At 46.6% G+C, this 135,000-nt stretch overlaps 3 protein-coding genes across 3 annotated transcripts; 2 read left to right on the forward strand and 1 right to left on the reverse strand.

Annotated features, from left to right (window-relative positions):
• Positions 1–37,822: 37,822 nt before the first annotated feature.
• LOC138364918 (uncharacterized) lies at positions 37,823–62,861 on the reverse strand. The gene is made up of 4 exons (XM_069325002.1): positions 62,800–62,861; positions 59,470–59,651; positions 51,639–51,872; positions 37,823–38,811 (listed from the first exon to the last, which is right to left on the reverse strand). Exons 1-4 carry the CDS (start codon positions 62,859–62,861, stop codon positions 37,823–37,825), a joined length of 1,467 nt encoding a protein of 488 aa, XP_069181103.1.
• A 396-nt stretch (positions 62,862–63,257) lies between these two features.
• LOC138364919 (autotransporter adhesin BpaC-like) lies at positions 63,258–104,781 on the forward strand. Its single transcript, XM_069325003.1, has 6 exons — positions 63,258–63,302; positions 80,110–81,051; positions 81,084–81,608; positions 81,732–81,919; positions 81,960–82,214; positions 104,670–104,781. The coding sequence occupies exons 1-6, from the start codon at positions 63,258–63,260 to the stop codon at positions 104,779–104,781; spliced, it is 2,067 nt and encodes a 688-aa protein (XP_069181104.1).
• Positions 104,782–117,097: 12,316 nt separating this feature from the next.
• Positions 117,098–118,615, forward strand: LOC138364920 (uncharacterized). The gene has a single exon (XM_069325004.1). It carries the CDS (start codon positions 117,098–117,100, stop codon positions 118,613–118,615), a length of 1,518 nt encoding a protein of 505 aa, XP_069181105.1.
• Positions 118,616–135,000: the final 16,385 nt, after the last annotated feature.

Consider the following 135,000-nt stretch of genomic DNA (forward strand, 5'->3'; position numbering starts at 1 on the left):
AGAAACCTAAATAAGAAGGCATTTAGATCGCTGTAAACCGCCTACTTAAGACCCATCTTAGAGCATGCGACTCATCTTAACGAAAACATAGAAGGAAACTCTGAAAGCTTCACATGTTTGCAACGTCGCTCGTCCCAGCACGTGAAGTTTTTTTGCTGATTTTTTTTTTTTTTTTGCACAATTTTTGGAGAATTGCGACAGACGGAATATAGAGAGGGACTGAAGGCACTAATCCTGACGACGCTAGAAAAGAGGAGGGTTACTTGAATTACACAGGCTACTTGAATTCTTGTCGCTGGTTCATCTTAAGGGAGGGGGTCATGGAGGGTGAGGGAGGGTCAAGAAGGTTAAGGGAGGGTGAGGGAAGGCAAGGGAGGGTAAAGGGAAACCAGACACATTTGGCACTCATTCCCTGAAGTGGTTCCAGTGATGAGTGCCACCGTGGTCCTGTCTCTGGCCAGGTCTCCTGATGAATGCCACTGCAAGCACCCTGGCGTTATGCATCACAGCCCGGTTGATCACGTACCTGTACACCTGTTTGTTAACTTCCTCACACATAATGAGTCGAACCTGGCCTCAGGCCGGGCTCGGGTTGTAGAAGAACTCACGAAACCCCGTCCAGGTATGCTCCAGGTATATTGACCAGACCACACACTAGAAGGTGAAGGAACGACGACGTTTCGGTCCGTCCTGGACCATTCTCAAGTCGATTGTGGGCACAATCGACTTGATAATGGGTCCAGGACGGACTGAACCGTCGTCGTCCCTTCACCTTCTAGTGTGTGGTCTGGTCAACATACATACTTTAGGCACGTTATTGTGACTCCTCGCCTGCACATGCTCCAGGTATAGTCTGTAAATCCCTTGTATTGAAAGGCGGGGTGTTGAAAACGTTCGCTCCCTTAGGCCTAATGTATATTGAATTATTTCTTATAGAATCTAGTGCGGGCCTAATTTTCCAAGGTGGTATTTTACACCCTGCTACGCCTCCCAGCCTCGTGAGGCAGTATTCAGTGTGCAGGTTTGGAACTAGTCTCTAGTAATATTTTCCAGATGTAAATTATGATTATCTCTCCCCTGCGTTGCGTCGAATACAATTTGTGGAATTGTATCAGCACTTCCACTATGTCATTTGTGGTGTTTAGCTGCTCAGTGCAGATGAGTGTGTCCTTAATGTACAGGCTGACCTCCCCCTCTTGCCTGGGAATTGTGCCACATCTGAACAAAAGGATGTAATCTGGTATCCATATTTCTCGCTGGTTCTTTGTGGGAGATTCAGGCTAGGCGTCAAGCACCGAGTACCCTGGAAACACAAACCGAAACTGTCTCTATTTTCCGCTTGTTACAACTTGTAATAAAGTTGTTACATCTTGGCTTAACGTGTTTATGACGTATTAGAACGTTGTTACAACTTGCTATATTGGTTGTTATAACTGGTTAGGTGGTGTTAAAACTTGTTCGAACGTTGTACCAACGTCGTAGTTTCGGTGTGTGTTTGGCGGGTTTCAGCTCCTTGTCGGGAGTTATGTGGTGGACTCGGTGCTTCGCGTTTGTCGTCTCGTGTGGTGGCAGTCACGAGAGTTATTGTATTTTATCTTATTTTATTTTAGTTTTCTTGGTGTTGGTATATGTTTTTCTGGTGTGGGGGGGGGTTCTGGTCGGTGAATCGACTTGAGAATGGTCCAGGACGGACCGAAACGTCGTCGTCCCTTCACCTAGTGTGTCGTCTGGTCAATTCTGGTGTGGGGGGGGGGGGGTCTCGATGGGTTTGTGCCCTGTCTAGAAGTTTTCTGAGGGGTTCTCTAAGGGGTTTTCTAAGTTCTAAGCATCATAAGATTGTCACTTGCTAAGCTGAATGAACTATGGTGGTTCAATTCCTACCTTTCTAAGGTGGGTTCAGGAGCTTAATTTACATTTCTCGCGGCCGTCTAAACAAAACAAAAACTTTGGTGTGTATGGTTGTGGGCGTTTCTATAATGGTTTTGGTGTGATTCACGTGGTCTTATTCACCCGGTGGTTTTATTCACCCGGTGGTTTCGACACCCCAGGAGACACTCACTCCAGTGTTTCGACACCCCAGGAGACACTCACTCCAGTGTTTCGAGACAGGACTCACGCACGGCCAGAGGTGTAGGACAAGGGACACAGACAGTTTTGTCGGGTTAGGCAGGTCCAGGTGTGTAGGGCCAGATTCACGAAGCAGTTACGCAAGCATTTACGAACCTGTACATAGTTTCTCAATCTTTGGCGGCTTTGTTTACAATTATTAAACGGTTAATGAGCCCCGAAGCACCGAGGAGACTGTTTATAACAATAACAACAGTTGATTCGCAAGTTTTCATGCTGGTAAACTGTTTAATAAATGTAACCAAAGTCATCAAAGATTGAGGAAAGATGCACACGTTCGTAAATACTTGCGTAACTGCTTCGTGAATCAGGCCCCGGGTGTGTAGGGCCAGAGCAGGAACAGGGCCACGCGTAGTAAGACTAGGCCACAGCTGGTGAGGGAATGTTAGGGCCAGCGAACACAGGGCTAGAAGCTTAGGGATCTGAGGAGACATTAGAATAGAGCACAAGGGAACCGGTGGCCGAGCGGACAGCACGCTGGTCACATGATCCTGGGATCGATGCCGGGCACCGGCGAGAAATGATGGGCAGAGTTTCTTTCACCCTATGCCCCTGTTACCTAGCAGTAAAATAGGTACCTGGGTGTTAGTCAGCTGTCACGGGCTGCTTCCTGGTGTGTGTGTGTGTGTGGTGTGAAAAAAGTAGTAGTAGAAACAGTTGATTGACAGTTGAGAGGCGGGCCGAAAGAGCAGAGCTCAACCCCCGTAAGCACAACTAGGTAAATACAACTAGGTGAATACAAGGACAAACTCACATGCCAGCAGCAGACCTGTTCATTACAGGTGATGCCGAGCACTGAGGCCGAGCACTGAGGCCGAGCGGGCTCTTACACTGTCTCCCTCACACAGGTGGACGTAAAATGATTGGTCAACACAAAATACAGCCCCCTCCCCACCCACCCCACCCCCCGTCTCGGTGTTGTGATTGGTCAAGATGTAACCGAGTCTCGCCTCTCGTGTTGTGATTGGCCAGGAGACCACAGACAGGTGTTGCATCTCACCTCTGTGGTCAGATGTGGTGTGTTGTCCATCAGGAGATCAGCTGGGGGTGTGTGGCGGCAGTAGGTGTGTGTGGGGGACAACACACACACACCGGAAAGGGAAATTAGTACTTTGTTTTTTTTCTGAATCAAACAAATCTGTATCGACCACACATGCTATGGTGTCGTGTCCTTATTCGAGGTGAAGTGTGTAGGGTAATTGTGTTCACGTGGATAAAATATTTGTAATACGTATGAAGGAACACCTTGTGGTTATCAGTAAGGGAGGTAAAGAAGCATATTTTTTATTGTTGATGATAGTGGTGTTTATTTAGACGGTGAGGTACTGTGAGGCAGCTGGGAGGTACTGTGAGGCAGCAGGGTGGTACTGTGAGGCAGCAGGGTGGTACTGTGAGGCAGCAGGGTGGTACTGTGAGGCAGCTGGGTGGTACTGTGGGGCAGCTGGGTGGTACTGTGAGGCAGCTGGGTGGTACTGTGAGGCAGCAGGGTGGTACTGTGGGGCACCAGGGAGGTACTGTGAGGCACCAGGGAGGTACTATGAGGCACCAGGGAGGTACTGTGAGGCACCAGGGTGGTACTGTGAGGCACCAGGGAGGTACTGTGAGGCACCAGGGAGGTACTGTGAGGCACCAGGGAGGTACTGTGAGGCACCAGGGTGGTACTGTGAGGCAGCAGGGAGGTACTGTGAGGCACCAGGGAGGTACTGTGAGGCACCAGGGAGGTACTGTGAGGCAGCAGGGTGGTACTGTGGGGCAGCTGGGTGGTACTGTGGGGCAGCTGGGTGGTACTGTGAGGCAGCAGGGTGGTACTGTGAGGCAGCAGGGTGGTACTGTGGGGCAGCTGGGTGGTACTGTGAGGCAGCAGGGTGGTACTGTGAGGCAGCAGGGTGGTACTGTGAGGCAGCTGGGTGGTACTGTGAGGCAGCTGTGTGGTACTGTGAGGCAGCAGGGTGGTACTGTGGGGCAGCAGGGAGGTACTGTGAGGCAGCACGGTGGTACTGTGAGGCAGCAGGGTGGTACTGTGAGGCAGCAGGGTGGTACTGTGAGGCAGCAGGGTGGTACTGTGGGGCAGCTGGGTGGTACTGTGAGGCAGCAGGGTGGTACTGTGGGGCACCAGGGAGGTACTGTGGGGCAGCAGGGAGGTACTGTGGGGCAGCTGGGAGGTACTGTGGGGCAGCAGGGTGGTACTGTGAGGCACCAGGGAGGTACTGTGAGGCAGCAGGGTGGTACTGTGAGGCAGCAGGGTGGTACTGTGGGGCACCAGGGAGGTACTGTGGGGCAGCAGGGAGGTACAGTGAGGCAGCAGGGAGGTACATGTGAGGCAGCAGGGAGGTACTGTGAGGCAGCAGGGAGGTACTGTGAGACAGCAGGGAGGTACTGTGAGGCAGCAGGGAGGTACTGTGAGGCACCAGGGTGGTACTGTGGGGCACCAGGGAGGTACTGTGAGGCAGCAGGGAGGTACTGTGAGGCAGCAGGGAGGTACTGTGAGGCACCAGGGAGGTACTGTGAGGCACCAGGGTGGTACTGTGGGGCACCGGGGTGGTACTGTGAGGCAGCAGGGTGGTACTGTGGGGCACCAGGGAGGTACTGTGGGGCACCAGGGAGGTACTGTGAGGCACCAGGGAGGTACTGTGGGGCACCAGGGTGGTACTGTGGGGCACCAGGGTGGTACTGTGGGGCACCAGGGTGGTACTGTGGGGCACCAGGGTGGTACTGTGGGGCACCAGGGTGGTACTGTGGGGCACCAGGGTGGTACTGTGGGGCACCAGGGTGGTACTGTGGGAGATACCAGCAGCACTTAAATCTGCAGATATAGCTCCGTTGCACAAGGGGGGGAGTAAAGCCTTGGCAAAAAATTATAGGCCAGTTGCACTAACATCACACATAATAAAAGTGTTTGAAAGAGTGATTAGGAATCAAATTTCTAGTTTTATGGAAAACAATGAATTGCACAATCCAGGACAACATGGATTTAGAGCGGGAAGATCCTGTCTGTCACAGTTACTCAACCACTATGACAAAATCACAGAAGCCCTAGAAGAAAAGCAAAATGCAGATGTTGTATACACAGACTTTGCAAAGGCGTTCGACAAATGTGACCATGGGGTGATAGCTCTCAAAATGAGGTCAATGGGAATAACTGGAAAAGTAGGACGCTGGATACTCAATTTCCTGTCGAACAGAACACAAAGAGTAACAGTCAATCAGATAAAATCGAGTCCAAGCGATGTTAAAAGCTCTGTACCTCAAGGTACAGTCCTTGCACCGCTACTGTTCCTTATTCTCATATCTGATATAGACAAAAATACACGCCACAGCTTCGTGTCGTCCTTTGCAGATGACACAAAAATCAGCATGAAAATTACCTCTGCTGAAGACATTGAAAAACTACAAGCAGATGTCAACAAAGTTTTTGATTGGGCAGCAGAAAATAACATGATGTTTAACAGTGATAAATTTCAGGTACTCAGGTACGGCAAAAATGAGGATCTGAAACATAATACAGGGTACAAAACACAATCGAATCTTCCCATAGTAGGAAAACAGCATGTCAAGGATTTGGGAATAATGATGTCCGACGATCTAACGTTTAGGGAGCATAACCAAGCAAATATCGCGTCAGCCAGAAAAATGATCGGATGGATTACGAGAACTTTCAAATCCAGGGATCCCATCACAATGGTTGTACTCTTCAAGTCACTTGTGCTGTCCCGTCTCGAGTACTGCTCAGTACTCACTTCCCCCTTCAGAGCAGGAGCGATTGCTGAAATAGAGGGAATACTGAGAACATATACGGCACGCATAGACGAGATAAAACACCTAAATTATTGGGATCGTCTCAAAGCTCTCCAAATGTACTCTCTAGAAAGGAGACGAGAGAGATACCAAATAATATACACCTGGAAAATACTGGAGGGTCAGGTCCCAAATCTACACAGTAAAATAACAACGTACTGGAGTGAACGATATGGAAGAAAATGCAAGATTGAACCTGTGAAGAGCAGAGGTGTCATAGGCACAATCAGAGAGCACTGTATAAACATCAGGGGTCCGCGGTTGTTCAACGTCCTCCCAGCGAGCATAAGAAATATTGCCGGAACAACCGTGGACATCTTCAAGAAAAAACTGGACGGTTTTCTAAGAGAAGTTCCGGATCAGCCGGGCTGTGGTGGGTACGTGGCCCTGCGGGCCGCTCCAAGCAACAGCCTGGTGGACCAAACTCTCACAAGTCGAGCCTGGCCTCGGGCCGGGCTTGGGGAGTAGAAGAACTCCCAGAACCCCATCAACCAGGTATCAACCAGGTACTGTGGGGCACCAGGGTGGTACTGTGGGGCACCAGGGTGGTACTGTGAGGCAGCAGGGAGGTACTGTGAGGCACCAGGGTGGTACTGTGAGGCACCAGGGAGGTACTGTGAGGCACCAGGGTGGTACTGTGAGGCAGCAGGGAGGTACTGTGAGGCACCAGGGTGGTACTGTGAGGCAGCAGGGAGGTAATATGAAGGCACCAGGGAGGTACTGTGAGGCACCAGGGAGGTACTGTGAGGCACCAGGGAGGTACTGTGAGGCACCAGGGTGGTACTGTGAGGCACCAGGGAGGTACTATGAGGCACCAGGGAGGTACTGTGAGGCACCAGGGTGGTACTGTGAGGCAGCAGGGAGGTACTGTGAGGCAGCAGGGAGGTACTGTGAGGCACCAGGGAGGTACTGTGAGGCAGCAGGGTGGTACTGTGGGGCAGCAGGGAGGTACTGTGAGGCACCAGGGAGGTACTGTGAGGCACCAGGGAGGTATTGTGAGGCAGCAGGGTGGTACTGTGGGGCAGCAGGGAGGTACTGTGAGGCACCAGGGAGGTAGGTGGTCACGTGGCTGTGTATGGTGAGGGTGATAGTGATGTGGTGGTGGTTACCTTACCATGATTTCGGGGCTCAACGTCCCCGCGACCCAGTTTCTGATCAGGCCTCCCGGTTGGTCGTCTGGTCAACCAGGCTGTTGGACGCGGCTGCTCGCAGCCTGACGTATGAGTCACAGCCTGGTTGATCAGGTATCCTTTGGAGGTGTTTATCCAGTTCTCTCTTGAACACTGTGAGGGGTCGGCCAGTTATGCCCCTTATGTGTAGTGGAAGCGTGTTGAACAGTCTCGGGCCTCTGATGTTGATAGTTCTCTCTTGAACACTGTGAGGGGTCGGCCAGTTATGTCCCTTATGTGTAGTGGAAGCGTGTTGAACAGTCTCGGGCCTCTGATGTTGATAGTTCTCTCTTGAACACTGTGAGGGGTCGGCCAGTTATGCCCCTTATGTGTAGTGGAAGCGTGTTGAACAGTCTCGGGCCTCTGATGTTGATAGTTCTCTCTTGAACACTGTGAGGGGTCGGCCAGTTATGTCCCTTATGTGTAGTGGAAGCGTGTTGAACAGTCTCGGGCCTCTGATGTTGATAGTTCTCTCTTGAACACTGTGAGGGGTCGGCCAGTTATGTCCCTTATGTGTAGTGGAAGCGTGTTGAACAGTCTCGGGCCTCTGATGTTGATAGTTCTCTCTTGAACACTGTGAGGGGTCGGCCAGTTATGTCCCTTATGTGTAGTGGAAGCGTGTTGAACAGTCTCGGGCCTCTGATGTTGATAGAGTTCTCTCTCAGAGTACCTGTTGCATCTCTGCTCTTCAACGGGGGGAATAAACACTTTGATAAACACCTCCAAAGGATACCTGATCAACCAGGCTGTGACTTATACGTCAGGCTGCGAGCAGCCGCGTCCAACAGCCTGGTTGATCAGTCCAGCAACCAGGTTGATCAGTCCTGGTCGACGACCGGGCCGCGGGGACGTTGAGCCCCGAAATCATGGTAAGGTAACCGCAAGGTATATTGGGTTGTGAGGCTGGTGGTGGTGGGAGTGGTGGAGTTACGGGTAGGGTGGGGGAGGGTAATAGTGATACATCAGCTTTAATACAACATCAGTGTGTGTGTGTGTGTGTGTGTGTGTACTCATTTGTACTCACCTATTTGTGTCTGCAGGATCGAGCAATGACTCTTGGATCCCGCCTTTCGAGCCATCGGTTGTGTACAGCAATGACTCCGGCCCCGGTTCTCTATCATATCTAGTTTTAAAATTATGAATAGAGTTTGCTTCCACAACCTGCTCCTTCAGTGCATTCCATTTTCCCACTACTCTCACGCTAAAAGAAAACTTCGTAACATTTGGAACATCACTAACACTTCCTAACATTCCTAACATTTAACAAAACGTGTGTGTGTGTGGGTCAGATAGATGTGCTTGCGGGGACTGAGCGTCAGCAGTGTTAAACCTTCAACAGCTGACACGATTGAACTCAAGCTACAAGAATCATACAAAACCCAGGAGAGACAGAGCAAAAGGCCATCAGTGAAATCCGAAATATTTTTTCTCCTATGCAAAATCAAGATAAAAAACTACAACTAGTATCGGGCCCCTGCGAAATGGAGATGGAACTTTCACTGATGACAACAAAGAAATGAGCGAGTTACTGAGGAAGCAGTACGACTCTGTTTTCAGCGAGCCACTAGACAATTTAAAGATTCATAACCCACATTAAGTTTTCATGGATGTGATGCCAACATCAAATCATATATCAGACGTCACCCTATCCCCATTTGATTTTGAAGAAGCCATAGACAGTAGGCCTATGCACTCTGCACCAGGCCCTGATTCTTGGAACTCTATATTCATCAAGAACTGTAAAAAATCACTGTTGTAGGCCCATCACGTTCTGTGGAGACAAAGCCTAGATACTGGCGTTATCACTGACATACTAAAAACAGCAGAGAAAGCACCACTCCACAGAGCAGGAAATAAGGCAGAGGCAAAAATTTACAGACCGATAGCACTAACATCACACATCATAAAAATCTTTGAGAGAGTGCTAAGAAGTAAGATCACAAAACACATGGAATCACATTATTATTATTAACATCTTTATTGACAAAATTAATTACAATTTTGCCTAATCTGAGGATTTTGATTAAAGTGTCTTTGAGTCTTATTAAAGTGAGGATACACAGCATCTCCATAACCCCGGACAACATGGTTTCCGGACGGGGCGCTCTTGCCTGTCGCAGTTGCTGGACCACTATGATATGGCATTAGATGCTTATGGAAGACAAACAAAACGCTGATGTAATTTACACAGATTTCGCAAAAGCCTTTGACAAATGTGACCATGGTGTTATTGCACACAAAATGCGTTAAAAAGGAATTACCGGAAAAATAGGCAGATGGATCTTCAATTTCCTGACTAACAGAACCCAGTGTGTAATAGTCAATAAAATAAAATCCAGCCCATGCAACCGTGAAGAGCTCAGTCCCCCAGGGATACTGTGCTTGCTCCAGTACTTTTTCTCATCCTCATATCGGACATAGACAAGAACACAACCTATAGCACTGTATCATCCTTTGCAGATGACACTAGGATTTTCATGAGAGTAGGCAACATAGAGGACACGGCAAACCTCAATCAGATGTAGATCAGGTCTTTCTATGGGCTACAGAAAATAATTATGGTGTTTAACGAAGATAAGTTCCAGCTCATGTGCTACGGAAAAAAATAAAATATAAAAGCAGAAACTACGTACAAAACTCAGTCAAATCATAACATAGAACGAAAAGACAATGTAAAGGATCTGGGTGTAATCATGTCGGAAGACCTTACCTTCAAAGAACACAATAAAGTAGCCGTCACAACTGCAAGAAAAATGATAAGTTGGATAACAAGAACCTTTCACACTAGAGATGCTATACCGATGATGATACTCTTCAAGACACTAGTGCTCTCTAGAGTAGAGTACTGCTGCACAATGACAGCACCTTTCAAAGCTGGAGAAATTGCTGACCTGAGAGCGTGCAGAGATCTTTTACTGCTAAAATCCACTCAGTAAAACATCTAAACTATTGGGACCGACTAAAGAGCCTAAATCTGTACTCCCTTGAGCGTAGGCGGGAGAGATACATAATAATTTACACGTGGAAAATAGTAGAGGGGCTGGTCCCAAACCTGCACACAGAAATAACATCATGAGACCAGAAGGCATGGCAGGATGTGCAGAATACCACCGTTGAAGAGCAGAGGTGCAACAGGTACTCTGAGAGAGAACTATCAACATCAGAGGCCCGAGACTGTTCAACACGCTTCCACTGCACATAAGGGGCATAACTGGCCGACCCCCTCACAGTGTTCAAGAGAGAACTATCAACATCAGAGGCCCGAGACTGTTCAACACGCTTCCACTGCACATAAGGGGCATAACTGGCCGACCCCTCACAGTGTTCAAGAGAGAACTATCAACATCAGAGGCCCGAGACTGTTCAACACGCTTCCACTACACATAAGGGGCATAACTGGCCGACTCTTCAGTGTTCAAGAGAGAACTATCAACATCAGAGGCCCGAGACTGTTCAACACGCTTCCACTACACATAAGGGACATAACTGGCCGACCCCTCACAGTGTTCAAGAGAGAACTGGATAAACACCTCCAAAGGATACCCGATCAACCAGGCTGTGACTCATACGTCAAGCTGCGAGCAGCCGCGTCCAACAGCCTGGTTGACCAGTCCAGCAACCAGGAGGCCTGGTCGAGGACCGGGCCGCAGGGCCGCAAAGCCCCGAAAACACCTCACGGTAACCTCAAGGTAACATCCCCAATCGTTTCTACCCTCCTTCCCCCTCGTTCCTAGTTCTTTTCCCCATGCTTTCCCGGTCCGCTCCTTTGCTTCCCTGCAAAGGAGCGAACCGGGAAATTGTCTACTGAACCCGGGGTCTACTATTCGTGTGTAGGTTAAGTAGGGGTTTTTGGGATGTGGGGGTATGGTGATAGGGGGCGATAAATGTATGGGGAAGTGTTGGTTAGGGGAGAGTAGTGTAGTGGTGGCTGGGGTAGAGTAGTGTAGTGGTGGCTGGGGTAGAGTAGTGCAGTGGTGGCTGGGGTAGAGTAGTGCAGTGGTGGCTGGGGTAGAGTAGTGTAGTGGTGGCTGGGGTAGAGTAGTGTAGTGGTGGCTGGGGTAGAGTAGTGTAGTGGTGGCTGGGGTAGAGTAGTGTAGTGGTGGCTGGGGTAGAGTAGTGTAGTGGTGGCTGGGGTAGAGTAGTGCAGTGGTGGCTGGGGTAGAGTAGTGCAGTGGTGGCTGGGGTAGAGTAGTGCAGTGGTGGCTGGGGTAGAGTAGTGCAGTGGTGGCTGGGGTAGAGTAGTGCAGTGGTGGCTGGGGTAGAGTAGTGCAGTGGTGGCTGGGGTAGAGTAGTGCAGTGGTGGCTGGGGTAGAGTAGTGCAGTGGTGGCTGGGGTAGAGTAGTGCAGTGGTGGCTGGGGTAGAGTAGTGCAGTGGTGGCTGGGGTAGAGTAGTGCAGTGGTGGCTGGGGTAGAGTAGTGCAGTGGTGGCTGGGGTAGAGTAGTGCAGTGGTGGCTGCGGGGAGAGAGAAGTATAGTAGTGACGGCTGGGGGGGAGAGAAGTATAGTGGTGGCTGGGGGAGAGAGAAGTATAGTGGTGGCTGGGGTAGAGAGAAGTATAGTGGTGGCTGGGGGAGAGAGAAGTATAGTGGTGGCTGGGGGAGAGAGAAGTATAGTGGTGGCTGGGGGAGAGAGAAGTATAGTGGTGGCTGGGGGAGAGAGAAGTATAGTGGTGGCTGGGGGAGAGAGAAGTATAGTGGTGGCTGGGGGAGAGAGAAGTATAGTGGTGGCTGGGGGAGAGAGAAGTATAGTGGTGGCTGGGGGAGAGAGAAGTATAGTGGTGGCGGGGGGAGAGAGAAGTATAGTGGTGGCTGGGGGAGAGAGAAGTATAGTGGTGGCTGGGGGAGAGAGAAGTATAGTGGTGGCTGGGGGAGAGAGAAGTATAGTGGTGGCTGGGGGAGAGAGAAGTATAGTGGTGGCTGGGGGAGAGAGAAGTATAGTGGTGGCTGGGGGAGAGAGAAGTATAGTGGTGGCGGGGGGGGAGAGAAGTATAGTGGTGGCTGGGGGAGAGAGAAGTATAGTGGTGGCTGGGGGAGAGAGAAGTATAGTGGTGGCTGGGGGGGAGAGAAGTATAGTGGTGGCTGGGGGAGAGAGAAGTATAGTGGTGGCTGGGGGAGAGAGAAGTATAGTGGTGGCTGGGGGAGAGAGAAGTATAGTGGTGGCTGGGGTAGAGTAGTGTAGTGGTGGCAGAGGAAGAGTAGTGCAGTGGTGACTGGGGGAGAGAAGGGTAGTGGTGGATGGGGGGAGAGAAGGGTAGTGGTGGATGGGGGGAGAGATGTGAGGGGAGAGAACCTCCCCGGCCTAAGCCAGGGACGTCAATGTCTCACAGGTAAGTTAGGGCGCCATGTCCCATTTATCATACTCTCCATAACCATCTTGTGAGTGGCAGTTAAAGAGGTTACATACCCACACGAGCACCGTTCAGCTCAGCATCTTGAGCCCTTAAGGTAAACAGTTTACCGCATTCGAGAGCTGGCTACGTAATTAGCACATGCATTAAACAGCCTATTACATATTTTAAATGAACAAATCCACAAGGGCCGTGACGAGGATTCGAACATTCGAGGATTACATATTTTGTTTTTCGTTTATTTAACTTGAAAGTTTCGGTCATGGGTTCAGGGACCGAACATCAGTATTCCAGCCTTCTAAAATGATGGTACTTAGAGCAACTATGTGATCGAACGTACAAAAAATGGACTGTTGTAACCTGTAATGTTTAATGCTGTTTATTTTGTAGAGAGCATAATAAAATGCCAAAAACTGTACCTAAATATATCTAGGCCTTGTATGGCACATTAATGGACATTATTAGGCCTAATATAAAGGCCTTATGTGGCACATTAATGGACATTATTAGGCCTAATATAATATATATTATGTCTAATATTGCTTGCACGCGATAAGTTAGGTTTTCTACTTTACATTATTTTGTTGTTCCATTTAGGCAAAATCAGTGATAGAAACCGTGAACTTTTTCGGGTCCAAACAGTCCACTTTTATACGTTATACCAAATTTTGGTTGAAGAACTGTCATTACTGGAGGACGGACTGGGCTGTCGTATTTGCTAAGTAATTTACAGCTGTGGTTTGCTATCTTCAGGATTTGTTGCCTCAAATTTGAGATAGCGTTACAAGAGTGTAACTTGCAGTGATGTAATTACTGTACTGTAGCCTAGCATTGCGGTACACGGTGATGAGATAAGTAAACGAGAAACTTGCAGGCAGTGTAAACTTTGTGTGTGTATTCACCTAGTTGTATTCACCTAGTTGTGCTTGCGGGGATTGAGCTCTGCTCTTTCGGCCCGCCTCTCAACTGTCAATCAATCAACTGTTACTAACTACTAACTTATTTTTCCTACTCTCTCTCTCTCACAACACACACACACACACACACACACACACACACACACACACACACACACACACACACACACACACACACACACACACACACATGAGCCACAGAGACGTTAGAAGGAACTTTTTCAGTGTCAGAGTAGTTAACGGATGGAATGCACTAGGAAGTGATGTGGTGGAGGCTGACGCCATACACAGTTTCAAAAGTAGATATGATAGAGCCCAGTAGGCTCAGGAATCTGTACACCAGTTGATTGACAGTTGAGAGGCGGGACCAAAGAGCCAAAGCTCAACCCCCGCAAGCACAATTAGGTGAGTACACACAATCCCCAGCATGCAGCCCGTAACAGCTGTCTAATTCCCAGGTACCTATTTACTGCTAGCTGAACAGGCCATCAGGGCAAAAGAAACTGCCCATTTGTTTCCGCCTCCGCCGGGAATCGAACCCGGAGCCATTAGGACTACGATCCCCAGGTGCTTACATCTCAGCCGCGAGGCACCCTCAAAATCATCTGTGTTCTCACCTAGTGGAAAGTATCTTGAGTGTGTATATGTGAATGCTACACAATATACATCTATAGACATCCATATATGCTGAAATAGTACCGTGAACAACCCCTCACACACTCACAGCTCCCTGACAAGAAGAGAGAGAGAGAGAGAGAGAGAGAGAGAGAGAGAGAGAGAGAGAGAGAGAGAGAGAGAGAGAGAGAGAGGGGGGGGTTATTGTCTTGGTAGCACAGTCGGCTTCGTTCTCGACGCACAATCGAGAATTCCGGGATCGAATCCGGGGCGGGACAGAAATGGTTGGGCGCGTTTCCTATCACCTCATGCCTCTGTCCACCTAGCAGTAAGTAGGTACCTTGGAGTTGTCAGCTTGGATTGGGGTTCCATCCTGGGGAGGGTCAGTAATTTGAACCTTTAGTGGGGGGTGGGGGACACCTAGATATAAGCCTAACGTATACTGTATGTATAAACTGCCTGCCTGTCCCCCATATTATATATATATATATATATATATATATATAATGTCGTACCTAGTAGCCAGAACGCACTTCTCAGCCTACTATGCAAGGCCCGATTTGCCTAATAAGCCAAGTTTTCATGAATTAATATATTTTCTCTAATTTTTTTCTTATGAAATGATAAAGCTACCCATTTCATTATGTATGAGGTCAATTTTTTTTTATTGGAGTTAAAATTAACGTAGATATATGACCGAACCTAACCAACCCTACCTAACCTAACCTATCTTTATAGGTTAGGTTAGGTTAGGTAGCCGAAAAAGTTAGGTTAGGTTAGGTTAGGTAGGTTAGGTAGTCGAAAACACATTAATTTATGAAAACTTGGCTTATTAGGCAAATCAGGCCTTGCATAGTAGGCTGAGAAGTGCGTTCTGGCTACTAGGTACGACATATATATATATATATATATATATATATATATATATATATATATATATATATATATATATATATATATATATATATAATAATGTGTGTGAGGGTTGGAACGCCGAAGCCTATTACGGGTAAATCAGGCCGACAAATTGTAGCTCTCGGTGTAGCCAACTCTTGTTGTACATAATTATTTTGACATTACAACCCATATGTTTACCGGTCTTCCCATTGTTGGTTCGAGTCCCCATCATGGTTCCCGGAACGCCAGGCTTACTATGGGATCAGCGCTTGTAATTATATTTTGTGTGGGGTTTGGGTACAAAACATTACAGAATTCAGTATCTATGAGAGAGTATTTTCCGAGAGTTACAGCTCCACCTGAGCCTCGTTGAATATTTTTGTATATTTACTAATTTTTCGTTGTCCTTATTCAAGACAGATTCCTTATTCTGTTATTATAGACAGATTCCTTCCTGTCCTTATTCAAGACAGTTGTCCTTATTCAAGACTCTCGCCTTTGCTGTGTTTTCGGCACTGGAAGCCTCTTTGTCCAAAGTTTCTGGCGGTTACACGGATATTGGCCAATAGGCTATATGCTGCTCTACAGCATATAGCCTATTGTATATTATTATACAGTATTGTATAATATTGTATATTATTTAATAAAGAAAGAAGAGTATGCCTTATCTAGCTGTTGAGCTTTTGGAATCAAATTTGCGGCTCATACCTGGAGCATACCTAGAGAGGGTTTCTGGAGTTCTTCAGCCTGGTTGGTCAGGCACTTCTTGCAAGAACCTGTTCATGTGCCTCCTGAATACATCCATCTTTGTTCCTAGCAATATTTGTAATACTTGCTGGGAGAGGTGTTGAACAGCTGTGGACCTCTGATGTTCAGACAGTGCTCTGTGATTGTGTCTATGGCACCTCTACTACTCACTGGTTCTATTCTGCATTTTCTTGCGTCTCATTCGTTCCAGTATGTTGTTATTCTGTCCAAATTTAGGACCTGGCCTTCAAGTATCTTCCATGTATATATTAGTTGATACCTTTCTCGTCTCCTTTCCAGAGAGTACATTTTAAAAGCTTTGAGACGGTCCCAGTAATTTAGATGCTTTATCGCGTCTATGCGTGCCGTATATGTTCTCTGTATTTCCTCTAATTCACAGTTCTCTCCTGCTCTGAAAGGCTGAAGTGAGTACCGGGCAATACTCAAGACGGGACAGCACCAGTCATTTAAATACTATAGTATTAGCAAAGCTGTAGGGTCCGTGGATTTGAACGTTCTTATAATCCATACTATCATTTTCCTGGCTGCCACTATGTTTGCTCGGTTATGTTCACTAAATGTCAGGTCGTCAGATATCATAATTACAAATTCTTTTACGTGTTGCTTTCCATCTATGAGTTGGTCTGATTTGTCCTCTACCTTGTAGTTAGTTTAATTTCCTCCTTTCCACCATACCTAAGTACCTGGAACTTATCACCGTTAAACATCATGTTATTTTCAGTTGCCCAGATTTGGGCAATTGAAATTGGGCTCCTTTTACTGATTAAAGAATCTGTCTTTTCCTCATCCTGTACTGCTGTACTGATCTTTGCACTCCTGTTCCAAGTCTAATAACCTTCCATTTGGCTGATTTAAATTTTAGCAGATATTTTCCGACCATCTCCTGGAGCTTGTTTAAGTCCGTTTGCAATGCATCACAATCTAACCTCGTCCTGACTTCTTCGAATCATTAGTTTTTCACCGTCTGTAATTATTGATATAAAGGTGCTAATTTCCTCTGGCACATGTTTGATATGTACTAGAAACATAATGAAACAGACCTGTATGGTACTCTGCTTGTAACCTCTCTCCACTCTGTTGACTGTGCTTTCACTGCTTCCTTGCTGAGAGGTACTCTCTGGCCCACCTTACGACTCTACAAGATATATCATCTTTTTTCTCACCCCGCATATAAAATAGTTAACAAAATAATACCCCGGACCCATTCACCGGATCTCTCACCGTGAAAAGCTCAGCTCCCTAAGTCACATGCTTGACTCCGGTAGGTGTTCGTATCCTCATTATCAGACTGAGACAAGGATACAGATTTATCATTCTTTGCAGATGACACCAGGATTTTCATGAGTAAACAATATGACCATGAAGTCCAAGATGACTATGACTTCAATATCAGGTCAAAAAGTGGATGATAAGACCACTCTGGGTTGGGAAGTCTTGCCCCCACACAAACACACACACAGGACACATGTGGACACAGGACATGTGGGTGGGTGCTGCTGTTACAGGCGGAGGCTGCTCTAACTTACGCACGATGCGTTTCCTCTGGGGCTCTGCAGTCCGTCTGCTCTCTGCGGCACGGACTCTGATGACTTCGCTTTGCCAAGTTGGACGGTCCTAAGCAAGCGACTCCCAAGTATTGGGGTTGATGGCCAGGTCTTTATGGGTCACCTTGAGGCAGTCTTTGAATCATCTATAGATAAAAAGTAGACAATACAGACACAGCAATTGACCAATCTGATATAAATCAGATCTTTCATTAGGCTGCAGAAAATACCATGATGTTTAGTGAGGATAATTTCTAGCCCCTGCACTATGGGAAGTTAAAAAATAATAAGGGAAACCACATATAAAACACAACAACCAAACCAAACTATTGCAAGAAAAGGCAATATACCCCACAGTGATTCCGAAGTTCAAAGTCCCTGTGGCCCGGTCTCTGACCAGGCCTCCTGGTTGCTGGACTGGTCAACCAGGCTGTTGGACGCGGCTGCTCGCAGCCTGTCGCATGAATCACAGCCTGGTTGATCAGGTATTCTTTGGAGGTGTTTATCAAGTTCTCTTTTGAACACTATGAGAGGCCAACCAGTTATTAAGTGTAGCGGGAGCTTGTTGAACAGTCTCTGGCCTCTGATATTGAGAGTTCTCTATTGCAGTTCTCTAAAGTTAGAAGAGATTCAGAGGTATGCCACCAGACTAGTCCCAGAACTGAGAGGTATGAGCTACGAAAGGCTAAGGCAGTTAAATTTCACGTCCCTGGAAGACAGAAGAGTAAAGGGAGACTTGATAACCACCTACAAAATTCTCAGGGAATTGACATTGTGGACAAAGACAAACTACTTAGCACGGGTGGAACACGAACAAGGGGACACAGGTGGAAACTTTGAACCCAGATGAGCCACATAGACATTAGAAATAATATTTTCAGTGTCAGTAGTTAACAAATGGAATGCATTAAGTAGTGATGTGGTGGAGGCTGACTCCATGCAGCAGTTTCAAATGTTGATATAAGAGCCCAACAGGCTCAGGAATCTGTACATCAGTTGATTGACAGTTAAGAGGCGGGACCAAAGAGTATGAGCTCAGTCTCCGCAAGCACAACTTGGTGAGTACACATACATAAAGGTATACACACATACATAGAGACATACACACATACTAAGAGGTGTGAAGAGGAGGAGACACACACATACATAAGCATTAACAGAATAAAACGGACAAACTACCAACAACCTATTTACTGTTCGGTGAAAGAAGCTGCTGATTTGTTTTTGCTTCGGCCGGAAATCGAACCCAGGCCTCTTGGACATCGACTCCCGAGCACTGACCGCTAGTGTGCGCGTATGGGGGAGGGAGGGGGGGTAAGGGGGGTGCGTGTACGTGAGTGCCTGGATGTACGTGTGTGTGCGTGTGCGTGTGCGTGTGCGTGTGCGTGTGTGTGTGTGTGTGTGTGTGTGTGTGTGTGTGTGTGTGTGTGTGTGCGTGCGTGCGTGCGTGCGTGCGTGCGCGTACCTCACCTATTTGTGCTTGCGGGGGTTGAGCTTTGTCTCTTTGATCCCGCCTCTCAACTATCAATCAACTGGTGTACAGATTCCTGAGCCTACTGGGCTCTATCATACCTACATGTGTGCGTGCGTGCGTGCATGTGTGTGCGTGTGCGTAGACCCTCACTTCCCCCAACTAAAGATTCTGGCGAGGTGCTCCCCCACGGTCAAGGGCGGCCCCCCCCCCCACCCACCAATCCCACCACGGCACGGACTCCCACCTATAAACCATTATTTCTTTTCCTGTCCATCAACCTCTTGATGTTTGCTTTTTGGAGGAAGAGGAGGAGCAGCAGCAGCGTGGTGTGAGGGAGGCCGGCCGCGGTAGGAGACAGGTGGTCGGTGAGGGTGCGGGGGAATATCGTATTGACGAAAATGAAGCTGAAATGGCTGTGTGTATTCAGGGTCACCACGGCAGCAGCCGCTGCTGCTGGAGATGCCAAATTCTCCCGGCAGAGTCGTCGTCGTTCTCGGAGGCAGGCAAGCAGGTGGTGGACCTCCTCCACTACCCTCCTTGCCGGATCTTCGTCACCGTGTTATTGATCATGACATCTTGTCTTATCAGAAGGCTGTGATCGTGTAAATTGAGGCGTTCTGTGGGAGGTAATAAAAGGGATTTATTTTTTTGGGAGGTGGAAGCGACGCGCTCGGAGCTGGTGGGCGGGGTGGGAGGAGAGCTGGTGCCAACTTTCTTAGATATATGTACATTTCTCTCTCTCTCCTTCTCTCTCTCCCTCTCTCTCTCCCTCTCTCTCTCTCTCTCAGAAGTAGGTCAACGGTCTGAATCCCTGGAAAGCCAAGTTTATAAATTTACCCTTGAGACATGACAGAAGGAGTGTGGTGTTGCAGGTGGTGGTGGTGGGGGAGGGAAATTGGGTGTTTGGGTAAGGGGAGGTGGCGAGGGTGTAGGGAAGGGGGGGGGATGTGGTGGTGGTCGATGATAGGCCTATGGTAGTGTGTGTGTGGTTGGGACGACTCTCTCTCTCTCTCTCTCTCTCTCTCTCTCTCTCTCTCTCTCTCTCTCTCTCTCTCTCTCTCTCTCTCTCTCTCTCTCTGTCTCTCTCTGTCTCTCTGTCTCTCTCTCTCTCTCTCTCTCTCTCTCTCTCTCTCTCTCTCTCTCTCTCTCTCTCTCTCTCTCTCTCTGTCTCTCTCTGTCTCTCTGTCTCTCTCTCTCTCTCTCTCTCTCTCTCTCTCTCTCTCTCTCTCTCTCTCTGTCTCTCTGTCTCTCTGTCGCTCTGTCTCTCTGTCTCTCTCTCTCTCTCTCTGTCTCTCTGTCTCTCTCTCTCTCTCTCTCTCTCTCTCTCTCTCTCTGTCTCTCTGTCTCTCTGTCTCTCTCTCTCTCTCTCTCTCTCTGTCTCTCTCTCTCTCTCTCTGTCTCTCTCTCTCTCTCTCTCTCTCTCTCTCTCTCTCTCTCTCTCTGTCTCTCTCTCTGTCTCTCTCTGTCTCTCTGTCTCTCTCTCTGTCTCTCTGTCTCTCTCTGTCTTTCTCTCTCTGTCTCCCTCTCTCCCTCTGTCTCTCTCTCTCTCTGTCTCTCTGTCTCTCTCTCTCTCTGTCTCTCTCTCTCTCTGTCTCTCTCTCTCTCTCTCTGTCTCTCTCTCTCTCTCTCTCTCTCTCTCTCTCTCTCTCTCTCTCTCTCTCTCTCTCTCTCTCTCTCTCTCTCTCTCTCTCTCTCTCTCTCTCTCTCTGTCTTTCTCTCTCTGTCTTTCTCTCTGTCTCCCTCTCTGTCTCCCTCTCTCCCTCTGTCCCTCTGTCCCTCTGTCTCTCTCTCTCTCTGTCTCTCTCTCTCTCTCTCTCTCTCTCTCTCTCTCTCTCTCTCTCTCTCTCTCTCTCTCTCTCTCTCTCTCTCTCTCTCTCTCTCTCTCTCTCCCCTCTCTCCTCTCTCCTCTCTCCCCTCTCTCCTCTCTCCCCTCTCTCCTCTCTCCCCTCTCTCCCCTCTCTCCTCTCCCCCTCCCCAGCAGGGGGACTACGGCCTCCACCGCTCCTGTACGTTCTTCACTGTTACATTTGATTTAGTTGTGTGTGAAGCCTCTGCGTACAGTATATGTTGTTCTTATGCGAAATTACATTTATTTATTTATTTGTGTATATGTATATATATGAGTGAGAGGGTAGGGCTGCCTAAGGACTTCATAAATACATCACTTAACACTATTCTACAGCTCCAAATAAAACTTTTACAAATGCTGAAAATAATTTTGTGTATAGTTAAGCTTGTAGATAATGTCTCAAATAAAGGTTGTTGGACACTGGACTTGATGAATTGGCGGGCATTTGAAGACAAATATATATATATATATATATATATATATATATATATATATATATATATATATATATATATATATATATATATATATAATAAGCCACAGGTCTTAGATCACAGAGTTAGAGAAACATATGTAAGATTAAAAGGACAATATTACATGGGCTTAGAATGGAGAAGGTGAATTTAATGTTGCTGTTCTTGAAGCAGTAATTAAATGTGTAGAGTGTTACAGTAAGGCCGTGCTACATGCAACGTGGATGGGTGAGGAGGAAGCTGGAAATACAGGAACAGCGATGTTTAAGACTCAGATTCTTAATATAATAAATATATATATATATATATATATATATATATATATATATATATATATATATATATATATATATAATTATCACACGTACTAAAAGAATGGGGGTGGTTATCTTGAGATGATTTCGGGGCTTTTTAGTATCCCCGCGGCCCGGTCCTCGACCAGGCCTCCACCCCCAAGAAGTAGCCCGTGACAGCTGACTAACACCCAGGTACCTATTTTACTGCTAGGTAACAGGGGCATAGGGTGAAAGAAACTCTGCCCATTGTTTCTCGCCGGCGCCTTGGATCGAACCCGGGACCACAGGATCACAAGTCCAGTGTGCTGTCCGCTCGGCCGACCGACTCCGACCGCTCCGGTGGTAGAAGAAAATATTAAAGTGTTCAGTGAGGATCCACAAGGTCTTCTCTGAGTACTCATTATTTTCTTCTCCGAGGCTATGGGTCCCTACACTTGCACCAGAGGTGGTACCCCTTTTTGGTATTAAAATATATATACATATACATAATATATATATATATAAATATATATATATATATATATATATATATATATATATATATATATATATATATATATATATATTATGTATATGTATATATGTGTATATACATAACAAAATTTACTGAGAGTACCACCTCTGGCTGGAAGAAGGGGGACCCATAGCCTCGATATATAATAGTATTTATTTTAGCAAGCTTAGATACATGGCAGGGTGCTGCTTCTCAATTCTACGCAGAGGGATTACGAGAGTGTAGATTAATTAGAAGCTAGCTATAATTGTTCATCTATAATATCACCCCCCCTCCCCCCCCCCCCCCCACCCCTTGCTTGATGCCTTGACTCCGGGAGGAGGAAGGGAAGTGCTGTATGTAAGGAGAGCACCGGAATAACGTACACTCCACTATTAGCGCGAGAATTGTAATGGTTTTAAGATTTATACCTCTTATTGTTTGATCTTAAACATTTGTAACGAGCATTAGTTGGAAACAAAAAAAGCTGCTGGAGTCGCTATAATTAAAGATGGGAAACTCGCAGACATCATTATGGGATCTTAGGACAGCCAAGGTTAAGAGTTCACAGTGGCCACCATGGGGGGGTTCAACTGGTTCCTTCACTGTCCTTATTTACAAACAGCAATAAGATAACTGATCAGGCAGGGCCCCTAATAGTTACTGCTGTTTGTGGTAAGAGTGAACAAAGACTTCCTGTGATCTTGTCTTCCGGTCTTGTTCAAGTTCAAGTAAGTTTATTGAGACAAGGAAAAAAAATACATCTCAAAGGGATAGAGTAGCTTAGGCTATTTCTATCCCCCTGTCCGGTCTTGTACCGTCTTGAAAACTATACTAACTATTCCAAGGATATTTCTTAAGACTGTATTGGTAGGAGTATCAAAAGTTGGGGAATTCTGGATGTTTTCCCAGGTGTACTTAGGTGCTACCAACTTAGTTTATTTTGCATTTAATATCGTATATCTCACGCTAATAAAGTAGTTGTTTTATTATGCAGATTAGGAGCTTGGCATTTCAAGTTTTTTTTTCATACATAGATTAGGCTATAATATAAATATTTCATCTCCGTTGCACATAATACATTCTGAAAGCTCTGAGGCTGTCACACTGGTTATACCTACTTACATAACATAGTTACATACATACTTAGATTAACATACTTACACATTTTATTGTTTACTTTTTTAAGTTTTTAGGCTACCTCTCGACATCAATATTCTTTGTTTAGTCATTTTAGTGCGTTAAAGTTTTGCACCACCCTGTTTCCCAAGTTGGTGGTTGTTGTTTTGTCGTTTAAGATCCGCTATCTGGAACAAAAAGGTCCAAGTAGCACGGGCTATGGTGAGCCCGTAGTCCCAAAGCTGGTGTTCGGGTCGTATACCATTCTTTCTCACGCTGGTGTTGCTCTCATATCCCACCGTGTTTCCAGTATAACCGCTCATTGCGCATACTCATTCCCACGCAACATACCTTCCTAGGCACATTTGGCATCCATTTCCACACATAAATTTATATTAAGACGTAAATAATGTTTCCGGTACATTGCCTCCTTACACAGCCGCACAATTGCCAAAATGCTGAGGCGTGTCTCTGATATAGCAGATTTTGGGAGGCCTATCTTAACAAGAACTTAAAGAGAGAAACATACATTCTGCAGCTCTTATTATTATTACTATCCCCTCTACTACACCTTACTTTGCTCCTCAGCTCTCTTGCCTATTTATTGCCTGTCTCTACTTCCTCATCACAATCGACTTGAGAATGGTTCAGGACGGACCGAAACGTCGTCGTCCCTTCACCTTCTAGTGTGTGGTCTGGTCAACATACATGGCGGTGGTTCCACAGGCCCGTACCAGGCAGGTCCTATTTACAAGCTGGTCACAGATAAACCTACTCATTTTCATTCGTGTGTCTGTCCAACTCATTTGCAAGCCTCTCTCTCCCAAGTTTTGGTGGCAATGGCTCTTGATGGCTTTGTCTCATTCCTCTTCTACTCTAGGCTCTAATGTTCGTATGTTTATATGGATAATTTTGTAAAGCATTACAATACATATTTAAAGGCATTTTTCTTAGTACTGTGTGTATAAAATATGTTGAATGAACTGGTATATGTTTTAATATCTTGACCTGTCTCGTACTGCTATCCAGTGCCCACAAGCCTCCTCTGCTCCATGTAAATGAGAAACAGGCAAATGAAAGGATAGTGAAAAAGATCTATAATAATAATTTAGTGATAAAAAGTCCATAATAATAATAATAATAATAATAATACTGTAATTATTATTATTAAACTTAACATACCTTACCCAATGCTGGGCTGTGTAAACATTGAAGAGGTCACAGTTGTGTGTGTGTGTACTCGCCTAGTTGTGCTTGCGGGGGTTGAGTTCTGGCTCTTTGGTCCCGCCTCTCAACCGTCAATCAACTAATGAACAGATTCCTGAGCCTACTGGGCTCTATCATATCTACACTTGAAACTGTGTATGGAGTCAGTCTCCACCACATCACTGCCTAATGCATTCCATCTGTTAACTACTCTGTGACACTGAAAAATTTCTTTCCCTGTGACTCATTTGGGTACTCAGTTTCCACCTGTGTCTCCTTGTTCGCGTACCACCCGTGTTTATCCTTATCTACCCTGTCAATTCCTTTGAGAATTTTGTAGGTAGTGATCATGTCTCCCCTTACTCTTCTGTCTTCCAGCGAGTGTGTGTGTATGTGAGGACATTCGACTACACAAAATACGATACCCGGCGATTTAGCGTCTCGACCACCAACCAGGCCTCCCCCCCCCCCACATTCCCCTCAAGAATAAACTACCAAACAATAGGTGTGATACGACAACCATATAGATGGTTCCTCCGCACGAAGAGACCAATTTCGACGCGATTACCACCCGAAAAAAATGTCAAATGTCAAAAAGCCCAATTGGGAAACAGGGCTGAAGACCAGAACTTACTGAAACTTTACTAACTCAAAAAATTGTGTGAATGAATTATAGAAAAACGCACTAAAATATATAGAATCCTTTCATTGTGCTACTGATAATGGAGACAGTTAAGCAAGTCCCAGCTGTGTCTGGGTACAAGTGACAGGATGAACAACCCAGCGGGTTTTCTTCCTATTGGGGAGTGTTGTATATGCTACTACGGCGGTGTGTCCACTCACAAGATGAGTGGCGCTGCCAGAATAAACTCGCCCCTCGGGGCAAAATTTATAAAAAAAAAAAAAAAACATATACTGTAGTCCTAATTTACAAACGAAGTAATTTCTAAAAAAACTAAATTACGAAATTTATATCATAATAATTATATACCTGTAAAGACAAGACTCAAATTAATAGAGATTAATGTGTGGGGAAAAGTGTAGTTACAGTTTGCAATAGGTAAAGTACTGTAATTAACGTAGGGATTTGTACAAATAATGATGATAATTAACATGAACTATTGGAAAGCTCCATATAAATGCGGTATCGCAATTAAAATGGATAACGGTAACAAATTATAATTATTGTTAACGATATCGTGCAGTAGTAAAGTCTTCTAATAATTGTATTGAATATAATTGTTTAAATTGTAATAATAATAATAATAATGTTATCATAGATGTAGAATTGAATACAAAATAATAATTATAACATACAAATATTATTTTATTATTGTAATTTTAATATTGTAATATGTTTAATATTGAAATATCGTAATATTTTAATATATTGAATATTAAATATAAATATTTTAATATTGTAATATGAAAATATTTATATAATAAGTAATAGCGGTCAAATAATACAATAAAGAGCCTGTTGAAAATAATAATAATAATAATAATAGACCTGATAAAAATAATAATGATTAAAAACCCAATATTATTAGAGATATTAATGTTTGTATTAATACTCTTGCCCTTGGCACACTTGACCAGGTCAGACAAGTATAAACAAAAGTAAGATAATTAAACTTGTTTAAGATTATTATTATAATTATTAAGATAATTAAACTTTAAGATAATTAATCTTGTACATGGTGGTACTAGAGATAAATTAGACTGTTTACCCCAAAACCTTATAAGGCTTTGTGGCAGTGCTGAACAAGAGTCTAATTTCAATCTATATTTTATTATATAATTATTAGAATTAGGTTTTATCAGTGGCGAGGTAACAGTGTTTAATAAAAGGCCTAATAATAATAATTCACAAAATTATGGAACTTTATTTTTGCAACAGGATAGTTGCCATATTCTGATATGGTGCATGATATCTTGTACAGTACTGTAGCATTATTGATGTCTTGTAGAGTACTGTAGCATTATTGATATCTTGTACAGTACTGTAGCATTATTGATATCTTGTACAGTACTGTAGCATTATTGATGTCTTGTACAGTACTGTAGCAATATTGATGTCTTGTACAGTACTGTAGCAATATTGATATCTTGTACAGTACTGTAGCATTATTGATGTCTTGTACAGTACTGTAGCATTATTGATGTCTTGTACAATACTGTAGCATTATTGATGTCTTGTACAGTACTGTAGTAATATTGATATCTTGCACAGTACTGTAGCAATATTGATATCTTGTACAGTACTGTAGCAATATTGATATCTTGTACAGTACTGTAGCATTATTGATGTCTTGTACAGTACTGTAGCATTATTGATGTCTTGTACAGTACTGTAGCATTATTGATGTCTTGTACAGTACTGTAGCAATATTGATATCTTGTACAGTACTGTAGCAATATTGATATCTTGTACAGTACTGTAGCATTATTGATGTCTTGTACAGTACTGTAGCATTATTGATGTCTTGTACAGTACTGTAGCATTATTGATGTCTTGTACAGTACTGTAGCATTATTGATGTCTTGTACAGTACTGTAGTAATATTGATATCTTGTACAGTACTGTAGCAATATTGATATCTTGTACAGTACTGTAGCATTATTGATGTCTTGTACAGTACTGTAGCAATATTGATATCTTGTACAGTACTGTAGCAATATTGATATCTTGTACAGTACTGTAGCATTATTGATGTCTTGTACAGTACTGTAGCAATATTGATATCTTGTACAGTACTAATATTGATATCTTATACAGTACTGTAGCAATATTGATATCTTATATAGTACTGTAACAATATTGATATCTTGTACAATACTGTAGCAATATTGATATCTTATACAGTACTGTAACAATATTGATATCTTGTACAGTAATGTAGCAATATTGATATTTTATTCGGTACTGCTGTAATGTTTGCGTCTTGTACATTATTCTAGTAATATTGTTATCTGTACAGTATTGTAATAATATCGTTATCTTGTACAGTACTGTAGTAATATTATCTTGTTCAGTACTGTAGTAATAATGATATCGTGTTCAATACTGTAGTAATATTGATATATTTTTGAGTAGTGTAGTAATATTGATATCTTGTACAGTACTGCATTAATATTGATATATTGCACAGCACTGTGTTAATATTGATATCCTGTATAGTATTTTTGTTATAATGAAATCCAATTCAGTTGTAATAATGATATGCATTAGAGTTCTATAATATATATTCAATAGATAGAGCACTATAGCACTGCACTAATGATATCCAATATAGTACTATAGCATTACACATATTTGATAAGAGTACTGCATTAATAAAAATATCCTATAGATCACTGTAAAAGTAAAGGCAAGACACGCGTGGCTGCAGATAACACACAATTGGGGAAGTAGAAGAGTTCTCAGAACCCTACCTGGATATCAATACATATTGAGATATCAATATTGCTATAGTATTGTACTAGATATCATTATTGCTGCAGTACTGTACAAGATATCAGCATTGCTACGGTACTGTACAAAATATCAGTATTGCTACTTTACTGTACAAGATATCAATATTGCTACGGTACTGTACAAGATATCAATATTACTACAGTACTGAACAAATACAGACAGGAGTAATTGTCTGCAAAAGAAGTGTACTTTTCGCGGGCAGAAACTAAATGTAAAGTAATAATAATAATAATATTAATAATATTAATAATAAACAGAACTCTTAAGTTTATGATCTTTGGATTTTTTTTTATTTTTTTATAATTTGTAATTATTCAAATTGGTAATATCATTAACTGTATTCTAATGAGTCGAAAAGCAGTACTGGTTGTAGGATTTTTTGCGTCTTCAAAAGCATTTTTCTTTACGTGTTCTTTGGTAATTACATTCTTAACAGATGTTGAATATTGCCAATTAATTGTTGTACTGATAAGTTTTTGGAAGATACTGATAAACCCATGGAGATGCTGATCAACTCATGGAAATGCTGATCAACTCATGGAAATGCTGATCAACTCATGGAAATGCTGATCAACTCATGGAAATGCTGATCAAGTCATGGAAATGCTGATCAACTCATGGAAATGCTGATCAACTCATGGAGATGCTGATCAACTCATGGAATGGCTGATCAATTCCTAATAAAACCAAGAAGGGGCATGGCAAAGGTTCATCTGTTTTGGTTAACCTTGAAAATTGGTCGCAAAGGTACATTTCATTTAATAATTCAGGGAAATAAATTGGCATACAATACTGAGATAGGATTTCTTAATGTTTATTCACTCTGTGTTGATATATGACGTTTAAGGGTTTATTTAGGATTGGTGTTTTTTTCAGGATTTATTTAGGGATGGTATTTTATTTTCAGGATATTTTGATTTTTTTTTTTTGGGGGGGGGATGGAATTTAGTTTTTCAGGGTTAATTTAGGTACGCAATATTGTTCTTAAGGATTTATTTATGAATGATATTTTATTCTTCAAAATATATTTAATGATGATTTTTTTTAGAATTTATTTAGGGATGATATTTAGTTTTTTTTAAGACTAAACCGCACACTAGAAATGGAAGGGACGACGACGTTTTGGTCCGTCCTGGACCATTATCAAGTCGATAGTGTTTATTTTTTTTTTTTTTTTTGCTAGTTTTTTTAGGGATGATATTTTTTTTCAAGATTCATGTAGTGGTCTCAACATGAATGGCACTGTTGCTGGTTTATAAAGACGCCGATGGAACTGTACTTGGTTTATGATCGCTGTGGTTTAGGTAAATGACTGTGGCAGTGCTGGTGGTGGTGGTTTATGCTGTGCCTAGCCTAACGGTGCTAGGCTTTTTTTTTATGCTGGCAGTGGTGATGGCTTTTCTTGGTTTATGATAGCGGCGTTGGGTTATGCTTTTGTTAATGATAAAGGTGGTAATGCTGTGCTTGGTTTATCATGGCACCTGTAGCACTCTGCTTGGTTTACCACTACAACAGTGGCGCTGTGTTTGGTTCACCGTGATGATGGTGGCGCTGTGCTTGGTTTACGATGACAACGGTGGCACTGTGCTTGGTTTACAATGACAACGGTGGCACTGTGCTTGGTTTACGATGACAACGGTGGCACTGTGCTTGGTTTACAATGACAACGGTGGCACTGTGCTTGGTTTACGATGACAACGGTGGCACTGTGCTTGGTTTACGATGACGGCGGGGCCCCTGTGCTTGGTTTACGATGACAACGGTGGCACTGTGCTTGGTTTACAATGACAACGGTGGCACTGTGCTTGGTTTACGATGACAACGGTGGCACTGTGCTTGGTTTACGATGACGGCGGGGCCCCTGTGCTTGGTTTACGATGACAACGGTGGCACTGTGCTTGGTTTACAATGACAACGGTGGCACTGTGCTTGGTTTACGATGACAACGGTGGCACTGTGCTTGGTTTACAATGACAACGGTGGCACTGTGCTTGGTTTACAATGACAACGGTGGCACTGTGCTTGGTTTACGATGACAACGGTGGCACTGTGCTTGGTTTACGATGACAACGGTGGCACTGTGCTTGGTTTACAATGACAACGGTGGCACTGTGCTTGGTTTACAATGACAACGGTGGCACTGTGCTTGGTTTACGATGACAACGGTGGCACTGTGCTTGGTTTACGATGACGGCGGGGCCCCTGTGCTTGGTTTACGATGACAACGGTGGCCCCGACCTTGGTTTACGATGACGGCGAACCCCTGACCTTGCTTTACAATGACATTAGGTCCCTGTGCCTGGTTTACGATGACGGCGGCGGCATAGGTGTTGCGGCAATATATTTTGAGGCGCTTACGGTGTTTGCCTATTAGATTAGGAATATTGTTGATGCACAGTAGATTTGTAAGACACCGTAAGCCACTGTTACATGTTAGTTTACTGGGCTTTGTGCTGTGGTTTATGGCGAGTGCATAGTGGTGTATTGGTTTAGTTTACATTACATCCAGTATTTTTTTTTTTAATTTAGATTTTTGTTATCTTTTTAACTCTATTTCTGTATGATAATTAAGTGTAGCAATGTGGGGTCTGGGCCTCACCGGCACAGTATTTTATCTATTTTGATTCAGCGGAGTTATTGTCTTGAAAATAGAATGAAAACCAATTATTATTATTATTATTGGTACTTAGCTGGTTGAAGTGTACATGTTATGTACAGCAAAGGTATTTGTTGTCAGGTGGATAGTGTACTCCTGCTGTATAGTACAAACACACTGTAACACTTAGTGTGTGTGTGTGTGTGTGTGTGTGTGTTACTGTATCTTGAGGTTACCTGGAGGTAACCTACCTTACTACCTTACCTACCATAATGTAGTACAAATTATGAGTACCGGCGGGGGGGGGGGGGGGGGGGTTGTCATTTTATTGCCAGATTGTTATAAAAAAGTGTAGCACAGTACTGTTGTAGCAGCTGTAGCAGCAGTAGCACAGTACTGCTGTAGCAGCTGTAGCACTACTGCTGTAGCAGCAGTAGCACAGTACTGCTGTAGCAGCAGTAGCACAGTACTGCTGTAGCAGCTGTAGCACAGTACTGCTGTAGCAGCTGTAGCACAGTACTGCTGTAGCAGCAGTAGCACAGTACTGTTGTAGCAGCTGTAGCACAGTACTGCTGTAGCAGCAGTAGCACAGTACTGTTGTAGCAGCTGTAGCACAGTACTGCTGTAGCAGCTGTATCACAGTACTAATATTGTTATCAGCGTTATTTACCTTTTGTTTGCTAATTCTTTTCCTAAAATTAGTTTTTATTTGTTCATAAGTGACATACGAATTTGGTATAATAAGTCATTGGTTAATTCTGCAATTTGCAGTATTTCCAACACCGCTGATGTTATCTTGGCTATGTTATTAATTTTATATTTACAATGTATATATATCTTCGTAATTTTTATTCAAATTAGCGCCCAGAATTATTATGTGTTACCTGCTCTACACTTTTGTTTGGTAATGTTGTATTGTATTAAATATTAATTCAGTTTCTTTGTGTATCTGTTTATCGAGAACTGTGGATACTTTAATTTTTTACATATTATCTTGAGATGATGATTGATTGATGATTATTAACTTCATATGTAATATATAAATACAGATAATCTAATAATGAGTTTCCTTTACAATTCAGTTTTTCCATAATTTTATCTTTGAGCTATGGGCGGATGAATATGCTTAATAAGCATGATACAGTACTGTATAACAAAATTTATTATTACATGTATTCCTTATCTCTGCCTAGAATATTTTAAAACGAGATCTAAATAGGTTATAATATATATATATATATATATAATATATATATATATATATATATATATATATATATATATATATATATATATAATATATATATATATATATAATATATATATATATATATAATATATATATATATATATAATATATATATATATATATATATATATATATATATATATATATATATATATATATATATATATAACCCGATCACTTGACTGTCCTCTCGATCGCCTGTCCGCTAGACCGGCCGATCGCCTGTCCGCTAGACCGGCCGATCGCCTGTCCGCTAGACCGGCCGATCGCCTGTCCGCTAGACCGGCCGATCGCCTGTCCGCTAGACCGGCCGATCGCCTGTCCGCTAGACCGGCCGATCGCCTGTCCGCTAGACCGGCCGATCGCCTGTGGGCTAGACCGGCCGATCGCCTGTGGGCTAGACCGGCCGATCGCCTGTGGGCTAGACCGGCCGATTGCCTGTCCGCTAGACCGGCCGATCGCCTGTCCGCTAGACCGGCCGATCGCCTGTCCGCTAGACCGGCCGATCGCCTGTCCGGTAAACGTGTCGATCGGCAGTACGCTAGAGCGGCCGTCTCCTATACTGCGTATTCGGTTGGCCGCTTGTACTCACCACCCGCCACCCGTCCTCTACCCCGTCCTCCGCCCGTCTCCGCGTTTCCCTGACGTCCTGTCCGCTCGTCTGCCTGTCCGCCTTAATGACCACCTGCCTGTCTGCCGTTTGTCAGTTCAACCGGCCGTCTCTTGAAACCTATAGTTTATCTTTAGTAATTTCCCGTTTCCCCCCCTAAGTTTTCTGCATTTGCATACCTTGAGCGTTTCCACAATTAGACAATCACTGGTCGAACTGGCAAGCAAGTCCTGGATTGTTGGTGCATTCGGGGATGCATGTGGATCGAGCCGGCTGTTGTTGCCGCCGCTGGGTCGTGCTAGCTGGGTTTACTCCAAGATGATCTGGTCGTAAATTCCTTTGTAGTTTACTGTCATTCGAGGGTGATCAATGGAGGTGGGAGGGGTGGGGTGGGGTGAGGGGGGGTTGTGGGCGGGGACGGTTGGGTTGGGGGGGTCTGGGTGACTCCTCCTCCTTCTCCTCCTCCTCCTCCTTCTCCTTCTTCTTCTCCTCCCCCCCCCCCTCTACCCTTAAGTCAGGTCCTCTGTCAGGTTGTCTGTCTTCCCCCATTCCCTGGCCTGTCGAGCTGTTGGTAGTTGCAGCTGGTGAAATCTGGAGTTCATAGATGTCTCCTTGCTCTCCACACCCCCCCCCCGTCCCTCTCTCTCTCTCTCTCTCTCTCTCTCTCTCTCTCTCTCTCTCTCTCTCTCTCTCTCTCTCTCTCTCTCTCTCTCTCTCTCTTTCTCTCTTTCTCTCTTTCTCTTTGTTTTTTGATCTTCGAAATCAACGCAAGGTAAGGCCCCGCCCCGTTTAACATGATGAGCAGCCTAACGGTAATAGTTTGAACATATATATATATATATATATATATATATATATATATATATATATATATATATATATATATATATATATATATATATATATGCAATTGACGATCACTAAACACTGATCATTTGTATGCGGAAAATCCACAGAGAAATGGGAAAGAGAGATGAACGTTTCGGCCGATCTGGGCCTTTGGAGTCAGGTGTTGACAAAGGCCCAGATCGGCTGAAACGTTGACCTCTCTTTCCCATTTTTCTGTGGATTTTCCGCATATATATATATATATATATATATATATATATATATATATATATATAATAAATAATAATATGGCAATGGCGACATTTGAAGATATACTGTACTGTAGATTACAGGAGCCCTACCAAATAACCTATTTTAAAGCCGAAAATCAATACCATCCAGAAAGTTTGTAAGAAAACGTAACATACACTAAATGTAACACGAGGCCAGACAAGATATTGAGTACCATGATGGACTCCAAAGACAAGTCTTAACCATTTCCTTCATGAGCAGCTTTGTCTACCTCTAAGATCAGATTTCCTCTGCTTTAAATTTTGCCCCGAGGGGCGAATTTATTGGGCAGCGCCACTCATCTTGTGAGTGGACACACCGCCATAGCAGCATGTACAACACTCCCCAATAGGAAGAAAACCCGCTGGGAGACCAATTTCCGCTGCTCTCATCGTTTACATCCATACACGCTGGTACCTGTAATCTTAACAATCTTATATGTAACATGTAAAATGTGAGGCCTGGTCAGAGACCGGGCCGCTGGGATGTTGAGCCCCGAAATCATCGCAAGGTTAGGTAACGTGTTAGGCGTCGTATTAATGTTTTGCTTTGAATTATATGAGTGGGTTTGGGCGGTTATAAATAGGAGCTGCCTCGTATGGGCCAATAGGCCTTCTGCACTTACCTTTGTACTTCTGTTCCTAATTAAATTATTGTTCTCTTTTACGGTTACCTGAATGTACCTAACAGGGTCTCCATCTCACTAATGACTTCGATGAGAACAGGAAGCCGATGACTTGTCAAAGGCTTCCCCCCCCCCCATCCCATTTGTCCTGATGATTTTATCCAGCTGGATCTTAAATTGAGCAATATTTTGTCATTTACGACGTTAGCGGGTAGGCGGTTCCACGGGTTTATAATCCTACCTTGAGGTTACCTTGAGGTGCTTCCGGGGCTTAGCGTCCCTCCGCGGCCCGGTCGTCGACCAGGCCTCCTGGTTGCTGGACTGATCAACCAGGCTGTTGGACGCGGCTGCTCGCAGCCTGACGTATGAGTCACAGCCTGGTTGATCAGGTATCCTTTGGAGGTGCTTATCCAGTTCTCTCTTGAACACTGTGAGGGGTTTGCCAGTTATGCCCCTTATGGGTAGTGGAAGCGTGTTGAACAGTCTCGGTCCTCTGATGTTGATAGTTTTCTCTTGAACACTGTGAGGGGTCGGCCAGTTATGTCCCTTATGTGTAGTGGAAGCGTGTTGAACAGTCTCGGGCCTCTGATGTTGATAGTTCTCTCTTGAACACTGTGAGGGGTCGGCCAGTTATGTCCCTTATGTGTAGTGGAAGCGTGTTGAACAGTCTCGGGCCTCTGATGTTGATAGTTCTCTCTTGAACACTGTGAGGGGTCGGCCAGTTATGTCCCTTATGTGTAGTGGAAGCGTGTTGAACAGTCTCGGGTAAAGAAAAATCTTATTTTCTTTAGTCTCCTATGGGTAAAGAAGAATCTCCTGATTTTCTATGCTTCATTGTGGCTTGTTAAGCTTGATGCCCTTACTCTCTGCACGAGTTATATCTGATATTTTGAAGAAGTGTTCTGTATTAATGTATTTCTTAAAGACGGTAATTTTTTGTATTCCTCTTAATGAATATCAAGACAAACGGAACCTTAATGTTTATTATGCAGTACCGTATATAACTGCTGAACCTTTGAGATCTGTAATAGCTGCTACTCAGTCCATTCTTCAAAGTCTGCCTCTCCCCTAGTTGAGGACTGGGCCGCTGGGACGTTGAGCCCCGAAATCATCGCAAGGTAACAGCTAACCGCCGTCTTTCTAGTAGTTCTTTGACTGTCTTGCAGAATGCTGACCAAACCACACACTAGAAAGTGAAGGGACGACGACGTTTCGGTCCGTCCTGGACCATTCTCATGTCGACTGTGTAGAATGTGTCTCTCTGGTTCACTTGCGTATTTTGTTTCCATCTTTACCGCCCGTTTCATGTCCCTGTTTATGTATATGTTGACTTAGCTAGTAGAGAACGCAGAATCTGGCTTCACCTCCTGGAACCCGCCTTTCTAGCAACATTGCTGGTGAGGCTTTTCTTGTTGCCGCTAATGCTGTGGCTCTTTGATGTTGCTCTTGAGATGATACGGGTGATCTGCTAGCTGCTGCTGCTTCTGGTGGTGTTAATGTTGTTCCTGCTGTTGTTTCTGCTGCTGTTGTACCTGCTGCTGCGGTTCCTGCTGGTGCTGTTCCTGCTGCTGCTTCTGGTGTTGTTAATGTTGTTCCTGCTGTTGTTTCTGCTGCTGCTGTTGCTGTTGCTGCTGCTGTTGCTGCTACTACCTGTGTTCTTGCTACTGCTTCTCATTGTAGAGTATTTAACAGTCATAGCAGGCACAAATTTTGTATCGAATATTAGTTACTTTGAAAAACTAAGGTGCAATTTATGTCCTAAAGACTCTCATATTAAGTCTCATATTAAGACACTCATACCAAGGCTTATTAAGTACCCACAGAAAATGGAAGAGGAATTGGCAGAATCCTGCTGTCTTCAAGAGGGATCCTGTGGGCATCTTCCAGTAAACCGTCCCTGATCGGTGCGTGTGTGTGTGTGTGTGTGTGTGTGTGTGTGTGTGTGTGTGTGTGTGTGTGTGTGTGTGTGTGTGTGTATGTGCGTACACCAACACTGGTTGATACGGCCGTTAACCCCGAGTGCTGGTCAGTGACCACCACCACCGGAACCACCTCGAAGGTAAACTCAAGTAAACTCGGCAAGTGCCCGCCGTCGTCCGGCGCCCCACCGTGTGTGTGTGTGTGTGTGTGTGTGTGTGTGTGTGTGTGTGTGTGTGTGTGTGTGTGTGTGTGTGTGTGTGTGTGTGGCGCGACATACTTGTCAAGGTCTAGGCGCAATCCCCAGGTGTTGTGTGTGTGTGTGTGTGTGTGTGTGTGTGTGTGTGTGTGTGTGTGTGTGTGTGTGTGTGTGTGTGAGTTAAGTAATTACAGGTTTTTTGTTGCGGTTTACTTTGGAATTTGTGATTTCAGCGACAGTTGTAGTGTGTTTTAGGATGACAATTATTATTGCTTTAACGTGCAATTATATTGTGTGAGGTCGCTATATAATAATGGACTTGTATTTGCTTTTAATTTATATATTTATATACACCTTATATATAAACGTTTGACCCTGAAGAATGAAAGAAAACCTGAAATACGTGAACGATTTCGTGTCCATTTCAAGACATCTTCGGAAATAATGTCAAAATACTTATGTTCACACACAAGAGCGTGAGAATGACGGGCTGAGGAGAGAACAGTCTTGGAGGTTATCTTGACCAGACCACACACACTAGAAGGTGAAGGGACGACGACGTTTCGGTCCGTCCTGGGCCATTCTCAAGACAATCCAGGACGGACCGAAACGTCGTCGTCGTCCCTTCACCTTCTAGTGTGTGGTTTGGTCAACATACTTCAGCCACGTTATTGTGACTCCTCGCCTGCATTTGGAGGTTATCTATTGTCTTAGGGTTTCCCTCATACCCCACTGGGGAATAGTTACTCAGTTATCCACTTGCTTAGATCTTTCTGAAGTAGATCAGTTAAAAATAGATACAAGCGAATACCAATATTCACATTACGTGCCATGATATAAATGACTGAAATTTGTATTAAGGCATATTGAATAATATATTTAAAATGCTCTTGCAATTGGTGTTTGAAGACGAGCTCCCCCAATCAATTTAGTGATAATTTTTCAACAAATGAATGAATAAAGTTGAATAAAGCATTAGACATGTGGCCACTTCTTATCGAATATTTAGGTTGAGAAACTCAACATTGAATTTTCTCGAAGTTTGCCTTGTCTTGACGCTGTATTTTGTAAGTGACTCAGTTACCACTAAAAGAGCTAGCTAGCTATTCATTGCATGTTATTTCAAACATAATATATAAATCAGATACTTTTATGGTACAGTATTAATAATGCTTACCAACCCTAAATATGGGAAATATATCACTTTTTAAAGGTGAATTTTCTGTTTATTTTGTTGCTGTTGTATAAATATAATATATATAATATATATGTAAAATATATATAATATATATATATATATATATATATAATATATAATATTGTTTATATATAATTATTTATGTTTTCTTTTGAGTTATTACCAATATAATAGTTTAGTACGAAGAATAGATATTAAATTCAGTAGGACATGGCTTTATATTGACATAGATTATAGGAAAATGTGGAAGGTTAAATGACTGTATGCTGTATAGATTTGTCACAATTTAAAATCATTGCTATATAAATGGTCTTCATTGTTCGTCTTGACACAACAATGTATAGTAGGTTAATTCACTAATTATACAAATTATTGGTACCTCTCTCTCTCTCTCTCTCTCTCTCTCTCTCTCTCTCTCTCTCTCTCTCTCTCTCTCTCTCTCTCTCTCTCTCTCTCTCTCTCTCTGTTGAGAAATATATATATATATATATATATATATATATATATATATATATATATATATATATATATATATATATATATATATATATATATATATATGCATTTATATTAAATGTTCTTAGTCTTGATTTACTAGTTGTAATTATTGACTTAAAGTAGGAACAACCTGAGAATTTTTCACAGTTTTAAATTTGGTTTAGTGTCCTGTTACGTGGCTTTCACTATTTTTTTTCTTCTTATAAGGAACCTTATCCTTATAAGAAGAATTATCCAGTGTTCCTTATAATGAAATAAAGAACTTATCCATGTCTGGAACTTGGATAAGTTTCTTATTTCCGTACTGATCGTAAATCCCAGTCAGTGTGAAGCTGTTTGCTGGTAGCTGTAAGTGTGAAGCTGTTTGCTGGTAGCTGTAAGTGTGAAGCTGTTTGCTGGTAGCTGTAAGTGTGAAGCTGTTTGCTGGTAGCTGTAAGTGTGAAGCTGTTTGCTGGTAGCTGTAAGCGTGAAGATGTTTGCTGGTAGCTGCAAGCTTGAAGATGTTTGCTGGTAGCTGTAAGCTTGAAGATGTTTGCTGGTAGCTGTAAGCTTGAAGCTGTAAGCGTGAAGTAGTTTGCTGGTAGCTGTAAGCGTGAAGATGTTTGCTGGTAGCTGTAAGCGTGAAGATGTTTGCTGGTAGCTGTAAGCTTGAAGATGTTTGCTGGTAGCTGTAAGTGTGAAGCTGTTTGCTGGTAGCTGTAAGTGTGAAGCTGTTTGCTGGTAGCTGTAAGCGTGAAGATGTTTGCTGGTAGCTGTAAGCTTGAAGATGTTTGCTGGTAGCTGTAAGCGTGAAGATGTTTGCTGGTAGCTGTAAGCGTGAAGATGTTTGCTGGTAGCTGTAAGCTTGAAGATGTTTGCTGGTAGCTGTAAGCTTGAAGATGTTTGCTGGTAGCTGTAAGCTTGAAGATGTTTGCTGGTAGCTGTAAGTGTGAAGCTGTTTGCTGGTAGCTGTAAGCGTGAAGCTGTTTGCTGGTAGCTGTAAGCGTGAAGATGTTTGCTGGTAGCTGTAAGCTTGAAGATGTTTGCTGGTAGCTGTAAGTGTGAAGCTGTTTGCTGGTAGCTGTAAGCTTGAAGATGTTTGCTGGTAGCTGTAAGTGTGAAGCTGTTTGCTGGTAGCTGTAAGCGTGAAGATGTTTGCTGGTAGCTGTAAGCTTGAAGATGTTTGCTGGTAGCTGTAAGTGTGAAGCTGTTTGCTGGTACTCTGGTATACAGACTTTTGTCTCTTTTTGTTCTCTGTGTTGAAAATTATATCCTTGTGATTTTCTATGTCTTTGTATCTTGAAGTTATAATGGCTTAGTTGCTTTGGTGTGTGAGGAAAGGGAGAATGTCTGTCTGGTGTTTAAACTGTAATATTGGTGGGCACTAACAGCCCAATTTATACCGCAGTACCGTGTGCTGCAGTCAATCGTATTCTCAGGATAACATAGATATCATATATTCTCAGGATAACATAGATATCATATATTCTCAGGATAACATAGATATCATATATTCTCAGGATATCATAGATATCATATATTCTCAGGATAACATAGATATCATATATTCTCAGGATAACATAGATATCATATATTCTCAGGATAACATAGATATCATATATTCTCAGGATAACATAGATATCATATATTCTCAGGATAACATAGATATCATATATTCTCAGGATAACATAGATATCATATATTCTCAGGATAACATATATAACATATTGTGGATATAAATCACGTTTTAACGCATTTTATCCATTTTGGTGGGTAATTATTATTATTAATTTTATTATTGTTATCTTCCATCTATAAAAATGCCGAAGTTTTTAGAATTACACAAATATTTAAAATTGTGCTCTGAGAAACCCAGGCAAGGAAGAACATATATTATATCGTGATCCTTGGAAACTATCTGTAGGAATTGGTTCTAAATCTGTAAATTAAAACACTGTAGATCCTTAGGAGGAGCGTAGAGGCCATTGCTCCTCTGAACCTCCTCCTCTGAACTGAAGCTCCTCTGAAGGTATGGTAGAATGAGGTAAACGGCTTTGTTGATATTGTCTAATTCCCTACTTTATCCGTCTGTCCTTCCCTGGTTCATGTATTGAAGCCATAAATAGCTTATGTGTGGAAGGTTCGTATATTAAAGCCACTTTGCCAATGAATGAAAAGTTGTATATTGAACCCAATTATGTGTGGACTGGTCATATATTGAGTCTGCTTACCTTATGTGTGGGTAAGCTCACCTTACCCACACATATCAGCATATCCACCTCATCACTGCTTACCAGTGATGAGGTGGATATGCTGGGTCCACTAATATGTGAAGTGTTTAAATAAATGATAAACACCCAGTAGACAAAATATTGAAGATGTTCTTGCGAGGCAGGATCAAGTATAACACTTAAGGTTCATGCTCTGTGATGATATGAAACACTTGTTTACTGAGTATTTATATACAGTAGTATATCATATTAATAATAATAAAATTAATAATAATTACCCCAAAAATTGATAAAATGCGTTAAAATGTGATTTATATCCACAATATGTTATATATGTTATCCTGAGAATATATGATATACTACACAATACACAATACATTAAATTACACAACTACACAACAATTAAATTACACAACAATTAAATTAAATACACAACTACATTAAATACACAATAAAGGAAAAAAAAAGGGAAGGGGGTGGTAGGAGAAAAGCACACAGAAACTGTATTGGAGGGGACCTACATTCCCTCCAATGCGTTATGTGTGGTTTCCTCCGAGGCTATGGGTCCCCCTTCTTCCAGCCAGAGGTGGTACTCCCTTCCCTATATATATATAAAAATGATATACTACTGTATATTTAATGTAGTATTTTCCTTGTAAATTGATGTATTTATGACTTGTATATTATTTAATAAAGATAAAAAAATTTTGACTTTTATTTTTTTTTTTTTTTTAGTTACAACTGCCTCTCTCCCTTCCCTTTCTCTCCTTCTTGTTGCTGCTTTATGGACCGTCTCTTCCTCTTCTCCTCGTCTCCTTTTTAATCTCCTCTCCTCCCTCCCTACGCCATGCGCCGCTCGTGGATCAATGTCACATTATCTGTCTGCTCTTTGATCCGGATTTTTTTTTTAAATTTGTCTTGATATCTTCAGAACAGCTGAATGTGTCCTTTAGCTTCTCTCTGTATGTTACATCGCATTGGACTTGGTGTGTGTGTGTGTGTGTGTGTGTGTGTGTGTGTGTGTGTGTGTGTGTGTGTACTCACCTAGTTGTGCTTGCAGGGGCTGAGCTCTTTGGTCCCGCCTCTCAACTGTCAATCAACTGGTGTACAGGTTCCTGAGCCTACTGGGCTCTATCATATCTACATTTGAAACTGTGTATGGAGTCAGCCTCCAACACATCACTTCCTAGTGCGTTCCATTTATTAACTACTCTGACACTGAAAAAATTCTTTCTAACGTCTCTGTGGCTCATCCGGGTATTGTGTGTGTGTTTGTGTGTGTGTGTGTGTTTGTGTGTGTGTGTGTGTGTGTGTGTTTGTGTGTGTGTGTGTGGGTGTGTGTGTGTGTGTGTGTGTGTGTGTGTGTATGTGTGTGTGTGTGTGTGTGTGCTGCTACAAGTACCCTAGAGCTTTGGGAAAAAGGAAATCATCAGAGGAAACTCATTATCAAGAGTATGAATAACAACAGTTGGGAGATATGAGGAAGATGGAAGCAGTAAATTCTAATCCCCCCCCAACAAATAACCGAAAACCAACGGAAGAATATGGTAAATGCAACAAGACTCGCATGAAAGTTGTAGACACAGTAACCCCAGATTCAAGGGGGGGGGGAGCAAAACCCCAGATTCAAGGGGGGTGAGTGGGAGCAAAACCCCAGATTCAAGGGGTGACTGGAGCAAAACCCCAGATTCAAGGGGTGACTGGAGCAAAACCCCAGATTCAAGGGGCGGGAGCAAAACCCCAGATTCAAGGGGGGGGGGAGCAAAACCCCAGATTCAAAGGGGGTGAGTGGGAGCAAAACCCCAGATTCAAAGGGGGTGAGTGGGAGCAAAACCCCAGATTCAAGGGGTGACTGGAGCAAAACCCCAGATTCAAGGGGGGTGAGTGGGAGCAAAACCACAGATTCAAGGGGTGACTGGAGCAAAACCCCAGATTCAAAGGGCGGGAGCAAAACCCCAGATTCAAGGGGTGAGTGGGAGCAAAACCCCAGATTCAAGGGGGGTGAGTGGGAGCAAAACCCCAGATTCAAGGGGGAGGGTGGGAGCAAAACCCCAGATTCAAGGGGGAGGGTGGGAGCAAAACCCCAGATTCAAGGGGGAGGGTGGGAGCAAAACCCCAGATTCAAGGGGTGAGTGGGAGCAAAACCCCAGATTCAAGGGGTGAGTGGGAGCAAAACCCCAGATTCAAGGGGTGAGGGGGAGCAAAACCCCAGATTCAAGGGGGAGGGTGGGAGCAAAACCCCAGATTCAAGGGGGAGGGTGGGAGCAAAACCCCAGATTCAAGGGGGTGGGTGGGAGCAAAAGCTAGGATTCAATTACTTGGGGGATTTCAATCACAGAAATAGACTGAATCAGTAAAGAACCCCCCCCCCCCCACTTAAGGTGGGCGTGTTGAGACATGGGAATAGAACAACGATAGACACAAGAGCCAAACACTTCCTGAAACAACACATTACAGAACCCACAAGAGTTCTATAATGGTTCTGTGGGGTTCTGTTCAGAATCAACAAGAACTCTATAATGGTTCTGTAGGTTTCTCTTCAGAATCAACAAGTTCTATAATGGTTCTGTTGGGTTCTGTTCAGAACCAACAAGAGTTCTGTAAAGAGTTCTGTGGGCCTGCAGGCCGTTCCTAGCAACAGCCTGTTGGACGAGTCGGGGAGTAGAAGAACTCCCAGAACCCTCTCCAGGCATGCTCCAGTAAGGGGAGAGGCCCACCAGAAATACTAGACATGGAGCAGCCGCGTCTAGCAGCCTGGTTAATCAGTCCAGCAACCAGGAGGCCTGGTCGACGACCGGGCCGCGGGGACGCTAAGCCCAGGAAGCACCTCAAGGTATGGTGTTCACTCAAAATGAGTCAGATGTCTAGAAGATGAGAGGGCGCCTGACAGCTGAGTGGACAGCGCTTCGGATTCGTAATCCTAAGCTTCCGGATTCGATCCCCGGTGGAGGCGGAGACAAATGGGCAAAATGTTTCCGTCACCCCTGATGCCCCTGTTACCTAGCAGTAAATAGGTACCTGGGAGTTAGTCAGCGGCTATGGGCTGCTTCCTGGGGGTGGAGGCCTGGTCAAGGACCGGGCCGCGGGGACGCTAAGCCCCGGAAGCTCCTCAAGGTAACCTCAGGGTAAGGTATGCCACCTCTACTCTTCACCTGTGTCCTCTTGTCCTACCTTCACTCTGTTCGAAGAGGCCTTATCTAGCTTGTCTATTCACTTTAGTATCTTGTATATTGTGATTATGTCCCTCTCTGTTTTTCTATCAACTAGGGTTGTGAAATTTAGTTTTATTAGCCTCATAGCTTAACCCTCTTAGTTCTGGCACCAGTCTTCTGGTGAACCTCTGTACTTTTTTCATATGTGGTTTTATGCTTCACAAGATGCGGCTTCCATGCGTATGTTAATATTGTTATTATGTTTATATGTGTCTATGATGTTAGTGTTGGAATTATGTCAGTGGTGGTGATGGTGGTGGTGATGGTGGTGGTGGTGATGGTGGTGTTGGTGATGGTGGTGGTGGTGATGGTGGTGTTGGTGATGGTGATGGTGGTGATGGTGGTGGTGGTGATGGTGGTGGTGGTGATGGTGGTGTTGGTGATGGTGTTGGTGGTGATGGTGGTGTTGGTGATGGTGGTGGTGGTGATGGTGGTGGTGGTGGTGGTGATGGTGGTGGTGGTGGTGGTGGTGGTGATGGTGGTGTTGGTGATGGTGGTGGTGGTGATGGTGGTGGTGGTGATGGTGGTGTTGGTGATGGTGGTGATGGTGGTGGTGGTGGTGGTGGTGGTGATGGTGGTGGTGGTGATGGTGATGGTGGTGGTGGTGGTGATGGTGGTGTTGGTGATGGTGGTGGTGGTGATGGTGGTGGTGGTGGTGGTGGTGGTGATGGTGGTGGTGGTGATGGTGGTGGTGGTGATGGTGGTGGTGGTGGTGGTGGTGATGGTGGTGGTGGTGGTGGTGATGGTGGTGTTGGTGGTGGTGGTGGTGGTGGTGGTGATGGTGGTGGTGGTGATGGTGGTGGTGGTGGTGATGGTGGTGGTGGTGATGGTGGTGTTGGTGATGGTGGTGGTGGTGATGGTGGTGGTGGTGGTGGTGATGGTGATGGTGGTGGTGGTGATGGTGGTGTTGGTGATGGTGGTGGTGGTGTAACACGGGTTCGGGTACCTCTCTCTCTACTTCTCTACCTTCTACTCCCTCTACCCGTATTCTTACTTTTATTTCTAAACCAAGGGACTCCAAAACTTTTAACAAAGCCAACTCCACGCCACGTGGTCCTAAGACGATTGACCGACTTAGGATTCTACACCCAGTATGACGTGACCTAAGCTCTGAACAAAACCCTAGAGTCACCTCTGCTGCCACCACCAGACCAGTAATACAAGAGCAATGATCGAGGTCTGGATCGATCACGCTAATTAATCAACCTAGGGGCTTGATTCCCACTATAAACGATGACCTTGAGTGTGGAATAAATTACACGGTAATGATAATTCCGATTCGATGTTAGAATCGGCGCCCAATGCAACTCTGCCTCGTGTGGACCACGTGACCAGGACAAGTATACACATAAAACACATGGAAACAATAAAATGCAAATTAATAACAAATTTAATTTATTAAAAGAAAACTAAAACAAAATCTAAATATGTTCACTCCCTATCACTTTAACACTCCCTACTTGACCTGAGTGGCAAATGAGAAGACTATTTCTATAATTAACAATAGCAACTATACCTTGGGCGACCAGCTAGATGTCTTGGCTGGTCTTGGGGAGAGGTAAGATGTTTGACCTCTCCCAGCTGCTTCCGTGACCACACTGATTTTTTCCTTGTCTGGACTACCCCAGACAGAGTATTGTATTGTTCCGCATCGCTTACCCAGTTACTTTAGCAAGGTTAAGTTATAACAATTAAACTCTGTTGTACTTAATTGATCCAGACTGGTTGAATTATTTTACTGAATTAAATTACACAAGCCTCTAACGGCAGAGCTGTTCCCGATCACAAAAATGGTTATTAAAACTTTGAGAAATAGTAGACCTGTCAACCCCTGATGACCTATGACCGCCGGTCACTCCGCCTTAAAAGTTAGATCTGATTCGTGACGTCACTGATGGTGACTTAAACTCAATAATTAGAATACTCTTGATATTGTACCCAGTACTATTATACAATATAATTTTAATGCAAAATGAATAAAGGCTAATTTTCTCTAAATTACTGAATACTATAGGATGATTCATTATACGCAGTTATGAACAAAGCGTCGGTTATTTCCACCGCGAATTCCCCTGGGGGTCAGGTCACCATGCGGCTCAGCTTCCCATTCTCTTTTGTCGATAAACCACTCTGGATAATTCTTACAACAGCCTAGTTTGTTACAGTGGTGATGGTGGTGGTGGTGGTAGTGGTGGTGGTGGTGGTGGTGGCAGTGATGGTGGTGGTGATGGTGGTGGTGGTGGTGATGGTGGTGGTGGTGGTGGTGATGGTAGTGGTGGTGGTGGTGGTGGTGGTGGTGGTGGTGGTAGTGATGGTGGTGGTGGTGATGGTGGTGTTGGTGGTGGTGGTGATGGTGGTGGTGGTGGTGGTGGTGGTGATGGTAGTGGTGGTGGTGGTGGTAGTGATGGTGCTGTTAGTGGTGGTGGTGGTAGTGGTGGTGCTGGTGGTGTTGGTGGAGGTAGTAGCAGTGATGGTGGTGGTGGTAGTGGTGGTGCTGGTAGTGGTGGTGGTGTTGGTGGCAGTGATGGTGATGGTGGTGGTGGCGGCAGTGATGGTGATGATGATGGTAGTGGTGGCGACAATGGTGATGGTAATAGTAGCCATGATAATTGAGGGCGGGGGATCTGGAAGAGGCTAGACAGGCGATGGGAGGGGGGGGGGGGGAGGAGACTGCTGGAGGCAGGTATGGACAGTAGGTGGTGGGGAGGGTGTGGGGGGGGGGCAGTAGTACAGGGGAGTGTGTGGTGCAGGTGGTGGGAGGGAGAGGGACCAAGGAAGGTGGAATGGGTAGTGGTAGAGAAAAAGACAGATGCACGGGCGCCCCCCCCCCCCCCCCCACACACACACACACACAAATTGCGTCAGCCGGAAAAATGATAGGATGGATTACGAGAATTTTCAAAGCCAGGGATCCCATCACAATGGTTGTACTCTTCAAGTCACTTGTGTTGTCCCGTCTCGAGTACAGCTCAGTAATCACTTCCCCCTTCAGAGCAGGAGAGATTGCTGAAATAGAGGGAATACAGAGAACATATACGGCACGCATAGACGAGATAAAGCACCAAAATTATTGGGATCGTCTCAAAGCTCTATAAATGTACTCACTAGAAAGGAGACGAGAGACATATCAAATAATATACACCTGGAAGATACTGGAGGGCCAGGTCCCAAATCTACACAGTAAAATAACAACGTACTGGAGTGAACGATATGGAAGAAAATGCAGAATAGAACCAGTGAAGAGCAGAGGTGCCATAGGCACAGTCAGAGAACTCTGTATAAACATCAGAGGTCCGCGGTTGTTCAACATCCTCCCAGCGAGCATAAGAAATATTGCCGGAACAACCGTGGACATCTTAAAGAGAAAACTGGATAGTTTTCTAAAAGGAGTGCAGGACCAACCGGGCTGTGTTGGGTATGGGGGCCTGCGGGCCGCTCCAAGCAACAGTTGATTGACAGCACGCTGGACTTGTGATCCTGTGGTCCTGGGTTCGATCCCAGGCGCCGGCGAGAAACAATGGGCAGAGTTTCTTTCACCCTATGCCCCTGTTACCTAGCAGTAAAATAGGTACCTGGGTGTTAGTCAGCTGTCACGAGCTGCTTCCTGGGGGTGGAGGCCTGGTCGAGGACCGGGCCGCGGGGACACTAAAAAGCCCCGAAATCATCTCAAGATAACCTCAAGAAACTGGTGGACCCAAACTCTCACAAATCAAGCCTGGCCTCGGGCCGGGCTTGAGGAGTAGAACTCCCGGAACCCCATCAAGCAGGTACACACACACACACACACACACACACACACACACACACACACACACACACACACACACACACACACACACATGGATGACGAATTACTAAAGAAATTGTTCACAACTTTGTTAGACCAAAGCTAGAATATGCAGCGGTTGTGTGGTGCACATATCTTAAGCACATCAACAAACTGGAAAAGGTGCAACGACATGCCACTAAGTGACTCCCAGAACTGAAGGGCAAGAGCTATGAGGAGAGGTTAGAGGCATTAAATATGCCAAAACTAGAAGACAGACGAAAAGGAGGTGATATGATCACTACGTACAAAATAGTAACAGGAATTGATAAAATTGACAGGGAAGATTTCCTGAGACCTGGAACTTCAAGAACAAGAGGTCATAGATTTAAACTAGCTAAACACAGATGCCAAAGAAATATAAGAAAATTCACTTTCGCAAACAGAGTGGTAGACGGTTGGAACAAGTTAGGGGAGAAGGTGGTGGAGGCCAAGACCGTCAGTAGTTTCAAAGCGTTATATGACAAAGGGTGCTGGGAAGACGGGACACCACGAGCGTAGCTCTCATCCTGTAACTACACTTAGGTAATTACACTTAGGTAATTACACGATGATTGGGTTGACTATGCCTGTCTGGACCGACCTTACGGTTACCCAAAGAAGGCTTTTGACGGAGTTACACGCAAAAGGTTGTTCTGGAAATTGGAACATGCTGGAGAGGTGACAGGGAGACTTCTGACATGGCTGAACAATGTTCTAACTGACAGACAGATGAGGGTGATAATCAGAGACAATGTATCTGACTGGAGGAGTGTTACTAGCGGAGTACCACAGGGTTCAGTTCTTGCACCAGTAATGTTCATCCTCTACATAAACCATCTACCAGAAGCAATACAGAATTATATGAACATGTTTGCGGATGATGCTAAAATACTGAGGAAGATAGGCACAGACGATTGTAATGCCCTTTAAATTTATCTACATAAAATAGTGGAGCGTCAAGTGGCAAATGGAATTCAATGTGAATAAATGTCATGTTATGGAATGTGGAATCGGAGAAAATAGACCACACACAACTTATAAATTTTGTGGAAAGGAATTACAGAACTCTGCTAAAGAACGAGACCTGGGGATGGTTTAGGATAGTAAACTGTCGCCAGAGGAACACATAAAGAACATTGTGAGAGAAGCGTATGCGTCGCTTTCCAACTTCAGACTTGCTTTTAATTATATGGATGGTGAAATACTAAAGAAACTGTTCATGACCTTCGTGAGACCAAAACTGGAATATGCAGCAGTTGTGTGGTGCCCAAATCTCAAGAAGCACAAAAATAAACTGGAAAAAGTCCAAAGGCATGTTACAAAATGGTTCCGGAATTGAAAAACAAGAGTTACGAGGAAATAATTCAGACGCTAAACATGTCAAAAATAAAAGATAGAAGAAAAAGAGGTGATATGATCACCACTTACAAAATACTAACAGGAATCGACCAAACTGACAGAGAGGAATTCCTAAAACTAGCAACTTCACGAAAAAGAATACACAGATTCAAGCAAAGGAAACAAAGGTGCCGAAAAAAATATTAGAAAGTTTTCTTTTGAAAACAAAGTGGTAGACGGTTGGAACAAGTTAAGTGAGAAGGTGGTGGAGGCCAAGACCGTCAGTAGTTTCAAAGTGTTATACGACAAAGAGTGTTGGGAAGACGGGACACCACGAGCGTAGCTCTCATCCTGTAACTACACTTAGGTAATTATTTAGGTCATTACACTCACATTTATACGCACGCGCGCGCGCGCGCACACACACACACACACACACACACACACACACACACACACACACACACACACACACACACACACACACACACACACACACACACACACACGCGCGCACACGCGCACACATAGGGGCCTCGTAGCCTGGTGGATAGCGCGCAGGACTCGTAATTCTGTGGCGCGGGTTCGATTCCCGCACGAGGCAGAAACAAATGGGCAAAGTTTCTTTCACCCTAAGTGCCCCTGTTACCTAGCAGTAAATAGGTACCTGGGAGTTAGTCAGCTGTCACGGGCTGCTTCCTGGGGGGTGTGTGTGGTGTGGGGGAAAAAAAAAAAATAGTAGTTAGTAAACAGTTGATTGACAGTTGAGAGGCGGGCCGAAAGAGCAAAGCTCAACCCCCGCAAAAACACAACTAGTAAACACACACACACACACACACACACACACACACACACACACACACACACACACACATATATATATATATATATATATATAACTGAAAACTCACACCCCAGAAGTGACTCGAACCCATACTCCCAGAAGCAACGCAACTGGTATGTACAAGAGGCCTTAATCCACTTGACCATCACGACCGGACATAATGAGGTGATAGCCGAGGCTATTTGAACCACCCCACCGCCGGCACTCGGATAGTAATCTTGGGCATAGCATTTTACCAAATCACCTCATTCTTTGGGGCACACGTGAGGAACACAAATGCGAACAAGCCTGAATGGTCCCCAGGACGATATGCAACTGAAAACTCACACCCCAGAAGTGACTCGAACCCATACTCCCAGAAGCAACGCAACTGGTATGTACAAGAGGCCTTAATCCACTTGACCATCACGACCGGACATAATGAGGTGATAGCCGAGGCTATTTGATTACTATCCGAGTGCCGGCGGTGGGGTGGTTCAAATAGCCTCGGCTATCACCTCATTATGTCCGGTCGTGATGGTCAAGTGGATTAAGGCCTCTTGTACATACCAGTTGCGTTGCTTCTGGGAGTATGGGTTCGAGTCACTTCTGGGGTGTGAGTTTTCAGTTGCATATCGTCCTGGGGACCATTCAGGCTTGTTCGCATATATATATATATATATATATATATATATATATATATATATATATATATATATATATAATCAACTCAACTGTCAATCAACTAATGTACAGGTTCCTGAGCCTATTGGGCTCTATCATCTTGTCCAGCTTGTCCAGGTCTTCTTGAAGCCTCAAGCTGTCCTCCTCTGTCTTAATCCGTCTCATAATTTTGGCGTCGTCAGCAAACATTGAGAAGAATGAGTCTATACCTTCTGGGAGATCATTTACGTATATCAGAAACAGGATAGGTCCGAGTACAGAGCCCTGTGGGACTCCACTGGTGACTTCACGCCAATCTGAGGTCTCACCCCTCACTGTAACTCTCTGCTTCCTATTGCTTAGGTACTCCCTTATCCACTGGAGCGCCCAACCAGTTACTCCTGCCTGTTTCTCCAGCTTATGCATCAGCCTTTTATGGGGTACTGTGTCAAAGGCTTTTCGATAGTCCAAAAAAATGCAGTCCGCTCATCCTTCTCTTTCTTGCCTAATCTTTGTCACCTGATCGAAGAAGTAGACAAGTACCAGTGGACAAGTACTATGGTACATTGTACCATTAGACAAGTACTATGGTACATTGGGCCAGTACACAACTACCATGGTACATATCTGCCTATTTAAAGTCTACCTGATGATGGTTTTGGGAGGCGCTGTGATCTATGATACCCCCCCCCTCCCTGGCTGCTCAATGAGGCTGTTAGTGGGATTTTTTAGGGAAATTCCTGTGCGGGCCCTAAGCCTCTGGCTGGCCCACTGCGCGGGCCCTAAGCCTCTGGCTGGCCCACTGTGCGGGCCCTAAGCCTCTGGCTGGCCCACTGTGCGGGCCCTAAGCCTCTGGCTGGCCCACTAAGTGTTGCTTGTTTCTGTTTTACTTGGGCGGAGTATGAGTATTCATGACTTGTATGGTCGCTTCAGTAAGATTTTGTGCCAAGTGTTTAACAACTTCTGCTCTGGTAAATCTAAGTTAAAATCTTAATGGGTTTGTTACTGTGCACTGTGTTAGATAATGTTCCAGTGGTCTGTTGTGGCTGTAACTGTGCACTGTGTTAGATAATGTTCCAGTGGTCTGTCGGGCAATCCTCCACAGTGCTGACATTTCCTCTCATCTTCCGGAACCTATAAGCCTATTTCCCATGCACATGGGTATCCAAGCCTGATGCGATGTAAGTGTACTTCTGTTGTTCTACTGCTCCCTTTCATCAAACTAAGTGGTTCGTAGTTGGTTGAATTCTTGTACCAACCCGCAGATCCTGATGTTGTAACTGCTGTGTTGTGGTCACTGTACATCTTTTGCATTGTTCTGTTTCTAATTACTTTCTTAATCTGTGATAGACTCTGTGGTATGTAAATGTCTACATTTCTTCCCTTAGTTGCAAGTTTTGCAGCTTCGTCTGCAATGTCATTTTCTATTATTCCCACATGACTTGGCACCCAGTTCGTAAGGACCCGACAGCTTGACGTTTGAGTGTTTGCATTAATGATATGACATTTGTGATCAGATGATACCTGCTTGATACTTGCTTGATGGGGTTCTGGGAGTTCTGCTTGATGGGGTTCTGGGAGTTCTGCTTGATGGGGTTCTGGGAGTTCTGCTTGATGGGGTTCTGGGAGTTCTGCTTGATGGGATTCTGGGAGTTCTGCTTGATAGGGTTCTGGGAGTTCTTCTACTCCCCAAGCCCGGCCCGAGGCTAGGCTTGCCTTGTGAGAGTTTGGTCCACCAGGCTGTTGCTTGGAGCGGCCCGCAGGCCCACATACCCACCACAGCTCGGTTGGTCCGGCACTCCTTGGAGAAAACAGTCCAGTTTTCTCTTGAAGATGTCCACGGTTGTTCCGGCAATATTTCTTATAGTCGCTGGGAGGATGTTGAACAACCGCGGACCTCTGATGTTTATACAGTGTTCTCTGATTGTGCCTATGGCACCTCTGCTCTTCACTGGTTCTATTCTGCATTTTCTTCCATATCGTTCACTCCAGATGGATGTTATCACGTATGTGTTCTTGTTGCAAGGTTTCAGTGACAGTTCTCGGATCTGTATGTATGATAACATGTTGTCGGTGTTCAGCAAGAGCATGTTCCAAAGCCTTTTGAATGGCTAGCGTCTCTGTTTGTAGAGTCGAACACCCATTTGAGTCTCTATTATTTACAGTCTCTAAACTATTTACAGAGTTTCTTGCCTTAACTGCAGCTCCGATTTCTTGTCCCTGCTGGTCTGCTGATCCATCTGTGAAACATGTGAAGCTGTCAGATGCCAAGTTTGCTGCTAAATACACCTGTTACCTGCTTCATACCTGCTTGATGGGGTTCTGGGCGTTCTTCTACTTCCCAAGCCCGGCCCGAAGCCAGGCTTGACTTGTGAGAGATTGGTCCACCAGTCTGTTGTTTAGAGCGACTTGTGACAACTTGTGACTAGTGCAATATTACGTAGCATATATTGTGCAATATTGCTTACTATGGTATTTGCAATTTGTCTTTCTATATTTGTATTATTTGAGTGATGTGTCTGTCTTTGAGTATATCTGACTATCTCTCTGACGTCTAATTCGTTAATATTTCTAACTGTTGATGCTGACAATGAATCTATCAATAGAGGGAGGGGGGGGGGCACGTGAACCTGGGGTGTGGGGGGAGGCATTAATCATGGGAGTGATGTCGACATTAGCGTAATCCATATTAAATCATAAATCACTTCGAGGAACGCTAAGGTATGCCCCTGTGCATCTTTATCTTGTCCTGCGTGCGAGCGGGGCGGGGAGGGGGCGGGGTGTGGGTGGATGGGGCGGGACAGGGTGGGAAGGGGCGGGGTGTGGGTGGATGGGGCGGGGCGGGGTGGGGGTGGATGGGGCGGGACAGGGTGGGAAGGGGCGGGGTGTGGGTGGGGGTGAATGGGGCGGGACAGGATGGAACTCGACGGGGCAGGGCTGAGAGGGGCCGGCCTAGGAAGCTTGTAGCAAAAAGGGGCGTAGATTGAATAGGGACGGGTGGGGGGGCGGGGCGGAGCAAAGGAGAGGCGGGGCTGGGGCCTGGCTAGGTGACGAGCCCAGAGGACCTAGGCGGAGCGTGATGGTGTTCTATCCGTTGGCAACATTGAAAAAAAAAACCGGATCAAGCAACATTGAAAAAAAAATCCGTGAAGTAAAACTGAGTTGGGGGGTGTGGGGGGGGGGGAGGGGCGTGGAGCCGGAGGAACGAGGGGGGAGGGGGTGGCGGGGGTAGTGCTGAATGATGCGAGCATGTGGGGGGGGGGATCATTGGGCGGAGCTGGGCTGGGGTGGGTGGAGCTATGGTGGGCGGAACGATCTGGGAAACGGTACATCTAGGCGGGGAGGGACGGGGCGAGGTACAGCTGGGGCAGCACGGGGCGAGGTACAGCTGGGGCAGCACGGGGCGAGGTACAGCTGGGGCAGCACGGGGCGAGGTACAGCTGGGGCAGCACGGGGCGAGGTACAGCTGGGGCAGCACGGGGCGAGGTACAGCTGGGGCAGCACGGGGCGAGGTACAGCTGGGGCAGCACGGGGCGAGGTACAGCTGGGGCAGCACGGGGCGAGGTACAGTTGGGGCAGCACGGGGCGGGGTACAGCTGGGCAGCACGGGGCGGGGTACAACTGTACCTCACGGGGCGGGGTACAGCTGGGCAGCACGGGGCGGGGTACAACTGTACCTCACGGGGCGGGGTACAACTGTACCTCACGGGGCGGGGTACAGCTGGGCAGCACGGGGCGGGGTACAGCTGGGCAGCACGGGGCGGGGTACAGCTGTACCTCACGGGGCGGGGTACAGCTGGGGCAGCACGGGGCGGGGTACAGCTGTACCTCACGGGGCGGGGTACAGCTGGGCAGCACGGGGCGGGGTACAGCTGGGGCAGCACGGGGCGGGTACAGCTGTACCTCACGGGGCGAGGTACAGCTCAATAACAAAAGAGGACCAAGATACAATAACAAAAGATGAATAAATAACAATAATAAAGAGGAAGGGAAAGTAATAATAAAGAGGACCAAGATACAATAACAAAAGAGGAATAAATAACAATAATAAAGAGGACCAAGAATGGATAATAAAAAGAAACAGTTCTTAATGGAAATAAAATCCAATAAGTATGAGAGGAGTATTTTGCTTCCTATGTATTTTAGTAAGTTTTATTTTATCAAGACTATTTTTATTACTAGTAAAATACTCAGAAATAAATAAAACTGATTACATTGTTTATAAATAGCCTTAAATGCATTGTAGATTTAATATGCAGGAGCCGATATTGTAGGTATGATATGTAGTAATCTATTTTACAGTTGATATACACTATCCGATATTGTAGATTTGGTATGCAGTAGCATTACCTGGATTTTACCTGGGGAGGGTCTCTGGAGTTCTTCTACCCAGGCTCGACTTGTGATAACTTGGTCCAAAAGGCTGTTGGTTGGAGTGACTTGCAAGAACTAAAATAACACCATACTGGAGTGAACGATATGAAAGAAAATGCAGAATAGAACCAGTGAAGAACAGAGGTGCCATAGGCACAATCAGAGAATACTGTATAAACATCAGAGGTCCGCGGTTGTTCAACATCCTCCCAGCAAGCATAAGAAATATTGCCGGAACAACCGTGGACATCTTCAAGAGGAAACTAGACAGTTTTCTTCAAGGAGTACCGGACCAACCGGGCTGTGGTGGGTATGTGGGCCTGCGGGCCGCTCCAAGCAACAGCCTGGTGGACCAAACTCTCACAAGTCAAGCCTGGCCTCGGGCCGGGCTTGGGGAGTAAAAGAACTCCCAGAACCCCATCAACCAGGTAGAACTTATCTAAGTACCTCTTGAAGACGTCCACCTTCGTTCTGGTAATATTTCTAATGCTTGCTGGGAGGATGTTTCTCTGATTGTGCCTATGGCACCTCTGCTCCTCACTGGTTCTATTCTGCATTTTCTTCTGTATCTTTCAGCCTATTTTCGATTTTATATTCAATTGCCGATATTATAGATTCGCTACGCAGTAGGCGATATTGTAGGCTTGGTCTACAGTATTGTGTATTATTGGTATTGAAAATATCTACGTGAGTTTGAAATACATCTGATGATAAATAACTAAGCTTTCGCTAGAGTACTTTCAAAATACAATCTCAGAACACAGTAGTGTCTTGTATTTATAACACCATTGTATTGTACTGTATTTTCTGCATTGTATCGCGTGTCAGGAGCGAGCCATAAATTCAACCTCCTCACCCCCCCCCCTCCCCCCACCCCACCACCACCCCCCTCCCCCCACCCCACCCCCCCCCACCCCTCACCCCCCACCCCCCACCCCTCACCCCCCACCCCACCACCCATCTGCTCATTTGAATATTCATAAAACAATTATCTGATTCATTTTTCCGTATCCCTGACACACGGCCGTATTTCGGTTGAGAGGTTGATAATGTCTTCCAGTTTATGTATGGAAATGGACAACTAGCATTTTTTGTTTTGTTTAGTGTGCCTTTAATGGGCTGTGTTTTATCGCGTGGAAATTGGTGATGTATTTGCTAGTTATCTCTGCTGGATCGACGCCCTTGGTCCTGGACTTTCTAACCGTCGGTTGTCTACTGTGGTGACTCTCATTCATTTTTTTATTTACCATATCTCTCTCTTTCTTTCTCTCTCTCTCTCTCTCTCTCTTTCTCTCTCTCTTTCTCTCTCTCTTTCTCTCTCTCTCTCTCTCTCTCTCTCTCTCTCTCTCTCTCTTTCTCTCTCTCTTTCTCTCTCTCTTCTCTCTCTCTCTCTCTCTCTCTCTCTCTCTCTCTCTCTCTCTCTCTCTCTCTCTCTCTCTCTCTCTCTCTCTCTTCTCTCTCTTTCTCTCTCTCTCTCTCTCTCTCTCTCTCTCTCTCTCTCTCTCTCTCTCTCTCTCTCTCTCTCTCTCTCTCTCTCTCTTTCTCTCTCTCTCTCTCTCTCTCTCTCTCTCTCTCTCTCTTTCTCTCTCTCTTTCTCTCTCTCTTTCTCTCTCTCTTTCTCTCTCTCTCTCTCTCTCTCTCTCTCTCTCTCTCTCTCTCTCTCTCTCTCTCTCTCTCTTTCTCTCTCTTTCTCTCTCTTTCTCTCTCTTTCTCTCTCTTTCTCTCTCTCTCTCTTTCTCTCTCTCTTTCTCTCTCTCTTTCTCTCTCTCTTTCTCTCTTTCTCTCTCTCTTTCTCTCTCTCTTTCTCTCTCTCTTTCTCTCTCTCTTTCTCTCTCTCTCTCTCTCTCTCTCTCTCTCTCTCTCTCTCTCTCTCTCTCTCTCTCTCTCTCTCTCTCTCTCTCTCTCATACACACACACGGAGACACGTTTATCCCGGCCCAAAAGGAGAAAAACGAAAAGCAACAGAACACACTATGGTTCAATCAGGAATGTAAGGTAGCGATGCAGTTGAGTACAAGATCATGGAGAAACTACATTAATAACAGAACACAGGGAGACAGAGCAGGAAGAGATACCAGAGGGCCAGCAATCAGTACCTCAGAGTGAGGAGAGATACAGTGTGAAAAGGACATCGCAAATAAAGCCTACACCCAACCAAGACTGCTCCACAGCCACATCAGGAGGAAAACAGCAGTGAAGGAACAAGTGATGAAACTAAGAAAATGGGAAGATTCACAGAGAATGACAAGGAGGTGTGTGAAAAACTCAACTTGTGATTCCAGGAGATCTTCACAATTGAGCAAAAAGAAGCCCCAGTACTAAATGAGGAGAAGGAATTTGAGGAATCTTGGAGGAATTTGACCTCACCAGTGATGAGGTCAAAAGGAATATGTTGGAGCTGAATGTGACAAAGGCTGTTGGGTCTGAAAGAATTTCACCATGGATACTAAAAGAAGGTGCAGAAGCACTAAGTGTGCCATTCTCTATGGTGTATAACTGGTCACTGGAAACAGGAGACCTACCAAGAAAGCAGGAAGACAGCTAACGTAGTCCCAATATACAAAAAGGGTGACAGGCAAGAGGCACTGAACTACAGGCCAGTTTCCCTAACTTGTATACCATGCAAGGTGATGGAGAACATTGTGAGGAAAAGGCTCGTAGAGCATCTGGAGGGAAATAGCTTTGTAACACACCACCAGCATGGGTTCAGAGATAGTAAATAGTGCCTCAAGGGTTTAATAGAATTCTATTGTATTCTATATTATATTATATTCTACACATGTGGAAATTGAGTACCCAAATGAGCCAAAGATACATTAGAAATAATTTGTTTAGTGTCAAAGTAGTTGACAAATGGAATGCATTAGGCAGTGATGTGGTGGAGGCTGACTCCATACACAGTTTCAAATGTAGATATGATAGAGCCCAGTAGGCTCAGGAACCTGTACACCAGTTGATTGACGGTTGAGAGGCGGGACCAAAGAGATGTAGCTCAACCTCCGCAAGCACAACTAGGTAAGTACACACACGCACGCGCGTATATCCCCAGTATGCAGCCCGTAACAGCTGTCTTAACTCCCAGTACCTATTTACTGCTAGGTGAGCAGGTGCATCAGGTGACAGATCTTCTGCCCTTTGTATTCACCTATTTGTGTCTGCAGGATCGAGCATGAGCTCTTGGACCCTCGCCGCCTTTCTAGCCGTCGGTTGTATACAGTAATGACTTATCAAAGGTACAATCTAGGTCCTATTTCCCCTATTATATCTACTTTATAAATGATTAATGGAGTTTGCTTCCACAACCTGCTTCTTTACCTCATTCCCTTTTCCCACTATTAACGCTAAATGAAAAACTGTATAATATCTGTATGACTCACCTGAGTCAAGCTCCCACCCATACTCACATCTTCTATTCGTATTCATGGTGAATATTTCCTATTTCCACTGTCAGTCCCTCTAAGTATTTCATACATCTCATATCATGTCTTCCACCCTCTCTCACTCTTTCTCCCTCTCTCTCTCTCTCTCTCTCTCTCTCCTTCTAGCGTGGTCAGGTTCAGTTCTTTCAGTCACTCTTCATATCTCATCCCTTCACAGTTCTGAACGAGCCTTATTGCAAACTTCAGAACATTGTCTAGTTTCCTTATGTGTTTCTTGCAACCCGTTCTCGCACTTGCTTACAGTCAATATTGGCTTATTTAATAAGTGCATATGTGACATACTAATTGATTGTGAATATTTTAGTTTCCCTTGAAAAGCTTCATAGAAAACACCGACCTCACCTAACCTTCTTAGTATGTTAAGATAAGCATCTTATTGCTTCTTATTTACACTTAACCTCTACCGTTGATAGGTTAAGTAATAAGTGTAAATAAGAAGCAATAAGATGCTTATCTTAACATACTAAGAAGGTTAGGTGAGGTCGGTGTTTTCTATGAAGCTTTTCAAGGTAAACTAAAATATTGGCAATCAATTAGTATGTCACATATGCACTTATTAAATAGGCCAATATTGACTATAAACAAGTGCGAGAACAGGTTGGTTTCTTTAGTCTGTGTCTGGACGATGGGGCAGCGTAAGACTGGCCTCACGTAGGCAGTGTAAAGCGCCCTAAAAGCTTCCTCACTTAGGTTCCTGAATGATGTTCTAACTTTTGCTAGTGTAGAGTACGCTGCTGTCGTTACACTGCTTATATTGGCAGCGGTGACTTCACCGGAAGGCAGCGGTGACTTCACCGGAAGGCAGGGGTGACTTTACCGGAAGGCAGGGGTGACTTCACCGGAAGGCAGCGGTGACTTCACCGGAAGGCAGCGGTGACTTTACCGGAAGGCAGCGGTGACTTTACCGGAAGGCAGCGGTGACTTCACCGGAAGGCAGCGGTGACTTCACCGGAAGGCAGGGGTGACTTCACCGGAAGGCAGGGGTGACTTTACCGAAAGGCAGCAGTGACTTCACCGGAAGGCAGCGGTGACTTCACCGGAAGGCAACAGTGACTCAACCGCAAGGCAGCAGTGACTTTACCGGAAGGCAGCGGTGACTTTACCGGAAGGCAGCGGTGACTTTACCGGAAGGCAGCGGTGACTTTACCGGAAGGCAGCGGTGACTTTACCGGAAGGCAGCGGTGACTTTACCGGAAGGCAACAGTGACTCAACCGCAAGGCAGCAGTGACTTTACCGGAAGGCAACAGTGACTCAACCGCAAGGCAGCAGTGACTTTACCGGAAGGCAGCGGTGACTTTACCGGAAGGCAGCGGTGACTTTACCGGAAGGCAGCGGTGACTTTACCGGAAGGCAGCGGTGACTTTACCGGAAGGCAGCGGTGACTTTACCGGAAGGCAGCAGTGACTTTACCGGAAGGCAGGGGTGACTTTACCGGAAGGGTAACATTCATTCACACTCATATAAGTATGCGCCTCTGGAGTCGGTGTGACGCCCTCTCCCAGGTCTGTTGTTCCTTGAGTCGTTACAGGAAGGTAACGACTCAAGGTACACCCTTCGTTGTGTACTGTCCCTGTGGTCTCCTGTCACCTGTTTCCATTTCCATCACTCTACATTTGTTCGTGTTGAACTCCAGTAGCCATTTCTCTGAACATCTCTGTTTTTCAACGGGGGGTATTCTGCACATCTTGCCCTGCCTTCTGGTCTCATGTGATGTTATTTCTGTGTGCAGGTTTGGGACCAGCCCCTCTACTATTTTCCACGTGTAAATTATTATGTATCTCTCCCGCCTGCGCTCAAGTGAATACAGATTTAGGCTCTTTAGTCGGTCTCAATAGTTTAGATGTTTTACTGAGTGGATTCTAGCAGTAAAGGATCTCTGCACGCTCTCCAGGTCAGCAATTTCTCCAGCTTTGAAAGGGTCTGTCATTGTGCAGCAGTACTCCACTCTAGAGAGCACAAGCGTCTTGAAGAGTATCATCATCGGTATAGCATCTCTAGTGTGAAAAGTTCTTGTTATCCAACCTGTCATTTTTCTTGCAGTTGTGACGGCTACTTTATTGTGTTCTTTAAATATAAGGTCTTCCGACACGAGTACATCCAAGTCCTTTACATTGCTTTTTTGTTCCAAGTTATGAGTTGACTGCGTTTTGAACGTGGTTTCTGCTTTTATATTTAATTTTTTTTCTGTTGCGCAGGAGCTGGAACTTTTGATTATATACCATGTTATTTTCTGTAGCCCATAGAAAGACCTGATTTACATCTGATTTGAGGTTTCTATTTCTCTACCTAACCTTAGCCGTTCTTGGGATAGGGTGCGACTCTCAAGTTGTTCCGCGATTCGTTTTCTTTGCCTATATAGGGAACGACGTTCCCGTTCTAATCTGCATGTCTTCATATTTTTTCTTAGGGGTATGCGGTTTGAACATATTTCTAGTGCTACTGAGCTTATTTTTTCCAGGCACTGGTTCAGGTTTGCAATTTCTCGCTGTTCTTCCCAGCTCATTTCTGTGAGGTCTTGGTTTATTTGCTCCCTGTTAATCTGTTTATTATTAAAAGTGAATTTGTTGAATTCTCCTGCCCTAGGGCTTGGGACTGGTTTAGAAGGTCTATTCCCCATGCTTGTCAGAACTTCAATTAAGTTGTGATCTGAGTAACAAGTATTTGTAATCATTATTGTCCTGATCAATTCATCATTATTAATGAAAATGAGGTCCAGTTTGTTCTACTATTTGCTGGTTTAAGGCAAACCTGTTGCACATCCGTAGCAGGTCATATGCATGTGCCTGTTCATTTAGGCTACTTCCTGGCATTCTTTCTGATATTACTGTATTAGCCAGGCGCTTCCATTTCAGGTGCCGTAGGTTATCTTGAGGTTATCTTGAGATGATTTCGGGGTTTTAGTGTCCCCGCGGCCCGGTCCTCGACCAGGCCTCCACCCCCAGGAAGCAGCCCGTGACAGCTGACTAACACCCAGGTACCTATTTTACTGCTAGGTAACAGGGGCATAGGGTGAAAGAAACTCTGCCCATTGTTTCTCGCCGGCGCCTGGGATCGAACCCAGAACCACAGGATCACAAATCCCGCGTGCTGTCCGCTCGGCCGACCGGCTCCGTAGGTTGAAGTCCCCAAGCAGGATGATGTTCGAAGCTGGATTTGTGAGGTTTTCCCAAGCAGTGCTCTATTTTCATTAGTTGGTCTTTAAACTGCTGAGGGTTTGCCTCCGGTGACTTATATACACTAAGTCACAGATACATTATATACATCTACTCCATTGTATTTGGGCACTATCTTGATGCAAAAACAATTTACTTTTAAAATCATCTACGCCTTCAGTTCCCATACATTTGACCGTGCTCGCCCTGATTTATAATGCACATATCTTCTACGGCAGCCTTACCAGTTTGTCTGAGTATCTCGTATGTCGCTGTCATAAGTCCTCGATTCTGTGTGTCATCAAGTGCGGTGAGATACAGTTTCCTTAGTCTTTTCTCACTGTTTAATCTTGCCATTTCTGGAAAGAAAGTCGTTGCAGTCCTCGGAACTTGTTCGTGTTTGTTGACACTCTCAAGGTGCCACGCTGGAGCGACTTTCCTCCCACTACGGGCTCACCATAGCCCGTGCTACTTGGAACTTTTTGTTCCAGGTAGCGAATCTTGAACAACAACAACAGACTTTCCTCCTGTTATTCTTTTTTTCTCCGAGTCTCTGTTATCTTTTCTTTTGTTCTTTTCGTTTAATTTCAGCCATTCCCACCCTCTCCCAATCTCCTGTCACTGCGTTCCACATCTACACATTACTCTCTCACCCTCTTCCTGTCATCTACCCGTTTCCTATTCCGTCTCGCTCCCCTTTCCTTGTCCTACACTATTCTTTGTGTATCCTTTTCCCATCTCCTTTTCACTCTTTTTTCCCACTATTTTCCCATCACCTCTTACCCGATTTACTCCCCCCACTCTAGGAGTGGCATTCCCCCTCCCATGGCTCCACTCTTCACCCGTCCTTCTCACCCGTCACCTTCACCCGTCCCCCTCACCTGTCCCTCTCACTCGTCCCCCCTCACCCGTCCCCCCTTCACCCGTCCCCCCTCACCCGTCCCCCTCACCCGTCCCCCCTCACCCGTCCCCCTCCCATGGCTCGACTCCTCACCCGTCCCCTTCACCCGTCCCCCTCACCCGTCCCCCCCCTTACCCGCCCCCCCCCCTTACCCGTCCCCCCCCCTTACCCGTCCCCCCCCCCTTACCCTTCCCCCCCCCCTTACCCGTCCCCCCCTTACCCGTCCCCCCCTTACCCGTCCCCCCTCACCCGTCCCCCCTCACCCGTCCCCCCCTCACCCGTCCCCCCTCACCCGTCCCCCCCTCACCCGTCCTCACAGGGAGAGATACTGAGGGACAATAGAAACTAGAAATAGAAGCAGCAGCAAGACTAGTTGTTATAACAGGAATAGGTGGGCTAAATAGGGAAGATATACACCACCAGGGGGAAGAATAGGGAAAAAGGAGAGTGATTAAGATGTTGAGAGGGAGGAGGAGGAAGGAAGAGGAAGATGTGAAAGGAGAGAGAGGGGGAGGAGGAGAAAGGGATGGGTGAAGAGTCATGAATAAAGCCATTTATTTCCGGTGTTTGCTCTGTCTACCGTATTTATTGGATTTTGGCTGCCTTTATTGTGATGGGTAAAGTTTGTTTACATGGGTAAAGTTTGTTTACATCCTGGAGCGCCTGCCACGTGTTTCGTCCAGCTCGACCCCCTCGTGTGGTGAAAATGTACAATGTGTACTTGTGTACATATATATGTGCACAAGTATATGTACTTGTGTACATATTTCTTCTCAATTGGCGCTTTTTTCAAATTTTTCGACGTGGATGTTACAAGATGAGTGAATCCGGATGTCGAGTGCTTCCTGTCTGATTGTCTTTGAGGTCCAACAGCCTGGTTGACCAGTCCAGCCACCCGGAGGCCTGGTCGGGGACCGGCCGTTGAGCCTAGAAATCTACGCAAGGTATATCTTGAGGTTATCTTGAGATGATTTCGGGACTTTTTAGTGTCCCCGCGGCCCGATCCTCGACCAGGCCTCCACCTTCCCGAGGAAGCAGCCAGTGACAGCTGACTAACTCCCAGGTACCTATTTACTGCTAGGTAACAGGAGCATCAGGGCGAAAGAAACTCTGCCCATTGTTTCTCGCCGGCGCCCAGGATCGAACCCGGGACCACAGGATCACGCGTCTAATGTTCTGTCCGCTCAGCCACCGGCTCCCCCACGAGGCTGGGGTGTCATTATGTGCAAGATTTTCTCAAGACTAATAGGAAAGGGTGAGAATAGCTTCAGCTACCTCATCCCTTTGTGTGTATTTTACCTCAATAAACTTATTTCAATTTCAATTTCAATAGGAAGAGCTTCAAGAGGTGTTATACGCATACTTTAGTTCTATGTCTAATTTGTCTAATTCTAATTTGTAGTACCAGTAAATATTTTTACTCAAGCCAATTTTCTGATATTTATTAATTTTCTCCAATAAAAAGTGTCAGAAATGTTATTAATGGTATTAGACAGCGGGCTTAATGTTGGCCTGTAGTCCTCTGCTGTTTTAAGAACTAGCTTGGTTATGCTACTGCTGCTGCTGCTGCTACTACTACTACTACTACTACTACTACTACTACTACTACTACTACTACTACTACTACTACTACTACCACACACACACACACACACACACACACATCACAGTGATTTGTCAGTGATTTTAGAAGAATAGGCAAATATGAGAAAGACAAGAACAGCCCCTTAAGGGTGACGTTTAATGGAGTGAAAAACATGATGGAAGTGCTAAAAAATGCCAAGAAATTGCAGAGTGATGAGGTTGGCAAACTTTGGTCAATAAGACAAGACCTCTCCAAGGAAGAGGTCGCATAACGCCTTAGAGGGAATGTTTAGATCCCCTCCAAAAAAAGGAAACGTGCCCAACCATTTCTGTCCAGCTCAGGATCCAACCCACGCTCCACGATTTTCAGTCCAGAACGAAGCCAACTCCACTACGAGGCACTAAAAAAAAAAGGCACTATATAAAAAATCGAAGCTGTTTCAACTCTGTTCAGTTATAGTTGTGTGTGTGTAAACTAAAGTCTTTGAAAATGAAATAAGTTTTACGAAACGCGTTCAAGTGTCGCGTCAGACTAGAAATAAAAATGAATTTTGGAGAATTGATTTTTCAATTACCATCAACAGTGAAGAAAAATATAAGATACATTGAGAAAATTCGTGTTAGAATTAATAATCTTACTTTTTCGGTCATATTTAATAATATATGTCTACAGGAAAGACTGCTACCAAAATACACTTTATATATATATATATATATATATATATATATATATATATATATATATATATATATATATATATATATTATTAAATATGACCGAAAAAGTAAGATTAATAATTCTAACACGAATTTTCTCAATCTTTCGTACATTTCTTTTCACTGTTGGAGGTAATTCAAAAATCAATTCTCCAAAATTCATTTTTATTTCTAGTCTGACGCGACACGAGCGCGTTTTGTAAAACTTATTACATTTTATAAAAAAGACCAACGTCGTCTATGCCTTCAAATGCCCACTTGGGGACTGTAAGCTCCAAAAAACCCAGTATATAGGCAAGACAACAACATCTCTTTCTAGGCGTTTAACGATGCATAAACAACAGGGCTCCATTAAGGAACATATAATCTCTTCCCACAACCAAACCATCGCCGGAGAAATCCTAGTAAACAACACAGAAATCATCGATAGATACAGCGATAGCAGGCGGCTTGACGTTTGCGAGGCACTACACATTAAGAAGTCAACACCAGCAATCAATAGCCAATTAATGCACAACTATATTCTACCCACCTCAAGACTCCGCTCCAATATAGAAGCATCAAGAAATATGGACCAATAGGCTTTCTACAATCACTTCCATTTCAATACCCATTGTTTCGTGTTCTGTCTTGTGTTGATGAAATTAATACCCTATTAATGCCACCTCTTGTTCTGTCTTGTGTTGATGAAATTAATACCCTATTAATGCCACCTCACCCCATCCACCTCACTCAAATGTAGATATAAACAAAATCGGAGATGTGTAAGTTCTATTCAGTTGTGTATTTGTAAACTAAAGTCTTTGAAAATGTAATAAGTTTTACGAAACGCGCTCGTGTCGCGTCAGACTAGAAATAAAAATGAATTTTGGAGAATTGATTTTTGAATTACCTCCAACAGTGAAAAGAAATGTACGAAAGATTGAGAAAATTCGTGTTAGAATTATTAATCTTACTTTTTCGGTCATATTTAATAATATATGTCTACAGGAAAGACTGCTACCAAAATATACTTATATATATATATATATATATATATATATATATATATATATATATATATATATATATATATATATATATATATAATGTATATATATATATATAATGTATATTTCACTCAGCATTATATATTACTTTATTTGTTTTCTGACACTATTTTTCTGTATTTTCAGGTACTGTTGTGCACTTGAGTGATCCCACCCGTGACCTGTGGTGACCTGTGGTGACCCTTGACCTCTGGTGACCTGTGGTGATCTCAGGTGATTCACGCCTCAACATGTGTGTTCTAGTTTATTCACTATTGGCCTGCTTTGTCTCGTTTTTAGTTTCGTTGTGTCTCTTCCCAAGTTGGTGTGACCGTGTGTATGTGTGTATGTAGTGTATGTGTATGTACTGTTTGTGTATGTAGTGTGTGTGTAGTGTATGTGTGTTGAAGCCGGAGGTGGCTAGTTTATTGTGCACCCCATACTCATACTGTGAGTGGTTGTTTATTGTGCACCCCATACTCATTCTGTGAGTGGTAGTTTATTGTGCACCCCATACTCATTCTGTGAGTGGTAGTTTATTGTGCACCCCATACTCATCCTGTGAGCGGTTGTTTATTGTGCACCCCATACTCATCCTGTGAGCGGTAGTGTATTGTGCACCCCATACTCATACTGTGAGCGGTAGTGTATTGTGCACCCCATACTCATTCTGTGAGCGGTTGTTTATTGTGCACCCCATACTCATCCTGTGAGCGGTAGTGTATTGTGCACCCCATACTCATCCTGTGAGCGGTAGTTTATTGTGCACCCCATACTCATCCTGTGAGCGGTAGTTTATTGTGCACCCCATACTCATCCTGTGAGCGGTAGCGCAAAAAGCATTACAGAGGGCACAAAAGGTTTTTATCAGACCTCATCTTAGATTATTACATAAACAATTTCATCTATCCTTCACACCTTATAGTTACAGAGCAAGTGCTATTTCAAGAGCTATATATTTACAGTAAGTCATTATACATTATTGGTAGGTCTTATCGCTAATACATAATTGTTTGACCAATGGAGATATTACAGTCATTGGGAGCTGCTGTTTATTATTAGTCTTCACAACACACTACTTGTTTCTTGTTTTAATGTATCCCGTGTTCTGTTTTTGTATCCCCCGTGTTCTGTTCTAGTATTCCCTGTGTTCTGTTCTTGTATTCCCCCGTGTTCTGTTCTTGTATTCCCTGTGTTCTGTTCTTGTATTCCCCGTGTTCTGTTCTTGTATTCCCCCGTGTTCTGTTCTTGTATTCCCTGTGTTCTGTTCTTGTATTCCCTGTGTTCTGTTCTTGTATTCCCTGTGTTCTGTTCTTGTATTCCCTGTGTTCTGTTCTTGTATTCCCTGTGTTCTGTTCTTGTATTCCCCGTGTTCTGTTCTTGTATTCCCCGTGTTCTGTTCTTGTATTCCCCCGTGTTCTGTTCTTGTATTCCCAGTGTTCTGTTCTTGTATTCCCGTGTTCTGTTCTTGTATTCCCCGTGTTCTGTTCTTGTATTCCCCGTGTTCTGTTCTTGTATTCCCCGTGTTCTGTTCTTGTATTCCCCGTGTTCTGTTCTTGTATTCCCCCGTGTTCTGTTCTTGTATTCCCCCGTGTTCTGTTCTTGTATTCCCCCGTGTTCTGTTCTTGTATTCCTCCGTGTTCTGTTCTTGTATTCCCCCGTGTTCTGTTCTTGTATTCCCCCGTGTTCTGTTCTTGTATTCCCTGTGTTCTGTTTTTGTATTCCCCGTGTTCTGTTCTTGTATTCCCCCGTGTTCTGTTCTTGTATTCCCTGTGTTCTGTTCTTGTATTCCCCGTGTTCTGTTCTGGTATTCCCCCGTGTTCTGTTCTGGTATTCCCCCGTGTTCTGTTCTTGTATTCCCCCGTGTTCTGTTCTTGTATTCTCCCGTGTTCTGTTCTTGTATTCCCCCGTGTTCTGTTCTTGTATTCTCCCGTGTTCTGTTCTTGTATTCCCCCGTGTTCTGTTCTGGTATTCCCCCGTGTTCTGTTCTTGTATTCCCCCGTGTTCTGTTCTTGTATTCCCGTGTTCTGTTCTTGTATTCCCCCGTGTTCGGTTCTGGTATTCCCCCGTGTTCTGTTCTTGTATTCTCCCGTGTTCTGTTCTTGTATTCCCCCGTGTTCTGTTCTTGTATTCCCCCGTGTTCTGTTCTTGTATTCCCCCGTGTTCTGTTCTTGTATTCTCCCGTGTTCTGTTCTTGTATTCCCCCGTGTTCTGTTCTGGTATTCCCCCGTGTTCTGTTCTTGTATTCCCCGTGTTCTGTTCTTGTATCCCCCGTGTTCTGTTCTTGTATTCCCCCGTGTTCTGTTCTTGTATTCTCCCGTGTTCTGTTCTTGTATTCCCTGTGTTCTGTTCTTGTATCCCCCTGTGTTCTGTTCTTGTATTCCCCGTGTTCTGTTCTTGTATCCCCCGTGTTCTGTTCTTGTATCCCCCGTGTTCTGTTCTGATATACCTCGTTCTCGTGTTCTATACATGCCGTGTTCGTGTTTTGTTCTCCGTGTTCAGCTTATCAGCGGCCAGGAGAGCTGAGAGGGTCTCAGCCCTTCTCATGCTTCCCCTTTCATCTCGGCGTGTTTATTTTTCCAGGTTTTTTATTATGACTGATACGAAGAGAGGGGGAGAGAGAGAGAGAGAGAGAGGGAGAGAGGAGAGAGAGAGAATGAGTGTCTCTGGAGGAACACGGGTGTTTCTCTCTCTCTCTCTGTCTCTCTCTCTCTCTGTCTCTCTGTCTCTCTCTCTCTCTGTCTCTCTCTGTCTCTGTCTCTCTCTCTCTCTCTCTCTCTCTCTCTCTCTCTCTCTCTCTCTCTCTCTCTGTATCTCTCTCTCTCTCTCTCTCTCTCTCTCTGTATCTCTCTCTCTCTCTCTCTCTCTCTCTCTCTCTCTCTCTCTCTCTCTGTCTCTGTCTCTGTCTCTGTCTCTCTCTGTCTCTCTCTCTCTCTCTCTCTCTCTCTCTCTCTCTCTCTCTCTCTCTCTCTCTCTCTCTCTCTCTCTCTCTCTCTCTCTGTCTCTCTCTCTGTCTCTCTCTCTCTCTCTCTCTCTCTCTCTCTCTCTCTGTCTCTCTCTCTCTCTCTGTCTCTGTCTCTCTCTCTCTCTCTGTCTCTCTCTCTCTCTCTCTCTCTCTCTCTCTCTCTCTCTCTCTCTCTGTCTCTGTCTCTGTCTCTGTCTCTCTCTCTCTCTCTCTCTCTCTCTCTCTCTCTCTCTCTCTCTCTCTCTCTCTCTCTCTCTCTCTGTCTCTGTCTCTCTCTGTCTCTGTCTCTGTCTCTGTCTCTCTCTCTCTCTCTCTCTCTCTCTCTCTCTCTCTCTCTCTCTCTCTCTCTCTCTCTCTCTCTCTCTCTCTCTCTCTCTCTCTCTCTCTCTCTCCCTTCCACTTACCTTATCTCTCGCTCGCTAATCTATTCATCACTACCCCCTCCCCCCCCTCCCTGGGCATAACGATCAAGTCAGCGATGCTTGTTGAGTCGCTCTCCCTCCCCCCCCCCCCTTCCCTTCCCTTTCCACTCCCTCCCCTCCTCCCCTCCTTAATCCCCCTCCTCCCCCTTCCACCTCCCCCCCCCTCATCAGCCCGTCCCGCTGCTTCCGTGTAATTTCAAAACCGGTTTTTCATTTGTATTAAATCCCCCCCCACTCCCCCCCCCATCTATTTACACCCCCCTCCCCTACCATCAACACCCCCCCTTCCGCTCCTGATTGTGTAGGGTGGTTTTGGGGTTCTGGTTCTGACGGACGTCTGCAGGTTTACCTGTTCCTGGAGTTTACCTCAAAAGGGGGAGGGGGGGGGTAGAAGGGGTTGTTTATAGTTAACGAGACTTAATGTAAACTTGAGGAGGGGGGTGTCGGGGGGGGGGGAGTGTCAGGGGGGGTCTGCATGGTGGTGGTGGTAGAATGACGTTATCTGGAGTTTACCTAAACCACATAGAGACTTTATGTAAACTCCGTGTTGTACGGAGACCGGGCCCCAGCTTGTTGAAGCTCACGGGATTGTTGTCAGACCTACTGGCGTTTTCACAGGAGTTTTAAGACTTGTTTCCTTCGATTACACAGGAATTCGGTTTCTTTTTTTACCTGGTTCTTAATTGTGGTTTATTCAGGTTGGTAAATTTTTATTATGAGTCCCATACCCATCCTGTGGGTGATAGTGGACCCCCTATACCCATCCTGTGGGTGATAGTGGACCCCCTATACCCATCCTGTGGGTGATAGTGGACCCCCTATACCCATCCTGTGGGTGATAGTGGACCCCCTATACCCATCCTGTGGGTGATAGTGGACCCCCTATACCCATCCTGTGGGTGATAGTGGACCCCCTATACCCATCCTGTGGGTGATAGTGGACCCCATACCCATCCTGTGGGTGATAGTGGACCCCATACCCATCCTGTGGGTGATAGTGGACCCCATACCCATCCTGTGGGTGATAGTGGACCCCCATACCCATCCTGTGGGTGGTAGTGGACCCCCATACCCATCCTGTGGGTGGTAGTGGACCTTCATACCCGTCCTGTGGGTGGTAATGGACCCATACCCATCCTGTGGGTGGTAGTGGACCCCCATACTCATCCAGTGGGTGATAATGGACCCCCATACCCATCCTGTGGGTGGTAGTGGACCCCCATACCCATCCTGTGGGTGGTAGTGGACCCCATACCCATCCTGTGGGTGATAGTGCAAAGGGTTACAGAGGCTAAGCAAGCTACAGTGTTGATAACCTATTTTCATATTTTAATATAAGGTATAAGGGGGGGGGGGGTAGAAGACTATATGAGCCAGCGTCCGTGGGAGCCCCACAACGCCTCCCTCGGGTGCTTCATATCCTCTTCTTCGAGGCTTGAGAGTCCCTACAAACAACTTTGTACTTTGTAACCTCAAAGGCCCCAAATGATAGCTTTCAGACACTGGGAATCGAACCAGGTAACGCACACCGTGCTGATGTTCTTCTCTTTTTCCAGGATTTGAAGATGGGTGGGTTGGGTGTCTTTAACTTTCAGCCCCGTTAGTGTGACCTATTGACTAGAAATGGATTACTTACCTGGAACATTTAGAACATCGTGTGTGGGACTTTTTGTGTTTCACGGAAACTTCCACCTTGGTCGACGACTGGGCCGCGGGGACGCTAAGCCCCGGAAGCACCTCAAGGTACCATGTCTGGGAAATAAATGTGAAATTACCAAACACAGGTCAGAGAGCTCCTTGAGATTTCCTTGACCGGTTTTGTGTGAGTCACTTGGATGAGTTCCTTCAGGACGTGGAGTTCCTACATCTTTCCTTCGCCTTTCATGAAGGATGTGAAGGAAGTGGTGGGAAGAGGCGGGTTGTAGTGGCCTTCCGTCTTCTGCTTGACAAAGGAATTAATCACCAAACAAGCCTGGCTTAAGACTGAGCTTGGAGAGTAGACCATAAGAACAAAGATAACTGCAGAAGGCCTATTGGCCCATACGAGGCAGCTCCTATTGATATCCACCCAATCCCACTCATATATATGTCTAACCTAGTAGTAACGGTACTTAGAAGAACTCTCAAAATCGACTTCAGGTAAACTACAGATAAATACTCCTTCTCTCTATGTAATTCTCTCTAATACTCCTTCTCTCTATCTAATACTCGCTAATACTCCTTCTCTCTATCTAATACTCTCTAATACTCCTTCTCTCTATCTAATACTCTCTAATACTCCTTCTCTCTATCTAATACTCCTTCTCTTTATCTAATACTCTCTAATACTACTCCTCTCTATCTAATACTCTCTAATACTCCTCATCTCTGAGTATTTACCGTCACAGGCAAGGAGAAACAATTTACAAACATTATTATCCCCCCACACCACACAACAGGACCACAAACATCAAAGTCCAAAATAACATTAACACACTTGGTGCAAAGGAGGTGTGCAACATGAGGGGCGTCCCTTCGTGCAACAATACATGTGTGAGCAGTATAAGTATTGAGTGGTGAAGTGGTCACAGCAGTAGCGAGCATCCCACAGGAAGCTGGAGTACAAGACGGTCTGGAGGAGCAAGGTAGCTTGCCAGAGCTTGCTTAAAGATGCCTTCATCACAAGGCACTACGGGCTCACCATAGCCCGTGCTACTTGGAACTTTGTTCCAGGTAGCGAATCTTTAACAACAACAAAGATGCCTTCTGAGAGGGATTTCTGTAAACTCTTAACAAGGCTCTTACTAATTCATTGCAAGAGAGAGAGAGATAAGAGAGATAAGATTATAATTAATGTCAATATTCTTCTAATTAACTTTAAGATACAAAGTGCTCCTTAGATATTGTTTAGACACTCTCTCCACTCTTCAAGTAAAGTGTTATCTGCACTGGGAAGGATTCTGTGTGGGTGTGTAGGCTGCTACAGTGTTGTGTGGGTGTGTAGGCTGCTACAGTGTTGTGTGTGTGTGTGTAGGCTGCCACAGTGTTGTGTGTGTGTGTGTAGGCTGCTACAGTGTTGTGTGTGTGTGTGTAGGCTGCTACAGTGTTGTGTGGGTGTGTAGGCTGCTACAGTGTTGTGTGGGTGTGTAGGCTGCTACAGTGTTGTGTGGGTGTGTGTAGGCTGCCAGTGTTGTGTGTGTGTGTGTGTAGGCTGCTACAGTGTTGTGTGTGTGTGTGTAGGCTGCTACAGTGTTGTGTGGGTGTGTGTAGGCTGCTACAGTGTTGTGTGTGTGTGTGTAGGCTGCTACAGTGTTGTGTGGGTGTGTGTAGGCTGCTACAGTGTTGTGTGGGTGTGTAGGCTGCTACAGTGTTGTGTGGGTGTGTGTAGGCTGCCACAGTGTTGTGTGTGTGTGTGTAGGCTGCTACAGTGTTGTGTGGGTGTGTAGGCTGCCACAGTGTTGTGTGGGTGTGTGTAGGTTGCCACAGTGTTGTGTGGGTGTGTGTAGGCTGCTACAGTGTTGTGTGTGGGTGTGTGTAGGCTGCCACAGTGTTGTGTGGGTGTGTGTAGGTTGCCACAGTGTTGTGTGGGTGTGTGTAGGCTGCTACAGTGTTGTGTGTGGGTGTGTGTAGGCTGCCACAGTGTTGTGTGGGTGTGTGTAGGTTGCCACAGTGTTGTGTGGGTGTGTGTAGGCTGCTACAGTGTTGTGTGTGGGTGTGTGTAGGCTGCCACAGTGTTGTGTGGGTGTGTAGGCTGCTACAGTGTTGTGTGGGTGTGTGTAGGCTGCCACAGTGTTGTGTGGGTGTGTGTAGGCTGCCACAGTGTTGTGTGTGTGTGTGTAGGCTGCCACAGTGTTGTGTGTATGTGTGTAGGCTGCCACAGTGTTGTGTGTGGGTGTGTAGGCTGCCACAGTGTTGTGTGGGTGTGTGTAGGTTGCCACAGTGTTGTGTGGGTGTGTAGGCTGCTACAGTGTTGTGTGGGTGTGTGTAGGCTGCCACAGTGTTGTGTGGGTGTGTAGGCTGCCACAGTGTTGTGTGGGTGTGTGTAGGCTGCTACAGTGTTGTGTGGGTGTGTGTAGGCTGCTACAGTGTTGTGTGGGTGTGTGTAGGCTGCTACAGTGTTGTGGGTGTGTGTGTAGGCTGCTACAGTGTTGTGTGGGTGTGTGTAGGCTGCTACAGTGTTGTGGGTGTGTGTGTAGGCTGCTACAGTGTTGTGTGGGTGTGTGTAGGCTGCTACAGTGTTGTGTGGGTGTGTGTAGGCTGCTACAGTGTTGTGTGGGTGTGTAGGCTGCTACAGTGTTGTGTGGGTGTGTAGGCTGCTACAGTGTTGTGTGGGTGTGTGTAGGCTGCTACAGTGTTGTGGGTGTGTGTAGGCTGCTACAGTGTTGTGTGGGTGTGTGTAGGCTGCTACAGTGTTGTGTGTGTGTGTGTAGGCTGCTACAGTGTTGTGTGGGTGTGTGTAGGCTGCTACAGTGTTGTGTGGGTGTGTGTAGGCTGCTACAGTGTTGTGTGGGTGTGTGTAGGCTGCTACAGTGTTGTGTGGGTGTGTGTAGGCTGCTACAGTGTTGTGTGGGTGTGTGTAGGCTGCTACAGTGTTGTGTGTGTGTGTGTAGGCTGCTACAGTGTTGTGTGGGTGTGTAGGCTGCCACAGTGTTGTGTGGGTGTGTGTAGGTTGCCACAGTGTTGTGTGGGTGTGTGTAGGCTGCTACAGTGTTGTGTGTGGGTGTGTGTAGGCTGCCACAGTGTTGTGTGGGTGTGTAGGCTGCTACAGTGTTGTGTGGGTGTGTGTAGGCTGCCACAGTGTTGTGTGGGTGTGTGTAGGCTGCCACAGTGTTGTGTGTGTGTGTGTAGGCTGCCACAGTGTTGTGTGTGTGTGTGTAGGCTGCCACAGTGTTGTGTGTGGGTGTGTAGGCTGCCACAGTGTTGTGTGGGTGTGTGTAGGTTGCCACAGTGTTGTGTGGGTGTGTAGGCTGCTACAGTGTTGTGTGGGTGTGTGTAGGGTGCTACAGTGTTGTGTGGGTGTGTAGGCTGCTACAGTGTTGTGTGGGTGTGTGTAGGCTGCCACAGTGTTGTGTGGGTGTGTGTAGGCTGCCACAGTGTTGTGTGTGTGTGTGTAGGCTGCTACAGTGTTGTGTGTGGGTGTGTGTAGGCTGCCACAGTGTTGTGTGGGTGTGTGTAGGCTGCCACAGTGTTGTGTGTGTGTGTGTGTAGGCTGCCACAGTGTTGTGTGGGTGTGTGTAGGCTGCCACAGTGTTGTGTGTGTGTGTGTGTAGGCTGCCACAGTGTTGTGTGGGTGTGTGCAGGCTGCCACAGTGTTGTGTGGGTGTGTGTAGGCTGCCACAGTGTTGTGTGTGGGTGTGTGTAGGCTGCCACAGTGTTGTGTGGGTGTGTGTAGGCTGCCACAGTGTTGTGTGTGGGTGTAGGCTGCCACAGTGTTGTGTGGGTGTGTGTAGGCTGCCACAGTGTTGTGTGTGGGTATAGGCTGCCACAGTGTTGTGTGGGTGTGTAGGCTGCCACAGTGTTGTGTGCGTGTGTGTTTAGGCTGCCACAGTGTTGTGTGCGTGTGTGTTTAGGCTGCCACAGTGTTGTGTGTGGGTGTGCAGGCTGCCACAGTGTTGTGTGGGTGTGTGCAGGCTGCCACAGTGTTGTGTGTGGGTGTGTAGGCTGCCACAGTGTTGTGTGTGGGTGTGTGTAGGCTGCCACAGTGTTGTGTGGGTGTGTAGGCTGCCACAGTGTTGTGTGGGTGTGTGTAGGCTGCCACAGTGTTGTGTGTGGGTGTAGGCTGCCACAGTGTTGTGTGGGTGTGTAGGCTGCCACAGTGTTGTGTGGGTGTGTGTAGGCTGCCACAGTGTTGTGTGTGGGTGTGTAGGCTGCCACAGTGTTGTGTGTGGGTGTAGGCTGCCACAGTGTTGTGTGGGTGTGTGTAGGCTGCCACAGTGTTGTGTGGGTGTGTGTAGGCTGCCACAGTGTTGTGTGTGGGTGTAGGCTGCCACAGTGTTGTGTGGGTGTGTAGGCTGCCACAGTGTTGTGTGGGTGTGTAGGCTGCCACAGTGTTGTGTGTGGGTGTGTGTAGGCTGCCACAGTGTTGTGTGTGGGTGTAGGCTGCCACAGTGTTGTGTGGGTGTGTAGGCTGCCACAGTGTTGTGTGTGGGTGTAGGCTGCCACAGTGTTGTGTGGGTGTGTAGGCTGCCACAGTGTTGTGTGGGTGTGTGTAGGCTGACACAGTGTTGTGTGGGTGTGCAGGCCGCCACAGTGTTGTGTGGGTGTGTGTAGGCTGCAACATGGGGTGTGGTATGTGGTGATCATGTCTCCCCTAACTCTTTTATCTTCCAGCGATGTGAGGTTAGTTCCCGCAGTCTCTCTTCGTACCTTACACCCATCAGCTCGGGTACTAGTCTGGTGGCATGCGTCTGAACCTTCTCCAACTTAGTCTTGTGCTTGACGAGTTATAGACTCCATGCTGGAGCTGCACACTCCAGGATTGGTCTGACATATGTGGTATACAAGGTTCTGAATGATTCCTGACGCAAGTTTTTTAAAGGCCGTTCTTATGTTGGCCAACCTGACATATGCTGCTGATGATATCCTCTTGATATGGGCTTCAGGGGAGAGGTCTGGCGTGATATCAACCCCCAGGTCTTTCTCGCTCTCGCTCTCGCTCTCTCTCTCGCTCTCTCTCTCTCTCTCTCTCTCTCTCTCTCTCTCTCTCTCTCTCTCTCTCTCTCTCTCTCTCTCTCTCTCTCTCTCTCTCTCTCTCTCTCTTTCTCTCTCTCTGAACTTAGTCTCAGAGACCTTGGTAAGTGAAGTTGTGAGGTGACAAACATTGTGGTCTCAACTAAGCTGTTTTGTGAGATGTTCAGGGACAGTCAGCCGTCGTGTTTTTTCACTGTCTTGAGTTGACTCAAATTGGTGTATTAATGTAGACCTGTGATTATCGGGGGATATGGTTGAATAATGATACCCATATCAGCAAATATATAATTGATTAACTTACTTTTTTAATTGTCTGTAATTTTTTATACCTAAATCTTGGATTTTGAAAGCTAGAGTGGAGAGCACTCTGAAGTTTTGTGTCTTTACGATTCTTGACTATTCATACAGGAGTCAGGTGATGACATCAGATAATATTGTTGTGCAGACAAGTTCCATTCCTTGTCTGATAATATATTTAACTTGAATGGATGGTGGCAGTAACCTTCTATCTTACCACATTCTCTCCCTCTCATTCTGAAACTTTCCCTTTCTCCTGAACACTTTTCAAAGTTTATTTTTAACAAAAACTTTTAAAGTTTACTTTTAAAGTTTTCGACCTGCACCAGAAAATACAGTGATGTTTAACAATGATAAATTCCAGGTACTCAGGTACGGTAAAAATGAGGACATTAAACATAATACAGGGTACAAAACACAATCGAATCTTCCCATAGTAGAAAAACAGCATGTCAAGGATTTGTGAATAATGATGTCTGACGACCTAAAGTTTAGGGAGCATAACCAAGCAAATATTGCGACAGCCAGGAAAATGATCGGATAGATTACGAGAACTTTCAAATCCAGGGATCCCATCACAATGGTTGTACTCTTCAAGTCACTTGTGCTGTCCCGTCTTGAGTACTGCTCAGTACTCACTTCCCCCTTCAGAGCAGGAGAGATTGCTGAAATAGAGGGAATACAGAGAACATATACGGCACGCATAGACGCGATAGAGCACCTAAATTTTTGGGATCTTCTCAAAGCTCTCCAAATGTACTCTCTAGAAAGGAGACGAGAGAGATATCAAATAATATACACGTGGAAAATACTGGAGGGCCAAGTCCCAAATCTACACAGTAAAATAACAACTTACTGGAGTGAACGATATGGAAGAAAATGCAGAATAGAACCCGTGAAGAGCAGAGGTGCCATAGGCACAATCAGAGAACACTGTATAAACATCAGAGGTCCGCGGTTGTTCAACATCCTCCCAGCGAGCATAAGAAATATTGCCGGAACAACCGTGGACATCTTAAAGAGGAAACTAGATAGTTTCCTCCAAGGAGTGCCGGATCATCCGGGCTGTGGTGGGTATGTGGGCCTGCGGGCCGCTGCAAGCAACAGCCTGGTGGACCAAACTCTCACAAGTCAAGCCTGGCCTCGGGCCGGGCTTGGGGAGTAGAAGAACTCCCAGAACCCCATCAAGCAGGTATCAAGCACTCTTCCTCACACCTTCTACCCCTCTACCTCCCTCGCCCTGGGAGTTTTTAATTAATTTCTTTTCTTTTAAATTTCCGATAAGTTACGATTATATAGCACTTGGAAGGGGTCAGGATAAAGATTTGGGATGGAACGGGGGGAAAGGAATGGTGCCCAACCACTTGGACGGTCGGGGGATTTGAACACCGACCTGCATGAAGCGAGACCGTCGCTCTACCGTCCAACCGCAAGTAGATTCCCACATCAGTGGCCTCGATTCTGTTACTCCGGGTCAGCACTCCGTGACATCGGGATAAGGATCAGAGCTCAAAGACCTTACTCTCCACCTTCCTCTTGACGTTAATGAGCCCACGACAGAAAAATTTCTCCCCTTGAGGTGTTTTCCCCGAAGGTCTGTGGTCTTTGTGGGATGAGTCTTGAGCTGATGATGACAGTGGGGGGTGGGGGGGGGGAGATGAGGGGAGGGGAGAGAAGGTGAGGATGGGTGAGGGGAAGGTAAAGAAGGTGAAGGGGGAAGGACTGGGAGGGAAGTGGGGGAGTATTTTTTTTTTTATTATTATTTTCTACTACAGACGTGGCCGGACATTTACAGTGCTAACCAGCATATATACATTTTCTTCTGTCCTCCATGGACAGGGTTAGAGATTAGTTAAAAATATAGTTCAGGGATTTATTGAAGTGGGGGGGGGAGAGTGATGGGGAGTGGAACAAGGGGTACAATACCTTGCGGTGATTCTGAGGATCAACATCCCCGCGGCCCGGTCCCCGACCAGGCCTCCTGGTTGGTGGACTGGTCAACCAGGCTGTTGGACGCGGCTGCTCGCAGCCTGACGTATGAGTCACAGCCTGGTTGATCAGGGATCCTTTGGAGGTGTTTATCCAGTTCTCTCTTGAACACTGTGAGGGGTCGACCAGTTATGTCCCTTATGTGTAGTGGAAGCGTGTTGAACAGTCTCGGGTCTCTGATGTTGATAGTTCTCTCTTGAACACTGTGAGGGGTCGGCCAGTTATGCCCCTTATGTGTAGTGGAAGCGTGATGAACAGTCTCGGGCCTCTGATGTTGATAGTTCTCTCTTGAACACTGTGAGAAGTCGGCCAGTTATGTTCCTTATGTGTAGTGGAAGCGTGTTGAACAGTCTCGGGCCTCAGATGTTGATAGTTCTCTCTTGAACACTGTGAGAAGTCGGCCAGTTATGTTCCTTATGTGTAGTGGAAGCGTGTTGAACAGTCTCGGGCCTCTGATGTTGATAGTTCTCTCTTGAACACTGTGAGGGGTCGGCCAGTTATGTTCCTTATGTGTAGTGGAAGCGTGTTGAACAGTCTCGGGCCTCTGATGTTGATAGTTCTCTCTTGAACACTGTGAGGGGTCGGCCAGTTATGCCCCTTATGTGTAGTGGAAGCGTGTTGAACAGTCTCGGGCCTCTGATGTTGATAGTTCTCTCTTGAACACTGTGAGGGGTCGGCCAGTTATGTCCCTTATGTGTAGTGGAAGCGTGTTGAACAGTCTCGGGCCTCTGATGTTGATAGTTCTCTCTTGAACACTGTGAGGGGTCGACCAGTTATGCCCCTTATGTGTAGTGGAAGCGTGTTGAACAGTCTCGGGCCTCTGATGTTGATAGTTCTCTCTCAGAGTACCTGTTGCACCTCTGCTCTTCAACGGGGGTATTCTGCACATCCTGTCATGCCTCCTGGTCTCATGTGGTGTTATTTCTGTGTGCAGGTTTGGGACCAGCCCCTCTACTATTTTCTACATGTGTAAATGTAAGGGAGCGATAAGAAGTGGAACAGAAGGGGAAAGTACTTGAGTGAGAAAGAATGAAATAATTGAAGGGAGGGAGATAGATAAATAGCCAAAGAGAGAGCGAAAGAGGGGGGGAGGGGGGAAGAGGGGAGAGAAAGAAAAACCCAGCAAGATGAAAGCCAGGTAGTGACAAGAATAATCTAAGTGTAGTGAGGGGATAGATAAGAGACAGAGAACGTCGAGAGATCAAAAAGATATCCACGATATAGATAGGAGAAGATCCACAAGTTATTATTCGTGTTTTATTATTTATTTATCATTATTATTTATATATATACAATAGTGCTTATATTCCAGTACAGCCACTACCGCGCACGGCGCGCCAGGCGGGTCCTTAATCCTAATATCCCCCCGGAATACAACCCGACAAACTGTTTTACAACCAGGTACCCAATCACTGCTGCGTGAAGAGAGGCTACAGTTAATTAAGGATTGGCGCCCAGTCAATCCTCCCCCGGCCAGGATACCAACCCAGACCAAAACCGCTCGCGAAGCACCGGGCGAGTGCTTTACCACTGCGCCACGGAGCCCGCTGATACAGTGAGAAGGAAAGTGGTGAAAGAGAAGCAGTGATAACAGGAAAATTAACAATAAAATATGCAAGAGGAGAAGATGGGAAAGCGTGGAAGAGAGGGGGAAAAAGAGGGGAGTTGAGGGGACAGGCTGACAACGAAGCAGGAAGTGACACTGATGAGGGGAGAGAGACAAAAGATGATCAGCATCAGTAGGAAAGGAAGGGGGGAGAGGGCCAGGCGTCGGATGGAAGAGGAGGAGGAGGAGGAGGAGGAGGGGAGGCTTGGAAGAGAACGGGATAGGTGGTCGGGGGGGGGGGGGTGAGAGCAGGGGAGAAAGACCCATTAAAGAAACGGAAGGAAATAAAGCAATCATTAACAAAGGAGATTAAAGCCATGGGAAATAAAGCAGTAAGAAGTGGATGAAACGAGAGACGGGAAACGAGAGAGAGTGCGTTAGAGTGCGTTAGAGTGCGTGAGAGTGCGTGAGAGTGCGTGAGAGTGCGTGAGAGTCCGTGAGAGTGCGTGAGAGTGCGTGAGTGTGCGTGAGTGTGCGTGAGTGTGTGTGAGAGTGTGTGAGAGTGTGTGTGAGTGTGTGTGAGTGTGTGTGAGAGTGTGTGAGAGAGTGTGTGAGAGAGAGAAGAGGAAGGGGGAGAAAGGGGGAAGTGAAATGCGAGTAGACATCAAGCCGCAGAAGTCGATATATAATAACTAAAATCCCAGAATTACAGAACAACTATGGACATAAATTTACTCGGAGCTGAGAATAGTGGACCAAAATACGACATAAACTCATGAGAACGTTTAGCCAAAACGCTATCGACCGCGAGATGTCGTAACTGATGCTATGTTTTGAGCGCTTGAGAGCTCTGCGCTCTCACACTTCTCTACCCTAACTCCTATTGAAGTGCCTGACCTTACGAGTATGCAGAAGCTTCCAGCGCTATGTTGATCAGACCACACACTAGAAGGTGATGGGAAGACGACGTTTCGGTCCGTCCTGGACCATTCTCAAGTCGATTGTGAATGACACAATCGACTTGAGAATGGTCCAGGACGGACCGAAACGTCGTCGTCCCTTCACCTTCCAGTGCCACTCTTCCAGAGTCATAAGATGCAGTGTTATTAAGAATAACTTGAAGCCCTCGTGTCGTAGTCCAAGAGCCGTAGTGTCAGTGTTGTCCGCCCATCAGAGTGGGTGACGACCACTCAGGGGTCATCAGTTGCTGTGGGAGTGCCGGGGAAGATGGCACACATTGGTCCAATCCGTGGCCGGGATTTCTGGTTGCAGTGGAGGCACGGCAGTGTGGCCCCTGTTAACGGCAGTGTGACCCCTGTCAACGGCAGTGTGGTTCCCCGTCAACGGTAGTGTGGCCCCTGTCAACGGCAGTGTGGCCCTTGTCAACGGCAGTGTGGCCCCTGTCAACGGCAGTGTGGCCCCCGTCAACGGCAGTGTGGTCCCGTCAACGGCAGTGTGGTCCCCGTCAACGGCAGTGTGGCCCCCGTCAACGGCAGTGTGGCCCCCGTCAACGGCAGTGTGGCCCCCGTCAACGGCAGTGTGGCCCCCGTCAACGGTAGTGTGGGCCCCGTCAACGGCAGTGTGGCCCCCGTCAACGGTAGTGTGGGCCCCGTCAACGGTAGTGTGGGCCCCGTCAACGGCAGTGTGGCCCCCGTCAACGGTAGTGTGGGCCCCGTCAACGGCAGTGTGGCCCCCGTCAACGGCAGTGTGGCCCCCGTCAACGGCAGTGTGGCCCCCGTCAACGGCAGTGTGGACCAGTCAACGGCAGTGTGGTCCCCGTCAACGGCAGTGTGGCCCCCGTCAACGGCAGTGTGGTCCCGTCAACGGCAGTGTGGCCCCCGTCAACGGCAGTGTGGTCCCCGTCAACGGCAGTGTGGCCCCCGTCAACGGCAGTGTGGTCCCGTCAACGGCAGTGTGGCCCCCGTCAACGGCAGTGTGGTCCCGTCAACGGCAGTGTGGTCCCGTCAACGGCAGTGTGGTCCCGTCAACGGCAGTGTGGCCCCCGTCAACGGCAGTGTGGCCCCCGTCAACGGCAGTGTAGTCCCGTCAACGGCAGTGTGGTCCCGTCAACGGCAGTGTGGCCCCCGTCAACGGCAGTGTGGCCCCCGTCAACGGCAGTGTGGCCCCCGTCAACGGCAGTGTGGCCCCCGTCAACGGCAGTGTGGCCCCCGTCAACGGCAGTGTGGCCCCGTCAACGGCAGTGTGGTCCCGTCAACGGCAGTGTGGCCCCCGTCAACGGTAGTGTGGGTCCGTCAACGGCAGTGTGGCCCCCGTCAACGGCAGTGTGGCCCCGTCAAAGGCAGTGTGGCCCCCGTCAACGGCAGTGTGGCCCCCGTTAACGGCAGTGTGGCCCCCGTCAACGGCAGTGTGGCCCCGTCAAAGGCAGTGTGGCCCCCGTCAAAGGCAGTGTGGCCCCCGTCAACGGCAGTGTGGTCCCCGTCAACGGCAGTGTGGTCCCCGTCAACGGCAGTGTGGCCCCCGTCAACGGCAGTGTGGCCCCCGTCAACGGCAGTGTGGCCCCCGTCAACGGCAGTGTGGCCCCCGTCAACGGCAGTGTGGCCCCCGTCAACGGCAGTGTGGCCCCCGTCAACGGCAGTGTGGCCCCCGTCAACGGCAGTGTGGCCCCCGTCAACGGCAGTGTGGCCCCCGTCAACGGCAGTGTGGCCCCCGTCAACGGCAGTGTGGCCCCCGTCAACGGCAGTGTGGCCCCCGTCAACGGCAGTGTGGCCCCCGTCAACGGCAGTGTGGCCCCCGTCAACGGCAGTGTGGCCCCCGTCAACGGCAGTGTGGGCCCCGTCAACGGCAGTGTGGCCCCCGTCAACGGTAGTGTGGCCCCCGTCAACGGCAGTGTGGTCCCCGTCAACGGCAGTGTGGCCCCCGTCAACGGCAGTGTGGGCCCGTCAACGGCAGTGTGGTCCCCGTCAACGGCAGTGTGGCCCCCGTCAACGGCAGTGTGGCCCCCGTCAACGGCAGTGTGGTCCCCGTCAACGGCAGTGTGGCCCCATCAACGGTAGTGTGGGCCCGTCAACGGCAGTGTGGTCCCCGTCAACGGCAGTGTGGCCCCCGTCAACGGCAGTGTGGCCCCCATCAACGGTAGTGTGGTCCCCGTCAACGGCAGTGTGGTCCCCGTCAACGGCAGTGTGGCCCCCGTCAACGGCAGTGTGGCCCCCGTCAACGGCAGTGTGGCCCCATCAACGGTAGTGTGGGCCCGTCAACGGCAGTGTGGTCCCCGTCAACGGCAGTGTGGCCCCCGTCAACGGCAGTGTGGCCCCCATCAACGGTAGTGTGGTCCCCGTCAACGGCAGTGTGGTCCCCGTCAACGGCAGTGTGGCCCCCGTCAACGGCAGTGTGGCCCCCGTCAACGGTAGTGTGGGCCCGTCAACGGCAGCTGCCAGCCCCGGACTAGCGAAGATCCCGTTACTTCGCAGCATCATTCACTCTCTAGTTCGTAGGCTGCTGCCCCCGGCAGCGCGATCCTCAGCCATGCTCTCCCAGATGTGAGTTGGCTTTACCTGTCCTTGTGGTAATTCCGAAGGTCGTTCCCCCGCGGCTCGGTCGTCGACCAGGCCTCCTGGTTGCTGGACTGGTCAACCAGGCTGTTGGACGCGCGACTGCTCGCAGCCTGACGTATGAGTCACAGCCTGGTTGATCAGGTATCCTATGGAGGTGCTTATTGAGTTCTCTCTTGAACACTGTGAGGGGTCGGCCAGTTATGCCCCTTATGTGTAGTGGAAGCGTGTTGAACAGTCTCGGGCCTCTGATGTTGATAGTTCTCTCTTGAACACTGTGAGGGGTCAGCCAGTTATGGCCCTTATGTGTAGTGGAAGCGTGTTGAACAGTCTCGGGCCTCTGATGTTGATAGTTCTCTCTTGAACACTGTGAGGGGTCGGCCAGTTATGTCCCTTATGTGTAGTGGAAGCGTGTTGAACAGTCTCGGGCCTCTGATGTTGATAGTTCTCTCTTGAACACTGTGAGGGGTCGGCCAGTTATGTCCCTTATGTGTAGTGGAAGCGTGTTGAACAGTCTGGGGTCTCTGGTGTTGATAGTTCTCTCTTGAACACTGTGAGGGGTCGGCCAGTTATGCCCCTTATGTGTAATGGAAGCGTATTGAACAGTCTCGGGCCTCTGATGTTGATAGTTCTCTCTTGAACACTGTGAGGGGTCAGCCAGTTATGCCCCTTATGTGTAGTGGAAGCGTGTTGAACAGTCTCGGGCCTCTGATGTTGATAGTTCTCTCTCAGAGTACCTGTTGCACCTCTGCTCTTCAACGGGGGTATTCTGCACATCCTGCCATGCCTCCTGGTCTCATGTGATGTTATTTCTGTGTGCAGGTTTGGGACCAGCCCCTCTATTATTTTCCACGTGTAAATTATTATGTCTCTCTCCCGCCTGCGCTCAAGAGAATACAGATTTAAAGATTTTAATTAATCCCAATAACTTAGATGATTTATTGAGCAGATTCTAGCAGTAAAGGATCTCTACACGCTCTCCAGGTCAGCAATTTCTCCAGCTTTGAAAGGGGCTGTCATTGTGCAGCAGTACTCCACTCTAGAGAGCACTAGTGTCTTGAAAAGTATCATCATCGGTATAGCATCTCTAGTGTGAAAGGTTCTTGTTATCCAATCTGATTGAAACCTAATTTACATTAGATTGGGGGTTTGATGTCGGGAGCCGGTCGGCCGAGCGGACAGCACACTGAACTTGTGATCCTGTGGTCCCGGGTTCGATCCCGGGCGCCAACGCAATGGGCAGAGTTTCTTCCACCCTATGCCCCTGTTACCTAGCAGTAAAATAGGTACCTGGGTGTTAGTCAGCTGTCATGGGCTGCTTCCTGGGGGTGGAGGCCTGGTCGAGGACCGGGCCGCGGGGACTCTAAAGCCCCGAAATCATCTCAAGATAACCTCAAGATGTGTCCTCTATGTTGTCTCCTCTGCTAGGGTCATCTGCAGAGGATACCAGCCACCACTGCATTATCACTACAGAGTACATAATAGAGCTAAAGGAGTGGGTTAGACCACAAAACACGTAGATGAAGAAAGAGCGGTTACAGACGTGGGGACTACAGCAAGGTGAGGGGACTACAGCAAGGTGAGGGACTACAGCAAGGTGAGGGACTACAGCAAGGTGAGGGACTACAGCAAGGTGAGGGGACTACAGCAAGGTGAGGGGACTACAGCAAGGTGAGGGGACTACAGCAAGGTGAGGGGACTACAGCAAGGTGAGGGACTACAGCAAGGTGAGGGGACTACAGCAAGGTGAGGGGACTACAGCAAGGTGAGGGGACTACAGCAAGGTGAGGGGACTACAGCAAGGTGAGGGGACTACAGCAAGGTGAGGGGACTACAGCAAGGTGAGGGACTACAGCAAGGTGAGGGGACTACAGCAAGGTGAGGGGACTACAGCAAGGTGAGGGGACTACAGCAAGGTGAGGGGACTACAGCAAGGTGAGGGGACTACAGCAAGGTGAGGGGACTACAGCAAGGTGAGGGGACTACAGCAAGGTGAGGGGACTACAGCAAGGTGAGGGGACTACAGCAAGGTGAGGGACTACAGCAAGGTGAGGGACTACAGCAAGGTGAGGGACTACAGCAAGGTGAGGGACTACAGCAAGGTGAGGGGACTACAGCAAGGTGAGGGGACTACAGCAAGGTGAGGGGACTACAGCAAGGTGAGGGACTACAGCAAGGTGAGGGGAGACTAAGTAAAGTCAATGAGAGAGAGAAGTGGAAGACGAGCAACTCATGAGATAATTCATTGTTCAGAGATGTGCAGACGCAACCGAGCTGTTCACCCTACTCAAGTGTGAGGGGGACGAGGCAAACACAGGCACCCCCCCCCCCCTCTGGTTCATCAGGCACTGCGGCGAAGCACAGGCTGTGGTGGGTATGTGGGCCTGCGGGCCGCTCCAAGCAACAGCCTGGTGGACCAAACTCTCACAAGTCAAGCCTCGCCTCGGGCCGGGCTTGGGGAGTAGAAGAACTCCCAGAACCTCATCAAGCAGGAGAGAACACGGGGGGGGGGGTAAGAACAGAGGATTACAAGAGACACTGAAGGAGGTCAGAATTGAATACAGTAGAGTCAGGAGGGAAGCTGAGAGGCAAGTTGAACACGACATTGCTGGGGAAAGCTACAGGAGGGGTTAATTATCAGAGGAAAGAACCAAGCCATTACGGCTATATAGCACTTGCAAGGGGTCAGGATATAAGGATTTGGGGTGGGACGGAGGGAGGGAAGGAATCGTGCCCAACCACTTGGACGGTCGGGGATTGAACGCCGACGACCTGCATGAAAGCTAAGAACCAGCCAAAGCCGTTGTTAAGCCATACAAGGAGAAAAAAAAAACACCCGGAGACCAAGTGATCAGGTTGAAGTGGGGGAATTCTCACAGATAGTGACAAGGAGGAATGTGAAGAACTCAACAAAAGACTTCAGAAGGTCGTTACAAAAAATTTGGAGACCAGAGAGATGGAAGGCCAGACGCAACACTCGACGACACAGTAGTCGTGAGCACAGAAGCAAGAGGTTAAGGAGCACACTGGAGACTTAGGTCCAACACAATCAACAGAACCAGACTTTATATCACCATGGCTCTTGAAGGAGGCTTCAGACCCACCTTGTCACCCGGTAACTACACTTCTCAATAACACACTTGAGACTGTAAACTTCACAAAATTGTTAAGAAAAGGCCAACGTAGTCGCAATGTGCAGGCGATGAGTCACAATGACGTGGCTGAAGAATGTTGACCAGACCACACACTAGAAGGTGAAGGGACGACGACGTTTCGGTCCGTCCTGGACCATTCTCAAGTCGATTGTGAGAATGGTCCGGGACGGACCGAAACGTCGTCGTCACTTCACCTTCTAGTGTGTGGTCTGGTCAACGGAGTCGCAATATTGACAATAGGGAGAGAGACAGGAGGCACTAAGATACAGACCATTGTCACGTGACAAGTATTCTGTGTAAAGCGCTGAGAAAAGCAATCAGGCTGAAGATACTTGGTCACTTGGAGAGGACAGACTGTGTAAGAAATGGGCAGCATGGATTTAGAAGGAGACAGTCGAGCGTGATCAACATGACAAAGATTGTTACCTAGCAGTAAATAGGTACCTGGGATTTAGTCAACTGTCACGGGCTGCTTCCTGGGGGTGGAGGCCTGGTCGAGGACCGGGCCGCGGGGACACTAAAGCCCCAAAATCATCTCAAAATAACCTCAAGATCTCAAGATTCATGACAAGGTCACTATAACACGACAGGAACAAGAACTAGGACTCTAGTTACTCAGTCCTCTAGAACTGGGTAGACCGTATTTTACCAGACTGTCAGAAAGTGTTTGATACAGTTCCTCATGAAAGGCTGGTAGTCAAGAGGGAGAAACATGTTGGGATAACTGGGAAGCCACTTAACTCGGCAAGGGAGTACCTGCTGGACAGAAAACAAAGCGTGACACTCATAGATGAGGCTGCGAGTTGGCGGAAGGTAACAAGTGGAGTTCCTCAAGGGTCGGTCCTGGTACCCCTACTCTTCATAATTTATGTGACTCTCTCCCTCTAGTAGGTCAGAGAGAGAGAACGAACTATCAGGAGGAAAGCATCAAGCCATCACGACTATATAGCACGTGGAAGGGGTCAGGATAAGGGTATGGGATGGGACGGGGTGGAAGGAATGGTCCCCAACCACTTGGACGGTCGGGGATTAAACGCCGACCTGCATGAAACGAGACCGTCGCTCTACCGTCCAGCCAAAGTACATATCAGTGTTTGCAGACGATGCCAAGCTAATGAGTAATGTGTTCACCTAGTTGTGCTTGCGGGGGGTTGAGCTCTGCTCTTTCGGCCCGCCTCTCAACTGTCAGTCAACCAACGAATATTTTCTTTTTGTCTCACACACACACACACACACACACACACACACACACACACACACACACACACACACACACACACACACACACACACATACACCACACACACACACACACACACTCAATAAGCAGTTCAAGGGTTTATTGAACAATCAACCACAGAAGGTGATTCGGTGCTTTTAAAATCCTAATGACAGCTAAACATCAGTCTAACAAGCATAAAGTAATGGTTGATACCTGGTTGGCACCTGGTTGATGGGGTTCTGGGAGTTGTTCTACTCCCCAAGCCCGGCCCGAGGCCAGGCTTGACTTGTGAGAGTTTGGTCCACTAGGCTGTTGCTTGGAGCGGCCCGCAGGCCCACATACCCACCACAGCCCGGTTGGTCCGGCACTCCTTGGAGGAATAAATCTAGTTTCCTCTTGAAAATGTCCACGGTTGTTCCGGCAATATTTCTTATGCTTGCTGGGAGGACGTTGAACAACCGCGGACCTCTGATGTTTATACAGTGTTCTCTGATTGTGCCTATGGCACCTCTGCTCTTCACTGGTTCTATTCTACATTTTCTTCCACATCGTTCACTCCAGTACGTTGTTATTTTACTGTGTAGATTTGGTACTTGGCCCTCCAGTATCTTCCAGGTGTATATTATTTGATATCTCTCGTCTTCTTTCTAGCGAGTACATTTGGAGAGCTTTGAAACGATCCCAATAATTTTGGTGCTTTATTGCGTCTATGCGTGCCGTATATGTTCTCTGTATTCCCTCTATTTCAGCAATCTCTCCTGCTCTGAAGGGGGAAGTGAGTACTGAGCAGTACTCAAGACGGGACAACACAAGTGACTTGAAGAGTACAACCATTGTGATGGGATCCCTGGATTTGAAAGTTCTCGTAATCCATCCTATCATTTTTCTGGCTGTCGCAATATTTGCTTGGTTATTCTCCTTAAACGTTAGGTCGTCAGACATTATTATTCCCAAATCCTTTACATGCTGTTTTCCTACTATGGGTACATTTGATTGTGTTTTGTACTCTGAATTATGTTTAAGGTCCTCATTTTTACCGTACCTGAGTACCTGGAATTTATCACTGTTAAACATCATGTTATTTTCTGATGCCCAGTCGAAAACTTTATTAATATCAGCTTGAAGTTTTTCAATGTCTTCAGCCGAGGTAATTTTCGTACTGATTTTTGTGTCATCTGCAAAGGATGATACGAAGCTGTGACTTGTATTTTTGTCTATATCTGATATGAGAATAAGGAAAAGCAGCGGTGCAAGGACTGTACCCTGAGGTACAGAGCTTTTAACTGCACTTGGACTAGATTTTATATGGTTGACCGTTACTCGCTGAGTCCTGTTTGACAGAAAACTGAGTATCCAGCGTCCTACATTACCGGTTATTCCCATTGACTTCATTTTGTGTGCTATCACGCCATGGTCACATTTATCGAAAGCCTTTGCGAAGTCCGTGTATATCACATCAGCATTCTGTTTTTCTTCTAATGCCTCAGTGACTTTGTCGTAGTGCTCAAGTAGCTGTGAGAGGTACGATCTTCCCGCTCGAAATCCATGTTGGCCTGGGTTGTGAAGGTCATTGGTCTCCATGAAATTGGTGACCTGACTCCTAATCACTCTCTCAAATACTTTTATGATGTGCGATGTTAGTGCAACTGGTCTATAATTCTTTGCCAATGCTTTGCTCCCTCCCTTGTGTAGAGGGACTATGTCTGCTACTTTAAGTGCATCTGGTATCTCCCCCGTGTCCAAGCTCTTCCTCCACACTATACTGAGTGCCTGTGCTACCGGCACTTTGCATTTCTTTATAAATATTGAATTCCATGAGTCTGGACCTGGGGCCGAGTGCATGGGCATGTTTTCAATTTCTCTTTCAAAATTTAGTGCGCTCGTGTTTATATCAGTTATATTTACAGGGGTTTGAATATCCCGCATAAAGAAATTGTCTGGATCTTCCACCTTCATGTTGTTTATTGGAGTGCTAAACATGTCCTCATACTGCTTTTTTAGGATTTCACTAATTTCTTTGTCATCCTCCGTGTATGAACCTTCACTTGTACGAATAGGTCCAATACTGGCAGTGGTTTTTGCTTTTGATTTCGCATATGAGAAGAAATGTTTTGGATTTTTCTTCATTTCCTGAATTGCTTTCTGTTCTAACTGCCTTTCTTCAGTTTCATATGAGTGTTTCAATTTCCGCTCGATTTCTTCAATCTCCCTATTTAAATTATTCCTTCTTTGACGGGAAATTCGTGTCTGCATAAGCAGTTCCGTTATTTTTTTCCTGCGTTTATAGTGTCGTCTGCGTTCTCTTTCTACGTTAGATCTCTTTCTGGCTTTCCTCAAAGGAACATGTTTCAGACAGACTTGATACGCTTCTGAAGTCAGTTTTTCTATTCCTTCTGTAGGACTTGTATTACTTAGAACAGTTCCCCATGGAATGTTTGTAAGTTCCCAGTTTATTATCTCCCAGTCTTATGTCATTAATGGAAATGAGAAATGAAAACAAGGAGATGAGAAGATATGTACACCATAAGGCAAATACAGAGGTGGGAGTGACTGGAATGTTGTTGTTGTTGTTGTTTAAGATTCAGCTATGTGGGAACAAAGAATTCCAAGTAGCACGGGCTATGGTGAGCCCGTAGTGGACTTACCTGGCACAGGAGCGGGGCAAGTAGCACGGGCTATGGTGAGCCCGTAGTGGACTTACCTGGCACAGGAGCGGGGCAAGTAGCACGGGCTATGGTGAGCCCGTAGTGGACTTACCTGGCACAGGAGCGGGGCAAGTAGCACGGGCTATGGTGAGCCCGTAGTGGACTTACCTGGCACAGGAGCGGGGCAAGTAGCACGGGCTATCGTGAGCCCGTAGTGGACTTACCTGGCACAGGAGCGGGGCAAGTAGCACGGGCTATGGTGAGCCCGTAGTGGACTTACCTGGCACAGGAGCGGGGCAAGTAGCACGGGCTATGGTGAGCCCGTAGTGGACTTACCTGGCACAGGAGCGGGGCAAGTAGCACGGGCTATGGTGAGCCCGTAGTGGACTTACCTGGCACAGGAGCGGGGCAAGTAGCACGGGCTATGGTGAGCCCGTAGTGGACTTACCTGGCACAGGAGCGGGGCAAGTAGCACGGGCTATGGTGAGCCCGTAGTGGCCTTACCTGGCACAGGAGCGGGGCAAGTAGCACGGGCTATGGTGAGCCCGTAGTGGACTTACCTGGCACAGGAGCGGGGCAAGTAGCACGGGCTATGGTGAGCCCGTGGTGGACTTACCTGGCACAGGAGCGGGGCAAGTAGCACGGGCTATGGTGAGCCCGTGGTGGACTTACCTGGCACAGGAGCGGGGCTGTGTGGGGGGGGGGGGGAGTGACTGGAAGTATTTGGGAGTGGTTATAGTTCCAACACTTTCTCCAGAGACACACACATAAACAGGGTAACACTGGCGGCACCTGAGACGGCGGAGGAGCTGGGAGAGAAGACGGAGCTCAGAGGACAAACAAGTAAAGAGATAAAAAGCAAGACGTTGATGAGGAAAGATGTGGCGGGGGAAGAGGGATGATGCGATGTGGGGGAAGAGGAAGCAGAAGAGAAGAGGAGAGAGGAAGCAAGGAGAGGAGAGAGGAAATTACAGACCAATTTCCTTACAGGACACACCACGTAAAATATTGGATCCTCTGACCAATCAGAGACTGGTGAAGCACAGGGAACCTCTGAGAACATGGGTTCACATCCCCCACAGGTGGCCGCATAGCTACACAAAGTGGGAGAGACAGAGACAGAGAGAGAGAGACAGAGAGAGAGAGAGACAGAGGGAGAGAGAGACAGAGAGAGAGACAGAGAGAGAGACAGACAGAGAGAGAGACAGAGAGAGAGACAGAGAGAGAGAGAGACAGAGAGAGAGACAGAGACAGAGAGAGAGAGAGACAGAGAGAGAGAGAGACAGAGAGAGAGAGAGAGAGACAGAGAGAGAGAGAGACAGAGAGAGAGACAGACAAAGAGAGAGACAGACAGAGAGACAGACAGAGAGACAGACAGAGAGAGAAACAGAGAGAGAGACAGACAAAGAGAGAGACAGAGAGACAGACAGAGAGACAGACAGAGAGAGAAACAGAGAGAGAGAGACAGAGAGATAGATAGATAGATCTCCATCACCACATTACTCGCGCCACGACGGAAACTTGAACAGCGTGATATAGCGGTCAGAGATGCACCGCGAGCCTTAGACAAAGTGCGGCACACGGGCCTAAAATACAAGATATGTGAACTAGGGCTGCCACAGAGATCACCCGCCACACTGTGGAGCTCCATACATGACACACAAGCGAGGCTCAACGTTACCGGTTACTTAGGCTGACGTAACTGAACTGAAAAGTGGAGTACCACTGTGAAGCTGTCACCCACCCACAGCTGACCTGCCCTTTCTCCCATCATGGGGAAGATGTCGCTTGTGTGGTTGGCATAACTTAAATAATCTGCCACCCATGACACTCTTTTAGTCGTTACTAGGCAACAAAACCACGGTGGCAATATTTTTTTATTATTATTAATAGATAAGGTACATCTGCATTAGTGCAGCTGCCCTAGACTATATGAAGTGGAGTACAGTGTGTCAAAAAAGCTAACTAGGTGATGCTAAAAAATCCCCATCACACAGGATGGTTAGTCATACAGAGGCATGTGATAAGCGGTCTGCACTGGCAGACTCCGGATGCATTCTGAGGATATCATCAAGACAAGATTTATTAAGGTAGCAGTGGTAATACAAGTCCCCATCTCGCAGGATGGTTAGTCATACAGAGCCATGTGTTTAATAGCCTGCATTGGCAAATTTTGGGTATACTGTGAGGATATCTTCAAGAATACGAGAGTGAATAAAGTAATTGCAAAGTTCCAGGTACCTCATGCCAACTGGTCTGAAAGGTCTAATAACTGGGCATTCAGTGATGTAGTGCGGGAGATCATGCCGTAGTTCCTGCTCACAGAGTTTGCAACTGGAGTGCTCAGGATTGGGAGATCCGTCACCTGCAGCCACCTGCCACAGGTAAACATAACCGGCTTTGAAAATCTATGGAAAATAATTACCAACAAACAAAAAGTTTCAAATAATGCAAAACAAAATCCACAGCCGCTCCATCCAACATAGGAATGTAGGCAGGATAATGGGACTCAATAATAGAGAATAAAGAACAATCAAAATTCGCTTAAGTGACCTAATAAACAAAGCAAAGACAGTCTTAGGTAGTGTGTCAGCGAGGCGGACAGTTCGCCTTCTGTCATAACTCACGCTATACTTCCCATTTCTAAAACATTAACTTGATCTGTGGCTCTCCATCCTCTTTACTCCCCACAAGAAAAGCTGGAGGTGATCTTGAGATGATTCTGGGGCTTAGCGTCCCTGCGGCCCGGTCCTCGACTAGGCCTCCTTTTTGTACAAGTCCCCCCCCCCCCCCCCAGGAAGCAGCCCGTAGCGGCTGTCTAACTCCCAGGTATCTATTTACTACTAGGTAACAAGGAGCATCAGGGTGAAAGAAACTTTGCCCATTTGTTTCCGCCTCCACCGGGGATCGAACCCGAAACCTTAGAATTATGAATCCCGAGCGCTGTCCACTCAGCCGTCAGGCCCCCTATGGAGGGAGGAGAGAGGAAGCGGAAGAAGTGTGCTTGCCGCGGGGAGTAGGGGGAGAATATGGGGGAGATAAGGGGAGATGAGGGGAGAAAGTTCGTCTTGGGTAGGAAGAGTGAGGGGGAGGAAGTGGGCTTTGCGAGAGAACAAGAGGGTTACCTTACCTTGAGGTGCTTCCGGGGCTTAGCGTCCCCGCGGCCCGGTCGTCGACCAGCCCTCCTGGTTGCAAGGGTGAGTACCCTTGAAAGGTAGAGAAAAGTGTAGGTAGAAGGGGGAGGGGGGAAATAGGAGGTATTCCTCTTCAGGGAAGAGGTCATTGTGCCACCCGTCCTCCTCCACCTCCTAGTAACACGTCGTATTTTGACGTATACGCTGCCTGAGGCTAAAAACTGTCCTACTAGAAAAAATGGTAGGGCTCACGAAACCCGTTTTCTGTTCGTGGGTCCTATGGTAGGTTAGGATAAGGCACTTTAGTACGACAGCTTCTTGACGTTGACGCTGACGAGGACGGGCTGCATTGTGAGGGGAAGGGTAGCTTGGTCCGTCAAGAGGGGGGGGAGGTTGGTAGAAATGTGAAGATGTAGGAAGAGGCTGGAGTGATGGGAAGAAGCTGGAGTGATGGGAAGGGGCTGGAGTGATGGGAAGAGGCTGGAGTGATGGGAAGAGGCTGGAGTGATGGGAAGGGGCTTGAGTGATGGGAAGAGGCTGGAGTGATGGGAAGATGCTGGAGTGATGGGAAGAGGCTGGAGTGATGGGAAGAGGCTGGAGTGATGGGAAGGGGCTTGAGTGATGGGAAGGGGCTGGAGTGATGGGAAGGGGCTGGAGTGATGGGAAGGGGCTGGAGTGATGGGAAGGGGCTGGAGTGATGGGAAGGGGCTGGAGTGATGGGAAGGGGCTGGAGTGATGGGAAGGGGCTGGAGTGATGGGAAGGGGCTGGAGTGATGGGAAGAGGCTGGAGTGATGGGAAGGGGCTGGAGTGATGGGAAGAGGCTGGAGTGATGGGAAGAGGCTGGAGTGATGGGAAGAGGCTGGAGTGATGGGAAGGGGCTGGAGTGATGGGAAGAGGCTGGAGTGATGGGAAGAGGCTGGAGTGATGGGAAGGGGCTGGAGTGATGGGAAGAGACTGGAGTGATGGGAAGGGGCTGGAGTGATGGGAAGGGGCTGGAGTGATGGGAAGGGGCTGGAGTGATGGGAAGGGGTTGGAGTGATGGGAAGGGGCTGGAGTGATGGGAAGGGGCTGGAGTGATGGGAAGGGGCTGGAGTGATGGGAAGGGGCTGGAGTGATGGGAAGGGGCTGGAGTGATGGGAAGAGGCTGGAGTGATGGAAAGAGGCTGGAGTGATGGGAAGGGGCTGGAGTGATGTAAAGGGGCTGGAGTGATGGGAAGAGGCTGGAGTGATGGGAAGGGGCTGGAGTGATGGGAAGGGGCTGGAGTGATGGGAAGAGGCTGGAGTGATGGGAAGGGGCTGGAGTGATGGGAAGGGGCTGGAGTGATGGGAAGGGGCTGGAGTGATGTGAAGAGGCTGGAGTGATGGGAAGAGGCTGGAGTGATGGGAAGGGGCTGGAGTGATGGGAAGAGGCTGGAGTGATGGGAAGGGGCTGGAGTGATGGGAAGGGGCTGGAGTGATGGGAAGGGGCTGGAGTGATGGGAAGAGGCTGGAGTGATGGGAAGGGGCTGGAGTGATGGGAAGGGGCTGGAGTGATGGGAAGGGGCTGGAGTGATGGGAAGGGGCTGGAGTGATGGGAAGGGGCTGGAGTGATGGGAAGAGGTTGGAGTGATGGGAAGGGGCTGGAGTGATGGGAAGAGGCTGGAGTGATGGGAAGAGGCTGGAGTGATGGGAAGGGGCTGGAGTGATGGGAAGGGGCTGGAGTGATGGGAAGAGGCTGGAGTGATGGGAAGGGGCTGGAGTGATGGGAAGGGGCTGGAGTGATGGGAAGAGGCTGGAGTGATGGGAAGAGGCTGGAGTGATGGGAAGGGGCTGGAGTGATGGGAAGGGGCTGGAGTGATGGGAAGAGGCTGGAGTGATGGGAAGGGGCTGGAGTGATGGGAAGGGGCTGGAGTGATGGGAAGAGGCTGGAGTGATGGGAAGAGGCTGGAGTGATGGGAAGAGGCTGGAGTGATGGGAAGGGGCTGGAGTGATGGGAAGGGGCTGGAGTGATGGGAAGAGGCTGGAGTGATGGGAAGAGGCTGGAGTGATGGGAAGGGGCTACAATTCCTTTCTTGCAGTTGTGACAGCTACTTTATTGTGTTCTTTAAAGTTAAAGTCTTCCGACATGAGTGCAACCAAATAACATAATACAGGGTACAAAACTCAATCAAACTTACCCATATTAGGAAAGCAACATGTAAAGGATTTGGGAATAATGATGTCCGACGACCTAACGTTAAGGGAGCATAACCCAGCAAATATCGCGTCAGCCTGAAAAATGATAGGATGTATTACGAGAACTTTCAAATCCAGGGATCCCATCACAATGGTTGTACTCTTCAAGTCACTTGTGTTGTCCCGTCTTGAGTACTGCTCAGTACTCACTTCCCCCTTCAGAGCAGGAGAGATTGCTGAAATAGAGGGAATACAGAGAACATATGCGGCATACATAGAGGCGATAACGCAACTAAATTATTGGGATCGTCTCAAAGCTCTCCAAATGTACTCACTAGAAAGGAGACGAGAGAGATACCAAATAATATACACCTGGAAAATACTGGAGGGCCAAGTACCAAATCTACACAGTACAATAACAACATACTGGAGTGAACGATATGGAAGAAAATGCAGAATAGAACCAGTGAAGAGCAGAGGTGCCATAGGCACAATCAGAGAACACTGTATAAACATCAGAGGTCCGCGGTTGTTCAACATCCTCCCAGCGACTATAAGAAATATTGCCGGAACAACCGTGGACATCTTCAAGAGGAAACTAGATAGTTTTCTTCAAGGATTTTTATTGATTGTTGCCGCCGGAGGCGGCTAATTTATTGTGCACCCCATACTCATCCTGTGAGCGGTAGCGCAAAAAGCATTACAGAGGGCACAAAAGGTCTTTATCAGACCTCCTTACCTTGAGGTTACCTTGAGGTGCTTCCGGGGCTTAGCGTCCCCGCGGCCCGGTCGTCGACCAGGCCTCCTGGTTGCTGGACTGGTCAACCAGGTTGTTGGACACGGCTGCTCGCAGCCTGACGTATAAGTCACAGCCTGGTTGATCAGGTATCCTTTGGAGATGTTTATCCAGTTCTCTCTTGAACACTATGAGGGGTCGGCCAGTTATACCCCTTATGTGTAGTGGAAGCGTGTTGAACAGTCTCGGGCCTCTGATGTTGATAGTTCTCTCTCAGAGTACCTGTTGCACCTCTGCTCTTCAACGGGGGTATTCTGCACATCCTGCCATGCCTCCTGGTCTCATGTGATGTTATTTCTGTGTGCAGGTTTGGGACCAGCCCCTCTATTATTTTCCACGTGTAAATTATTATGTATCTCTCCCGCCTGCGCTCAAGAGAATACAGATTTAGGCTCTTTAGTCGGTCCCAGTAATTTAGATGTTTTACTGAGTAGATTCTAGCAGTAGAGGATCTCTGCACGCTCTCCAGGTCAGCAATTTCTCCAGCTTTGAAAGGGGCTGTCATTGTGCAGCAGTACTCCACTCTAGAGAGCACTAGCGTCTTGAAGAGTATCATCATCGGTATAGCATCTCTAGTGTGAAAAGTTCTTGTTATCCAACCTGTCACTTTTCTTGCAGTTGTGACGGCTACTTTATTGTGTTCTTTAAAGGTAAGATCTTCCGACATCAACAGACCTCAAGTCAACGACCTTCCGACCTCAACGGAGATTATTACATAAACAATTTCATCTATCCTTCACACCTTATAGTTACATGTCAGCTAGTTATAGAAAATGTTCTATTTCAAGAGCTATATATTTACAGTAAGTCATTATACATTATTGGTAGGTCTTATCGCTAATACATAATTGTTTGAGCCATGGAGATATTACAAAGTCATTGGGGAGCTGCTGTTTATTATTAGTCTTCACAATACTGAGTTTCTCAATTTCATGTCATTTATCTACTGGGAGCGAAATATGGATACAGTGCAAGGATTTCAGGTATTTTATCCTAAGTAATAAGATAGGTTGCCATATCATACAACGTGAGTTTAGATGCATCTCTAAATGGCTCAATTTTACTACAATCCAAGATAAAGTGTTCGAGTGTGTGTCACTGTCTTTGTCCACACGCTTTACACTTTACTTCATCTAGATATGTGGGCCTGAGGCCTGCTCCAAGCAACAGCCTGGTGGACCAGACTCTCACAAGTCAAGCCTGGCCTCGGGCCGGGCTTGGGGGTGGAGTAGAAGAACTCCCAGAACCCCATCAAGCAGGAGGGGGGGGGGGTTGTAGTTATTGAGAGGGGGGTAGAAGTTAGAGTGAAGGGAGGAGAGAGAGAGAGAGAGAGAGAGAGAGAGAGAGAGAGAGAGAGAGAGAGAGAGAGAGAGAGAGAGAGGGGGGGGGGGTCTACACACTGGGCAGGAGCCACAGCTAACAAAGACAGACACAGCAAAGGGGGGGGGGGGGGAGTGTGGGGGGGGGGGAAATATGTGGGTCTTTGTCTACCTCATGGTATGAGTCTCCACCCAGGACCTGCCTTCCTCTACTCACCTTCCTCTACTCACCTTCCTCTACTCACCTTCCTCTACTCACCTACCTCTACTCACCTTCCTCTACTCACCTTCCTCTACTCACCTTCCTCTACTCACCTTCCTCTACTCACCTACCTCTACTCACCTACCTCTACTCACCTACCTCTACTCACCTTCCTCTACTCACCTTCCTCTACTCACCTTCCTCTACTCACCTTCCTCTACTCATCTACCTCTACTCACCTTCCTCTACTCACCTTCCTCTATTCATCTACCTCTACTCACCTTCCTCTACTCATCTACCTCTACTCTCCTTCCTCTACTCACCTAGCCACGCCTCAGCTAGGCACCGCTTTTCTACCTTCATCAGGAGGAGGCGTGGTCGGGGACCGGGCCGCGGGGACGTTGAGCCCCGAAATCATGGCCAAATCGCAGTGTAACAAAACTGGATTAAAATGGCCGAATATTAGTTACAGTTTATAACTGACTAGTTAGGGTGCGTTAGGTATTAATTATAGAGTACCTTGAGTTGGTTCCGGGGATCAATTGTCCCCGCGGCCCGGTCTGTGGCCAGGCCTCGTGGTTGGTGTGGTCTCCCATTATGGTGTTATTATGACATGTGTAAAGTAAATATCTACTGAATGTTGTTTGTAAACTAAATAAATTATAATACAGCTATCAGTGAGTAAAGTGTTTGAATTTAATTTATATAATAAAAACACACACGCGTACATACCATCATGGAGACATGATCACCACCTATAAAATTCCCAGAGGAATTGCCAGGGTAGATAAACTGTTTAACACGGGTGGAACCGTGTTAGTGGACACAGGTGGGAACTGAGTACTCACATGAGCCACAAAGACGTTAGAAAGAACTTTTTCAGTGTCAGAGTAGTTAACAGATGGAATGCATTAGGCAGTGATGTGGTGGAGGCTGACTCCATACACAGTTTCAGATGTAGGTATGATAGAGCCCAATAGGCTCAGGAACCTGTACACCTGTTGATTGACGGTTGAGAGGCGGGACCAAAGAGCCAAAGCTCAACCCCCGCAAGCACAACTAGGTGAGTACACACACACGATCTAACAGAAGAAGTAAGCTCATTCTTCTTCATGTCTGCTGAAGATGCTAGTGAGGCGAATCAGAACTGAGGAGGTTATCTTGAGATGATTTCGGGGCTTTTTAGTGTCCCCGCGGCCCGGTCCTCGACCAGGCCTCCACCCCCAGGAAGCAGCCCGTGACAGCTGACTAACACCCAGGTACCTATTTTACTGCTAGGTAACAGGGGCATAGGATGAAAGAAACTCTGCCCAATGTTTCTCGCCGGCGCCTGGGATCGAACCCAGGACCACAGGATCACAAGTCCAGTGTGCTGTCCGCTCGGCCGACCGGCTCCCTCTCTCCCACCTCCTCCGGAGGACTGCAGTACATTACAAGATGAGCTAGACACAGTCTCCAGAGATGGTCTCAGAAATGGCTACTAGAATTTAACCCTTACAAATGCAAGGTTATGAGGATAGGACTTGGAACAAGAAAACTTCAAATGCAGTAAAGCATGAAGGGAAGGCAACGTCTCACCTCTGAAAAGGAGAAAACTTAGGAGTGGACATAACTGGAGATCTAACACTATTAGAAAGGAACTCAAATTACCTTCCATTTACGAAAGAATAGTTTTACTTAGTATTATGCTTCGCGCCAAAACTTTGAAAAATAATGGTCCCCCCAGCTCTATTTAAATTAAATTGAGCTCCATTCTAAACAATTCTGACTGTTCCCTCAATCCGGCGCAAAAAGCTCCTTACAGTGTGTACTCACCTAGTTGTACTCGCCTAGTTGTGTTTGCGGGGGTTGAGCTCTGGCTCTTTGGTCCCGCCTCTCAACCGTCAATCAACAGGTGTACAGATTCCTGAGCCTATCGGGCTCTGTCATATCTACACTTGAAACTGTGTATGGAGTGAGCCTCCACCACATCACCCCCTAATGCATTCCATTTGTCAACCACTCTGACACTAAAAAAGTTCTTTCTAATATCTCTGTGGCTCATTTGGGCACTCAGTTTCCACCTGTGTCCCCTTGTGCGTGTTCCCCTTGTGTTAAATAGACTGTCTTTATCTACCCTATCAATCCCCTTCAGAATCTTGAATGTGGTGATCATGTCCCCCCTAACTCTTCTGTCTTCCAGCGAAGTGAGGTTTAATTCCCGTAGTCTCTCCTCGTAGCTCATACCTCTCAGCTCGGGTACTAGTCTGGTGGCAAACCTTTGAACCTTTTCCAGTTTAGTCTTATCCTTGACTAGATATGGACTTAATGCTGGGGCTGCATACTCCAGGATTGGCCTGACATATGTGGTATACAAAGTTCTGAATGATTCTTTACACAAGTTTCTGAATGCCGTTCGTATGTTGGCCAGCCTGGCATATGCCGCTGATGTTATCCGCTTGATATGTGCTGCAGGAGACAGGTCTGGCGTGATATCAACCCCCAAGTCTTTTTCCTTCTCTGACTCCTGAAGAATTTCCTCTCCCAGATGATACCTTGTATCTGGCCTCCTGCTCCCTACACCTATCTTCATTACATTACATTTGGTTGGGTTAAACTCTAACAACCATTTGTTCGACCATTCCTTCAGCTTGTCTAGGTCTTCTTGAAGCCTCAAACAGTCCTCTTCTGTTTTAATCCTTCTCATAATTTTAGCATCGTCCGCAAACATTGAGAGAAATGAATCGATACCCTCCGGGAGATCATTTACATATATCAGAAACAAGATAGGACCGAGTACAGAGCCCTGTGGGACTCCACTGGTGACTTCACGCCAATCGGAGGTCTCACCCCTCACCGTAACTCTCTGCTTCCTATTGCTTAGATACTCCCTTATCCACTGGAGCACCTTACCAGCTACACCTGCCTGTCTCTCCAGCTTATGTACCAGCCTCTTATGCGGTACTGTGTCAAAGGCTTTCCGACAATCCAAGAAAATGCAGTCCGCCCAGCCCTCTCTTTCTTGCTTAATCTGTGTCACCTGATCGTAGAATTCTATCAAGCCTGTAAGGCAAGATTTACCCTCCCTGAATCCATGTTGGCGATTTGTCACGAAGTCCCTTCTCTCCAGATGTGTTACCAGGTTTTTTCTCACGATCTTCTCCATCACCTTGCATGGTATACAAGTCAAGGACACTGGCCTGTAGTTCAGTGCCTCTTGTCTGTCGCCCTTTTTGTATATTGGGACCACATTCGCCGTCTTCCATATTTCTGGTAGGTCTCCCGTCTCTAGTGATTTACTATACACTATGGAGAGTGGCAAGCAAAGTGCCTCTGCACACTCTTTCAGTACCCATGGTGAGATCCCATCTGGACCAACCGCCTTTCTAACATCCAGATCCAGCAGGTGTCTCTTGACCTCCTCTCTCGTAATTTCGAACTCCTCCAAGGCCGCCTGGTTTACCTCCCTTTCTCCTAGCACAGTGACCTCACCCTGTTCTATTGTGAAGACCTCCTGGAACCTCTTGTTGAGTTCCTCACACACCTCTCTGTCATTCTCTGTATACCTGTCCTCGCCTGTTCTAAGTTTCAATACCTGTTCTTTCACTGTTGTTTTCCTTCTGATGTGACTGTGGAGTAGCTTTGGTTCGGTCTTGGCTTTGTTTGCTATATCATTTTCAAAATTTTTCTCTGCTTCTCTTCTCACCCTGACGTACTCATTCCTGGTTCTCTGGTATCTCTCCCTGCTTTCTGGTGTTCTGTTATTCCGGAAGTTCCTCCACGCCTTTTTGTTCAGTTTCTTCGCTTCCATACATGCCCTATTATACCATGGATTCTTCTGTTGCTTCTCGGATTTTTCCCTTTGGGCCGGGATGAACCTGTTTACTGCCTCCTGACACTTTTGTGTAACATAGTCCATCATACCCTGTACAGACTTGTCTCTGAGGTCTGTGTCCCAAGGTATTTCACTTAGGAAACTTCTCATCTGTTCATAATTCCCCTTTCGGTATGCCAGCCTTTTGATTCCTAGTTCTTTTTGGGGGGAGATAAGTCCTAGCTCTACCAGGTACTCAAAGTTCAATACACTGTGGTCACTCATTCCCAAGGGCGCTTCCATCTTAACTTCCCTTATATCCCATTCATTTAGGGTAAATATCAAATCAAGCATTGCTGGTTCATCTTCTCCTCTCATTCTTGTTGGCTCTTTGGTATGCTGGCTTAGAAAGTTTCTTGTTGCCACGTCCAGCAGCTTAGCTCTCCATGTTTCTGGTCCTCCATGCGGGTTATGGCTCAGTGTGGCTCAGTGGTTGTGCCTATAATCTTATGAAACTGAATGTGTCTCTTAATCCTGATGAAACTGTTCACTATATTCCCCCTTGGAAAGATGTGGAGGTCTCTCTGCATTATACCCCCATCAGTGTAAAACAAATGTGTAACACTGAAACTATGAGATGTATAACATTAGAAGCTATTGACAGTCATCTTCAAAATCTCAAACCAACTGAATCCTATGCCTTTACAGATGGCTCTGTGCATTTAGGCACTGGTAGAACAGGTTGTGCATGTGCAGTGTACAAAGGGAATGAAATGATCATGACTAGTACACAGAGATTGAACAACTGGGCAAGCACGACACAGACCGAGCTATTGGGTATTTATCTAGCCACTGAATACCTGAAGCTCAATGGTGGTGGAGTTATTTTCTGTGACTCTAAAGGTGCTCTGCAGTCCTAAATAACCCATCATAATGTATGTCGGAAGTAGCTTGTAATATTAAATGTAATGTAATTTTTACCAATGATAATAACTCTTGTATAAAATTTGTGTGGATCACATCCCATGTTGGAGTTGGAAAACATGACTTTGTAGATCGATTGGCCAATGAGGCTTGCAGGAAAGAAAACATTGATTATGACTTTGGACTATCTAATGCCGTTATTAGAAACATACAAATTAAAGAAATTAATTCAGATTTAGAAGAACTAAGAAATGCACAGAGACCTGAAAGCTGCAGTATTAAAAGTTATGACAAGTTCTGTAATAATAGGTATTTGTATGGTCAGCACAGTAACTGGACCAGGCAATGCGATGTAGTCATTGCGCGAATTCGCCTTGGCTATAGACACATCTGGCAGGTTAGTGAGGCTGAGCCACTACCAGAAAACTCAGGTTGTAAACTCTGTGATAAACCTTTAATGCATTCACTAGAACACTATATTGTTGAATGTGAAACCGTAAATGACTTTAGACTTCCTGGCCTCTTGTACCACCAACTGTGTAACTATTTCATTGACTCAGGTGTTCTGGACGACATCCTAACAATTTACCCAAAATTTGCTTGTCCATTTTAAAGAATGAAGAACAATTTTATTTATATTACTTCTAAGCTGCATCACTTATGAACCCATCCCTGCCCTTGTGTGGCAGTGCACAATAGAAAGTTGTTTTCACATATCCATACATTAAAACATTGATTGTAACCATGATATATGTGTGTTTCAGCCTACAGTTTAGACCTATTGTCTTGTGTATGACCCTCTGTCCTGCGTGACAGTGAATACCCGCATTATCCTCACTTTAATAAGACTTAATTGAAATCCTCAGATTAGGCAAAATTGTAATTCATTTTGTCAATAAAGATGTTAATAATAATAATAAGAGGTGTTATCCTCTGCTCTCGTTATCCTGTCATCAGCAGGATAACGAGGGCAGTGTATGCCGTACTGGCAAACGTCCGGTTATCCTTGAGCAACATCCTAGTGCTGTATATTTCCTTTGTGACTCCTGGTATTGAGTATGCTGCCCCAGCATGGAACCCCCGACCTAAAGAAGCACAAAATAAAACTAGAAAAGGTCCAAAAATATTCATCAAGGCTCGTTCTTGTGGTAAGGGGACTGAGCTATGAAGAAAGCAACTGGACCTCACCTAAATGGAGGAATGAAAAAAATATAAGGCAGACATGATAACGACGTTCAAGATACTAAGGGAGATTGACAAAGTGGATGTAGAAGTTCAAGTTAAGGAATAGTAGAACGAGAGGAAACTGGAAACACAGATGAGTCACAGGAATGACAGGAAATACTTTATCTGTTAAGGAGTTGGAAATAAGTGGAATGGATTAGATGAGGACGCTGGCGAAGCCAATTCTATTCATTTAGTCAAATCAAATCTACATCAGTAGATGTTACAAACTCCCAGAGGTACTTGTAGCCGAGCCTAAGCCTAGCAGTGGTAACATCTAGAAGTCTGCTAACCTTATTGGATGACCCATAGACGTGTGGTTCTTCCTGCATAATAGAATGATGATAGATGGAGTAACTGGTGTGAATTTCACTTTGCTTCAAGTCTTCGAAATTTTGTTGATGTTCCCGGAATTATTACTGCCCCTCAGGCTGCTCAAAGGCAGTCCAAGACGGTAATCAATTCCCTCTTCACGAGCAAAAGTCTTGGCCAACTCATCAGTTCTATCATGCATTCAGAGACCAGTATGGGAAGGAATCTACAAGAGAAACTCTGACTCCATCATTGATTATTTCATCATATCTGCGTCTAGCTTCAGAGACAAGTACGTCCCAGTTATGGCTTGGGGGAGCTGAGGGCAGTCAAGGATGACAAGGAGTCACTTACAATTAGCGTGTCAACTTTGGATTTATATACGCGCTCGAGAGCAAGGATTATGGCAACCAATTCTGTTTGACGAGTGGAGGCCCAGTTATCGACAAGGGTATACGCATTTTGCATCACACACACTAAACACAAGATAGACCGATGTCAATCAAACACCTTATTGCAAAATACAACACCTTAGACCGCCAATAAAATACCTGTGCGTGTGCGTGTGTTTACTAGTTGTGTTTTTACGGGGGTTGAGCTTTGCTCTTTCGGCCCGCCTCTCAACTGTCAATCAACTATTTACTAACTACTTTTTTTTTTTCCCCACACCACACACACACACACACACACACCCCAGGAAGCAGCCCGTGACAGCTGACTAACTCCCAGGTACCTATTTACTGCTAGGTAACAGGGGCATTCAGGGTGAAAGAAACTTTGCCCATTTGTTTCTGCCTCGTGCGGGAATCGAACCCGCGCCACAGAATTACGAGTCCTGCGCGCTATCCACCAGGCTACGAGGCCCCTTTGTGTGTGTGTGTGTGTGTGTGTGTGTGTGTGTGTGTGTGTGTGTGTGTGTGTGTGTGTGTGTGTGTGTGTGTGCGCTGTCAGGCAATTACTGGAATCCTAATAAACACTTTAGCTTTGAAACAATGGCTTGAACAAAGGCTATTGAATTATAAGAAATTATTTGGTTGCTCAGACAAGTGCGCGAGTGATTGATCAAACACTTAAAAGACTTAAGAGCTTAGAAACACTTGAGGGTTCAGACTTTTACGTGGAAGCTAAAAACTTGGGGGTTTAGATAACAATGGCCGGACACAACCTCTGTCAGGACGTTATGTAAAAGAATATTGATATTTGAAAGGGAGCTCTCTCTCCCTCTCCTCCTGTCTCCACACTCCTCTCCCAATCTTCAGCCGTCTCTCACCTCTTCCCCCTCTCCTTCCCTCATTCTACTTCTCTCTCCTCTCTCTCGCCTCTCTCTCTCTCTCTCTCTCTCTCTCTCTCTCTCTCTCTCTCTCTCTCTCTCTCTCTCTCTCTCTCTCTCTCTCTCTCTCTCTCTCTCTCTCTCTCTCTTTAGAGAGAGAGAGAGAAAGAGAAGCCTCGTTACACCTCCCCCCCTCCACCTCTCAACCATCTTATACTTGAGACATTTGTGAGTAAACTTGTGAGGTTGACTTACATTGTGTTTTCAAATTCAAGTGATGTGTGATTTTCAGGGGGCAGTCAGCCGAGGCTGCTCTCAAAATCTTCTGTGGTGACTCAAATTCGGAATTAATGACCTTTGAACATCAAGTGAAGTGGTTGAATTATGATAGAAGAAATTTTTAGCCAAATATTCCCAGTTTGGTAACTGTAGGTAGTAACTAAGTGATTGTAACCTATCCACCGCTGCCCACTGGATGGGGGGCGGTGTGCAGGACAAACATATAAGGGGAGCCGGTCGGCCGAGCGGACACCACACTGGACTTGTGATCCTGTGGTCCCGGGTTCGATCCCGGGCGCCGGCGAGAAACAATGGGCAGAGTTTCTTTCACCCTATGCCCCTGTTACCTAGCAGTAAAATAGGTACCTGGGTGTTAGTCAGCTGTCACGGGCTGCTTCCTGGGGGTGGAGGCCTGGTCGAGGACCGGGCCGCGGGGACACTAAAGCCCCGAAATCATCTCAAGATAACCTCAAGATATCAATTGTGACACTAGCTCTCCACATATGTCAGTTGCTTAATTTAGAACCTGTACTTGAGGTCGATCTCGAACCCATTGTTGATGTGACGACTTATACTGAATTTTGTAACTAGCTCATCAAGATTGTAACTTGCTTAGCTAAATGAATTGTGGGGTTCAGTCCCTGAGCCCATTATGTGCCTCTGTAACCCTTTCCACTACCGCCCACAAGATGGGTATGGGGTGCATAATAAATGAACTAAACTAACTAACTGAATTATGATACCCAAAAGAGGGAATGTGTAATCATTAATGTCTAATTGGTTAACTTACTTTTAAATTGGCTTTAGTTCTAATCCCTAGATCTTGGATTTTGTAAGAGATAGTGAAAGCTAGAGTGAAGAGAACTCTGAAGTTTACTGGCAGTTACAACGCGATAACATTAGATAATATTGTTGCACAGACAAGTTTCATTCCTTGTCTTATAATCAACTCTGGAATGGATGGTGGCAGCTGTCTATCTCTTATTGTTTTCCTTTCTACCTCTTTCCTTCAGCACTTTCCTTCCCCTTCCATTTTTTCTCACTCTAAACTTTCCCTTTCTATTGTCCACTCTTCCTCCCCTCCTCCTCCTATCCCCCTCTCTACCTTCCTCACCCTACGAGTTTTCATCCTGTCTTTCTCCAATTTTTATTACACACAAAATTGGGCTGAAAATTGCGAATTGGGCTGCTTCTGAAAGCACTTATTACAATTTTAAAATTCTGCATTTGCTACTTTGGGGCGACTTTTAAAGTAAGTTGGGCTAATTTGGGCTACTAGTGTCAAGCAAGGTAATTGTTTATTGTTTATGCATTTATTATTTAATAATAATATTAAAGTGTGTTACTTTAAGCTGCGTCCAACAGCCTGGTTGACCAGACCACCAACCGCGTGAGTTGAAGTTCACGTAAATTTATTGAGGTAATTAGATACATTCCTAAAGGATAGAGAGGCTAAGGCTATTTCTACCCTCATCTACCCTCATCTACCCTCGTCTACCCTCGTCTACCCTCGTCTACTTCAAGTCCCTCAAGGACTCTCACGTCCTTACGGTAGACAGATAATATATATTATTACTGCAAATACAAATATTATTACAAATACATATTCCTTAACGCAGTCATTACATATTACAAAATGTGAATCTTAGAATTCACGTTTGAATAGAATTGATAAGAATCTTAGTATTACGCTCTTGGGACAGTATCTGATCCTCTTAAGAATTCTCTCCTTCATTCTTACGTCAAGGGAAGGGAACTATGTCGGGAGAAAGCACCAAGCCATTACGACTATATGGTACTGGGAAGAGATCAGGTTAAAGATCTGGGATGGGACGGGGGGAAAGGAATGGTGTCCAACCACTTGGACGGTCGGGGAATTGAACGCCGACCTGCATGACGCGAGACCGTCGCTCTACCGTCCAGCCTAAGTGGTTGGGTCATACCTCGTCAAGATTCCTTGCTGTTACCTTCGGTGATTCCGAGGAACAACGTCCCCGCGGCCCGGTCGTCGACCAGGCCTCCTGGTTGCTGGACTGGTCAACGAGGCTGTTGGACGCGGCTGCTCGCAGCCTGACGTATGAGTCACAGCCTGGTTGATCAGGTATCCTTTGGAGGTGTTTATCCAGTTGTCTCTTGAACACTGTGAGGGGTCGGCCAGTTATGCCCCTTATGTGTAGTGGAAGCGTGTTTGAACAGTCTCGGGCCTCTGATGTTGATAGTTCTCTCTTGAACACTGTGAGGGGTCGGCCAGTTATGTCCCTTATGTGTAGTGGAAGCGTGTTGAACAGTCTCGGGCCTCTGATGTTGATAGTTCTCTCTTGAACACTGTGAGGGGTCTGCCAGTTATGTCCCTTATGTGTAGTGGAAGCGTGTTGAACAGTCTCGGGCCTCTGATGTTGATAGTTCTCTCTTGAACACTGTGAGGGGTCGGCCAGTTATGTCCCTTATGCGTAGTGGAAGCGTGTTGAACAGTCTCGGGCCTCTGATGTTGATAGTTCTCTCTTGAACACTGTGAGGGGTCGGCCAGTTATGTCCCTTATGTGTAGTGGAAGTGTGTTGAACAGTCTCGGGCCTCTGATGTTGATAGTTCTCTCTTGAACACTGTGAGGGGTCGGCCAGTTATGTCCCTTATGTGTAGTGGAAGCGTGTTGAACAGTCTCGGGCCTCTGATGTTGATAGTTCTCTCTTGAACAGTGTGAGGGGTCGGCCAGTTATGCCCCTTATGTGTAGTGGAAGTGTGTTGAACAGTCTCGGGCCTCTGATGTTGATAGTTCTCTCTTGAACAGTGTGAGGGGTCGGCCAGTTATGCCCCTTATGTGTAGTGGAAGCGTGTTGAACAGTCTCGGGCCTCTGATGTTGATAGTTCTCTCTTGAACAGTGTGAGGGGTCGGCCAGTTATGCCCCTTATGTGTAGTGGAAGTGTGTTGAACAGTCTCGGGCCTCTGATGTTGATAGTTCTCTCTTGAACACTGTGAGGGGTCGGCCAGTTATGCCCCTTATGTGTAGTGGAAGTGTGTTGAACAGTCTCGGGCCTCTGATGTTGATAGTTCTCTCTTGAACACTGTGAGGGGTCGGCCAGTTATGCCCCTTATGTGTAGTGGAAGCGTGTTGAACAGTCTCGGGCCTCTGATGTTGATAGTTCTCTCTCACAGTAGAGACACAAACTTTCACAGTACAAACTCTCACAGTACAGACACAAACCAAACAATATAACCCTGGGGGACGATGACCCCTGGGAACCGTCGAAAGCAAAGGTACCCGCCAGGTAAAGTGATCCTTGCCAGCGGTGGTAGAAACATTTCCTAACCTTAATTGCCATTAATGATTCGTCCCGGGCGATGTGTGTGCATGAGGCGTCCTGATCGTACAAGGCTCCATGTTAACTTACACTTCAATACCATCACATGCCTCTGGAGGAATTGGACTTTGGCTACAAGCAAGCAGGTAACCCCCATCAAGCTACGAGTTTTTTTTTTCTACACTTTTCGTCATTAAAACAGACAAAATAGTGCTTCAGGGAAAAGCTTCAGAGTGATGCTCAAAGATGTCTTAACGATTGTTAGCGAGAGCTTGCGAAGAGTTTCATTATTGCATTCTTGGTAATGCTGGAACTTTAAAGAAAAAAATAAACGCGAAGAAGCAGTCACTTTGGATGTGTCGTAGCCATACATACACACACACACAGTTGATTGACAGTTGAGAAGCGGGACCAAAGAGCCAAAGCTCAACCCCCGCAAGCACAATTAGGTGAGTACACACACACACACACACACACACACACACACACACACACACACACACACACACACACACACACACACACACACACACACACACACGGTGGAGGCTGACTCCATACATAGTTTCAAATGTAGATACGATAGAGCTCAGTAGGCTCAGAAATCTGTTCACCAGTTGATTGACAGTTGAGAGGCGGGACCAAAGAGCCAGAGCTCAACCCCCGCAAGCACAACTAGGTGGGTACAGCACTCAACTATCAGTACAGCAGTACCTCTGCTGAAGACATTGAAAAACTACAAGCAGATGTCAACAAAGTTTTCGATTGGGCAGCAGAAAATAACATGATGTTTAACAGTGATAAATTTCAGGTACTCAGGTACGGTAAAAATGAGGATCTGAACCATAATACAGGGTACAAAACACAATCAAATCTTCCCATAGTAGAAAAACAGCATGTCAAGGATTTGGGAATAATGATGTCCGACGATCTAACATTTAGGGAGCATAACCAAGCAAATATTGCGTCAGCCAGAAAAATGATCGGATGGATTACGAGAACTTTCAAATCCAGAGATCCCATCACAATGGTTGTACTCTTCAAGTCACTTGTGTTGTCCCGTCTCGAGTACTGCTCAGTACTCACTTCCCCCTTCAGAGCAGGAGAGATTGCTGAAATAGAGGGAATACAGAGAACATATACGGCACGCATAGACGAGATAAAACACCTAAATTATTGGGATCATCTCAAAGCTCTCCAAATGTACTCTCTAGAAAGGAGACGAGAGAGATACCAAATAATATACACCTGGAAAATACTGGAGGGTCAGGTCCCAAATCTACACAGTAAAATAACAACGTACTGGAGTGAACGATATGGAAGAAAATGCAAGATTGAACCAGTGAAGAGCAGAGGTGCCATAGGCACAATCAGAGAACACTGTATAAACATCAGAGGTCCGCGGTTGTTCAACGTCCTCCCAGCGACTATAAGAAATATTGCCGGAACAACCGTGGACATTTTCAAGAGAAAACTGGACGGTTTTCTAAGAGAAATTTCGGACCAACCGGGCTGTGGTGGGTATGTGGGCCTGCGGGCCGCTCCAAGCAACAGCCTGGTGGACCAAACTCTCACAAGTCGAGCCTGGCCCTGGGCCAGGCTTGGGGAGTAGAAGAACTCCCAGAACCCCATCAACTAGGTATCACTTGTAATATTAATTGGTTAACAAGTCTTATTCATCCTAGGCGGTAATTGGTTAATTGTGACGTAGCGGGGTTTCCCTGGGCGCTGATTGGGTAGTCGGTGTATGATGTAAATATTCCAGTGGCTTGAGGCTAATTGGCCAGTTTGTCGGTGACGTCACTTTCTTTTCTCGGATGTGAATGGTAAGTCTGATATTGATTGGTCGGCTGTTTAAAGACGTTAGCTGATCTTGGCGCCTATTGGCTAATTGGTTGATGACACGTTAATCTCCGCGCTAACTGGCTAGTTATTGGCTTGACCTCTTAAGTGTTGATTGGTTACTGATGGAACTGCTTACTCCGCTTTGATTGGTTGGTTGGCGAATAACTAACTTTTTATTTGGAGTGAGATATAACCCCCCCCCCCCTTCACACGCGCGCGCGTACACACACACACACACACACACACACACACACACACACACACACACACACACACACACACACACACACAGGAGTGGAATCCAACATGACGATGTTCGCGGATGACGCAAAATTAATGAGAAGAGTTGTGACAAATGAGGATTGTAGGATCTTCCAAGAGGACCTGGACAGGTTGCAGAGATGGTCAGAGAAATGGCTACTGGAGTACAAGAAGAGCAAATGTAAAGTTATGGAAATGGGACTAGGAGATAGGAGACCAAAGGGACAGTACACAATGAAGGGGAACAGCCTACCTGTGACGACGCGCGAAAGAGACCTGGGCGTGGACGTGAAACCTGGGCGTGGACGTAACACCTAATCTATCTCCTGAGGCACATATAAATAGGATAACGACAGTAGCGTACTCTACACTGGCAAAAGTTAGAACATCATTCAGAAACCTAAGTAAGGAGGCATTTAGGGCGCTTTACACTGCCTACGTGAGGCCAGTCTTAGAGTATGCCGCCCCATCATGGAGTCCCCACCTGAATAAACACATGAGGAAACTGAAAAAGGTTCAGAAGTTTGCGACGAAGCTCGTCCCAGTGTTACGAGGGATGGGATATGAAGAGCGCCTGAAGGAACTGAATCTTACGACACTAGAAAAAAGAAGTGAGAGGGGGGATATGATAGGAACGTATAAAATACTTAGGGGAATTGACAGAGTGGAAATAGAAGAAATGTTCGTGAGAGTAGTGGAAAAATGGAATGCACTTAAGGAGCAGGTTGTGGAAGCAAACTTTATTCATCCTAGGCGGGATTAAAACTAGATATGATAAGGAAATAGGACAGGAGTCATTGCTGTAAACAACCGATGGCTAGAAAGGCGGGATCCAAGAGTCAATGCTCGATCCTGCAAGCATAAATAGGAAATTACACACACACTGCTGATTGACAGTTGAGAGGCGGGACCGAAGAGCCAACGCTCAACCCTCGCAAGCACAACTAGGTGAGTACACACACACACACACACACACACACACACACACACACACACACACACACACACACACACACACACACACACACATTGACGGTTGAGAGGCGGGACCAAAGAGCCAGAGCTCAACCCCCGCAAGCACAATTAGGTGAGCACAATTAGGTGAGTACACACACATATACACGCATTAGGAACCTCGCGGCTGAGTGGACAGCGCTCGAAAGTCGTATTCCGAAGTACCCGAGTTCAATTCCCGTACGAGGCAGAAAAATGGGCAGTTTCTTTCACCCTGATGATCCTGTTACCTAGCAGTAAGTAGGTACCTGGGTGTTAGACAGCTGCTACGGGCTGCTGCTTGTGTGTGTATTCACCTAGTTGTGTTTGCGAGAGTTGAGCTTTGCTCTTTCGGCCCGCCTCTCAACTGTCAGTCAACTGTTTACTACTTTTTTTTCCCACACCACACACACACACTCCAGGAAGCAGCCCATGACAGCTGACTAACTCCCAGGTACCTATTTACTGCTAGGTAACAGGGGCATTCAGGGTGAAAGAAACTTTGCCCATTTGTTTTTGTCTGGTGCGGGAATCGAACCCGCGCCACAAAATTACGAGTCCTGCACGCTATTCACCAGGCTACCAAGCCCATGTGTGTGTGTGTGTGTGTGTGTGTGTGTGTGTGTGTGTGTGTGTGTGTGTGTGTGTGTGTGTGTGTGTGTTAGAAATATATGTAGTGGACATAATGAAGAAAAAATAGATTGGGTAGAAAAGCAAGGCCCACGACCTAATAACTCGATTCTGCAGGCACAAATATTAAATACACACACACATATATATATATATATATATATATATATATATATATATATATATATATATATATATATATATATATTATAATATAAAAGATACCGGAAATGAGTGTAGCCAAAGTGAAGGGTTGAGAGCGGTGGGCGGACTCCTCACACACTCCCCAGTCATTTTACACCAGAGAATAAAATTAATGTAAGGTAAATTACACATATTGCAGGACTGGCAACCTGTCTCAATTATACCTTATTTCTGGCGGCAAAATTGAGAGAGAGAGAAAGAGAGAGAGAGAGAGAGAGAGAGAGAGAGAGAGAGAGAGAGAGAGAGAGAGAGAGAGAGAGAGAGAGAGAGAGAGAGAGAAGGGGATATTGAAGAGAGGAGAATTTCACAATAAAATGCCTCGACTTGTCGACATTGGCAACAGTGTGTGGGGGCAGGTATAAACCCTGTCTTAACCAATGGAGAAATTTTGTATTTGTCTAAATAGTTCTCGCCCTTCATATCGATGTATTCAATTCCGTCGAATGAACAGGTAGTTTCCAGCTCTAAGTAAGAACAACTACAACAAATACATAGCCATACTTGCACATATAAAGAGGTTTGAAAATGTGAATTCTGGCGGCTGGGCCACGCTGGCCTCCGCTGGCCAATCAGCGCGGCCGCCCTGCCCGGCGTACAGGGTGTGTCAAGAGCCAGTTTTCCCCTGTTTACCTCCCAGTTTATTTTGCATTTATGTGTCGATATCCTGTGCCAGAACTAGCTAGGTGGCTAGGTGTTAGGTGGCTCTGCCTCGGAAGCTATGAAGGTTTTCCTCTCGCCTAGTGGTTGAGGGCCCGGCTGGGGGATGAGTTTTGTTAAATATTATTGGGGCTAATAGGTTACTTGTGTGTGTGCACTCACCTATTTGTATTCACCTATTTGTGCTTTCGGGGGTTGAGTTCTGGCTCATTGGTCCCGCCTCTCAACCGTCAATCAACAGGTGTACAGATTTCTGAGCCTACTGGGCTTTATCATATCTACACTTTGAAACTGTGTATGGAGTCAGCCTCCACCACATCACCCTCTGACACTGATAAAAATTCTTTTTAATGTCTCTGTGGCTCATTTGGGTACTAAGTTTCCACCTGTGTCCCCTTGTTCGTGTTCCATCCGTGTTAAATAGTTTGTCTTTGTCCACCCTGTCAATTCCCCTGAGAATTTTGTAGGTAGTTATCATGTCTCCCCTTACTCTTCTGTTTTCCAGGGATGTGAGTTTCACCTGCCTTAGCCTTTCCTCGTAGCTCATACCTCTCCGCTTAATCGTGTCTATGTATGCCGTATATGTTCTCTGTATTCCCTCTATTTCAGCAATCTCTCCTGCTCTGAAGGGGGAAGTGAGTACTGAGCAGTACTCAAGACGGGACAACACAAGTGACTTGAAGAGTACAACCATTGTGATGGGATCCCTGGATGTGAAAGTTCTCGTAATCCATCCTATCATTTTTCTGGCTGTCGCAATATTTGCTTGGTTATGCTCCCTAAACGTTAGGTTGTCAGACATCATTGTTCCCATACCCTTTACATGTTGCTTTCCGTCTATGGGCAGATTTGATTGCGTTTTGTTCCCTGTATTATGCTTAAGGTTCTCATTTTTATCGTACCTGAGTACCTGGAATTTATCACTGTTAAACATGTTATTTTCTGCTGCCCAGTCGAAAACTTTATTAATATCTGCTTGTAGTTTTTCAATGTCTTCAGCAGAGGTAATTTTCATGCTGATTTTTGTGTCATCTGCAAAGGATGACACGAAGCTGTGACTTGTATTTTTCTCTATATCTGATATGAGAAGAAGGAACAGTAGCGGTGCAAGGACTGTACCTTGAGGTACAGAGCTTTTAACTGCGCTTGGACTATTTTATTTGATTGACTGTTACTGTTTGTGTTTTGTTCGACAGAAAATTGAGTATCCAGCGTCCTACTTTACCAATTATTCCCATTGACCTCATTTTGTGTGCTATCACTCCATGGTCACATTTATCGAATGGCTGTACAAAGTCTGTGTATACAACATCTGCATTTTGATTTTCTTCTAAATCTTCTGTGTTATGTGGCTGTAAGCGTGCTAGTGGCTGTACAAGAATGTAAGAACTCTTGTGTGTGTATATATATATATATATATATATATATATATATATATATATATATATATATATATATTAGTATATTTTGGTAGCAGTCTTTCCTGTAGACATATATTATTAAATATGACCGAAAAAGTAAGATTAATAATTTATTATAGAAGATTAATAATAAGATAAGATATTAATAAGTAAGATTAATAATAAGATGATTTCTGTGTTGTTTACTAGGATTTCTCTGGCGATGGTTTGGTTATGGGAAGAGATGGTTTGGTTATGGTTCTCTTCCCATAACCAAACCATCGCCAGAAAAATCCTAGTAAACAACACAGAAATCATCGATAGATACAGCGATAGCAGGCGGCTTGACGTTTGCGAGGCACTACACATCAAGAAGTCAACACCAGCAATCAACAGCCAATTATTGCACAACTATATTCTACCCACCTCAAGACTCCGCTCCAATATAGAAGCATCAAGAAATATGGACCAATAGGCTTTCTACAAACACTTCTATTCAATACCCATTGTTTCTGTTCTGTCTTGTGTTGATACTTTTAATACCCTATTAATATCCCCTCTTGTTCTGTCTTGTGTTAATGCCACATCACCCCTCCCACCTCACTCAAATGTAGATATAAAATCAGAGATACGTAAGTTCTAATCAGTTGTGTATTTGTGAAGTCTTTGAAAATGTAATAAGTTTTACGAAACGCGCCCGTGTCGCGTCAGACTAGAAATAAAAATGAATTTTGGAGAAGTGATTTTTGATTTACCTCCAACAGTGAAGCGTAATGTACGAAAGATTGAGAAAATTCGTGTTAGAATTATTAATCTTACTTTTTCGGTCATATTTAATAATATATATATATATATATATATATATATATATATATATATATATATATATATATATATATATATATATATATATATATATATATAATTGACATAACTGGCCGGATTTTCACGTTGTTCAAAAGAGAACTTAATAAACACCAACAAAGGTTCCGTGATCAACCAGGTTGTGATACATACGGCAGATTTGCGAGCAGCCGCGTCCAACAGGCTGGTTGACCAGTCCAGACCAACTAAGAGGTCTGGCCAGAGACCGGGCCGCGGGGACATTGATTATCAGAACCACCCCCAGTAAACCTTAAGGTAACCTACAGGTAAGGTAAACCACCCTCTGCCTGGCTCTATGGAGACCACTAGAGAGGGTGGCGCATAGGTAGACTCCTGTAGAGTATACCGGTAGAGTATACCCGTAGACAATACTTCAGTACTCACCTAATTGTGCTTGCGGGGGTTGAGCTCTGGCTCTTTGGTCCCGCCTCTCAACCTACTCAGTGATGTAGTCTGCGTGTTATTATCCTGTGTAGAGCTTGGCGGAGTGGTGTATACAGTCGGGTCACAGTGGAAGGCCCAGGGTTCGGTTCCCGCAGCGGGACACTAAGCATTAGGGCAATGTTTCCTTTCATCTGATGCCTCTCTTCATTAAGCGTAAATTAGGTACGGAGAGCTGGCCCACTAGTGTGTTGGCATCGTGGGGGGGGAGGGGTCTTTAAGCCTGGGAGGGGGGTGATCTATAAGCCTAACAGGCCAGTTCATACAACTTCCTTTGCCAGCCTGTGTGTGTGTGAGTCACGGTTGACTGTGAGTCACGGTTGACTGTGAGTCACGGTTGACTGTGAGTCACGGTTGACTGTGAGTCACGGTTGACTGTGAGTCACGGTTGACTGTGAGTCACGGTTGACTGTGAGTCACGGTTCACCATGAGTCACGGTTTACTATGAGTCACAGTTCACCATGAGTCACAGTTCACCATGAGTCACAGTTCACCATGAGTCACAGTTCACCATGAGTCACAGTTCACCATGAGTCACAGTTCACCATGAGTCACAGTTTACTATGAGTCATAGTTCACCATGAGTCACAGTTCACCATGAGTCAGTTTACTATGAGCCTCTACACTTTCTCCTCCATAATTACGGAAGACGAAGCAGTGGCGTCCGGTGTTCACTTTCGCTCGGGGGTTGTCTGTCCCGGGATCGAACCCCGGGCGTGTAGGCTGGGTGGGGTTATGAAGACTTTTGCTCGTAACAACCTGGAAGTTGTGGTGGCTGGCATCAAGATGTTGTTAACCTTCACAAGAGGGTTTGCTTGTAAACTGTAAAAGTTTACTTGTAAACTGTAAAAGTTTACTTGTAAACTGTAAAAGTTTACTTATAAACTGTAAAAGTTTACTTATAAACTGTAAAAGTTTACTTGTAAACTGTAAAAGTTTACTTGTAAACTGTAAAAGTTCACTTGTAAACTGTAAAAGTTCACTTGTCAACTGTAAAAGTTCACTTGTCAACTGTAAAAGTTCACTTGTAAACTGATACGTGACATTTTTTTGACAAAAATCGACCAATCAGGTATAAATGCACAGTAAAATTGACGTACTCTATTCATCACCTACGATAGGTTAGGTGGGTTGCTTGGGTTTGTACGTTTCTGGCTAGGAAACAACCGTTGTATTTTTAACGGAGTTGACACCGGGGTCCTCGTGTCTCTACAGGACCGTGGTGATGGCTACGGAGTTCGCTACCTCACGCGGGTCCCAGCAACACTTCTCACTCTCGCGTGTGTTGTGCTCGCTTATGTTACGACCATTACCCCTTCCTGTGGGGCCCGGTTCCCCTTCACCAACCTGTCTTTTTTCTGAGCGGAGGTATATAAACAACATCCTCACTTGCAAGTTGACTTCTCGGTTCATGCAACTGTGTTAGCAATCTCTGAAGGGTTCCACTTGCAAAGTTTTGCAGGATCTTGACCCTGACGGTAAAGGCTTCTACTCCACCTTTTCCTCCTACGGTTCTGAAACGCCTTTACCTTGCATACTTTTCTTGACACTCCTGCTCTATTTCCGTCTTCACAGATGGGTCTTAAGTCTGCCGAAGGTGTAGGCTGCTCATATGTATATCCAGACCACATATATATGTGTCGCCCGGGCTCACCGGAGACTAGCATCTTCAGCTTTATGCAATCTTGTATGCACTTGGTCAACTATTTTCCCGGCGGCCAGGTTCCTTTGGCATTGTGTTGACTCCCGCAGTGCCTTCGTGGCCTTGGAGTCAGTTTACGCTATGCCTCAAGTGGCAGTCAGAATTGAAATCTTTCCGCACACCAATGGAAGGGAAGCAGACGATTACTGTATTACTGTATCAAGACAACTCTGCCCTAAGTTGTCTTGTGGAAGACTACAGGAGGAAGTCAGCGGCCTCGGCGACTACAGGAGGAAGTCAACGGTCACGGCGACTACAGGAGGAAGTCAACGGTCACGGCGACTACAGGAGAGGAAGTCAACGGTCACGGCGACTACAGGAGGAAGTCAACGGTCACGGCGACTACAGGAGGAAGTCAACGGTCACGGCGACTACAGGAGAGGAAGTCAACGGCCACGGCGACTACAGGAGGAAGTCAACGGTCACGGCGACTACAGGAGGAAGTCAACTGTCACGGCGACTACAGGAGGAAGTCAACGGTCACGGCGACTACAGGAGAGGAAGTCAACGGCCACGGCGACTACAGGAGGAAGTCAACGGTCACGGCGACTACAGGAGGAAGTCAACGGTCACGGCGACTACAGGAGAGGAAGTCAACGGTCACGGCGACTACAGGACGAAGTCAACGGTCACGGCGACTACAGGAGGAAGTCAACGGTCACGGCGACTACAGGAGAGGAAGTCAACGGTCACGGCGACTACAGGAGAGGAAGTCAACGGCCACGGCGACTACAGGAGGAAGTCAACGGCCACGGCGACTACAGGAGGAAGTCAACGGCCACGGCGACTACAGGAGAGGAAGTCAACGGCCACGGCGACTACAGGAGAGGAAGTCAACGGCCACGGCGACTACAGGAGGAAGTCAACGGCCACTACAGGAGGAAGTCAACGGCCACGGCGACTACAGGAGAGGAAGTCAACGGCCACGGCGACTACAGGAGAGGAAGTCAACGGCCACGGTGACTACAGGAGGAAGTCAACGGCCACGGCGACTACAGGAGGAAGTCAACGGCCACGGCGACTACAGGAGGAAGTCAACGGCCACGGCGACTACAGGAGGAAGTCAACGGCCACGGCGACTACAGGAGGAAGTCAACGGCCACGGCGACTACAGGAGGAAGTCAACGGCCACGGCGACTACAGGAGGAAGTCAACGGCCACGGCGACTACAGGAGGAAGTCAACGGCCACGGCGACTACAGGAGGAAGTCAACGGCCACGGCGACTACAGGAGGAAGTCAACGGCCACGGCGACTACAGGAGGAAGTCAACGGCCACGGCGACTACAGGAGGAAGTCAACGGCCACGGCGACTACAGGAGGAAGTCAACGGCCACGGCGACAACAGGAGGAAGTCAACGGCCACGGCGACAACAGGAGGAAGTCAACGGCCACGGCGACAACAGGAGGAAGTCAACGGCCACGGCGACTACAGGAGGAAGTCAACGGCCACGGCTACTACAGGAGGAAGTCAACGGCCACGGCGACAACAGGAGGAAGTCAACGGCCACGGCGACTACAGGAGGAAGTCAACGGCCACGGCTACTACAGGAGGAAGTCAACGGCCACGGCGACAACAGGAGGAAGTCAACGGCCACGGTGACTCACGCACTGATTGACACACACACAAGGACCCTGGAGTAAAGGACAAAAATGTAGTAATTTAATTAGGGGACAATGTTGCCGCTTGATTGGCGGTGATGTGGGGTGGGGGTGTGGGGGTAGGGGTGGGGGTGTGGGGCAGAGGGGTGGGGGTGTGGGGCAGAGGGTGGGGGTGTGGGGCAGAGGAGTGGGGGTAGGGGTGGGGGTGTGGGGGCAGAGGGTGGGGGTGTGGGGGCAGAGGGTGGGGGTGTGGGGCAGAGGGGTAGGGGTGTGGGGAAGAGCGGTGTATTGGTCCTAGTGGACCAAACTCCCACAAGTCAGGCCTGGCCTCGGGCCGGGCTTGGGGAGTAGAAGAACTCCCAGAACCCCATCAAGCAGGTGGGGTTGGGGTGGGGGTGTGGGGAATGGAGTGGAGGGGAGCGGTAAAGGTGTGGGGGGACAGATAAGTGAGGTTTGGGACAACTGTGGGAGGGGGGAGGGAGTATTGGTTACCTAAGAGTATTTACCTATCAGTGACCACTGGGAAAGGAGATCTAGCTCTTCATGCCCTGCCTCCTTGCCTTGTGGTTCCTGTTGGGGGTTATTATTGAACTTTCTTGACCTTCCAATGTTTGCCTGCAGTTGTGGAGGCGGCTCATCTTGTAGTGGTGCTTGAGCACCGGGTCTTGTAAGATTTTGATCGCGATCCACACTCTGGTGACTTGCTCTTGTAGTCTGCTGGTGTAGTCCGCTGGTGTAGTCTGCTGGTGGAGTCTGCTGGTGTAGTCTGCTGGAGTAATCTGCTGTTTGTTGAGGGCTTGATGAAGCTTGAGGATTGGTCATGAGGTGGAGGGTGTTTTGCTGCTCTACTTAATACCGTAATGTTCACTACTTGTAATTCTGTGTTGGAGGCCTTCACGGTGGGTAGAGGCCCTGGAGGGTACTGGAGGTGCGACCGGACTCGAGGCTTGTGTAAGTGTAACTCTTATATTCGGGTCAAGGTTATTGGAGCTTCTTACTGTGATTAAGGGAGCCGGTCGGCCGAGCGGACAGCACGCTGGACTTGTGATCCTGGGTTCGATCCCAGGCGCCGGCGAGAAACATTGGGCAAAGTTTCTTTCACCCTATGCCCCTGTTACTTAGCAGTAAAATAGGGACCTGGGTGTTAGTCAGCTGTCACGAGCTGCTTCCTGGGGGTGGAGGCCTGGTCGAGGACCGGGCCGCGGGGACACTAAAGCCCCGAAATCATCTCAAGATAACCTCAAAAAGGCTGCTAATTGCTTTGTTTATCCTGTCATTTATGGGTATTCTCCCTACATCCTTATGTTGAATTGGGCGGTTGTCAAGGATAATGGGCTCTGGACCTCACTTTCTAGTGGGTGCAGGCGAGGAGTCACAATAACGTGGCTAAAGTATGTTGACCAGACCACACACTAGAAGGTGAAGGGACGACGTTTCGGTCCGTCCTGGACCATTCTCAAGTCGATTCCAGTGGGTTGTCTCGACATTCTGTGGAGACAAAGCCTAGATACTGGCGTTATTCCTGACATACTAAAAACAGCAGAGATAGCACCACTTCATAAAGGAGGAAATAAGGCAGAGGCAAAAAATTACAGACCGATAGCACTAACATCGCACATCATAATAATCTTTGAGAGAGTGCTAAGAAGTAACATCACAAAATACATGGAATCACAGCATCTCCATAACCCCGGACAACATGGTTTCAGAACAGGGCGCTCTTGCCTGTCGCAGTTGCTGGACCACTATGATATGGCATTAGATGCTATGGAAGACAAACAAAACGCTGATGTAATTTAAACAGATTTCGCAAAAGCTTTTGATAAATGTGACAATGGTGTTATTGCACATAAAATGCGTTCAAAAGGAATTACCGGGAAAATAGGCAGATGGATCTACAATTTCCTGACTAACAGAACCCAATGTGTAATAGTCAACAAAATAAAATCCAGCCCATCAACCGTGAAGAGCTCAGTCCCCCAGGGTACTGTGCTTGCTCCAGTACTTTTTCTCATCCTCATATCGAACATAGACAAGAACACAACCTATAGCACTGTATCATCCTTTGCAGATGACACTAGGATTTTCATGAGAGTTGGCAACATAGAGGACACGGCAAACCTCCAATCAGATGTAGATCAGGTCTTTCTATGGGCTACAGAAAATAATATGGTGTTTAACGAGGATAAGTTCCAGCTCATGCGCTATGGAAAAAATGAAAATATAAAAACAGAAACCACGTACAAAACTCAGGCAAATCATAACATAGAACGTAAAGGCAATGTAAAGGACCTGGGTGTACTCATGTCGGAAGACCTTACCTTTAAAGAACACAATAAAGTAGCCGTCACAACTTGGCTGCACAATCCTCGGTCGGGGGATTGAACGCCGACCTGCATGAAGCGATACCGTCGCTCTACCGTCCTCCCCAAGTGGCATCAACAGGTAGGGTGGGGGTGGGGGGGAGAGAGGTTCAGCTGTGCATGTGTTGAAAAATAGTGGGTGCCAACACCGTTCCATTTGGCACTCCACCTTAGAGTGCGATCCTGTCTTCAGTAAACAGATTATTTTTAATCTGTTTACCGAACACAAACAGATTAAAGGCAGTGAATCTTTTTATGAGAATCTAAAATTGTATGTATTATCTGTACATAGGCCTTGAGTAGGCCTAAGAACTTTGAGGGGGGGGGTCAGCCTCCGTCGCACTCAGAGTAGGGAGAGAGAGAGAGAGAGAGAGAGAGAGAGAGAGAGAGAGAGAGAGAGAGAGAGAGAGAGAGAGAGAGAGAGAGAGAGAGAGAGGCACGAGCACTAATTATTCCGGACGTCATCAACCGAAACAGCACAAAGTGTGATTGATGCTACTTCTCCCTTTTGTTGGGGCAGTGATGAGGGTGACAGTGGCCGCTGGCCCGCAGGCGGCCGCCCCTAGCCCGCGGCCACCTGCTGCTGTGAACGGCCAGGTGCTGCTGTTGTGAACGGTCAGGTGCTGCTGTTGTGAACGGTCAGGTGCTGCTGTTGTGAACGGTCAGGTGCTGCTGTTGTGAACGGCCAGGTGCTGCTGCTGTTGTGAACGGCCAGGTGCTGCTGCTGTTGTTGTGAACGGTCAGGTGCTGCTGTTGTGAACGGTCAGGTGCTGCTGTTGTGAACGGCCAGGTGCTGCTGCTGCTGTGAACGGCCAGGTGCTGCTGCTGTTGTGAACGGCCAGGTGCTGCTGCTGTTGTGAACGGCCAGGTGCTGCTGCTGTTGTTGTGAACGGTCAGGTGCTGCTGTTGTGAACGGTCAGGTGCTGTTGTTGTGAACGGCCAGGTGCTGTTGTTGTGAACGGTCAGGTGCTGTTGTTGTGAACGGTCAGGTGCTGCTGCTGTTGTGAACGGTCAGGTACTGCTGTTGTGAACGGTCAGGTACTGCTGTTGTGAACGGCCAGGTGCTGCTGCTGTTGTGAACGGTCAGGTGCTGCTGTTGTGAACGGTCAGGTGCTGCTGCTGTTGTGAACGGTCAGGTACTGCTGTTGTGAACGGTCATGTACTGCTGTTGTGAACGGCCAGGTGCTGCTGTTGTGAACGGTCAGGTGCTGCTGTTGTGAACGGTCAGGTGCTGCTGTTGTGAACGGTCAGGTGCTGCTGTTGTGAACGGTCAGGTACTGCTGTTGTGAACGGCCAGGTGCTGCTGTTGTGAACGGCCAGGTGCTGCTGTTGTGAACGGCCAGGTGCTGCTGTTGTGAACGGCCAGGTGCTGCTGTTGTGAACGGCCAGGTGCTGCTGTTGTGAACGGTCAGGTGCTGCTGTTGTGAACGGTCAGGTGCTGCTGTTGTGAACGGTCAGGTGCTGTTGTTGTGAACGGCCAGGTGCTGTTGTTGTGAACGGTCAGGTGCTGCTGTTGTGAACGGCCAGGTGCTGCTGTTGTGAACGGCCAGGTGCTGCTGTTGTGAACGGCCAGGTGCTGCTGCTGTTGTGAACGGTCAGGTGCTGTTGTTGTGAACGGTCAGGTACTGCTGTTGTGAACGGTCAGGTGCTGCTGTTGTGAACGGCCAGGTGCTGCTGTTGTGAACGGCCAGGTGCTGCTGCTGTTGTGAACGGTCAGGTACTGCTGTTGTTGTGAACGGTCAGGTACTGCTGCAGTTGTGAACGGTCAGGTGCTGTTGTTGTGAACGGTCAGGTACTGCTGTTGTTGTGAACGGTCAGGTACTGCTGCTGTTGTGAACGGTCAGGTGCTGTTGTTGTGAACGGTCAGGTACTGCTGTTGTTGTGAACGGTCAGGTACTGCTGCTGTGAACGGTCAGGTACTGCTGCTGTTGTGAACGGTCAGGTACTGCTGTTGTTGTGAACGGTCAGGTACTGCTGTTGTTGTGAACGGTCAGGTGCTGCTGTTGTGAACGGTCAGGTACTGCTGTTGTGAACGGTCAGGTGCTGCTGTTGTGAACGGCCAGGTGCTGCTGTTGTGAACGGTCAGGTGCTGCTGTTGTGAACGGTCAGGTGCTGCTGTTGTGAACGGTCAGGTGCTGTTGTTGTGAACGGCCAGGTACTGTTGTTGTGAACGGTCAGGTACTGTTGTTGTGAACGGTCAGGTGCTGCTGTTGTGAACGGTCAGGTGCTGTTGTTGTGAACGGTCAGGTGCTGTTGTTGTGAACGGTCAGGTGCTGCTGCTGTTGTGAACGGTCAGGTGCTGCTGCTGTTGTGAACGGTCAGGTACTGCTGTTGTGAACGGTCAGGTGCTGCTGTTGTGAACGGTCAGGTACTGCTGTTGTGAACGGTCAGGTGCTGCTGCTGTTGTGAACGGTCAGGTACTGCTGTTGTGAACGGTCAGGTGCTGCTGCTGTTGTGAACGGTCAGGTGCTGCTGTTGTGAACGGTCAGGTACTGTTGTTGTGAACGGTCAGGTGCTGTTGTTGTGAACGGTCAGGTGCTGCTGTTGTGAACGGCCAGGTGCTGCTGTTGTGAACGGTCAGGTGCTGCTGTTGTGAACGGTCAGGTGCTGTTGTTGTGAACGGCCAGGTACTGTTGTTGTGAACGGTCAGGTACTGTTGTTGTGAACGGCCAGGTGCTGCTGTTGTGAACGGCCAGGTGCTGCTGTTGTGAACGGTCAGGTACTGCTGTTGTTGTGAACGGTCAGGTACTGCTGTTGTTGTGAACGGTCAGGTGCTGCTGTTGTGAACGGCCAGGTGCTGCTGTTGTGAACGGTCAGGTGCTGCTGCTGTTGTGAACGGCCAGGTGCTGCTGTTGTGAACGGCCAGGTGCTGCTGTTGTGAACGGTCAGGTGCTGCTGCTGTTGTGAACGGTCAGGTACTGCTGCTGTTGTGAACGGTCAGGTACTGCTGCTGTTGTGAACGGTCAGGTACTGCTGTTGTGAACGGTCAGGTGCTGCTGCTGTTGTGAACGGTCAGGTGCTGTTGTTGTGAACGGTCAGGTGCTGTTGTTGTGAACGGTCAGGTGCTGTTGTTGTGAACGGTCAGGTGCTGTTGTTGTGAACGGTCAGGTGCTGTTGTTGTGAACGGTCAGGTGCTGTTGTTGTGAACGGTCAGGTGCTGCTGCTGTGAACGACTAGACAAGGTTGAAAGGTAGTCTAGGAACAGGCAAATAGGGTCAAGAACCCAAACGACACGACACTAAGTAGGGGTCAGAGCCCCCCCCCCAGAGGTCAAATAAGTCGTTGTGGTCACGACCAACTCCACCAGGTCGAGCCCAACCGCAGTTAAAAGCTCAGGGGCCAGATTCACGAAGCCGTTACGCAAGCACTTACGAACGTGTACATCTTTCCCCTCAATCTTTGACGGCTTTGGTTACATTTATTAAACAGTTTACAAGCATGAAAACTTGCCAATCAACTGTTGTTATTGTTATAAACAGTCTCCTGGTGCTTCGGAGCTCATTAACTGTTTAATAATTGTAAACAAAGCCGCCACAGATTGAGGAAAGATGTATAGGTTCGTAAGTGCTTGTGTAACTGTTTCGTGACAAATGTGACCATGGAGTGATAGCACACAAAATGAGGTCAATGGGAATAACTGGTAAAGTAGGGCGCTGGATACTCAGTTTTCTGTCGAACAGAACACAAAGAGTAACAGTCAATCAAATAAAATAGTCCAAGCGCAGTTAAAAGCTCTGTACCTCAGGGTACAGTCCTTGCACCACTGCTGTTCCTTATTCTCATATCAGATATAGACTCAAATACAAGTCACAGCTTCGTATCATCCATTGCAGATGACACAAAAATCAGCGTGAAAATTACCTCTGTTGAAGACATTGAAAAACTACAAGCAGATATTAATAGTTTTCGACTGGGCAGCAGACATGATGTTTAACATCATGTACGGTAAAAATGAGGACCTTAAACATAATACAGGGTACAAAGGACAATCAAATCTGCCTATAGTAGGAAAACAGCATGAAAAGGATCTGGGAATAATGATATTTTTTTTAATTTTGCCCCAAGGGGCGGATTTATTGGGCAGCGCCACTCATCCTGTGAGTGGACACACCGCCATAGTGACAGTATTGGGCAGCGCCACTCATCCTGTGAGTGGACACACCGCCATAGTGACAGTATTGGGCAGCGCCACTCATCCTGTGAGTGGACACAGCACCATAGTGACAGTATTGGGCAGCGCCACTCATCCTGTGAGTGGACACACCGCCATAGTGATAGTATTGGGCAGCGCCACTCATCCTGTGAGTGGACACAGCACCATAGTGACAGTATTGGGCAGCGCCACTCATCCTGTGAGCGGACACAGCACCATAGCAGCATGTCCAATACTCCCCAATAGGAAGAAAACCCGCTGGGTTGTTCATCCTGTCACTTGTACCAAGACACAGCTGGGACTTGCTTAACTGTCTCAATGATATCTACAGATATCTCCATGGATATGTGTATCCAAGACGGATTCTTGCTAATACTGATTCTCACCCGCGGCCACCTCCTCTTCGTCCATAATGATTGGGATTGCCAGCGGCAACCATGTTGTACCATCGTACAGATTCACTGATTTGTTCTTCTGTCCTCCTTTCCTCAGTTACCTTGTCACGGTGATGTTGCCTCATAATACCTCTAATTTGTAGAGGAGTCTTGGGTATGAAGAATAATGCTGTCTGACGACCTAACGTTTAGGGAGCATAACCAAGCAAATATTGCGACAGCCAGAAAAATGATAGGATGGATTACGAGAACTTTCAAATCCAGGGATCCCATCACAATGGTTGTACTCTTCAAGTCACTTGTGTTGTCCCGTCTCGAGTACTGCTCAGTACTCACTTTCCCCTTCAGAGCAGGAGAGATTGCTGAAATAGAGGGAATACTTAACAGCTATCGCATAGGGACGATAAAGCATCTAAACTATTGAGATTATCTTAAAGCTCTCTAAAGATACTCTCTAGAAAGGAGACGATGAAAAGTACCAAATTATATATTCTGTACCTGGAACATACTGGAGGGCCAGGTCGTTAATCTACACAGTATAATAACAATATCCTGGAGTGAACAATATGGAACGAAATGTAGAATAAAGTCAGTGAAGAGTAGAGGTACCATAGGCACAATCAGAGAACACTGAACATCAGAGGTTGTTCAACACCCTCCCAGCGAGTATAAGAAATATTGCCGGAACAAAATTTGAAGTTTTTCAGAATAAGTGTGGACAGTTTTCTGCAAGCATTACCGGACTGACACGGGAACACGTGATGATATACTGTACTTGTACCCAAGACTGACTTATGTAATGCATCAGTTATATAATATTGGTGATGTACCTATAACTTGAGCTTGTTAAAAAGGCAGGTTAATCACCACAACATGGTGGCGATTAATTGATCCGGACGCAGGTTCGAATCCTCGTCACGGCCCTTGTGGATTTGTTCACTAGGTTAATCACCCTCTGTGGTAGTTTGCTTAATAACACACTAGTTTCTATAGTAGCTACTTTACCCTATCACAGTAAGAGAGGCATAAATATATCTATATGTACATATGTATACATGTTAGAATTGCATTTCACCTTTGTAAACGCAATAGCCACTGCCACGAGGTGTGCCAGAGACCACCACAGCTATAAATACTGATATATAAAGTTACTTTGGAACAACTTAGGGTCTGTAACAAAGGTAAACCAGGAACGGCTTGTCATTAGAGTTAATCACTCTGGCTGTCACCACCTCCGACACGAAAATCCCATTAGGGTGAGCTACTTTTTGATTAATTGCCCTAATTATCTCTGATAATTACCTCGTCATTCACTTAAGGTCTGGAACTGACTGACTGTGTCGGGAGTCGTGGGATTTTGATCCTCGATCAAAATGAACAATTATTCATTAAGTATTTTGATCATGGATTAATTAAATGTGCCTTTGGAGTCATTAATGACCATAGAAGGGGATCAAGGGCTGCTGCTGGCCGGCTTAACAAAGGGGGGGGGGGGAGGGGGGCAGTGATACTGAAAGATGTTAATTAACATTATGTTTATTGATATAAATTTGTCATGGCCATTAGCTATAGGACTTTTTTTTCTAGTTAGGATATAGTTCATTGATGTGAATTATATCCTAACTAGAGCAAAAAGCCTTATAGGCAATGGAGGTGAGCATGATATTGCAACGTAACATGATAGGAAGAACATAGCACTCACAGGAGTTCCCCTCACAAGTTCCCCCTCACAGGAGTTCCCCTCACAGAAGTTCCCCTCACAGGATGTTCCCCCCCACAGGATGTTCCCCCTCACAGGATGATCCCCTCACAGGAGTTCCCCTCACAGGAGTTCCCCTCACAGAAGTTCCCCCTCACAGAAGTTCCCCCTCACAGGAGTTCCCCTCACAGAAGTTCCCCTCACAGGAGTTCCCCTCACAGGATGTTCCCCCTCACAGGATGTTCCCCCTCACAGGAGTTCCCCTCACAGAAGTTCCCCCTCACAGAAGTTCCCCCCTCACAGAAGTTCCCCCTCACAGGAGTTCCCCTCACAGAAGTTCCCCTCACAGGATGTTCCCCTCACAGAAGTTCCCCTCACAGAAGTTCCCCCTCACAGAAGTTCCCCCTCACAGGATGTTCCCCCTCACAGGATGTTCCCCCTCACAGGATGTTCCCCCTCACAGGATGTTCCCCCTCACAGGATGTTCCCCTTCACAGGATGTTCCCCTCACAGAAGTTCCCCTCACAGGAGTTCCCCTCACAGGATGTTCCCCCTCACAGGATGTTCCCCCTCACAGGAGTTCCCCTCACAGGAGTTCCCTCACAGGAGTTCCTTCAAAGGAGTTCCCCTCACAGGATGTCACTTCGGTCACGTGGAAGAGTGGAAGAAGAAAGTCACGTGGAAGAAGAAAGTCACTTCGGAACAGTGTTGTAGGCATTGTATGTAACATATGTAACATAAGGTTTCACCTAAGTTGTACAGGATTACCTACACAATATGCAAACCGGGAAGGTAACTACTGGATCTGTCAAAGAGACAGACAGATGTGGGAAAACATTACCAAACTAATGAATAACATTCCTGAAGAACACAGGCTACAATTCACACAAAAACTACCAGAAATATATGCAGAGTATATAAAGACAGCAACGAACTCTGAGCTCGACCCAGGGACTGAGAATTTAGAGAGTCAAAGCAGCAATGTAGACGGGTATAGTGTCGAGGTACACAAAAATGAAGGCAATAGTGTAGAGCACACTGGTGATATGAATAAGGAGAGAAAAAATGAGACGAATGAGAACACAAATGAGAAAGACGAAAGCAACAAGGAGAAAGATAAGGGCAATACCGAGAATGAATGCAGAAACGAGAAAGTTGGAACAAAAAACACAGAGGTAGCCAAGTCGTTCACGGGTACAAACACGAATAATACAATCACAAATGAAAATATTTGCTGGTATTATGCAAAAGGACAGTGTAGATATGGGCCCAGAGGCACGGAATGCTCATTCATGCACCCACGGAAATGCCGAAACTGGTTAGGGAAAGGCAGATGTCGTTTTGATACAGAGTGTAGATATTTTCACCCTAAGCTATGCACACTCAGTCAATGAGAGGAAATGCTACGATCTTCACTGCCCCGATTTCCACGTCAGAGGTACACAGCGCCATATAAGAGAAGAAGTCCAACATAATAGCCCTGAAAATTTTTTAGAGGCAGGTACAAACAGAGGGAGAAACAGACAGGCAGAAACGTGGCAGGAGTACGGATGGAGAGGGGGAAATGCCCAAGACTGGACTACAGTTCGTCATCAAGCCCACACATACTACACCCCCCAACTACACAGAGACTACCACACCCCCCAACTACACAGAGACTACCACACTCCCCAGTATCACTTCCAAAACTGGACAAACCATTGCCACAACAACACACCCTGGGTCAGGGTAGAGAGGAGGGAGAACTACCAAAACCTTCCAGAAGTGACACACAATATGGACAATCATTCATATTTGCAAACATTCAAGGTTTAAAGCCAAAGTCAAGAAATAAAGTTAAGTTCATAAATGGCCTTCTATTAGAGTCAAACTCAATATTTGGGGCATTCACGGAAACTCATACAAAAGATTACATGGATGGTGAAATCTGGATTCCAAATTATAATCTATATAGATGTGATAGAAAAACTAGGTCAAATGGAGGAGTAGGTCTGTATATTAAAGAAGACCTGGTATGCACAGAACTACTAAATTCAACTAATGAGGTGGTAGAGGTACTTGGAATGAAGGTAGAGAAACTAAACTTAATTATTATTCTAATATATAAACCGCCAGATACAACGATTGAGGAATTCACAGAGCAGATGCACAAAATAGAGAACATACTTGACAACCTAGCAAACCCAGCTCCAGATATTATCTTTCTTGGAGATTTCAATTTACCGAGTCTAAGATGGAGAACGGCAAACACAAATATCATAGCAGGGAATGACCCGGGAAATAACCAACCACAGGTTAGAGAACTTTTGAGATTCTGTGACAAATTCTCGCTCAATCAACAGATTACAGAACCAACTAGGAACGAAAACACACTAGACTTGTTATTCACAAACAATGATGAACTAATCAGGGATATCACAATCTCAGATACTTCATACTCAGACCATAAGCTCATTGAAGTGCGAACTAGCATAAATAACGGTAGTAGGTCTAAGAGACCAAACAAGCGAGAAGGAATATTCAATCAATTCAATTTCAACAATAAGAGGATTGACTGGGAAAAAATAAATGTAGACCTTGCAACCATTCAATGGGAGACGGTCTTAAGCGACAAAACTCCCACACAGGGAATAGCTCAACTGACAGCTGAAGCTTACAAGGTCTGCTTGAAGCACGTGCCTGTGAGGGTATGATGGGTATGTGGGCCTGCGGGCCGCTCCAAGCAACAGCCTGGTGGACCAAACTCTCATAAGTCAAGCCTGGCCTCGGGCCGGGTTTGGGGAGTAGAAGAACTCCCAGAACCCCATCAACCAGGTATCAACCAGGTATCAACCAGAGGAGGGGCAGAAAGAGGACCACTCTAGAAAGAGAACGGAGACGACTGTACAGAAGGAAAAAAATAACGGAAATGCTTCGGCAGACACAACTATCACAAGCAAGGAAAACAAGCCTAAGCAGGGAGATTGAGGAAATAGAACAAACGTTGAAGCGATCATATGAGTCTGAGGAAATGGAATTGGAACAGAAAGCTATACAAGAGATAAGGAAAAATCCGAAATATTTTTTCACATACGCAAAATCAAAATCCAAAACCTCGACCAGTATTGGACCGTTAATTACAAATGAAGGTACGTACACAGAGGACAACAAAGAGATTAGTGAAATTCTAAGAAGCCAGTATGAGGCTATGTTTAGCACACCAATAAACAACATGAAAGTTGATGACCCAGACAGCTTCTTTATGAATGACATTCAAGCTGCAGATAATATAACGGATATTACCACAAACTCGGAAGACTTTGAAAGAGAAATTGATAATATGCCTATGCACTCAGCTCCTGGGCCTGACTCATGGAATTCAATATTCATAAAGAAATGTAAAGTACCAGTAGCGAGAGCACTCAGCGTAATATGGAGAAAGAGCCTGGATACAGGGGAGATACCAGCAGCACTTAAATCTGCAGATATAGCTCCGTTGCACAAGGGGGGGAGTAAAGCCTTGGCAAAAAATTATAGGCCAGTTGCACTAACATCACACATAATAAAAGTGTTTGAAAGAGTGATTAGGAATCAAATTTCTAGTTTTATGGAAAACAATGAATTGCACAATCCAGGACAACATGGATTTAGAGCGGGAAGATCCTGTCTGTCACAGTTACTCAACCACTATGACAAAATCACAGAAGCCCTAGAAGAAAAGCAAAATGCAGATGTTGTATACACAGACTTTGCAAAGGCGTTCGACAAATGTGACCATGGGGTGATAGCTCACAAAATGAGGTCAATGGGAATAACTGGAAAAGTAGGACGCTGGCTACTCAATTTCCTGTCGAACAGAACACAAAGAGTAACAGTCAATCAGATAAAATCGAGTCCAAGCGATGTTAAAAGCTCTGTACCTCTAGGTACAGTCCTTGCACCGCTACTGTTCCTTATTCTCATATCTGATATAGACAAAAATACACGCCACAGCTTCGTGTCGTCCTTTGCAGATGACACAAAAATCAGCATGAAAATTACCTCTGCTGAAGACATTGAAAAACTACAAGCAGATGTCAACAAAGTTTTAGATTGGGCAGCAGAAAATAACATGATGTTTAACAGTGATAAATTTCAGGTACTCAGGTACGGCAAAAATGAGGATCTGAAACATAATACAGGGTACAAAACACAATCGAATCTTCCCATAGTAGAAAAACAGCATGTCAAGGATTTGTGAATAATGATGTCTGACTACCTAACGTTTAGGGAGCATAAACAAGCAAATATCGCGTCAGCCAGAAAAATGATCGGATGGATTACGAGAACTTTCAAATCCAGGGATCCCATCACAATGGTTGTACTCTTCAAGTCACTTGTGCTGTCCCGTCTCGAGTACTGCTCAGTACTCACTTCCCCCTTCAGAGCAGGAGAGATTGCTGAAATAGAGGGAATACAGAGAACATATACGGCACGCATAGACGAGATAAAACACCTAAATTATTGGGATCGTCTCAAAGCTCTCCAAATGTACTCTCTAGAAAGGAGACGAGAGAGATACCAAATAATATACACATGGAAAATACTGGAGGGTCAGGTCCCAAATCTACACAGTAAAATAACAACGTACTGGAGTGAACGATATGGAAGAAAATGCAAGATTGAACCAGTGAGGAGCAGAGGTGCCATAGGCACAATCAGAGAGCACTGTATAAACATCAGGGGTCCGCGGTTGTTCAACGTCCTCCCAGCGAGCATAAGAAATATTGCCGGAACAACCGTGGACATCTTCAAGAGAAAACTGGACGGTTTTCTAAGAGAAGTTCCGGATCAGCCGGGCTGTGGTGGGTACGTGGCCCTGCGGGCCGCTCCAAGCAACAGCCTGGTGGACCAAACTCTCACAAGTCGAGCCTGGCCTCGGGCCGGGCTTGGGGAGTAGAAGAACTCCCAGAACCCCATCAACCAGGTATCAACCAGATGTTCCCCCTCACAGGATGTTCCCCTCACAGGAGTTCCCCTCACAGAAGTTCCCCTCACAGGAGTTCCCTCACAGGAGTTCCCTCACAGGAGTTCCTTCAAAGGAGTTCCCCCTCACAGGAGTTCCCCTCACAGGCGTTCTCCCTCACAGAAGTTCCCCTCACAGGAGTTCCCCTCACAGGATGTTCCCCCTCACAGAAGTTCCCCTCACAGGAGTTCCCCTCACAGGAGTTCCCCTCACAGGAGTTCCCCTCACATGAGTTCCCCTCACATGAGTTCCCCTCACAGGAGTTTCCTCACAGGAGTTCCCTCATAGGAGTTCCCCCCTCACAGGAGTTCCCCTCACATGAGTTCCCCTCACATGAGTTCCCCTCACATGAGTTCCCCTCACATGAGTTCCCCTCACATGAGTTCCCCTCACAGGAGTTCCCCTCACAGGAGTTCCCCTCACAGGAGTTCCCCTCACAGGAGTTCCCCTCACAGGAGTTCCCCTCACAGGAGTTCCCCTCACAGGAGTTCCCCCTCACAGGAGTTCCCCTCACAGGAGTTCCCGCTCACAGGCGTTCCCCTCACAGGCGTTCCCGCTCACAGGCGTTCCCCTCACAGGCATTCCCCTCACAGGAGTTCCCCTCACAGGAGTTCCCCTCACAGGCGTTCCCCTCACAGGCGTTCCCCTCACAGGCGTTCCCCTCACAGGAGTTCCCCTCATTGGAGTTCCCCTCACAGGCGTTCCCCTCACAGGCGTTCCCCTCACAGGAGTTCCCCTCACAGGAGTTCCCCTCACAGGCGTTCCCCCTCACGTAGAACACGTAAAAAAAAAGTTACCCACCGGCCGAGCGGACAGCACGCTGGAATAGTGATCCTGTGGTACCGGGTTCGATCCCAGGCGCCGGCGAGAAACAATGGACAGAGTTTCTTTCACCCTATGCCCCTGTTACCTAGCAGTAAAATAGGTACCTGGGTGTTAGTCAGCTGTCATGGGCTGCTTCCTGGGGGTGGAGGCCTGGTCGAGGACCGGGCCGCTGGGACACTAAAGTCCCGAAATCATCTCAAGATAACCATCACTACGACTACTACTCCCCTTATGTTGACGACCTGACAAGATAAGGGGGGGGGGGGAATACACCAAAATCTAGCTCTGACGAGGTACACCCCCCCCCCACACTGTTGCTATCATGCGCCCTCTCCCCCTCCCCCCTCCCCCTCCCCCCTCCCCCCGTTCTCTTCCCTTTCTCCGCCCTGCTCCACTTCCTCAGTCTTACCTCCCCCCCCCCTCCATCCCTTTCTCCCCCCTTCCCCTATCTCACTACCTCCGGTCGCGTAACTCCGCCCTTTCGACAACCCCCCCCCCACCCCCCCCTCCTCCTGAGTATGTCCCCCCCCCTGCTGCGTGCTAAATTATTCCCCCCTCCCAACTACCCCCCCCCCATCTCCCCCCCCCCTCTCTCCCATGTATTAGCATTGTTACTATCCTCTTCCCGCCCCATCCCCCCCCCCCAACACCCCCTCCCCCACACCTCAGATCCCTTCATCATGTTCTTTCATCCCTTTATTGTTTTCATCCTTTTTACTTAATGTATTATATTATACAATTTGTATTGGGTATAAACTTTATTTAATGAAAGTCAGTTGTGGGCCAGAATTACACATTTCTGAAATTTCTCCTTCATCTGTTTCTTTTCACAGTCTCTACTGCCATGAAAACCTTTCAACCCGTCCTCAGACTACGTCCATTCCATCCAGCGGTCGACCCCAAAGACGCATTCATCAATTTGAAAATTCTGTTCATTCAAAACAACTTTTCTCAAAAATAAATTAATATTATATATTATTATATATTAGCGTATTGTGCATATATAAGCATATGTTAGGTCAGGTGTTTAGGTTCTGTTGGACGATTATTTGTATTTGTAGTACGTGGGTGAAGCATTTACAGCGTTGTGATTCGAACAAAATTCGTCAGTGAAGCACTTGTTCCAGAAGTGTTCGAACGTCATCAGTTGTGAGTCGTGTGTAAACCGCTTTTCATTCATAAACAGGGGGTTTGGCGGGTGCATGGAATCACTTATGGATCTTTGTTGGAGGACGGGCTGTGGGCGAAGCATTTACAGCGTTGTGATTCGAACAAAAGTCGTCAGCGAAGCAATTGTTCCGGAAGTGTTCGGACGTGTGTAAACCGTTTTTCATTCATAAACAGGGGGTTTGGCGGGTGGATGGAATGGACTTTGGGTCTTTGTTTATGAGGACGGGCTGTGTTCAATAGGACGGGCTGAAACTTTCAGAAGTTCACTGACCTTCTTTGATGAAGTATTACTCGACGAGCGGACCTGTTCCAGATGTGGGGGGTCGTTGATGAATACATGATGAACGACGGGATGAGTGTTCTTGAGTATGGATGAGTCGTCGTGAGGTGGTCGCCGGCGCGTCTTGCGTAATACTGTCTGTCGTGTGGCTGGGACAGGCGGCCGTCACCTTCAGTACTCCGTCCACTTGTACCACACACCAGGTGATTGACGGTTGAGAGGCGGGACCAAAGAGCCAGAGATTAACCCCCGCAAGCACAACTAGGTGAGTACCTGTTCTGGACGATAGAGCCACGACCTCGCTTCTTCCTGTCCCCGGCTCCTAAGTGGTTGGGCATCTTTCCGTCATGATGTCTCATTCCATCTCGTATCCTGTCCAACATCCCTTCCACGTGTTTGATATTTTGTTGATACCTGGTTGATACCTGGTTGATGGGGTTCTGGGAGTTGTTCTACTCCCCAAGCCCGGCCCGAGGCCAGACTTGACTTGTGAGAGTTTGGTCCACCAGGCTGTTGCTTGGAGCGGCCCGCAGGCCCACATACCCACCACAGCCCGGT

This window comes from Procambarus clarkii, chromosome 15, assembly GCF_040958095.1.
Source record: "Procambarus clarkii isolate CNS0578487 chromosome 15, FALCON_Pclarkii_2.0, whole genome shotgun sequence".
Lineage (NCBI taxonomy): Eukaryota > Metazoa > Arthropoda > Malacostraca > Decapoda > Cambaridae > Procambarus > Procambarus clarkii.

Bases quoted from the DNA above. Each gene is read 5' to 3' on its own strand.
- LOC138364918 (XM_069325002.1), bottom strand. From the start codon at position 62,861: ATGCGTATAACACCTCTTGAAGCTCTTCCTATTGAAATTGAAATTGAA. The intron at 59,652-62,799 runs GTAAAATACACA...TATAATCAAAAG, and splicing joins ATTGAAATAAGTTTATTGAG to TTCCAGCTCCTGCGCAACAG. The intron at 38,812-51,638 runs GTGATAACATCC...TTTTCAACACAG, and splicing joins CTTGCAACAAGAACACATAC to AGAACAAAAAGAGACAAAAG.
- LOC138364920 (XM_069325004.1), top strand. From the start codon at position 117,098: ATGGAAGGGAAGCAGACGATTACTGTATTACTGTATCAAGACAACTCT.
- LOC138364919 (XM_069325003.1), top strand. From the start codon at position 63,258: ATGATGGAAGTGCTAAAAAATGCCAAGAAATTGCAGAGTGATGAG. The intron at 63,303-80,109 runs GTTGGCAAACTT...TGTCAACGGCAG, and splicing joins AGAAATTGCAGAGTGATGAG to TGTGGCCCCTGTCAACGGCA. The intron at 81,920-81,959 runs GTGGGCCCGTCA...CGTCAACGGCAG, and splicing joins GTGGCCCCATCAACGGTAGT to TGTGGCCCCCGTCAACGGCA.